Genomic DNA, 143,632 nt, shown 5'->3' with positions numbered 1-143,632 from the left:
TAGCAAGTCCTGGTCCTCTAGTGCCCCCTGGTGGCTTTATGAGGAGCCACAATGACTTGGACGCAAATGCATTGGCTCTGAATTCAGGGCTGCTTTTCGGAAATTTATTTGTGAATACACAGTATACTCTGAAAACCAAGATGATGCTGACTCAGACCCCGGGGACTCCTGAGAACTCCTACCACGTTTACCACCCACCCTGATCCCTTATTTTTGTGTCAGGGTCTTGATACATAGGCTTCAAACCCTAGATACCCCCAGCTCCCGCCTGCCTAGCGCCTCTGTGCTGGGATTAGCAGCTGTACTTCCACAGGGTCAAATCTGTAACTGTCTGCCTGGAAGGACTGGGTGAGGAGCAGCATAGGGGCAGCCTGGGACAGGGTGTATGCTGGCGCTGTAGCAGATTCTTCAGGGAGAGTTTCAAGTAGGTGTGAAGTCTATCATCCCGCAGTTGGGCTGTATAAGATGCTGGGGGGGGGGGCACCTTCTGTCTGGGTGCCGCTTTTGCTCTGTGATTCTGTGCGATTCTTGCACGTGGCCTCCAGAAGGCAGAGCCTACTGATTGGCAAGGAAGAGACATTCCCCTTCCCCCTGCAAGCTTGAAAAGGCAGTACTCCTGAGAGCATCTTGAATCTGGTTCTACGAGCCTGGTGTGATGAAGCCTTTTGTGGAGATGGCTGGCAACCCAGCTTCACCCTTAGCTCCAGGATGAGCTCTTGCATGGAGAGGCCTGATCCTGTTTTGCGTCTGTTTGAAATGCTGTGTGAAAGAAAAGAGTTATATAAGCCACCTGGGTTTCTGTGCAAACCATGTTCTTTGTTGTTTTGTAAGTGTGTTCGGGCGGAGGATGTAGCTCAGTGGAGTGCTCGCCTCACACGGGCAAAACCCTGGGTTTAGTCACCAGTCCAGCACATGTGGTTTCATAATCCCGAATTTGGGAGGAGGAGGCAGGAGAGGCATCATGCTGACACAGTGAGTTTGAGGCCAGCCTGAGACCCCATCTTCATAAAGAGAAAACACCCACTTAAATTGTCACTGTGGCTCGGTTGTGTCCCACCCAGCAACAATCTCCCTGTACACCTCTGCTTTTAGAAGTGAAGGTATAAGTTGCTACGTCGGCAGAGTTCACATTTTCTTCTAAGAAGCTGTGTGAGGGTCACACACACCTACATTTCTTGTTCTTGAATGGCAGAGACAGGGTGACCAATCACAATTTTCAGCCCATTCCTGGGCTACTTATAAGCAAGACCCCATCTTAAAGAAACAACTAAAATAAGTTATTTAAAAATAAAACATTTTGAGAACCCTTATCTCATTTTACCTTAGCTTTGGTCTTTGAGGAAGTCTCATGGAAGCCACCTTGTTTTCTAAATGCCACAGAGGCAGATGATAACCTTGAACTCCTGACCCCCTTGTCTCTACCTCCCAGATCATGGGTGTATGACACCACACCCAGTTTATGTCTCGTTTTAAAGATGTACTTTATGTGTATACACCTTCGTGAGTTTATGTGCACCACGTGTGTGCAGGAGCCAGCAGCAGCTGGAAAAGGGCATCCGATTCCCCGAACTGGAGTTACAGGTGATGGTGATGTGTGGTGGGAGCCAATCTTTGGTTCTCTGCAAGAGCGGCCAGCGCTTGCTCCAGGCCCTTAGGCCTCATTTTAAATTAATACATTCTGCCTAGGTGTGATGGCACATGTGTGTAATCACAGTACTCAGAAGGCGGAGACACTGGGCTACATAGCAACATCCTGTATTACAAACCAAAGCTGAAGAATCCATGTTTTAGGGAGCTAGTGTAGTGCATCTCAGGAATTCGGCCCTTGCCCCGTGTGTGAGACCTGGAGTTCCATTCGCAGCTTCACAACAACAGAGCCCATGCTCCGAGTGCTTGAGCTGGAAGTCATGTGTTGTGACACTCTAACCCAAATAAGGACACAATCCATAAATCAGAAGTGAAGCCACGCAGAAGCCAGGCAGCCCAATTATATAACTGGAGGCTTACACAGAAGGGCTTATTTTAAATGACTTTAAGTAGATCACTTTATTTTTAAGTGACTTTCACAGTTGTTGAGGGAAAAAAATAGTTGAATGTGTATCTTTAGTGGGATGTGTTCTAAAACAGAAAGAAATGGCAAAGGAATCTTTTTATAATTATGTTAATAATAGTACAATATGGTTATTCTAAGGATCAATATAAGTCTATATTGAGATAAATATTCTAATGTTAGGAGCCAAACATTGTGGTGCAAAAAGATGTAAGAATATCAAATATATGAAAGAAGCCCCAGTTACTCTAAATTAGAATTGCAGATACCAATGTGAACACATGATGTATCTTTCTCTTCAAAAATACTAGTTTTGGGCTGGAAAGATGGCTCAGTAGATAAAGTCAGTCATTCAAATTTACATAAAGGTGGAATGGGAGCTCCACACATGAGCCACGAACATGCTTAGCACATACGTGGTGATAATTTTTAAGACAAAAGCTAGTCTCAAGCTGGATAATGTACACATTTGAAATTCCGAAATTCCAGCACTTGGAAGGTCACATCATTGTAATGCTTAGGCTGAGAATCTCCTCTCTCTCAAATTTGTGTAAGCAATTCTTACCATTTATCCTCTGCCTTGTCAATAAATGCTGATCGGTCACCCAATGGTTGGGAAGAAGAGAGAATAAGGTGGAAGCTTCCACCAGCCAGAGATGGGGGGGAGGGAAGAGGGAGGGAGGGGGGGAGGGAGAGAGATTGATTCACATTGCCAAGAGGAGGAGGGGATTGGAGAAGACACCATGGGAAAAAACATCTGAAGTCCGAAGAGCCAGATCAATAATATTATTATTGGGCTAGGAAGTAGACAGATTAGCTTTTAGTTAAAAGGATTAAATATGTTATTTAACTACCCAGTTATTGAGGTGCAGCTTAAATCTTGGTTTCTCTGTGGTTATTGGGGACTAGAAAAGTAAAGAAATACAGTACTGGATTAATTTACTACCTACACTTATATTAAAAACAGCTCATCTTACAAAACCCACCTGAAATGTGGGGGCCACCAATCGATGGGCAAGGGGGGGGGTCTTAGAGAGCAAACCAAGGCCTAGCCTTTCTCACTGCTTCCTGACTGTGGTCACAATGTGACCAGCTGCCTCAGGCTCCTGCCATCTTACTCCCCACTGTGAGGAACTGTTACCCCTGGAACTGTAAGCCAAGCGCCTGCTTCTTTACCTGTTTTCATTGGATATTTTGTCCTAGGAATGAGGCAAATAGCTACTGTAGCATATGGGGACCTGTACTCCACATCCCGCGCTGGCAAGACAAAGAATCTGGGTGCCTGGTTCACTCACCCCTATTCTTAAATGGGACGAAGGATCGGGCATTTTTCTATTCTTTATTCCATCTGGTTTTGCTATGTGGTATTTTAGTGCCTGTGCGTAGCATAATGTACTTACCCAGATGGCACTTGCCTTGGTGTGGGATTGTGGTGGGGCTCCAACTGAGTCTTCTCAGAGGACTAGCAGGTCGGACCAACAGTCTCCACTGAGCAACCCTGCACTTTAGACTCTGCTCACATTGTGCATAAGGGAATTATGTTCCTGGGTCCATTTTCAGAATCACTACTTGTCTGTCCCATTGTCTCTCATTCTAAGTCACCAAGTTGCTTCATACACAAGCCCGTGTTCCTAGGACTGGAAGCGGAGGCAGGAAGATCAGGAACTCTTCTGAGCCCTCGCTCTTTCCTCGAGGGTGCAGGCCATCCACTTGAACTTGCCTGTGAAGGGGAGGGTGGAGGAGAGTTCTTGACACTCTGATGAACTTCAACTGATTGTTTACCCTGTTTCTGTGACAGCGACTCTCAGTGAACCTGGAGCTGGCAGATTGTCTAGACTGGCTGCCATCAGGCTGCGGGGACCTACTCACCCCTGGGGGACAGGAGGTTACGGGGCTGCTTATGGGGTCTGTGTTCCTGTGCAGCAAGCACTTTACTGATTTTTACTATTGGTTTTCTCTCTGTGACATGTCTGGTAAACGTATTTGCATCCTGTTGCTGACTCAGAGAGAGGCAGTATCTTCCTTTATTGAATGTCTGTCCCTCAGCGAGACACGCCCATTCTCTGCAGCCAAGCTTCATCTCACACCGCAGATTTTAGCGGGATTATCTGCAAAGTCCCTATACAGTTCTCCTGAAACCTCACACGTGCATTAGCACTTGGACTGTATCCCATCATGCCTCACTTCATTCTACCTCTGGTTGTCATTTGAATAAATGTTTCTAATTTTATTCCATTATAAATAGTGCTGGGGAAAAAAAAAGTGCCCCTGCACAAATATGCATCTGGATGTGTGGCTGGGAATGCTGTTACTACAAATGGAGTTGCTAGTCCAGAAAATTTGAATAATGAAGCAGGCATGGTGGAGCATGTCCGTATCCCAGCACGCTGTAGGCTGATGCAGGGCAGATTGTGGGTTTGAAGCCAGCCTGGGCCATGTAGTGAGACCCTGTTTCAAAGGAAGGAAGGAAGCCAGCCAGTCAGGGGTGGTAGATAGTTGTCAGTCTCACTTGGGAGATTGAGGCAGGAGGGTCACAAATTCATGGCCAGCCTGGGAAACAGTGAGCTTTAAGACCAGTCTGAGCTATCTAGAGAAACCTATCTCTATGCCCTCCAAAAACAAAAACAGAAAAACAAAACCAAACAAACAAATCCCACCACCAACCAACCAAAGACGGGCCAATGTGAATATAAAGAAAGAAATCTGCAGATGTAAGAACACCACACCATGAAAACATCAGAGCAAATCTGAGCATAAACTCAGAGACTCCACTGGGACAAACTAATGTGGGTCCTGGGCTGCGTACTCAGTAGGGGCTCACAGAACAAATACGATGACCATGACCTTGTTCTTACACCGGTGTCAACAGGGGTGTCACTGCTTGTCTCCTGGCTGGTTTGTCCGCTGCCACCATGGCTCTGTGGAGGCTTAGCTCCACATCTTTCTCCGCTGCTGTGGACACCTGCCAGGCTAGGATGTGGAAACCCCTGAGGGCTATGGCTGTTTACAGAGTCAACCCAGTGAGCAGGGAAATGGATCTCTGCAGAATCAAGTAGAGAGCCCTAGAAGCCATGGCCAGAGGCTCTGGATCCAGCCTTGCCTGAAAGCGTTCCAGGCAGAACCTGGAGCCACAAGCCAGCACGGTTGTCTGGCCTCAGGAGACAAACAATCCCCAGGATGGGGACTGGCCCCTCACCTCTAGACTTACACACTGAGTGCCATTCTAATGGACACCAGGGCAGGGTGTTCTAGAAGCTTTGATGAAGGATGCCAGAGCAGCCTGGGAAACACCAAAGGGTCAGTTACCCACTGCTGCTGCTCAGACCATTCTTATGAAGTGCCTTAAGGCAAATGATAGGGCACCCAGCTTCTGGATTATAACGACACACATGTACCCCATGTTGTAACGAAGAATCGGCACATACGTGCTAACCCTGCACATGGCTCCTGGCTTGTTTCGTGTTCCTCTCCTCCCAGAAGCCTGGAGGCCCTTAGAGGAGTATGAAGTTAGCACTGGGCAGACACTAGACAGCTTACAAGAAGAGCCCAAGCCCTGACATCCAGAGAACGAGGGACAAACGCAGCGATGAGAGAGGAACAGATATCACACGTCTCAGAATCAGAGTCCCCTACCTGCCAGGGGGGCAAAACTGTATCACGGAAAGGTTGGCTGCCACCTTCTGCGGTTCCCTGTGATGTGTGGCTGGTGGTGAGACGGAAGACCTTCTTTTTAGGATGCTAATCCACGGTCTTAGACTGTGGGCTCTCTGAGTGGTTTTGAAGGCCCAGTTCCTTTCCTCTCATCGGCATCCACAAATGACAAGTAACCTTGAGCCCCCAGCTCTGAGCACATGGGGACTGCTTGCTGCCTCTGTTCAGTATCCCAGGGATCTGCCTTTCCTGCTGGGTCTGTCTCACTGGGAGGGTCAGCTCATCAGGTTGGCCTAGTCTACAGTCATAGGGACCTACTGGGCTGGTGGCCCAGGTGGCCTTACTCATGTCTGGAGTCTCGGCTATGGTTCCTGGAATAAGGGGTAGACTGGGCCATTCTCGGCAGTCTCCCCCGTAAAGCTCTGGATGGTCTCCTATCTGTTCAAGAGACCAGGCTGTCCCTGGGCCTGTGGCTACCTGGTGCCTTTGCCTCCCCAGTGCTGACATTGCAGGCATGCACCCGCCATGCCATTTAGTCATTGATTGTCATTTAGTTTCCTCTAGCTGGGTCGGTGGCACAAGCCTTTAATCCTAGCACTCAGCTGGCAGAGGCAGGTGGATCTCTGTGCATTTAAGGCCAGCCTGGTCACATAAGTGAGTTCCAGACCAGCCAGGGCTACATAGTGAGACTCTGTCTAACACACACACACACACACACACACACACACACACACACACACACACTAAAATAAAATTCTTCTCTAGGCTTTTTAAAAAATCTGGTGTGTATGTGTGTGTATGTGTATATGTATGTGTATATGTGTATGTATATGTGCATGTGTGTGAACATGTGTGTGTACATGTCATGGCATATGTGTCAGAGGACACCTTTCAGGAATCAGTTCTCTCCTTCCATTATCCAGGACTGAACTCAAGTTGTCAGACTTGGCAGCAAGAGCCTTTACTTGCCGAGCCAATTTATCAGCCCTGTGTAGTAGTTTGTCTGTTTTGCTTTGGTGGTGGTGGTGCGTGTGCACACATTATCCAGAGATCAATCTCAAGTGTTTTCCTCAGCCACACCCCACCCTTAGTTTCTGAGACAGGGTCTCTCCCTGAACCCCAAGTGCACCGGTGTAGCTGGACTGGCTGACCATGAGCCCCAGGGATCTCCCTGTCTGGTTCCTCTCAGCCCTGGGGTGACGTGCACACTCTCGGCCTTTGGTGCGGCTCCTGGGGAGCCACACTCAGCTTCTCACGTTTTCCTCGCTAGTACTTCTCTTCACCAAGCCCTTCCCCAGCCTCTCCAGTTTTAGGCACAAGGTGGTACTGTTCCCAGAAAGCCAGGCACAATGTCACTGTCCCTTAGTCTCCTGCCTGTATTTTCTTGGCTGATGACCCTTTGGCCAATGCAAGTCCATGGATGCACCCTAAGCCAGTGCAGAGGCACGGCGAGGAAGCTCAGCCCCGTGGAGATCATAGGGATATGGGGTGAAGAACAAGGTATGCCCCGTTCACCTTCTGTCTCTAAGCCCGGGTCTGGGGTGAGGGTGGGGAGGCTTCTTGAGGGAGGCCAACCACAAGCACATCCAGTATAGACTGAGCTACTGAAGAGCCTAGGCTTTGGAGAGAGGACTGATCATGGGAGGGGGAGCACAGAAGAAGGGGCTACCTAACGCCAGCGCTCCCAGACTCAATAGCAAGAACTCAGGCCCAGGAGCCTGAGGTTCAAGTGTTCTCTCTGCCTCACAACAGTTCTGTGGCCAGGCCCTCCACATTCTCACTGCTGGTGTTCCCACCTGCGCAACTGACCACACACGGTTGTGAAATAAAATGAGTTAGCAAGGGCTTCTCCTGAGAGGGGAGCAGGCTGTAACTGGCAGAGATTGTAGCCAATGTGTAAGAGGGGCACAAGATGACAGTGGTCAGTGCAGCCTGCCTCAGAGAGCAGGGCTCAGGACTGCCGCACAGGAGGGGCGTGCTCCTGTCTGCCAGCCTCCTGCTGGGGCCACTCCTTACCTAAGGATCAAAGACGTGGAGGTCAGGGTGGCAACCCACTTAACAATCTGGCTCTGGATGAGACCATGAGGACAGATTGTTTTTTCCCAAGATGAAGGCATCCCATGATCCATGGTTGTCCACCATGACTGTAATGGGCACAGTTGTGGTCCATACTCACTTCATCTGTTGGAGCCCAGAGCCCGGGATCCCAACAGCATGATGTTATTTTTGAAAACAGGGGCCTCGAAGTAATGGTTAAATTAAAATGAAGCCGTTGGAGTGGCCTTAATCCAATCTGACTATAATAAGTCAGGACTTGAAGAGAGACAAGGACTTGATAAGAGAGGACTTGATCACAGAGACACCACGGCACGTGTACCCAGAGGAAAGGTCATTCGAGGGTGTGCTGAGGAAGTGCCGTCTGCAAGCGAAAGAGAGAGGCCTCAGAAAAAACGTGTGCCTGAGGCTTGCTACCTCAACCGTGGATCTCTAACACCCAGAACCAGAGAAACGAGCCTGTCTGACATAGTCGGGACAGTCATAGAAACCTTATCCTGTGACATGGTGACCCAGAGATGGGCTCTGAGTACATGCTTGGAAGCCCGTGCTTTTTTATTGGTTGGTTGGTTGTTTTTTATGTTTTAAAGGTGATGGTGATGATGATGATGATGATTTTGAGACGAAGCCTATCCCTGGCTAGTCTGGGACTATGTGTAGACCCACAGAAATCTACCTCCTGGGTGCTGGGGCTCAAGGCAAGCACTGTGACTTCTGATTTTGAAGCTGCATTTGAGCCCAGTTACCCTTCAGTAGGAAGCGTGTGCTAACCCACTCCAGTGGGCCACCCTGAAGGACAGTAGGTATTGTCTTAGTGATCACCGTTATCCACCGAACACTTGCGTGACGAAGTCTCCATGTCAGCCACTGGCTCTTTCCAGCTGGTGCCCAGATGTGTGGGACAGAGCCAAAGTGTCCTGGATGCTCCTTTTCTAAACTTGAACCTGTAGAACTAACTCATGAACATAACAAAAGGGTTGCTTCGTTCGAGGTTCGCAGCACCGTAGCTCCCTCTCCCGGGCACTCCCAAAGCAGCTCCCACCAGCCTCTGTCCTATAAAAGGAGAGAAAAGGCCAGGCAGAGTGACACATGCCTGTAATCTCAGGACTGGGACCTGAGGCGGGAGAGCAGGAGTTCAAGGCTAGCCCAGGCAGCAGGGCAAAACCCTGCTCTCAACAACCAGCCAGATCCCTGTGGACCTCTGCCCACCGTGACGGAGTGGGTGCTGCCACCTGGTGGCCAACAGAATCTCCACAAACAGCTCTTCTCCAAAGCTCTTAATATTCACTCCACAGACTTTCACAGTCTGTCCCTGTTGTAGGTTAAATGCTGTTTTAAAAATATATATCATGGGGCTGGAGAGATGGCTCAGTGATTAAAAAAACTTGCATACACCTTTAATCCCAGCACCTAGGAGGCAGAGGCAGTCGGATCTCCCTGTGAGTTTGAGGCCAGCCTGGTCTACAAAGTGAGTTCAGGTCAGCCAGGGCTATACAGAGAAACCCTGTCTCGAAAGCAAAACAAAACCATCACCAACAACAACACCAAAAAACAAAACAAAACAAAAAAACAACCATCCCAAAACAAACAAACAAACAAAAAACCCAAAAAACAAAACGAACAAAAAGTTAAACAAAAACACCTCACACTTGCGGCTTTTGCAGATGACCCAAGCTCTTTACGACTGTCTGTAACTCATTCCAGGGGATCAGACGCTTTCTTCTGGCCTCTGCTGAACATACATGCAGGCAAATACTCATGCCTATAAATAAATATTTTAAAAGATCATATGATATGTAAAATACATAGGAAGATACTAGATGTTGGCTTGTGGTGCGCGCGCGCGCGCACACACACACACACACACACACACACACACAATCTTTATCTTAAGAGACAGAAAAGGTTTTCTGCCGCGGCACCATCTTCCAGTTATCTCGCAAACATGACGAACATAAAGAGAAAGAGAAGGGACATTTGGTATTTGTTCTCCAGGCCTTTTAGGAAACATGGAGTTGTTCCTTTGGCTACATACATGCGAATCTACAAGAAGGGTGATACTGTAGACATCAAGGGAATGGGCACTGTTCAGAAAGGAATGCCCTGGAAGTGTTGCCATGGAGAAACCGGAAGAGTCTACAATGTCACCCAGCATGCCGTGGGCATCACTGTAAACAAGCAAGTGAAGGGCAAGATTCTGGCAAAGTGAATTGATGTGCAGATTGAGCACCTCAAGCACACGAAGAGCAGAGACGGCTTCCTGAAGCGGGTGAAGGAGAAGGATCAGAAGAGAAAGGAAGCCAAAGAGGAGGGCACCTGGGTTCAGCTGAAGTGCCAGCCTGCACCGCCCAGAGAAGCACACTTTGTGAGGACTAAGGGAAGAGAGCATGAGCTGCTGGAACCCATTCCCTATGAATTCATGGCCTAATGTTCTAATGTTGAAATAAAGGACTCAGACCAAAGTTTTTCCTTAGAGAGAGAGAGAGAGAGAGAGAGAGAGAGAGAGAGAGAGAGAGAGAGAGAATGCTTTTTTGCAATGATAGAGTGGGCAACATTCAGAATCTAATGTATGCTCAGTGTTTATAACCCACCAGACACACCATCCCATTTCCACACAGTGACTAAAAGAGATTTTATCGAGAGCTGGAGAGATGGCTCTGTGGCTAAGAGCACTGACTGCTCTTCCTAATGTCCTGAGTCCAAATTCCAGCAACCACATGGTGGCTCACAACCATCTGTAATAAGATCTGATGCTTTCTTCTGGTGTGTCTGAAGACAGCTACAGAGAACTTATATATATTAAATAAATAAATTTTTTTTTTCAAAAAGAGATTTTACCATCCCCATTTTATGGTTAGGGAAACTGAGGCGAGGGGAGGGAGAAATGGCCACATCCTGGAGGGAACCACTTACAAGGTCTTCAGCAGAGGGGCACAGCCAACTCACATGGTCTCCCTGCTGTTCTCTTTAGTATTCTGGGACTGAACCCCGAAAGAAACCAGCAGAACAGTGACCTTTACAGTTTGAGTCCCCCAGGGACTCTCAAGGACAGCCTGCCCACCTTGTTCTAACCCTCTGCCACACATGTGCCACATGGGTGGATCATGCTTCTAAAGCACAGAAACATCCCACGGTGGGTGTCAGCTTGGCTTTATCTCCCCGCCCCCCAACCCCGCCATGTTGGCCGCACGTGACATGTTCCACAGGTGGCTCCATTTCCGTTCATTTCTGTTGTTTAGAGCTTCATTATTTTCCTGCTGACAGCCATTTAGTCCTGCTGTGCGTCTGCTCTTGCAGATAAAAGCTATAATAAATACCCGTAGACATTGGCTCTACTACACAGGTTGGAATTTTTCTCAAGGCAGGCATTGCTGTTTCCTAGGTTTCCTATTGTTTTGTGGGGACAGAATTTCGTGTACCCCAAGCTAACCCTGAACCCCAATCCCTTCACTTCCACCAACTAAATGCTGGGATTACAGGCATGCACCACCATGCTGGAGATCGAACCCAGGGCCTGTACTCGCTAGGCAAGCACTCTGCCCATTGAGCTATATCCTAAGCCTGCTTGCTGGAGTGCTGAGACTTGTACATCCAACTTTCTTACATAATGCCATGTTTGCTCCCAGGTTCCACGGTCCTCATTTGCAAGAACGCTGGCAGTTCTCTGTCACATGGCTGTGAGCTTACATCCTCGATGCTGTAGTTACAGTTCCTGATGGTCAGAAGCTGAGGCGCTCTGGCCCGGGAATGAACATCCTGCCTCACCACCACGGCCTTTTGTGTGTCTCTCCTAAGTCTAGATTCTAAGAACTCCAAAGGCTTTTCCTCCCTTGTTAGACCGGAACATTCTGGCTTCCACCTGCTTCCACATCAGGATTGGGGAACAAGTTTTCTTTGCTAGGGGGTGACATCCAGGCTCCCCCAGAAGCATCCAGAGACAATAGATGGTGATTGGAGAGCTCAAGGCCACGGCTACTGTGACCACTGAACAAAAAACGGAAAGAAAGAAACGTATGCCTCATAACTTCTAAAATATCACTGGGCTGCATTTTAATTTAAAAACATTTTTTTGAGACAAGCTGCCTTAAATTCACTATACAGAGGACAGCAGGAGACCTGGCAGAGCAAAACCATTTATGTTAAAATCAGAACGGAAAGTCAACCAGGGAGAGACCAGGCTCCCACAGTGCCCTTTGAGAACATGACCTGATGACCGAAAGACTCCCCTCGTACCACTCAGCGGACCCATGTATTTAGCCAGTTGGTGTTTGAGAGAACACGTATGTACTTAAGCCATAGCAAAGAGCCTTTGCAGACACGGCCATAGCCCAAGGACTCCAACATACGCATTGGAGTGGAGGTTGGGGAGGACACAGTTCAGCCATGACGCTGTCTAATGTGAGGGGACAACATTAATTCAATAGTCACAAATGGAGGTAAAATTACAGCCCCAGTTCTCGGGGCTCTGAGTGGCTGTATTCTGTATTACTTTTTTTTAACCAAAATTTTTATTTCATGTGTATAGGTGTTTAGCTTGAATGTTATGTCTGTGAGCTGCCATGTGGGTGCTGGGAATTGAATTCAGGTCCTATGGAAGAGCAGCTGGTGCTCATAACCACTGAGCCATCTGTCCAGTCTTTGAGTGTGCTCTTGGAGGTCTTCCCTGAGGGACTGACATTTGAGTCTGGATTAGAAGGAAGGGGGGAGACATGGGCTGGACAGAGGGGAAAGGGTGAGCTAAGGCTGTTTGGCTGAGCATCTGGCACGGGTTGCTGTGGGGACTTCAACAATGGCTTTGGAGGTGGTGACTTCCTGTACCAGACGCCAGTCACCTGAGCACCTTTTAAAACTGCAGATCCTAGGCCCCCTTCCAGTGCACAGACTCCAGATATTCAAGGAATGCACCTCTCTCACCCCATCCCCCATTTTCCATTTCAAAGCTCCAGAGAAGTTTAAAAATCCAAAGAAGCAGGGCTGGAACGATGTCCCAGCATTAAGAAACTGACTGCTCTTCCAGACTCAATTCCCAGCACCCTCGGGTGGCTCACAACCTCCTATAATCCCAGCTCCAGGGGATCTGATGCCCTCTTCTGGCCTCCTCAAGCACCAGGGACACGTGTGATGCTCATACATGCAGACAGATACTCATACATATAAAAAAGAACAACTGTCTTAAAATTAAAACAAAATAAAGCTCTAACTATCTCCTCGTGGGCAGAGAACATCTGAACTCCTAGCTACCTGCCTTCCTTTTTAACTGTTCCCCTTTCCTATCCAGGATCTAATCAAAATGCATACATCTATATATATAGGTGTATGCACACATGAGAGAGAGAGAGAGACAGAGACAGAGACAGAGACAGACAGAGAGAGAGAGAGAGAGAGAGAGAGAGAGAGAGAGAGGTCTCTTTAGTCACTATTAACCTAGAATAACTCCCATCTTTTTAAAAGGCTACTAACTTTTAAGAGATTCCAGGCTTCTAGAATGTCCCACATTCTAGATTTGTCTAAATTTTCCTCGTGATTAAAATCAGGTTAAGTATTTTTGGCAAGAAAATGACATTGAAGATGCTGGGCAGTCTCAATACATCCTGTCAGAGAGCAAACAATGTCACACTGTCCCTCTCTGGGTGACCCTGAGTTTGAGCTTTTAGAAGGAGGCAGATACATCTTTTTATTGTGAAGATGCATGTGACCCCCTTTGAAATTAGTAAATAATCTGTGGGTGACATGCTGCCTGGTTTTATGTCAACTTGACACAATCTATAGTTATCTGGAAAGAGAGAAAAAGCTTCTATAAGATCCAGTTGTGAGACATTTTCTTAATTAGTGGTTGATGGGAGAGGATCCAGCCCATTGTGGGTGGTGATGTTTCTGGGCTGGTGATTCTGGGCTCTATAAGAAAGCAGGCCAAGGGCTGGAGAGATGGCTCAGCCATTAAAGGCTAGGCTCACAACCCAAAATATAAGAAAGCAGGCCAAGCAAGTCATGAGGAGCAAGCCAGTAAACAGTTCCCCTCTATAACCTCTGCATCAACTCCTGCCTCTAGGTTCCTGCCCTGTTTGGGTTCCTGTCCTGACTTCCTTCAGTGATGGACTGCAATAAGCCAAATAAACCCTTTCTTTCCCAACTTGCTTTTTGGTCATGGTGTTTCATAGCAGCTATAGAAATCCTAAGACAGATGAGTTTCTTTGTTTTGGTTCTCTGAGTCAGGGTCTTCTATATAGCCTAGGCTGGTTTTGAACTTGAGATCTTTCTGCCTCAGGCCCCCAAGTGCTGAGATTATAGGTGTGTGCCATCATGCCTAGCCCTATGCAATATGTTGAAATAAGTGGATATTCCCTTACCTAAAAATTCTTCATTAAATGGTTTTAGTGTTAATTATTGACTCTTTTCCCCCTTAATCCGTTATTGCATTGATTATTGTAAAATGGAACTGGTATTTTAAGATCTATTTTATTTTTAATTTCTTATGTGTATATGCATGTGGTGTGTGTGTGTGTGTGTGTGTGTGTGTGTGTGTGTGTGTGCATGTGTGGTGTGCCTGACTGCAGGTGTCTGTGGAGGTGAGATATACTGGATCCTCTAAGCAGCTGGAGTTATAGGTGGTTACGAGCTCTTCAGTGTGAGTGCTGGGAGCTGAACCTGGGTCCTCAGCAAGAGCATCCAATATTCTTCACCACTGAGCTGTCTCTCCAGCACCAAGAGATGCATTTTAATAAGCACTGCATATGGTTATTCACCTAAGGGAATTTGGGGACTATGAGTTATTGCTACCAAGGCACCAAAGGCATTATCTAAGATCTATCGTGTATTAGACTTGGTTAAATGCACATCCCCAGTCTCTGTCATATACCAAAGAAAGGAAGACCACGAAGGCCAGGACAGGATGCTCTGCCATCAACCGTTCTATACTCAGCCAAGGAAAAGGGAATTAGGCAGTGATCGTCAACCCTGGCTCCTGAAGTCATATTACATTTGCAGCATGTCTGAGGTTTTTTTAAAAAATCTGTGCATGAACTTAGAAAACCAACATCCGATAATTCTAACTGCTGTGGTCTACAGACGTCTGCAGCAGAGGCTGGGCAGGTCAGCCTGCAGCTGGCAGCTTGGTGACACATCTGGAACCACAGCACTTGGGATGAGGGGGAGGACTGCAAGCTCAAGGCTCACCTGGAACATGGGGAGACTCTTTTCCTTTAGTTGTTTCTTTACCGAGTCTCAGGGATATAGCCCTACTGGCCTTGAGCTTGGAGTAATTCTCCTGCCTCAGCTTCAAATGCTGGGATGACAAGTGTGTGTTACCACAGCTGGCAGAAGCCTTTTATTCAGAAAACAAACAAACCTGGGGAGAAATATAAACAGAGGTTCACCTCAACCCTTACCCCGTCACACATAACACGGCCCTATAGAATGTCCTTATCCATTTGGACTTGTCATCCATGCCCACTACAGTCCTGCTGTGTGCAAATGGCCTCAGGCCTGGAGCAGGCTCAAAAGGTAGAGGAAAGGAAAGGCTACTTCCCTTCAAAGCATGAGGACATGGGAAAACACACACACACACACACACACACACACACACACACACACACACACACACAAAGTATTGTACAGTTGGACATTTACAGAGCAGGAAATGGGCCTGGGGAAGAGGAAAGGACCGCCCAGCCAGTTCCTGCCAGAGCAGGGCACCAACAGGGGATGCTTTTCTCCAACCCCCTCTGTCCTGTCAGACCACAGGGCAGCTGGGCTTTCTGTGTGCCTGTGGTTGGGTGAGCCTGGCCTGGGGCCAGCATCGTCAGCAGAGTCAGCAGCATAGGGAGTTAGAGACACCTAGTCAGGCTTGCCCCCAGGACTGACCGGACTGGGTATGATGAAGGACCGAATAAACAGGCCAGGCCAGCACTTGCTCCTGGCTAAAGCACCAGTGAATCAAATTGCCAGTAGCATGAATCCCTTTGCGGGCTGGAATCAAGTCCTTTCTTAGACCCTGCGGCTTCTAGGGCTCACTTCCCACTGAAACAACCCGTTAATTCACTGAGTTATACTGGTGATTTACATAACATGGACACTATGTAATGCATAGGCTACTTCGAACTTACTGCTAGTTGTGCAGGGGAGCTAACATCACATGGCTACCTAAGTGTGTATTTATAAATAACAGTGATTCAGATTTTACATGTGGGAGACACCTCGTTTGTTTTTGGGTCCTCGAACATTTTCTGTAGCTTCTTATGACACTCATTGGCCTTGAGCTCCAATGCTTTATAAACACCCACAGATGACCTTGCACTAAATGGCTGGAATCCTCCAGCCCGGGGACAGGAGGAAGGGCTTTGTGGTACACCTAGTATTCAGTATCTGAGGGCTGCTTTAACAAGAACAACAATCACAACTTTATTGTGATATAATTCACCTGCCATGTAATTCAGCCATTTGAAGGCTGCGACTGGGTGACTTCTCTCTCTCTCTCTCTCTCTCTCTCTCTCTCTCTCTCTCTCTCTCTCAGATTTATTTATGTATATGAGTTCACTGTAGTTGTGTTCAGACACACCAGATCCCATTACAGATGGTTGTGAGCCACCATGTGGTTGCTGGGAATTGAACTCAGGACCTCTGGAAGAGCAGTTGGTGCTCTAACAACTGAGCCATCTCTCCAGCCTCCCCCCACGTTTTTTTTCTACAGAGAGTTTCTCTATGTAGCCCTGGCTGTCCTGGAACTCATTCTGTAGAGCAGGCTGGCCACAAAATTGGACCCACCTGTCTCTGCCTTCCAAGTGTTGAAATTAAAGGCATGGGCCACCACTGCCCAGCATTGAGGAACATTTCATCACCTCCAAAAGGAAAGCCTGTCGATTCCCCAACTGCTCCCAGCCACACCCTACCAGCATAGAACCATCCACTCTTTTGTCTCTGTGGGTCTTACTTTTCTTTGTTCTTCTTTGTTTCTTTTTCTTTTTCTTTGTTTCTTTCTTTGTTTGTTTCTTTCTTTCTCTTAGTTTTTGAGTCATGGTCTGTGTATTGCAGACGGGTATCTAACTTCTGATCCTTCTAATGCTGAGATTACATCATGCCTTGTTTATGTGGTGCTGGGGGTCAAACCCAGGGCCTGTGTGCAAGTCAAGGACTCCAGTAACTGGGCTGTGTCTCCAGCCAGGGTTTCTCTCTTCTGGACATGTTATTGGTGTCAAGTTGACAAGGGGTGGGTTGTAGTGGCTATTCCTGGTTGTCAACCTGACTATATCTGGAATGAACTACAATCCAGAATTGGAAGGCTCATGTGTGATCCAGATCTTGAGGCTGGGAGATACAAGTTTCTGACCTGGATCTTGGCGTGGAGATCTTGAGGAGGAGTGGCAACTGCTAGACCCTTGGACTTCCATTCCAGCAGACCTTTGTTGGGTAATTGGACTACAGACTGTAAGTCAACAGAAGAAATTCCCTTGCTGTATAGAGAGTACCCATAAATTCTGTGACTCTAGAGAATCCAGTGGGGTCACAACCATCTGTAATGATGTCCTTTTCTGGTGTGTATGAAGACAGGGACAATGTAACTCATATACATAAAATAAATAAATAAATCTTTAAAAAACTCACCAAAAAAACGAGATAATAAAAAAAAAAACCTTTTATAATGTAGAGTAATGTCCAACATGTTAGTCCCCAGACCTTTAAATTTTTTTTAAAAGTTTTTTATTTACATGATCCTTTTTGGTACATGTCAAGGGCTAGGTTACAGGTAAGAGTGTGTGTGTGTGGTGGGGGTGTTGGTAGTTACACATGTGGATGTGGATGCTTTTGGAGGCCAGGATAGGGTATTGGATCTATTGTAACTGTGAGCCATTTACTGTACGTGGCTTGGAACTGAACTTGAGTCTTCTGGAAGAGAATTGCATTCTTAACTGTGAGCCATGTCTCCAGCACACTGGTTCTCTGCCTTCCTAGTGCTGAGATGTAGCTCCTCGTATTGTGGTGATCCCAACCATAAAAAAATAGTTCACTGCTACTTCGTAACTGTGATTTTGCTGCATTTATGAATTGTGATGTAACTATCTGATATACGGGATATCTGATATGCTTCCTCAAAGGGGTTGTGATCCACAGGTTGAGAACCTCTCCTCTTTCGTGTCTCTTACATTTAAAAACCATTTAGGGAGCTGGAGAAATGGCTTAGTGGTTAAAAAGCACCAACTGCTCTTCCAGAGGTCCTGAGTTCAATTCCCAGCAACCATATGGTGGCTCACAGCCATCTGTAATGGGATCTGATGCCCTCTTCTGGTGTGTCTATAGATATCAACAGTGTACTTGTATATATAAAATAAATAAACAAATCTTTTAAAAAAATAAAATAAAAACCATTTAGAATGTGTGAGTGTCTGTGTGTGTGTGTTTCTGTGTGTTTGTGTCTATGTCTGTGTGTGTCTATGTGTGTGTGTGTGTGTGTATGTCTGGGTGTCTGTGTGTCTGTGTCTATGTGTGTGTGTTTGTGTTTGTCTGTCTGTGTGTGAGTCTGTGTGTCTGTGTGTGTCTGTGTGTGTGTTTGTGTGTGTGTGTGTCTGTGTCTGTGTGTCTGTGTGTATCTGTGTGTGATAAGCTACTCTATATGCTCCACAGCTGGAGTCACAGGCATTTACAGGTCACCTAGCTTGTCACTGGAATGCTGGCATCTGAACTCCAGTCTTCATGATTGTACACCAAATGCTCCCAACTGCTGAGCCATCTCTCCAACCCTCATTTTATCTGTTTTGATTCTAAAATAATATTACATTGTATAGGTAGATCATATTTTATTACATAGCAATCATTTGGTGGGCTTTTTGTCTTTTCCAGTTTGTTGGTTGTCATGGATAAAGATATGAATATTTGTCAGTATTAGTGAAGACACTTATTTCTCTCTGGTTCACACATGAGTGCCCTTTCTGGACGGTCTGCTGACATTTTCTTTACTTTTTTCTTTCTGTCTCTCTCTTTCTTTTTTTCTTTCCTCCTCCTCCTCCTCCTTCTTCTTCTTCCTCTTTCTTTTCCTTTTCCTTCTCCTTCTTCTTAAACAGGCTCTTATGTAGCCCAGGTTATGTCACCGTTCAGTGGAAAGTGACCTTGGTCTCCTCATCTTCTGCCTCAGACTCTCAAATCCTGAGATTATAAATCTTACCCTGTTTTTAACTGAGTTTTCTTTTTAGTACTGAGCTCTAAGAGTTCTCTATATCTTCTGGACATAAACCCCTTACCAGATATAGATACAAATATTCCCTCCTAATCTGTAGATCATTATTGGTTGGCTTACGGTTGTCATAACAAAATATCCTGGACTGATGGCCTAAACCACAGAGTTTTATTTTTCTTGGTTGTGTAGGCTGAAGTCTGAGATGAAGTTGGTAGGTTCGGGAGCCAGGAGTAGCAGGGCATGTCTGTACCTTAGCATCTGAAAAGCAGGGAGGAGGATCAGGAGTTCAAGACCAGCCTTGGCCAGGTAGCATGTTCCAGGCTAGCCTGAGCAACAGAGTAAAACTCCAGAAGCAAGTGGGTCAGTTTTTTGATCCACTTCAAGTTATTTCTGTTTGTGGTGTGAGGTAGGGGTCATCCTTGTTCTTTGGCATGTGACTCAGTTTCCCCGGAGCCACTTATTAAAGACTGTTGTTCCTTCTCAGCTGCTTTGGCACTACTGTGGTAAGGGGGTTGGCTGCAGATGTAAAACCTTTGATCTGGAGTCTCAGTTTCGTTTGTCTGTATGCTCCTCCTCCCAATTTTACCACATTGTCTCCATTCTGTAGCTTCCTAGTAAAGACTGAGATGAGGAAGCAGGGTACAATGAGTACAGTATGCCTTCCCTTTGGGGGTCTAGTACTGCGAGAGATGCCGGTGAACTGTAGAAGACACAGTTTTGTTACCCCCTGCCCTGGTAAAGACTTTGTTTCCGGGACCCAGGCTCTAAGTTCAGCGTGCCTAGAAGAGATAGATGGTTTCCGCCCACTCTCCCCACAGCCCTTGATGGAAACATTCTGCTGAGAACAATGGCCCCCTGGGTTATTTTAAACTTCACTCCAAGCCTTCTCCACCTGCTCTGCAGTCTCTAACTGCTCAGAAACATCGTCATTCACAACTGGATTATTAATGAACTGAGGGGGAGCCTCAGGCATATGAAAGGGGACTTCAGACTTGGGGAAGACTTTGAAGGACCCAACCTGAAGTGGGTTTTGTTGTTTCAAGACAAGGTCTCATGTGTCACAGGCTGGCCTCAAATTCATATGTACGCCTGAGAACTGGGGTCACATGTGTCTGCACACCGGGTACTGGTACACCCAAGGGGTACTGGGGGTTGAGCCCAGAGTTTTGTGCTTGTTAGGCAAGTGCTCTAACCACTGAACTATATCCGTTTAACCAACCCACAGGGTTTTGCTCTTCCAAGAAAAATAACTGAGCGTGTTCAGCAAATAGGAAATCAGGCAGGGTGTAGTGGCACACACCTTTAATCTCAGCACTGAGAAGGTAGAGGCAGCTGGATCTCTGTGAGTTTAAGGCCAGCCCGATCGACATAGTGAGTTCTGGGCCAGCCAGGGCTGCTTAGTGAGCCTCTGTCTTAAAAGAAAATAAAAAGGAAATCAATATACTTAGAGGTGCTCCTGGCTTTATGAGTTCTCTCCCGAGTGTTTCAAACAGGATTACCAAGGATCCCAGAGACCTAAATTGTGAATCTTGTCTGCTTCCCGGCCGGCCGGCCGGACAGCATGGCGGATAGCCCTGGGTGCCTCTGGCTCTAATCTGGAGGCTGGGAAAGTGCAGGAAACAAAGCCCTTTGTGGAGAAGAGAACCCCATTGTTCTAAAGTCAGCTTTCAGGGAATGTGGATTCCAGAGAATGTTTGGGATGGGGTTTTTCCTCTTTGTCCACTTTCTCCCCTCTCCCTGGGGGGGAGGAGCAATTTAAAGGAGCAACTTTCAAAATTAAATTAAGGAGTTAAACCCATTGCACTCAAGAGAAAGCGCACACTGCAGAGTTTTCTGCTCAGCAGCGGCCCACGTTACAGAAACCCAGGCTGTTCGCGTCTTGTTCTTAGCAGGAAACCTCAAGGAAGCAGCTGGGTCTAGCTCCTCTGCACCTCAGCCATCAGCTTAGGCATGACCACTTCCTTCCTCCTTCTCTTCACCTCCCCACTTTCCAGAACGAAAGTGTGACTGGAGTTCACGTCACAGGCCACGATCTGTTGCCTTTTCTCAGCTAAAAGACCTATTTGTATAAACCTGTCCTCTAGATAAGGCCTGGTTAAGTTCGTGATGTTTGGAGAGCCTTCAGACCCAACCTTAACCTGACCCTATTCTGTGCTGCTATAGGTACGTTATTACCCCTTTCTAGGCCTCACTAGGTCTATCTGTCAAATGGGAATAAAATACCACCCTGGCTTCTCCCTATCTGTACTGGAGGTTAGGGGTGGGACACAGTCAAGGAGAACGATTCTGAAGCCTGGCTGTGTGTCGGAGGCTTCCAAATTCTTGCAGCTCAGAAAAGGGGTCTTCATTATGAGGGCGCTAAGACCTAGACCTTCTTGTTCCGCGGTGACCAGCCCCCTCGGGGATGCGCGGGCCCACCCCTTTCCCCGGGAGTTTAGGCTCCGCCTTGGGGGAGGAGTCAAGAGGCGGCGCGATGGCTCGCTACCCAGCCTAGCTGAGTCTGTCGCCGCACCACCAGCTGCGGCTCTGGGACCTGCGGATCGAGCCGGGGCGGGGAGCCGCCCGGGGCAGGGCTCGAGAGAGCGGGTGAGTTGAGCGGCGCCGCATTCTTCTCTGCACTCTGCGGATCCGGCGGGCAGGTGTCTCGGCCCCTTCCAGTCTGGCTGGTGGAGAGGGGTAGAGGGGGGGTGCCAAGGGAGGGTGGGTTACGATAATTGGGGAGGGGGGACGGTGGCGGCGGGATGTGCTGGAAAGATACCGAGGGTGCGGGGCCGGGGAGTTGGGCCACAGTCTCCCACGTCTGGCTCTCGGATGGGGAGTCTGGTGTAGAGGGTGCGTTGGCAGGTTGTCGGCCAGGGGCTCCGATGGGGCGATGTGAGGTCCGTGGTCTGTCTAGGCTACTGTCTGCCAGGGTTACAAGGCTGGGTGGTGAAACCACAGAACACCAGACGCCCCGGGCACGCGGTCTACGAGCTCGGCAAGGGGGCGCCGCCCCCTCGCGTGGCGGCGCTTGGTCTGGGCAGGCAGCGGCAGCGCGCCGAGAGCGCTGCTCCGGGGGTGGGAAAAGTCCCGGGGGCTGGCGTCCCTGCGGGCAAACCTGACCCAGTGGGGATCTCCACCCCCAGAGCGTGTCGGTCGGTCCCGGTCGCCCCCGGCGTGGTGGTTCCCCTGCAGGGATGCTCCCGGCCTCTCTGCCCGCCGCCTAGGGCGCGAGCTGCGGGTCCCCGCGCCCGGAGCGCTCCACTCCTCGCGAGTCCCGCGCATCCGCTCCCGCAGGGAGCAGCGCCCCCGAGCGCCCGAGACGTGCAGAAACGGTGCAGCCCTGCCCCAGAGGTCGACTGAGGGGTCTCCCACAAGGTCACGCGGAGCGCCCAGATCGCCCCGAGTGGGAGCGAAGAGCGGGAGGCGCTCCTAAACGCCTCCCTGGCGGATGCGGACTCTCTTCCTCTGCGCTCCCCTCCCAGCCCTGCCTCCGGCTTTACGGAAGATGCTGCCGATGCAGCTTCCAGTGCCCAGCGGATAATCGGGTCTAGGTGAGCTGTGACTATGGCCCTCTCTGCAAGCCAGCGAGGCGCTGTCACCGAGGGCCAGGCCTGGGAGCCTTTGCTCCCCTGGAATCTGACGAGCAGGGGAACAGAGATGAGGCTGCACAGCGCTTCCCAGAACGGAAAGCTGGTGCTTGCGCGCCCATGTGATTACACTGCTCATAAAGGGCTCCTGTTCTTGCTGTCAGAGGCGCCCACCAGCTCCTGGCGGCCGGGAGCACCAGGTGCGGCCTGTGAATCGCCCTCTGTGGAGGACCCGGAGCCCGATAGTGCCAGGCGCCGTTTCCCTCCAGGCTATCTGGGGAAGGGGCTGCGGTCGCCCCGGGCCCTCGGGGGGCGGGGTGGGGGGGACTTTCCTGTGAGCCTTCTCCTGTCATTTCCTGCAGCCAGTAAGGTACCAGAGGGAAAACGACCTCCGTGGGGAGGAAGCTCTCCTTCCAGGCTGAGCTCGGCACAGCTCAGCCTGCGACTTGCTGTCTGCCCGCGGGCCCTGCACTGGGTTCCCCATCACCACAGATCTCTAAGAAGTGGGGTGAACGGTCGCTGTAGGGTTAACTGAGAGGCCTCACATGAAGCTCTGGATGTATCGGTGCATCATGGATGACTGCTAGGCGAACCCGCCTTCAGTGAGGGTTTGAGCGGGGCGTGTCCCTTAGCTAGGTGCAGAAGTGGAGCCCTGGTGGGTGGTTCTGCAGGGGCTGGGATGTGGGGTTCCACTTTTCCTCCCTCAGTTATGTCACAAAGAGCCAGCTTGTAGGAGGCGGTAGGGACCCGTGACTACTTCCAGCGTGCTGCCTGCTCGCAAGGCCTTTCCCACTCACATTCTTACCACCTTCTCTCCCACCTGTCACCCACATCCCATCTTCTCTGCCCCAGTCCTTGGACACTGAGGGCAAGATGCCAACCAGACCACTCTGTCAAGTGGGTCTGCCTCCCATTGCCCCGCCCCCAGCTCTTCCCAGCCTTTGCCCCGCCCCCAGCTCTTCCCAGCCTTTAAGAAAACGTTTTTTTTTTTTTTTTTTTTTTTTTTTTTTTTTTGGTTTCAAACCGCTCCTCACTTGTGGCTTAGGTGCCAACAGACCCCTTGGGAAGTCCCCTTGCAATGGGACAACTCAGCCAAGTCTCTATACTTCCTGGCCTAGAAATACCAGGGGAGGAAGGGCAGTGTTTGGTGCCCCCACAGACTTTGTACTCTGTTCACGGAGCCCAGGAGCCAGAGGAGCAGAGGTTAAATTCTAATCTTGCTGTTCAGTGTTTTCACGAGCCACGGAGCCAGGGGAAGCTGAGGCAGGAAAATGGTTTTTCCTTAAGGCTAGAGGTTTCCTACTGAGCACCTTTGAGTCGACGACTTTTTGTCCTTTCTTGTGAAAATCCAGTTCTAGAGCCTCGGGGGAACTTGTTCTAACCAATAGCAACCAAGTGGAAACAGGGCAGCAGATTGCAAGGAGGCCTGGGTTCAAGTGCTGGGGTCTGGTCCCCAAAGACACCCTCTCTTGCTGACCTTACCCATCTCCCATCCCAGCACCTGTGCTCTCAGCCCCCCACCCCCAGCATGCTTGTTATGCTACGGTAAACAGTGGGTCCCAACGGACATTCCAGACCAGGACAGCTCCTGTCTCAACACATCTTAGAGATCAGCCTTGGGGGAGGGGGAGAGCACGCACAAGCCTATCACAGCCAAAAGTATCAAAACCCAAGGAAGCAGCATTGGTCTAGGTGAACTGGCAGCTCTAAGCTGAGAAGCCCTGGGACTCTGTGTAGAGCTCTTTCCAGCCCCTCCCCCTTTCTCTTCCGGGTAATAAGAATCCCATCATGGTTGTCTTCACGGGCCTCTAAGGACCACAAGAGTCCATAGAACATAGATGTGCTTAGTGGGGGGTGCGGGAAGGCAGACAGGAAGTGACTTGTTAGTAACACCTGTTTCTTTCCTTGGGCCCTCACAGATCTTGCTCCCCCAGCCCCACTGCTCCCCCCTCCCCACTACAGGGAATTCATACTTGTGCCTTCAGTCCTTGGGATACAGAAAGCCTCTTAGCCCGTCTCTTGGGGGAATTAGGCTTCTGCAGGACCCCTTTCTTCAGGGCCCTTCGTACATAACCGTGCAGGTAGCAAGGGATTGCCATAACCAAGGCAGCTCTGGGGGTTTTCATCTCAGGGGAGAGGCGGGCCTGCAGACAGAGGGTCTAGTGCGGTCAAAGCTTCCATAGTAAGTGGGAACTGAGGGCTCAGGAGGTCTGAGCCATCACACTGTGCTAACCGACAGAATCTTCTTCCTCTCACGCAGGTAAGTTGCCTGCTGGTGGCAGTGTGAGCAGAAAAGACGCTGTGGGTAAAGGATTTAGCTCAGGGCTGTCCGTGGACGCGTAAGTGTTCACAGATGTTAGCTGCTATTATTATTAGTCTATTATTACCAATAGCAGGTGGGCTACGCTTATTGCGGGAGAACATTTGACCTCTTCAGTGGTAATTTTCCAGGTGGTGGGTAATGGAGGGGTGGGCATCCGTGCACGGAGAACTTCGTGTGTACAGGCTGGGAAGCTCTGGACCACTTTGACGAGCTGTGGGTGGGAGTGGCTGCTGGAACTCAGTCAACAGTGTGATGCAGGTCCTGGGTAGAAAGGCCAGGGGAGGAGTCAGAGGTCATCCTGCCAGGGGCTGTGCATGGTTAAATGCTCGCTGACCCGGAGCAGCCTTGTCAGGAGGCTCTCTGCAAAGATTGTCCGACCGTAGCACCCCAGGAGTAGGATTAATTTCTGCTCAGGAGGAAGAGCAGGGCTGCTTTTATACTGAAGGGTTCTCTCTATTCTCTTGGTTCCTTCTAGCAAGCTTTCTCTCCTTCTCTGTGCCAGACATGGTCCCCTGTGCGAAAGTCTTCAAAACAGCTCTATGCCATCTGGGCATGGTTGGATACATACGTAATCTCAGCACTCAGGAGGTTGAGGCAGGAGGATAACAAATTTAGGGACAGCCTGGGCTACACGGTGCGACTTTGAAGGAAAAATTTAAAAAGATGCTGTGTGCGTTCCTGCATTCTTTTTGTAAACACCTAAGCACAGTGTTTGGTTTCTCTGCCCTTTTGTGCCCCTTGGAGCTGAACTTAGGCTCCTTAGACGTGGCTCACCCTATGGTATGCTCTTGGAACCTGCCACAACTTTTGGGAAAATTCCTGAGTGCAGGTGACTGTGGGGGGAGGTGTTCCTGGATGCCTCAGAATCCAGAATGGCATTCCAATGGAGGCCCACAGATGCGACTCGATGCGGGCCGTTCTTAGCTTGATTGATGGGACAGGTGGTGACCAAGCCCCCAGGTGGCCCCAGGGAGGAATGAGTCTTGTAGGATGGCTGCTCAGAATATCATGTGACTATAGATCCGGCCTATAGTCAGAAGACGGTCAAACACGTGCTTAACTGCTCGTTTTTCCATGATGACAGTTTAAGTTTAGGGGTTGAATCCTCATTCTGCTTTCTCCCAGTGGAATTTGGGCAGTGGCTCTGTTTCCCTGGGCTCCCAATTTCTCCATCTGGAAACACAGATCATATACATTGTATATATAGCACACATAGAAGGAATTGAGTTCTCCTAAGGATTTTGATCCTATGTAAAGTGATGGGTTTTAAGCTTTTTTCTTTCTTTTTTTCTTTCTTTTTTTTTTTTTTTGTGGGGGTCTTACTATGTACTGAGGCTAGTCTTGAACTCTCAGTCCTCCTATTTCAGCTTGGGTGCTGGGGCTATAGGGGTGATGCATAGAAGTCCATGCGTGATGTGGCTTCTCAGCTGAACATAATATCAGTCCAATGTCTACTCAATCTTCATCCATGGCTCCCTTTGTACCATACTTTGAGTTACATAATAACCATTGTTCTTTTAGTCTTCTTTTAAAATCATTTAGGTTATTTTTTTTTCCTTTTAAGATTTATTTACTTGATTTTATTATGTGCACGAGTGTTTGCCTGCTTATATGTGTGCACCACATGTGTGCCTGGGGCTAGCAGAAGTCAGCAGGGAGCATTGGGTACCCTAGAACTGGAGTTACAGATGGTTGTGAGCTGGCATGTGGGTGCTGGGAATCACACCTGAATCCTCGTTCAGGGTAAACAGCTAAGCCATCTTTGCAGCCCCCCCACCCCGACCCCAGCCTTCTGTTTTATCCTCTAGACCCATAATTCTCAGTTGGGAACAGTTTTGGCCCGTGCCTAGAGATGTGTGTGTCAGAACCAGCTGTGAGGGACACACAGAAGAGGAGAGATTGGCGTCTAGGGCCTAGAGACCAGGAAGGCTAAGATATTCTACAGTACGTAGCACAGCCCCTCACGACAAAGTTACCAGCTCCCAAGTGTTAGTAACATCAAGGCTGAGATCGGCTATACTAGGCCTTGTGTCCTCTGAGGTCAGTGACTGTATCTAATTCATTCAGCCGCGTCCCCGGCTGCCCAGTGTGATGTTCAGAGCCAGAGAGACAATCCATATACATTAAAAAAAAAAATGAATGAGGACTTGGAAGACCTCATGCACCCTGGAGTCTCAGAGTTTTGGCTTACGGGACTTTCTGAATGGGCAGAAGAGATTTAGGTGAGTCTGCACAAAGAACAGCCACTCGGTAATTCAGTCCAGAGGCTTTCAGAGTGTGCAACACTAGCTTCCTTTGGGCAGGTGCACGGGGGCCCGAATCAACCAGACCATGGCTGTGTTACTGCTGCATTTGCTGATACCAGACACAGGGTCCGTCTAGATTCTCAAGTGGGCTAGGAAAAGGGGCCATAGGCGCTAACAAGGAACGCCCTGTCAGCTGAACCCTTGGGATCTGCTAGGCTGGGGCACAGCTGCTGTCAGCTTCCTGTTTTTTCCCTTTCTGGTGGAATGAAGGAAACCCACTGAATGGCTGTTTTTCCACTGACATTTACAGCAACGTGATAGGCTCTAGATGAATGAGGTCAAGCTACAGTGTGAAATCTGCCCGATAGCTTGGAAGCTGGCCAGCAGGAAGGCATGCTCATTTTACTTTGGGCTGTTTGATGTTTCTGGATGGCTTTGGACAGGAAGCAGGGGTTACAACCATTCGAAAGAAGGGTGTGCTTTATGCCCTGGGATTGTGGAGCCTGCTGTTGCCTCTTTTTCTACTTTACTGGAAAAGTTTATTTTAATCTGGACTTTGAAACAACCAGCTCATTAAAGCAATAGTTCACTTTGAGTCAGGCAGGTTGATGAGTGGGAAACCTAGACCATAGAGAGGATACCCCCACCCTCCATGCCCGGTTGGGTTAGAGTTACAGAATCTGGTTTGTCAGGACTTCAGCAGCTCTGTCTCTAACAGGCCCCTGGGAGTGGGGTGTGTCACCCCACTGGTCTGCAGTTTCCCGAGTAGCAAACATCTGGGGAACCCCAAGTCTACAGATGGGGGTTTCTGGTGTGGACCGCTCACGCAGGAAAGACAGTTTGTGTGGCCATCTTCTCTGCAGGCAGCTCTCGGAGTCACAGATGTTAAGTGTGCCCAGGCCTGGGACCAGGATGCTTGTGCTCAAGGAACAACTCAAGGGGCCAGAACTGGCGAGACTGAGTTTACAGTGCTTCCAAAAGCACTTGTCTAGGATGGAGCATCCCAGCGCCATCTGGTCACCTGGGGTTTTTCAAATCCACAGATCCCCTGGGTCCAGGCCTATCCCACCTGTGTCCCAGTCAGTCTGATGGGCTCCTGGGCATCTGTAGTTTTTTTTTTTTTTTTTTTTTTTTTAATGTGCCAAGAGATTCTGATACACAGCTAGGGTGGGGGTGGGGTGGGGGCCTTGTATCCTGTGTAGGTGAGTTGCTCTGCAAGGCTTGAATCCTGTTGCAGGGTTGTGTACAGCCCAGAGACACCTGGCTAAAGGGGAACCTAAATCTAGTTTGTGCTTGCTTGGCAAGCTCTGCCCCCTGCAGGGTTGCCTCTGCCCATAGGGAAGGACACCTGCTTCTTAACCAATCATTCACCTGTGGTGCTTTGCATCAAGCCTCTAACTCTTTGGTCCTCCATCAGCTCTACGCGGCAGCAGTATTACTTACCCGGACTCCACGGCTCAGCAATGTGAAGCATACAGAGGTTCAATGACATCCCAAGGTCACACTGCCAATAAATGGCAATTAGGATTTGAATCTGGTCCATCTGGCTTCGAAGTTCTTGTCCTTCATTAACACATGTGCTGACTTAAATCTCCCTCCCTCCCTCTCTCCCTCCCTCCCTCCCTCCCTCTCTCTCTCTCCCTCCCTTTGTGTGTGTGTGTGTGTGCGTGTGTGTGTGTGTGTGTGTGTGTGTATGTGAGAGAGAGAGAGAGAGAGAGAGAGAGAGAGAGAGAGAGAGAGAGAGAGAGAGGGAGAGAGAGAGATTTGAGCACCTCAGGTGTTGGATCTCACCCTCTACTTTGCTAGAGACTGGATCTCTTGTTTCTTGCCAGTGTGTGTTCCAGACTAGCTGGCTGGGGAACCTCTGAAAATTTTCTTTTCTGCCTCTTATCTCTGGGCAGGATTCCTGGGATTTTAGACACTCAACACCAATGTTCATTTTTCTATAGGTTCTAGGGATCAAAACCCTGCTTCTCACACTTGTATGGCAAATACTGGAGCCTCCCTCTCTCCCCCTTCCTCCCTCCCTCCCTCCCTCGGTCTTTGTTGTACAAAAATACAGTTTTTTTCCTCCATGGGGACTTCCTTCAGACAGGGGAGGCTGGCAGTGAACTTTGCTGGCTTTAGGTGGCACACCTGTCTCTACCCCTCCTGCAGTCTTGAGGATGTTACTATGTGATACAGATGGTTCACTGTGTCTGCAAAGCAACAGGATGTATGGATAGAAAGATGCTATTCCTGCCGTCTTGCTGTGGCCATGGGCTTCTCTGTGTCTCTGGAGCAGAGGCTGGGGACAGAGCGCTCTGTCACCGAGTCTCAGGTATTGATGGTCATTCACGGTCTTCACTGGGTGGCTGATAATCATGGCTTCCTTGAGCATCCGTAGCCCTTGCTTCTTGTATTGGTGAGTCCGCCATGTCTGAGGCAGCCCAGAGAGCTCTGGCTTCATTGTCTTCCCACAGAGATGGCTCTGTTTCTTGTCATCCAATAGTAAGGAAAAGCATCGGATGGTAACTCTCACTCCCTTCCGCACCCCTGGCTCTTCCTGGTTGCTCTCCTCGGCTGTCCTATGGACAGGACAGAGTTAATGTCACGTGATGGACACAGCCTCTTATTTATGATGCAACGAGAATGATTTTCAACAAGATTTCATTTGTTTTTTTTCCCATTGACATATAGTATTAAGCCTTTTTCCTTATTGCTGTGTTTTATGCTTTTTTTTATTATAAAAAGCATATAAACATCATTAAACAGTACAAATAAAATGTGGAAAACGTAAAGGAAAAATTCCCCACTGTCTTCCCTGGACTCTCACATACGTTCATTTATTCTGTTGTTCCTTTCAGGGCTGGAGAGAGAGCTCAGTGGGTCACAATGTATACCGTCCTTCAAGATCAGCTTCCATTTGGTGGCTCCTAACTTCCAGCTCCAGGGGACCAGCCACTCTGGCTCCCCTAGGCACGCGCACACACGCGTGGCACACACTCAGCATACATTCACACACAGCGACAGACATGAATACATGCATATCTTTAAAAACTGCTTCTTGCAGCAAGAGCCTAACGTGCCATCTTGGTTTCTACAGATTTTATCTTTGTGCACCGCTCCAAGCTCTCCTGCAAGCAGATGTCTTTGCTGTTTGAACTGGGTCAGCTCTCGAGGCCTTGTTCTCTCTGCTGTGGAAGCCGCCCCTGCTTTCTTCTACACTGATGTTAAGCACTTTACTTCTTAATGGGTTCCAACTGAGGAGCCTGTATCGGGATGGTCGGGTCAGGAAGTGTATTGCATCCTCGGGATGCTTGGGCCCAGAAGTGTATTGCATTCCCCACTCCCCATCCCGCTCCGATTTTGGAATATTTTCAGATTCACAATGACAATCCTCACAGATGGGACCCAAGTCCAAACAAGATTTCATTTATCCTCTCCTCCTCCTGGCTTCCCCTCCCCTTCTTTCCCTTCCTTCTTTCTCTTTACTGGGATTAAATCTAGGGATCATGAACATAGGCCAGTACTTTACCACTGCAATATAACTCACCCCCTGTGTGTGTGTGTGTGTGTGTGTGTGTGTGTGTGTGCTTGTGACTCTTCACTCTACTTTTGTGATAAGCTCCACTCAGGTGGAGTTCACCAACTGTGCCAGATGATCAGCCTTGGGGATCCTCTTGTCTCTGCCCTCTCATGTGAGGGGTCTAGGCCCATACCACCATGTCAGTTTTTACGTGGATGTTGGAGATCGAACTCAGGTCCTCAAGTGTGGGAAGCAAGTGCTTTACAGAGTAAGCCATCCTCAACTCCCGAGTATGCCTCCTTTTACTTTTTTTTTTTTTTTTTTTTATTTGAGACAGGGTTAAGTAGCCTAGGTGATTTTAAACAACTTTGCCTCCACTTCCTGAGTCGTTGGGAAGGTAGACCTGGGCCATCTTGCCTGGTTTCATGTTTATTTTTCTTTTTAAATGTACACTGTCTCCAAAGCCTAAAGGCAATTTATTATAATACTGCTTAGTGTGCTGGTCTGCCACAGGTCAGGGTGAAACTATCCCTTTATGGCTTTACAGCAGATCTGAAAAAGCCTGGGTTCCTGGAGCACTTTAGATTTTGGATATTTGGTTGCTCAACCTGTAAAATAGCCTGAGGCAGGTTTTGTAGTAAATCGGATTTTTTGACCATTTGATGGTGCCTTTATAAAGATTGTTAAATATCTATCTAATCGTAAGAAAAAGCAATGGGTGGTAACACTCACTCTCTTCCGCACCCCTGGCCCTTCTTGGTTGCTCTCTAAAATGATTGACAGCCTCAGCTGGATGGACAGGACAGAGCTAATGCCGCGTGATGAACGCAGCCTCTTATGATAAAATAAGAATGACTTTCAACAAGATTTCATTTGTTTTTTTTTTTTTCCACTGACATATAATATTAAGTTCTTTTTCTTATTACTATGTTTCATGCTTTTTTTTATTATAATAAATAACTTGGCCTTCAAGTCAAATATAAAATTAAATTAAGCTGGCATTCACCCTTAGGTTGATCTCATTTCTTAGGGTTGGCAGACAAGTGGTTAAAGCAAACAAGAGCAGAAACAATATAATTCAGGTCATCCCCTGGGGGTGCATGTCTAAGCCAGCCGCTACTGATCAAACCTAGCTTCATGATCAGCACCATGAGCACATCAGAAACAGCACGGACTGTATCCTGGAAACGAGGTGGTTGGCAGTCTCAGAAGAAAACAGCTTGAACTCAGCCACGGTGGTGTATGCATGTATCATCCCAGCCCTTCCAAAGGATTGTGAGTTCAAGGCCAGTTTGGGCTACCAAGATTCTGTCTCCCATGCCACAGAAGTGTGGAGTGGGGAGGGGGCAGAGAGAGAGAGAGAGAGAGAGTGTAGGGGGAGCTCTTGATGAGAATCGGAAAAATGATACAGCTATCTGGGGAGCAGCAGGAGGGGTGGGAGGTTAGGAAGGGTCAATTCAAAGAAGGCTTTATGGTGGTTTCTGAAGTTTAGTGATGGGGTTCATTTAAGACCCCTCAGGTAAATCAGAAACCTGAAATGATTTCTGATCCCTCCCCTGTGGGAGGAGCCATATGCTAGTCCAGAAGGACAGAGATCAAGGGACAGAGAGCAAAACTCACACAGTTGGAGGCCACAAAGATTTGATGTGGGTGGTGTGCTTGGCTGTGGTGAATCAGACACACAGAGCAGTTTTCAGTGAGGAAGTGAGCATAAGCGTGCACCCCATGGTTTGCTGAGGGGCCTCCTAATGGAAAGAGAAGAGGCCCATCTACATGGGGGCCTTTTCCTGTCACAGGCAGCTAAGCCCGAGATAGACATTTCCTATTTCCAGGCGTCTATTCACGCAGTGGGACAGCTCCAGGTGAGGAGCAGCTGAGGAGATCAACTGAAAGGGGTCGTAGAACACAGCCATTTGTCTGTGACATTGCTTGGCCCGTTACCCAGATCTCACTGTAGAGCGCAGTGGATAAGGAGAATGAGGCCCTGCTTCTGTTAAGTTCTGTAGCCAAGCCCTGACTGCAGAGGCAGCTCAAGCAGTGGTTATGAATGAAAGTTTTGACCTGGAGAGGTGGCACACGCCTTTAATGTTAGCACTTGGTAGCGCAGACAGGTAGATCTCTATGGATTTGAGGCCTGCTTGTTATACCTGGCAAGTTTCAGGCCAGCTAGGACTAAATAGTGAGATCATGTCTCACAAAATAGACAAGAATGAATGAATGAATGAATGAATGAATGACTATAAATGGAAGATGGCTCAATGGTAAAAAGTGTTGGCTGCAAGAATGAGGTCTTGAGTTTGAATCCCCAGCCAGGCATGGCCCTGCACACCTTTAAGCCCAGCACTATAGGAGGCAGAGACAGGATTGTTGGCACTTGCTGGGACCGGCCTAGCTTCAAGATCAATGAGAGAGCCTGTCTCAAGTCAGTATGGTGGACAGTGAGAAAATAGGCTTTTATGGCTGGGTGTTCTTGCGTACATGTGCACACACACACACACACACACACACACACACACACACACACTCAGAGAGAGAAAGGTATATAGTACATTTAAGGCCTGTTATGAGCACTAAGTCTGATAGGCAGGTAAAGCACTCAGCCTGGTATCAGGAATGTCGTTCGAGATCATTTAATGGACAAAGGCATCATTTCATCATGGAGTCTGTTTTCTGTGTGGGGCGCATTAGCATCCTCTGGTGGGCCCCGAGTTCTACAGAAACATCTTGCTTTATGCCTTCTGTGGAAGTAGCACTTGCTGCTCCAGAAACAACGGGGAGGGTTGCCAAGGCCTGCTGTGGTGGTTCTTGGAGGCTCATCACACCCACCTGGGGAACTTTTAAACATATCAATTCCTGGCTGTGCCCCAGAGCCATTAAAGTAGAACGTGCCAACATGGCGCTCTTGCATGTCAGTGTTTTTCTTAAAGTGGTAATGACTTATGAAATGAAACAGTGCAGAGAAAACGTACACCTTTGTACAGTGGCTTCTTTCCTTTGCCTGGGACCCAGGGATTGGAGTTGAGTCACCAGGCAGATGTGGCAAGTACCTTTACCCACTGAGCTGCCTCATTGGGTTTTTTTTTTTTTTAATGCAATTTTAAAAAAAGGTTCGTGTGTGTGTGTGTGTGTGTGTGTGTGTGTGTGTGTGAGAGAGAGAGAGAGGGAGAGAGAGAGAGAGAGAGCTCTTTAGCAACTCCCATAGGACCTTCTGCTGGGTCTGTTGTAGGGGTGAGATTGCTGAATTAAGCGGTGTGTTTACCCACATTTATAGGATATGTCTGGGTGGTTCTAAGTAATGTGTCTGGACAATGGTGTATCCTAGTCAGGAGAATTTACATGGAGTCACTGCTGGTCTTGGTGGTCATCCCTGTGGGGTTTGGTGTGTATTCCCACCCTCTAAGGCAGAGTGCTCTTTCTTGGGAAGTGTCAGTGGGAATGAGGAAGGGCTGCATGAATGTGTGTGGCCGGAGTTCATGAAGGACCCGGCCTGGCGTTCCACAGAGGAGGGTATTTTGCTGAGAAAGGGGATGTTCAGGTGTGAGCTTTGAGGCAGGGGACACATGGCTCACCAGTGTGGTGCTGGGGGCTGAGCGGGAGCCCTGTGGAGCTCTGGGGAGAAACCTGGAGAGACCTGAGTGGGATGGGAAGACCATAGGTAACCAGCAGCTTACCTGCATACTATCCCAGTTGATCTGCCTTCAGGGTTATGCTGTAGGTTTGTCAAAGCTTACCTAGAACCAGGCATTAGGAAGACACCGGAAAAGATAAAGTAAGTATCAGAACTGTATAATTATCCTTAGTGAGAAACAGCTCTCACAGGAGCGAAAGACAATGGGCTGGATAGGTTAGTAGTGTTGGTTTTTTTTGTCTTTCTATTCTTCATCACCATCCTTTTCCTCAACCCCCACTTCTTTCTCTCTTGAGGCCAAGCCTCATTATCTAACCCAGAATGATCTTTAACTCAAAATCCTGCTTCTTCAGACTCCCGTATTGGAATGTCAGGCATGCGCTACCATTGCCTACTTAGCATACCTAAGATTTCCCATCTGTTTGTTTATTGCAAGCATTAACTTCTTTACATCCTTGAGCAAAGCTGGGGTGTTTGCTTTAAGAATCCTAACCCTATTGATTTCAGTGTCTGTTTCCTTTTGGGAAAAAAAAAAGCACCATTAATTACCTTTTCTCTTACTTTTGGGTTATAATTTCCTAGTTCTTAGCAATTTAGAATTTTTATAGTAGTTTTACTTTAATTTTAAACAGCTATTGGCAAGGTGTGGCGGTATATGCCTTTATTCTAGCCCTTGGGAAACAGAGGTAGTTGCATAAGTGTGAGGACCATGTGGTCAGTGTAGCAAATTCCAGGCCATCCTGAGCTACATACTGGGAACTTGTCTCAGAATAGAAGAATTACATATGTGAGGGCTCTGTCTGCATGTATAAATGAGTACCATGTACATGCCTGGTGTCCACAGAGAGCCCAAGTGTCACCTAGTGTCACCATGGTCCCAAGTCTCCATGTGGATGCTGGGAACCAAGCCTGGGTCTTCGAACAGCAAGTGCTGTTAACAGCGGACTCATCTCTTCAGCCTTTTATAATAATTTTAGTTTACATCCTGAGTGTTGTCAAGATTTGGGGAGAGTCTGGATTCTACTGTGTTCCTCAGAAACAAGAGATTCTAAATAACTGGCTAGCCACTAGCTCACCCAACCTCCAACTCCAAACAACATCCCCTGGACAACCGCTGCTGTGATAAAACATGACTTATACATCCCAAGTCGCCGTCCATTGAGAGAAGCCAAGACAGTAACTCAAAAGGGCAGGAACCTGGAGGCAGGCGCTGATGTGGAGGTCATGGAAAGGTGTTGCTCACTGACTTGCTCCTAATGACTTGTTTGGCCTGCTTTCTTATAGCACCCTGGACCGCCAGTCCAGGGACAGCACTGCCCACAATGGGCTAAGCCCTCCCACATCAATCACCAATAAAGAAGATGCTCCAAGGCCTGCCTACAGCCCAACATTTTTTGAATTGAGGCTCCCTTATCTGCAATGACTCTAGCCTGTGTCAAGTTGACATAAAAGGAGTCATGCAGTAGGCAACAGCTGGGATCTTGGTTACTCCTTTGATCCTGATTTACACTGCTTAGCATCCTCTCAGAATATGTAGTCATTGGGCAGAGTTGGGCAAAGCCTCCCATTCTGTTTCCTTCCCCAGCCCCTTTCTATCTTGACTCCTCCCCTTTCTATCTTGACCCCTCCCCTTTCTATATTGACTCCACCCCCTTTCTATCTTGACTGGATGTCATATAGCCTTGACAGGTTTCAAATCACTATGAGCTGAGGGTGGCCTTGAACTCCTGCTTTCCTCTCTAGGTGTGTGCTACTTACTACACATCAAGCCATGAAACTACTACTTAGCGTTTCTGGCTGCTGTCCTGTGACTTTATCTTTTTGGGGAGGGATACCTTCCTTCAATTCCAGCTGTCACTGGCTGAATTTTGCCCTCTAATTAAGTCATAGGAGAGAAATCTTTACCCAAAGATTAGCCACTACACACAGGTCTGATGGAGGGAAATTCTCTCACATTCTTTTAAATGCTGAGTCCCTTCCAGGTTCTGCCTGATCTTTGGTGTTTTCCACCTCTGTTGGAAGGTGGACGGATGGTGCCTCGTCCACAGTTGTATGTAGGCTGGAAGGTTGGTCCAGCAGGAATGTGCTGCCCTTGCTAACTGAAGAATCTTGCTGAACAACAGCCCTGTCCATTCAGGAGCCCTCAGAACCACCCACCTTCCTGCTTCTGGTGCAGCAGGGACAATACACACTCATCCGTTGACTAAGCAAGAAAGGCTTTACGCTGAAAATAGAAGTGAGCGGGTAAATAGCCAGAAGAAACCCCAAATTAGGGCCAAGGAGATGGAGCCTTTCCTGAAGTGCTTGCACACAGTGCGAGACCCTGAGGTGTGAAAGTCGGGGTAGCACACACACCTGTAGCCCCACTGCTGGGGAGTCGAAGGCAGGTGGACCCCTGGAATTCGCCACTTAGCCCAGCCAGTCTAGCCAAATCAGTGAATTTCAGGCCCGTCAAAAGACCTCATCTCAAAAAAAAAAAAAAAAAAAAAAAAAACCAACAAGGTGGGGAGTGATGGAGAAAGGTACCAGATACCACCCTGTGATCTCTGACCTTCCCTCCATGCATCTGCATGTGTACGTGCACACATCGGAAAACATGTACATACACCCCCGATAAAAAGAACTTCTCCAAGCTAGTGACTTGTTAATGACCTGGGGGAGTTGAGCGTCCCAGACATCTGAGTGCAAAGCACCATGGTTAATAGAGTGAGCAGGAAGCCGAATTCTATTGCCATAGTAACACGGCTTCCTGCAATGGGACTTTCAGGTTCAAAGGGAATAGGGAAGCCGGGTCTGCTCGGAGTTCTGCAAGCCCAGGAGGAGGGAATCAAAGAGAGGAACTCTGGCTGCAGATCACAGGGGCGTGACTGAAACAGTCGGCCACAGCATGCATACCTGCACGGTAACCCAAGAGGTCACAGGCACAGTACCAGGAAACCTCAAAACCTGCCTTTGGGGAGAAAAAAAAAATCATCAAACTGGGGAGGATCTGGAAACTTCCTATTTCATGTACCAGGCAAGAGAGAACCAGACAGTCGCTGTTCTAAATCTTGTCTGGGAGTTGTTCTGCGTGAAATTAAGGTGAAAACTCACTCACCAGAAAGGGAATATTTGCTCATGAAGCCTGAGTTTCTGGGGCCTTGAAAGGGACCAGAGATGAAGTTTGGAATGGGATAGAGCCATTTCCTGTCCAGGCCTACACACAGTCCGTTCCTATAATAAATGAAGTTCTGACTTGACTCAGCTTTTAAAAAACAAACAAACAAACAAAAACTCTACATGGCTCTCATTTATTTCCCCTAAGAATCCCTCTTTTAGCCGAGTATCATAGTACAGACCTGAGATCCTCACACTGGAGGCAGGAGAACCAGGAGCTCAGGTTCATCTTTGGCTACACATGAGTTCTGGGTTAGCCTGGACTACATGAGAGTTTGACTCAAAACACAAGCCAACAAACAAAACAAGCCTAACTCTTCTTCCATCAGTCAGACTTCTGAGCTCATCTTTGTCTGGCTTCGCCCACCCCTATTATTTTCACGTCGGGGAGATATTAAACATATCCAGCAAATAGCCTTGGCTTCGATCTATCAAGCAAATGGCAGGCTGATAAAGAGATGCCAACACAGAAAAGCTGGAACCTAGCTCTATTTACAGGTGCCCTAACCTTTGTGAGTCTGCCTTCTGTTTCTGTTTTGAGACAAGTCTTGTTCTTAAGTTGGTCTCAAAGTTAATTTGTAGCCAAGGATGTCTTTGAACTCCAAACCCACCTGCTTCTCCCTCCAGTATGCTAGGGTTGCAGATGTTTATCACCATATCTAGTTTATGAGGTGCTGGGGATTGAACTCATGGCCTTGTGAATGCTAGGCAAGTATCCTCCTAACTGAGCTATAGCCTCAGCCTAGTCTTCTCTTTGGAACAGAGACCTAGATCTTCAGAATTAATGCAGCATTTTCTAGAGGTGTTACAGTCAAGCTTGATGGGGAAGGGGTGCTAATTGGAGCAGCTGTTGTTGTTTCTTGGCATTCTCTCTCCCTGGGTTCATTTCATGGGCACAGATAACAGGACCCGAAAGGCTTCCCATTAGCTGAGCTAGGCGGGAGTTTCACTCTGTAACTATCTTGACAGTCTTCTTGCGCACGAATTGGTCTGTCTGCTTACTGAACCAATATGTCTTCTTAGATGTCTCGCTGATAATGCCGCAGACGCTGAGGTCTTGTACTTTGCATGGAAGATCTTTTAAAACACGCAGGGTGTTTTGGAGTCTCTCCTGCTGTTGCTTTTGTGCACAAACTTTGCATTTGGACCCCAGATCTGCCACTGACTGGCAGAGAGGTGACATCATCTCTGGGTCACTCTGGCTGTTCCCTCTCTCATCCTGTTCTCTAGGCAGGACCATCTTCAAACCTGACGGCTAGCACATAGTTCATATGAGAAGTGTTGTAAATTCCTCATCCCAGCAGCTTTGAGACTGGCTAAGCCTGCCCCTGGCTGCAGGAGGAAAGGTAGGGGTGTGAGTGGGGTATGGGTGTAGGTGACAGCTCTGCAGGGCTGTGTTCCAGGAGTCTGCAGTGAAGAGTGGAGTCCTGTTAGTGATGGACCACGGTGCTTTCTCTTTGTTAGAAAGACTGTGAATCCCACAGTGCTGGGGATGGACAAGCAGGTGATCTCTGGACTGAGAGGCACATCAGCTGGAGGCAGTGCCTCAGCTCATCCTTGGAGAATGGACCCTCAACAGCACGCCGTGTCTCTTTGCTTCCAGGATGGTCCGAGGAAAGGGGGCAGCTAGCTGCACATGCTGCCATTTTGCTGTGGTTGATTTGGGATGTCAGTTTCTAGAACCTGGCCCTCAGGTAGGTGTGTGTGTGTGTGTGTGTGTGTGTGTGTGTATGCATGTGTGTGTGTGTGTGTGTGCGCGTGTGTGTATTAATGCATATGTGGCACATGTAGAAGCTAGAGGTTTGTCTTAGGGTTTCTATTGCTAAGGTGCACACACCATGATCAAAAAAAATCAAGTTCATGGTTCATCATTGGAGGAAGTCAGGCCAGGCACTCAAGCAGGGTAGGTACCTGAAGGCAGGAGCTGATGCAGAGGCCATGGAGGGCTTCTTACTGGTCTGTTTCACATAGCTTGCTCAGCCTGTTCTCTTATAGAGTTCAGAAGCCAGCCCAGTGATGGCTCCACCCACAGTGGGCTGAGCCCTTCTGCACTGGTCATTAACTGAGAAAATGTCTTATGGCGGGTTCTCATGGAGACATTTCCTCAACTGAGGCTCCTTCCTCTCTGATGACTCTAGCTTGTGTCAAGTTGACACCAATCAGCCAGTACAAGGTTGATGTTGGGTGTCTTCCTCTGTCACCTTCGATCTCATATACTGAACCTGGAACTTTCCAGTTCATCTAGGCAATGAGATCTAGGGAACCCCTGGCTCCCCTCCAGAGCACTGGTCCTCATGTTTGAACAGAGATTCTTACTCGCTAAGCATATCCACACACCGAAGACTAGAATCTGAATCAAGGGAGCAAAAGCAGACACTAAAATCTAAGTTGAGGCCAGTAATGGCCACAGCTGATCTTTTCCGTTGATAATCTCTCTCCTCATATTGCCCTAAATGGACTCAAACAACCTAAGAGTGGGCACAAGGGAGGAAAACTTGGTCAGGAATGTCAGATGGCAGGGAGGGGTGCAGAGGGGATGAGTTAGACAGTCCTAAGAGCCGTCCGTCCCTTGTTTAATGGCCTGTAATCTAGGAGGGTATTCTGTGGCCACAGGTGGCCTGCTTTGAAAATGATCCTGCAGCCTGGGAGGAAGTTTCTTCTGTTCCTGCACTGGGGGTGGGGTTCCACACCCCTAATCTTGGAGGAACTGTGTTTGTAATGTGACTCCCATTTCCCGCTATGTAGCTGTTATATAAAGCTTCTCTGGGAAAGGGGTGACTGTGACTGATGATTGATGGGGCCACATGGGACGTTTGCAGATGTTATGTCAGGTCTGTGTGTCCCCAGCCCTTGTATCTGTCCCCTGGGCCCCTCCTCACTCTGGCATTCTTACCTACAAGTGGTCTGGCTTCTCTGGGTTCATGTGTCTACAGGGACGTTCAGTGTGGATGACTGATGTGTTCATGGGCTTCCTGTGTCCACTGAACCGTCGACCCCTTTGAAATCGACCCCTTGGAAGCCTAAGGAGGCCATCTCACCTTTACAGCCCCCAAACATCAACCAATCATCTGCTCGAAATGGACCTGACGGGTCGTGTTGTCAGACAGGGGACTCCAGACATGCTCAGCAGAATCCTTGCTCTGGTTGGATGCTTTCCCAATCCGGCTAGGATTGGGGCTCCTGGGAAACCTGTCTGCCATACCGCTGGTTCTTGTCTCTCTGCAGCCTGATGGGAGATCACTGGGTTCTGAGGACCCCAACATTGATCCAGGGCTTGCCTCTAACTGCATTAGAAGGGATTTTCCCTCTGGCCAGGATGATGGCACCTCTGTATTGCCAGTTCGAGAGCCTGACTCTGCCGGAGGCTGAAGTAACCAGTGTCCTCAGCTAGTAAAGATCATCAGTGCTCTAGAGCTGGCCATGACTTCTCTCCAGAGAGAGACCAGGCCCATGGTATCTGGTCACTCCTTATTCCTGTGAACTATGAATTCGGCCTCCCTCCTCTTGACTATAAATTTGAACAGAAGGTCCAGTCCACTATTAAGAGATCGGAATGTAGTAACATGTCTGGGTGAAATGGAGTTAAGGAGCAGTTCCTTGGGGACCCTGGTCCTTCGTCAGATTTAGAACCAGGAGGCCTGTGTGCGGTGACTGTGCCCAGAGTCTAAAAGAGTCATTCCTGCAGGAGGACAGTCAGTGCACCAAGTCCCCTGAAAACGGGGCCAGAGGGACAGGGGTGATTTCTAATTCAGATATCTGGAGCAAGTCTCCTTGCTCAAGAGTAGAGCATCTCGAATCTCTATGCTGAGGACGATGTTATTCATTGGAATTGTGGGAGGGCGGGGGTGTGCATCGTTTTTAGAGAAAAAAAGCAGGTCCCGAGTGAGCTGGGAGGAGGCACCAGGCTGTTTGTTTGGTTTTCCTTTTCCCCTCATGCTCAGCGGTGCAGGAAACACGAGGAGAAAAGCACTCGTGGCCCTTCCTCCGGCGCCTGCCAAGACTGTGGAATAGAATAGCCACGGAACCAGGAGAAAAAAGCTGAACATTTTCACAGTGTGAACTTTGAGACTCTTTCTCTCTGACTCATGTTCAAAAATCTCTTCAATTCGAATTCACCTTCCCTCGCATTGTTTTTCTCAGAACAGTAGGCTTGATTCCAAAGGTAGTCAGTCAGATGCTCCTGTGTGTGTGTGTGTGTGTGTGTGTGTGTGTGTTGTATGTGTGTGTGTGTATGTGTGTGTGTATGTGTGTCCTTTCTTTCAAGTCAACAGACATGACTACTGCTGGAACACAACCATGACCTTCTGCCCTTCCTCAAGGCTGGCCTGCCACTTCGACCCATTGAGTAGTCAGAAATGGCCTTTGTAGGAAAAGTCTGCAAATTGATAATAGTTTTCTGCAAGAGGCCACAGCCCTTCCTATGATCCTATCCCTGCATCTTTAAAGGCATCTTTTATCTTGCTGTGCGCTAAGATATTCTTGGTTATAAGGAACTGGGTTACATAGTACATGGTGTATGTTGGTTTACCTAGCTGGAGTCCAGCATCTTAGTAATCAAAGGACCCCCTTCATCTCCTACACCACGCAAGCATTGGCTTCATCTCAAGACTTCTCAGAGCACTTTCACTACAGTCTTCTGGATCCTCAGTCTTCTGGTTGGGCCAACTTAAGACATATGCCTACCCTAGAACCAATCCCTATCTGATCTCAGGCCCTTGCCAAGACCTCTCTGACCAATCAGGGCCCAGGATGATGAAGGGGTTCTGAGACCCACCCCCCACTAATGTGCTCTTCTCCAGGAGAACTCTCATTCCCAGCAGCAACCCCACCAATAGCCTCCTGTTGCCCTGTGGCTCCACTTCCCCAGAGGACCCTGGTCGACTTTCTTACCCTTAAGGGCCTGTCTGTGGGAGCCCAGATGCGCAGACTGGCCCCTTCTCCTCAGGGCAGCAAGGTTGAGTGTGTGCATGGAGAAGAACCAAGTTTAGATTCTGCCAGCTGGCACAGTCAAGGTCTGGAGGGCAAGGTGACAACACCTTAATGGCCTGTTCCTGCTTCCCCCAGGGCCCAACGCCTAGGCCTTAAACCTCCCGTTGGTCACAATAGAGCTATTTTGGTATGTGGCCCAGATGTTGGGAAAAGTCAGTACCCCACCCTGCTTCCCCTGGATTCAGGCTTCTCACACTCACTTCCTGATGACCTCATTACCTGAACAGGCCCCCAGCCCAGTCCCTTCACGACCAGAGGTCCCACTGGCCTGTTCTGTTGAGATTTTTACCATGAACCAGTCTTAAAATATTGCTATTTCACTGGTTTACCTCCAAACCTGGCCTCCTTGGGGATCCCCTTAAAATACTGAGACTTTTGTTTTCCCAGGGCCAGGTACCCTGCACTGCTTCCATTGTCCAAGTGTGGGTTGGGATGCAAGAGTCTCTTGAAGCCACTTCCAAGCTCAGTGGAGCCTTGGATTCCCGGGATCTCCAGCCTGGGCACCCAGGCCGGAACGAAGGCCGCGGTGGGGGGTGCTGTCTGGCTGTTGTTGGCAATTCTTTAATTAGCCTAAGCAGGGTTTTCTCGAATGGGGGCGGAGGAGGTGTGTGGGTCTATTGGGGGAAACTAGGTCACCTGAAAACTAGCAGTCAGGAGGGAACTGTCCTGGGGCCCTGCTGCAAGGGAACCCAAGAGGTAAGGTGGGAGGGCCAGAGTCACAGAAAATATGCCCTGGCCCCTTTTATTGCTCTTGGGAGATGCTGTCCCTACCTTTCTGCAGGGGGCTGGTCGACTGTCCTTAATTCCTTGGCCCAGAGCAAAGAGGGCAACGCAGGAAGTACTTTCTGACTGTCTGGAGCTTGTAGAGGGAACATCACAGGAGTCAGGGCCCTGCCACCGGCTGCAGCCCATTCTGTGCTCCCTTGGCTGCCATCCGTCAGGTAGACAGGAACCACTGTCTCTCACCAGCTCTATCCTCATCCCTTGGCACAGTCCTGGTGTGTGGCAAATGCTTGAAAAGTCTTTGCCCGAGTGCATATGGGGACTTCTAGGACCGAGGCTGCAAGCTGCAGGGAACTTGCAGATTGTATGGAGGGTCTTGGGTCCCCCCACCCCCGTGCCCCCAGCACTAAAACTAAACCACAGAACATGCTCCCCCCCGCCCCCAAGCCCATGTGTGCCTTCTCCTCTGAGACTGTTGTCATGAGAGCCAGTTGTTCGGCGGCTTCCCCACGTGTCAGCGACTTACATCGCCTGCCAGCACTGAGCTCTTACCATGTCACTCTTCTTTACTACCGACTCAGTAGCTGTAGATTGAAATGGAGTTATGTATATAGAAGGGAAACGTCGTGTCACCTCCATAAATAAACAGCAGCTGTGAAAACATCCACAGAAAACCAAACGGCGCTTTTACATTTCTTCTTAAATACCACTGCTGCCCCCTCTCCCAGACAGGGAACCTCATGGGGGAGAGACTGGCACGGTTCTGAAGATGTCACCACCTATGAGCACCAGACCGATGCTTTTTTTCTTTAGAAACCTTTGAAGATTTAAACAACAACAACAATAGAAACAAACAGGCGTGGCTAGGGTGTATTCTGCTAGACAAAGGCCCAAGCTGCAAGCTCTCTACAATGAGCTGTGTCTTCAATATTTTTCTTTTCTTTTGAGAGAGTCTTTTGCACATTTGTTCAGGCTGGTATTGAACTTGCCGTTCTCCCATCTCAGGCTCCTGTAGAAAGAAAAGGAGCAGAGAGAAGAGGAGGGGAGGGGGAGTACAGGCCTATACCACCAGGTTTGGTTTCAATAGCTTTTACTAATGTGTGTTAAATATGTAAGACAGGGATTTTCATTGGAGTTGGTTGGTTCTCTTTTCATTCTTAGAACTCCCTGTTGAGATGATGGCCAAGGAAGGTTTCTTTTCTGACATTTACTTACTTACTTATTTATTTATTTATTTATTTATATTTATATCTATCTATTTATCTATTTATTTATTTATTTATTTATATTGAGACATGGTCTCATACTATTAGCCCAGGCTATCTTGGAATTCACCGTATAGCTCAGGATGGTCTCAGATTCACTGGAACCGTCCCATCTCAGCCTCTTGAGTGCTGGATCACAGGCATGCGCTTCTATACCCAGCTAGGAAGGCATTTGAGAAGAGGAAGGTGTTTTGGAATGCAGTTGCATGGTGTGGCTCATTCCTACCGTCTGTTGGCATGTTTTGGGGCCGACCTTTCCAGTGTAGGATAGGTGTTGATAATGAAGAAGTGGATGTGTGTACCAGGCTATAGCATTGTCAGAATAGAATACTTAAGTGAGTTCAACACCAGTGGAAACTCTTCTTCAGGGAGTGACGTAAGTGTGCTATCTGTTCCCATCCCTAGAATCCTAAACAGCTTTTCTGAATGCTTGCTGGCCATCTCTGCAGACCTGTTCATGCTCTGAGGTGTAAACATCTGCACCCTGCTCAGTGCTGTGGAGATTCCAGGACGGGCTCCCTTTTCTGTGCTAAGTAGATCTCTGATGTTTGGAGACTGCTGTGTTCCCCTGCCTAACTCAAGGCTTCAGACTCAGGGACTACAGGAGCTAGTAATTGGGACAGTTAACATGAGGTCAGGTGGGGTAGGGACTGGGATAAGTTAGAAGGCAGAGCTAGTCCCCCATCCATCTCTGAATCATTAGAGGGCACAGACTCTCTCTGCACCATTTGGTGCCTGCAGCGTGAATCCACATGGCCAGATGTTGAAGTGTTCTAAAAGCTGAAAGTCTGATATTGGATCTAAAAACTCCAAGTATTAAATATAAATAGTTAATTGAAATGTTGAGGGTGGTATGGGCTAAACCCAAACCTAAAATGATTAATGTAAATAGAGCACCAGAGGTTTGGTGGGTATGTCTGGCCTGTAGTCAGAAAGTGCATCTCACTGACCTCAAACTTCCTTGATCTCTTTGGTCTGGGAAGCCCTATTCCCAGGGCTTTATGTGTGTTAGGAAGCCAAGACCATGGCTCCTCTTATTTTCTAGCTGTGTGATGTTGGGTCAATGGCTTTATCTTTCTGTTTTCTTTATCTGGAAGACAACATTGATGGTGCCTACTTCTTTAAGTGGCTGAAAGGGTTAGGTGGATTCATAGGTAGATTGACAGGCAAGAACCTCCTGGAAGGCAGAGCAGGTCCCCCACCCATTTCTGAATCATGCTAGTCCTCGAGGCAGGTGTTTACTTGAAGAAAGAGAGGCAGAATTAGCATCTGGTCCTCCAGCTGGCAGGGCCTAATGTCACCATGACACTGAGTGTTGGTGCATTCCTTCGAATCCCATATGCTCCAAAGTCCCAGCCACAGTAGCTTTCTCAGTGACCGAAGTAGAGAGCAGGGACAGACCAAGAGCTTCCAGGGAGCCCCGCTCATTCATGCCCATGCCCTCTGGAGACGACAGCAGCAATCTCTTTAAAACTAACCGGGGCAATTACCAGAGCCCCTGACAATTGTAGAATGAGGGCATTCAGCTGCGAGAAAGGAAAACTTACACCTTCACAAAACCTGCCCATAAATCCAATAACCTCCAGCACAGCCCAGATGGTTTCAGTGACTGGATGGAGAAACAAACTAACATGCCCTGGAATACTAGGTAGCAATAAAAAGGAATGGACAGATCCAATAATTTGGATGACCCTCAAAGGGGTGATGCTGGGTGATGTTACTTGCTTCCCACTCCTGTTTCTGTTGTCCTTTGAGCACAAGCCTAGAGACGGGGAACAGGTTAGTGCCATGGGCTAGGATGTGAGTGGGTTTGGGGCACTTGGGAGGATGTTGGGTGGGTCCCAGGAGGGGTGCTTATAGCTGAGGAGCTGTTGGTATTTTACTGTGGTAGTATGCACTGCTGAAATTACTTTAGAGGAAACATGTACAAGTCAAAATCTGTAACACAGGGGAGCATGGATTACAGCTGTGGGTCACATCGCTGTGCTCAAAGCTAAACGTTCAGGCTCGTTCGATTCCTGAGAAGGTGGCAGTGGAATGTGGACCCACCCATCTTTCCACATCTCCCAGCAGCCTGAGTCAGCCTTGTCTGGTGGGTCAAGGGAGTTCTGCCCCTATGCCTGCCTCCATCTCTGCTTCCTCCGAGTTCCATTGTCTTTGCTAGTCAACGTAAATTGTGGCCACTTCCTTTATTCCTTGACTACCCTGGAATTCTGGGAGGGGATAGAGCATTTTGCAGATAGGAGTTCGGTCTTCAGGAGGCTTCAAGTGATTGTCTAAAGACCTCATTCCTTTGCCTCAGAGAACCCACAGGTCTGTGTCGATGTGATGCCCAGTTGGCTTTAGCCTCTGAAGGCGTATATGCGTTCTTTTCTTTTGAAGGTTCTCCAAGGGATGTGTTCTGGGGGACTTCAGCCAAAAATTTCCAGGTCCAATAGTTGGCAAGCTTTTGGGTTCGGGAACACTTTCATTGTTGAAATTCGGGGTCCTAAAAATCTTTTGTTTCTGCAGATTGTTTATGTCTAATGTTTTTGATTCTATGAGACAGTCTCACGGTTCAGAACGGAGGGCTGACAAAATGGTTCAGTTGGTAAATGTGCTTGCTGACAAGCCTGAGGGCATGGGGTTGATCCCTGGGACCCTCAGGATGGAAAGAAAGAAATAACTCCTGTAGCTAATCCTCTGACCTCCACATGTACATCACGGTGCACATCACGGTGCCATGTATGCATGTGTGCACGTGCACACACACACACACACGTGAATAAGCATGTACACGCACAAAACAAAATGTAAAACATATAACTTATTATGTGTTATAACAATGCTGGACATTTTGATGGGGGGAGCGGGAGAGAGAGAATTGCTGTTTACGTTTTGCACATCTCTTTATGTTGGGCTTTGTGAGTGTCACAGCATGTCTGTGTTAATCCAGTACTAGTCTCCTGCTGAGCAGCATGAGAAAGCCCTTGCACACCAGGGACAGACGTGAATGGAAAATGTTGGAAAAGGTTGGCGAATAGTTTGGATTTGGTAGAAGCCTTGGAAGGGGGTTCCCCACGGGGTCCCCAGGCCGTACTTTGGGAACCACCGCAGCTACACCTTACATCCTCATTACAGCGTGCACCACAGTGAGCAGATTGGGGAAGCAGAAGTACCCGACATCATGTGTATGACGACTTGTCGTCCATATTGCTTTTTTTGTTTTTTGTTTTTTTTTTTTTAAAGGCTGGGTCTCATGTAGTTCAGACTATCCTCAAACTCAATATGTAGCCAAAGACGACTCCACATTTTTGATCATCCTGCCTTTACTTCCAAAGGGCTGGGACCACAGGCATTCACTTCCACACCCTATGCTGGGAATGGGGTCCCGATTTGATTCCTGCCCGGCAAGTGCTCTAGCTGCAGAGCTGTAGTCCCGCCCCCAAGGCTTCTCTTTTCAGCCTGGGGTGTCCTGGGTTCTACTGTCTTCATGGTGTCCTGAGCGCCAAGATACCATCTGTTTCCAGTGTCACATGACTTATTTCTTGAAGTAGGATTCCTTTGTACAATAATGCTGCAAAGATCAGGCTCTTGTTAGCTAACCGTGGCTTGAGAGGTGAGCAAGCACCATCACACAGCAGAACTTTCTGGAATAACGGTACGGCCTCTATCTGGGTATCCAATATGGAAACCACTAGAAAGTCTGCACTTGGATATGAGATTGGACCTTATTTACTGTAATTAATTCACTGTGAGTGGCTCAGCTCACAGCAGGGCCAGGCCTTGCTGGGACTCTACTCTAAGATAATCTGCCCTTTTGCTTTTGGCACAAATAGAAAACCTCAACGGAGCTTTGAACTCGGTGATGGGGGTGTGTGTGTGTCAGGTGACTTTGTATACTTTGCGATGTGTGATCTCCGGCTGACCATTCCATCTCTGTGTCTGTCTCCCTGCTGCAGGCCCCACCATGAGGCTCCAGCCCCTTGGGAGCCCCTGCGCTCCCCTGGCCCCGGGCTCACCGTGTTAGCCCCAGGCATAGCAAGGGCAGGCGCGGGGCCATGGCCAGCCACGTGGACCTGCTCACGGAGCTGCAGCTGCTGGAGAAGGTGCCTACACTGGAGCGCCTGCGCGCAGCCCAGAAGCGCCGGGCTCAGCAGCTGAAGAAGTGGGCACAGTATGAGCAGGACCTGCTTCATCGCAAGCGCAAGCATGAGCGAAAACGCAGCACGGGTGGCCGTCGCAAGAAGGTGTCCTTCGAGGCCAGTGTGGCCTTGCTGGAGGCCTCACTGAGGAATGACGCCGAAGAAGGTAAGGTTCCCTGCTCTCCGGGACATGGACTGTGAAGGAGCAGGCAAAAACTTACGCACAGCCGCACAGCCGCCCTGAGGTCCAGTGTGGGCCACCTCATCCGTCCACATTAGGAAGGGGACGGCCCTAGGAAAGACCTCTCCGCGACTCCTGAGACAGTCTCATGTTGACCTCCAACTTGTGATGCCACAGAGTCTGACCTTGAACTTCTGATTCTCCTGGAGCTGGGATTGCAGGCCTGTGCCATTGCTCAGCCTTCCCACTCCGCCCCACCCCCACCCCTACCTCAGCTTTATCTTAGACAGCTATTTTCATTCTTAGAGACAATGAGTCCAGCTTTCGGCTAATGAATACAATAACCATTTCCCTTCCCTCCTACAAATATTTACCGACAGTTTGCTTCCTGCACTGGTACACTCTGCACGCAGAATAATGAACACGTGGTACCCCCACCCCCACCCCAAGCTCCCACCCCCACCACCCCCAGCCGGATACTCCAGGATGCTAGCTAAGATGTGGCGTTTCTCCAAGTCCTGCGTCTCCACCGTCCTCACTTAGTTCACCCCCCCCCGCCCCCCCGCATGCTTTCTGGTGTCTTCTTTTTCACACTGAGAAGGAGCCCAGGGTCTTACAGAACAAGGCTCGGTCCCAGCCAGAGTAGCATCACCCCTGATCGCATTCTTGATTCATTTTCCTCTGCTGCGTTCATGCTGGAGGGTGATTAAGAGTTAGATCCCAGGGGTGGGGGTGGGGGCTGGAGAGATGGCTTAGAGGTTCAGGGCACTGACTGCCCGGCCAGAGGACCTGGGTTCTACTCCCAGCACCCACATGGCAGCTCACAACCAGCCAGGGGATCTGACATTCTCTGACCTCCTCAGGCACCAGACATAGGTATCACACAGACAAACACCCGTGCACATAAAATAATAAAGATAAAAATATTAAACATTTAAGAATGTCTCTAGACCCTGAAGGTAGACACCCTGAGTCTAAAACTGGTTGTGTAGGTCCCATGTGACCCTGGTATAGAGAAATTCTCTGTCTTATCCTTAGACTCAATTATATAAAATGGGGAGAGGGTAGCATCCTCATGGGGGCCTTGTGAGCGTTCAGTTGAGTAATAGCCGTGAAGTATCTTGCACATGGTCCCTCATGTTAAGTATCCGGCTATGAATTTCTTGAAACGTTGCTTTCTGAATTTTGAGACAGGTTTTCAAGTAGCTCCGGCTGGTCTCTGCATCTGAAGATGACCATGAATTCTTGACCCTCCTGTCTTGCCTCTTAAATGCTAAGATGGTAGGCTAAATGCTAACCCTCACAGCTGGCTTTATTATATTATAACATACGTTGTCTTTTGAGGTGGGGTTCCTCTGTGTGGTCCTGACTGTCCTAGAACTCACTTTGCAGGCCTCCTGAGCTCTGAGATTAGCGGTGAGCCACCACACTCGACCGTATTATCTTTTATTTCATCAAATGCGTTGGTTTATATTACCATGGAATTTCCATAAGTCTGGAAGCAGAGACTCGTGCACACCACACTGTCCAGGATGATTTCACTCTTCAAACTGTGTGAAGAGTGACCAAGGCAAGTTCACACACCTCCAAGGTTGCACACTTACCCTGTACTGGCTCGAAAGCCTTTCAGATGAGAGACACCAGCCTGTGGTCACCTTAGCCTTTGAGTTCTAGAACACTCTGAAGGCACCATCCTGTTTTGATCCTGCTAATACAGGGGCTCTAGGACATGAACAGGGACAGGGTCCCGACCCACTGAGTCTCGATCTGCTCAGGTGAGAGCTGGGATGAGCCCCCTGAGAGGCAGGATGGCTCAGGCTAGGGATGTTGCCCTGAGGCTCCTTCCCACATGCAATTTGCTTTGCTGGGCGACATGGCATCCCCTGAAACCCACTCGGGGAGTGGCTGCCTCATGACGAGGTCTAAGTTTTGGTAGGGGTGGCAGTTCACCAACTCCTCTCTCCCAACTTGTCAGTTAACCCCTTCTCTGGAAAGTTCCATTTCCCCTCCCAAGGGGCCTCTGCAGAGGCTTTGAGAATTGGCCATATGTTTCAGAACAGTTAACGGGGCGATGGCACCTCCCAAGCCCCTACCCAAATATCATCCTTTGTTGACAGTCAAGTGCCCTGCTTAGACGAAACACGGTTCGGAGTTCAAGGACACCCTACCCCATTCCCAGCCTACCACCTCAAACAATGTGTTTTGCCATTCTGGTTTCAATTTTTAAAATCTGTGTCACGGAGCACTGAGGGTTTGGCTTCAAAAAAGTGTGGTAGGAATTAGGCATAGTTTGAGACGTATGTCATTCAGTGGGTGGAGGGCTTGCCTAGCAAGTGTGAGGCCTTGTGTTTGATCCGCAGGACTATATCATCCGACCCCAGTGCCGCACACCTGTGACCCCTGTATCAGAGGCAGAAAGATCAGAAATTTTATACCATCCTTAGCTACATACCGAGTTCAAGGCTCCCAGGCTACACGTGACCCTGTCTCAGCAGAACCAGCAGCCAAACATCCTTGGCCTATGACAGTTTCCCTGAACCAACCGTGTGTCAGCACAGCATTCATTGGAATGGTTCTTCAGGTTAAAAGACTTGAATGCTTAAAAATAAAAAAAAAATTATACAAATGAATCCTTATTAAAATTGAACCATACAAAGGTGTACAGAGCAATAGGCCCCCTCCTCTCTTTCTCCTTGTTTCCTTCCAGTAGGTTTTTCTTCTTTGTCTGTGGACCAGGAGGCTCATAGACCTCCTTATGTCTGTAAGCTTTTAACAAGTAATGACATCCTGGTATCCCTGTCATGTGACCTTACCCCCCCCCCCATATGATGTCTTGGAGTTATGTTGCCAGACACACCCAGCCCAGCAGACCTGAATGGTTCATGGCGTAACATTTTGCAGTTGGTGTCACCAGAACCCTTAAAATGTCCCTCGTGGTCTTGTCTGTGCACAGTGAACTTTTTAGCAGGTGTGTCTTACGTATTTATTTTGGATGGATGTGGAAACCTGGTTGAATGCTGGATTAAAGTCATTCGATCTGAACGAGAAAAGATCTTTTGGATCTGTGTCATCGTGGTGTGTAAGATGTGGCAGGGAGTTGTGTGATGGGGACCTTGGGGTCCATGGGTGGATGTGTTTGAGGCTGCCACTAGGTAGCTCTTGTACTTGCTGAGCTCAGCCTAGCTTCCTGGCATCCTGACAGAGCCTGATGTGCCTTGTTGGCCGAGCTGGTGTTTGGGAGGCTGCTGAGTGTTAGTTCACATTGGCGTGGGAGCCCGGGGTGGCAGCTCCCGGTTCTCTTGAGCTCATAGCATCCTGAGTCAACCTCTCCACCTGCAGTGGGTGGGTGTGCGAGTTGTTCCTCTGGAAAAGGAGTCTTGCTCTGGCTAATGTCCTTGACCTTGGACCCACTTGAGCCCCATCCTTACCACTTCCAGTATCTCCCATCCCTCTACCCGGCTCCCCTCATGTTCCCTGAATTATTTCACCTCCTGTTCACATTTGGGTTCCCTCACCTGACACACTTTCTTGAACTAACCTCCCTGACTTTTCAGGTTCAGAAGGAGAGCTATCCACAGGCCTCTGGGCACCCTAGCCATCACTACTGTAGAAACCCTATCTCTAGCTGTTTCCTAGAGGCAGGGGAGAGCCAGGGAATTCGAGTGCTGTGCGTCCTCCCAGATCTCAGCTCTACCACTGCCTTTTGGAGTCAGAGGCTTAACTTCTCCAGGCCTCAGCTTCCTCACTTGAGCTTGTTAATAAGGCACCTGCCACGTGAAGTTGAAGGGATGACTCGAGCTGGAAAGCGCTGAGGTGTGGTAGGACGTGGGGAAGCAGCAGAGGCTGTTATTTCTGTGGTATCTATGATCCCACATTTGCGTAAGCTGTCCTTATTATATATTCTGACTCTCACCTTCATGATTATTTATCAGGCACTGTGCACTGGGGCCTTTTCATATGCCACCTCTCCTTAATCCCCACAGCAGCTCTCTGAAGCCGGGGCAGTCAAACCCTATTTTGGAAAAGTAGCTTGGGTTCTTCTTTGCATATCATAAGATGTGCTGCCTGCTTTTAACTGCTCAGTTCAGGGGTTTTCCACAACATCCCAGAGCTCTGCACCCAGCTGGTTTTAGAACTTATCCCCTCCTGCTCCTGTGCAGTCAGCCCCAGGTCTCACTCCCAGTCCTAGACAACCACGAGTTGCAGTGTATGATCTTCTATGATCAGCTTCTTGGCCAGGTTGTAGTTCACATGAGCGCTTGCTCCTTTGTTTCAACCTTATAGTGCTCCATTGTATGGATATACCACAGTCGATTTCCACTCACCAACGTCTGGACATGTGAATCTTCACCATGTTGGATTGATGATCAATGCTTCTAAGAATATGGTGTCCAAGTCTTTATATGGACATTTATCCATCATTTTTGTGTGGAAAAGAGTTGCTGGGTCACATGGCTCATGTCTATGTAACTGACTAAGCAACAGATTAATGGTTTCCTAAGGGTTTTAGAGCAGGCAGGACCACCATGACTGGGGATAAGATGTCTATCTAACCCCAAAAGTCAAGAGCCCATTTCAGATCAGCTAAAGGGAAGGGTTTTGGAGGCGATGTTGAATCCTGGATCTGATGTGCAAGCCCTACAGAGCCCTGCATGTGACTCAGCCTCCCCAAGTGGTGCCTCACTGTATGGGTGCAGCTCAACTGGTTTCCACTCACCAAGGCAGGGGAAGCGTACTCAGATGAAACGTGCAGAAATGAAACGTGTAAAGCAGTTCTGAAGATCTGTTCTGACGCTGGCAAAATGGCTGAGAGGGCGAGGCACTCGCCATTAAGCCTGAGGTTGATCTTCGGAACTCACATGGTGGAAGGAAAGAACCAGCTCCCACAAGTTGACCTCCATGTGTGTGCCATGGCACAGAACACACGCACACACGTGCGCGCGCGCACACACACACACACACACATACACCACAGTATAACAACAACAACAGCATAGGTTAGCTGGAGGTGCAGGGACCCTCATCTGCTCAGCCCTGGCTAATGTGAGGGAAATGGCTCTGACTTTCATTTTTGATAATGTTTGAACAGGAAATTTTCTTTTCCTCTCATTCTAAAAATAATGTGTCCTTGTGGAATGTTCCAAAACTATAGGAAAAGGGAAGCACTAAGAAGATAAAGCTCACACATACAATGACTACCAAGAGCCTCGGGTAATATTTTCATCTTTATCTAGGAAGTACCCCATGCTTTCCCATGGGGTGCATGCAGGAAAATTTAAGTAAGGGGTGGAGTGTGAAGGGCTTCTTTACTTAACCACTGAGAACCCGGGGAGCTTCTGCGTTAGCTGGAGTGTGTTATGAGTATCTACTGCATTGTAAGTTAGGCACACACCTATAATGCTAGTGTGCAGAGTCTGGGACTGAGGGATTGTGAGTTCAAAGTCAGCCTGGGCTATGTAATGAGACCCTGTCTCAAAAACAGACAGATGGGCAGGAGAGGGGGCTCAGCAGTTAGGAGTACCGACTGCTCTAGAAGAGGACCTGAGTTCAGTTCTTAGCTCCCAGTGTCAGGTGACTCACAACTCTAGGGGATCCAGAATCCCCTTCTGGGACTCTTTGAACACCTGCATTTGCACGCACATACCCTCCCAGACACGCGTACATAATTGAAAAATTAAAAATTAAGTATGAGACAAATGAAATTAAAATCTTGGGTTATATTTTCTTTGGTCATTAAGTCAGAGTTGTACCCTGTTGGTTTTTATGTTTCTTCTGCACAACAGAAGCTCATCAACTGCCTGCCTTAAACAAATGTTTCTATCTTCTGTGGGAAGGCAGGGCCAGCTTTGCTGGGCTGTTCTAGCTGGGACCTCCATTAGGATGTGGCCACTCTGAGGTTCCTGAGAGGCTGGAGGATCAAAATGCCAAATGCTCTTAAGTAATGTGGTCAGATATTGTGTCTTGTGTTTATAGAGTCTTTGAAATCATATTTTTAATAGACTGACATTTTTTAAAAAGTAGTCAGCATAATGAGATTTACGGGCCAAGCCCTGACCGCTTTCTCCGAGTTATTGATTTGGTGTTTTCCTTTTGTACACACACAATGTATTTTAATCACATCCTCTGGCATGTGGATTTTTAATGCCGACCTCTGTATGGGAGTCTGAGCACACCGTCATCTGTGCCTTCTCTCTTGTCACTGCGCTCTGTGCCATCCCCTAGTGATTTTCCTAATGTAAAGTGTGCACGTCATCAATGTATGGAAGCATTTGGCCACAGCTTGGATTATTAATTAAGGTGGATTCTTAGAGATTTGTTGGATGTGAGGATATAAAAGCCTGTGAAGTTTCCAGTAGTATCTCCAGTAAGGTTACTGCCTTGCTCTGCTGGACCTGCTCTGCCCTCTGCTTTGCAAATTCTTGCTGGATAGCCACCAACCACACTGGTGGTTTGAATGTAAATGGCTCCTATAGACCCATATCTAAATGCGTGGTTTCCATTTGATGGAACTGTTTGGGAGGGATTAAAAATTGTGGTATTGGTGTGTGTGTGTGTGTGTGTGTGTGTGTGTGTGTGTGTGTGTGTGTGTGTGTTGGGAGGTATCTCTAGGTGCAGGCTTTGAGGTTTTAAAAGCCCATAACATTTTTCAGTTGGCTCTCTCCACCACCGTGTGAGCTCTCAGCGACTACAGTTTGCTGCCACGCTCCCTGCCATGATGGCTGTGGACTCTCACCCACTGAAACTGTATTCCTCAATAAACTGTGTCTTCTGTAAGTTGCCTTGGCCATGGTGTCTCTTCTCAGCAATAGAAAAGCAAGACAGCGGCATCCTCCTGTAGGGATTGTCTCGCCATTCTGTAAGGTTGAAAAACTCTTCCTAATTCTACTGATTGCCTATTGCTTTCTGAGTTACCTGTGTGTGGTTTTTTTTTTTTTTTGCCCACATTTTCTACCAACATTTTTGTTAGTTTTGTTTTTAATTGAGTTTGATGGCTGTTCATGTTTGAGAAGGGAAGATGGGCGGCAACAGCAAGGGGAGGGTCAACCCTTTGCTGTCAGGCACGGTTCATGTGTTCTTTACAGTATGCATATCTGTGTGCTTGCTTTGAAGCTGTGTTAATAACATAGTTGATTTTTGCCATGCTGGAGCATGAAGCCAGTGATTTGTGAATGCTAGGCAATGGTTCTACCACTGAGCCACACACCCCAAGTTTACGGTAAAGATTTCATTTATGCCTTGAAGTTCTTAACTTTATGTAATAAAAATCTATCACTGCTTGCCCCATTCTCATATTATTTTATTATTTTCTTTTATACCCTTAAACATGGGAGTTTGGGACAGGAAAGTTGGCTTAGCAGCTATGAGTACCTGTTGCTCTTCAGAGGACTCTAGCTTGGTTCCTAGCATCCACATAGGGGCTCACACCCATCTGCGACTTCAGTTCCAGGGAATCTAACATTGTTTGTGGACCCCCCCCCCCAGCATCACACACACACACACGTGGTGAATATATAGGCATGTGCACATACATGGAGGCAAATATTTATACACATAAAACCTAAAGTAGAGGAACCTTTAAAAGGGACCAGGGGTTTAGAAAATTCAAATCGGAAGCCAGCTTTCCCCACGGATTGTTTTGTGACAGTGTCTCCTTGGAGAGCAGCAATGGCTGTCCACTTGTGCTTATCTGTAACAGCAGTCAGGCAGCTGGGTTTGTAGCAGAAACCACACAGCTGACAATTTGCTCACTGTCTTGACCTTCAGAGAAAATACCAATCAAGTTTAAAGCATTTCCTCATCTTGAAATACCTAATTACTTGCATTTCCTTCTAGGTCTCTGTGACCTTGCTTAACTAAATCAAATATGAAATCCCACTGGAGTTCATTTTAGCTGGAAGTAGTGAATGAGAGTCTGTCTCTATTTTCTTCTCTGAGAGCTATCAGCTTCTCAACACCCCTTGCTTTCCATAAAGACTCTGACCTGCTTTTAGTCCCCAGGGCCTCCTCTGCAAACATCCTCTGCCAACATGGGTACCTGCGAGCTCAGTATTCAAGACCCAGGGCTCCACACTGTGGCTTGATGCTTGATTGACAATTATGTCAATAGTGCAGTTCAATACTTACAGTGCTGGGACTCGAACCCAGAGCTCTGTGCATGCAGGAAAGACTCTACTATTAAGCCACGTGCCAAGCCATGGTTGTGATGTTTTTCTTAATGCTTTGAAGTCTTAGTTTTTATGTGACAAACCTGAGATTGCTTGTCTCGTCTCCTCATTATTTTATTCTTTGCTTTCAGTCTCTGTGAATAGGGCTCGGAGGACTTGCTCAACAGCCACGTTAATCCTTCTTGTCTTCTTTTCCAAAATTTCTTGATTCTTATTGGGAATTCATGTAATATTTAGGCCTGGTGAAGTTTCTTTCTGAACATTTGGAGGTATTGATTGGTGCTATAGTAACCAATAAATTTAATTTGGACCAAACTGCCATCTTTACTAGGGTGAGCTTTTTCTAAGTAGGTCTGTGGTGCAGGGGGGTAGCAAGTAAGTCTGCGTTTCTTCTGGGAACATTTTGTGTTCCTTAGGGATGCTGCGGGGAGGGTGTCTTTTTTTTCTTCCGTCGAAGTCCCATTTTTCTTCCTGAGAGGAAAGCCATTAGGCTTTGTCTACTGCTGTCACATCAAGTCACCTTGTCTCTATCTTGATTTTTCAGCAGATTCTTTCAGGGTTTTTCTCTGTTTGATCACCCTGTTTGATGGGGGGCGGGGGGATCAGCCTGCTCCGTGTTTCCTCGGCTGTCTCTTCTCTTCGGCCCTGTGCTCCTCCTTCTGTGTCTGTATGGTAAATATATTTGAGTGAGTATGGACATTCACATGTATTTAGTGACATGTGGCTTTGAGACACATGAGCATTCTTTACAGACTGTGTCCTCCCCAGAATCTAATCTGGCTGGCTTTGGAGTGACTGATAGACACCTTTCTTTCTGGTTGAGTTTGTCTCTTAGTATGGGGTATATTGTGTGTGTGTGTGTGTGTGTGTGTGTGTGTGTGTGTGTGTGTGTGTTGAACCTTTAGTTCATATATGCTAGGAAAGTTCTTTACCCCTTTGCATCTAGCCTTCTTTTTACTTTTTTATTTTGAGACTATGTCTTACTTAATTGCTTGATCTGGCCCCAAACTCATTGTGGCTACCAGGCTGGTCTTAAATTTGCAGAGACCCTTCCTCAGACTCTAATAGTTGAGACTACATGGGCTGAACCACCAGAACTGACCTATCTAAGTCCCTCCCCAGTCCCTCTGTCTGTCCTTCCCTCCCTCCTCTCTCTTCCCTCCTTCCTCCAGTCTTTATCCTTCAGAGCCACTGTTGACATATAGATTTTAAGAAAATAAGCTCCCAAGTTTGTTTCCCATTAGTTCAGCATCTTCCTCTCCTTATTTTCTGAGAGGCAGCTGTGAGTGAGCCTCTTCATGCAGGAAGCAGCAAGCATGGGCTGGTTGTGGTTCCCTGCGCTAAGCACCCCACCACTCCCTTCTAGCAGAAGCCAAATGTCACTGGTACCCAGAGTCCTTCCTGGACACACTTGACTTCTGACATTGAAGTCAAGACTCAAAATCTATTTTGTTGCGATTTGAGCCCATTACCCACCTGCTGACACAATTTTGGATTCCTGAATGATAAATTAAGACTTTTGAGTCTCCAGTGAGAAGAGCTGAACTCAATCGCAGCACAACAGGCCCAGGTCACCAAAAAGCACAGGAAGATCACAGTTTTAGTTTGGAGACAGGGGATTACCAAACACCATCTGTGCTGTTGAGCCCAGCAGCCTGAAAAGGGTAGATCTTGACCATTTAGCAATCACACTGTCCTAGGGCTCAGCAAATCCCAGAACCAACTCTTTGGCTAAGATGGCCTATGGATTGACTTTAGGTTAACCACAGTGGTTAGATCAAGGAAGCAATGCTACAGTTGGTCCTATGCAAGCCATATGCCAACCATGACATCTGTTCCTCCTGCCCATGGACTAACGCCCAGGCTCTGGTTTGTCTAAACCAAGAACATGCGATGCTATGTCTGGAAGCAGGGAACAAAGATGCCGACCAGGCCATATGGTCATACTCTATTTGTTGTTTTCCTTAGACAGAGTACCTAACTGTCTTAGTCAGGGTCTCTATTCCTGCACAAACATCATGACCAAGAAGCAAGTTGGGGAGGAAAGGGTTTATTCAGCTTATACTTACACACCATTGTTCATCACCAAAGGAAGTCAGGACTGGAACTCAAGCAGGTCAGGAAGCAGGAGCTGATACAGAGGCCATGGAGGGATGTTACTTACTGGCTTGCTTCCCCTGGCTTGCTCAGCCTGCTTTCTTATAGAACCCAGGTCTACCAGCCCAGGGATGGCTCCACCCACAATGGGCTGGGCCCTTCCCCCTTGATCACTAGTTCAGAAAATGTATTACAGCTGAATCTCATGGAGCTATTTCCTCAACTGAGGCTCCTTTCTCTGTGATAACTCCAGCTTGTGTCAAGTTGACACAAAACCAGCCAGTACAATTGACCCCTTGTCAACTTGACACACAAACACATCACTATTAAGCCTCAACCCTTACTTTCTTATTTATCCCCAAGATCTAAATAACCTTAAGAGTCCCACAGTCTTTACAAAATCTTACATATTAAAATTTCAATTTCCTTATTGTTACATATACACATATGTGTATGTATATGTACCCACAAATACTTAATTACAACCTTAAAAATGTATTCGTATACTTTTATGCAAAAATGCTTAAAAATTTGTACATTTATCTTTGTTTTTTAAAATAAAGTTTTAAAAAATTCAATTTCTTTAAAACATACAATCTCTTTTAAAATTCAAAGTCTTTTTTCATTTCAAAGTCTCTTAACTGAGGATTCCACTAAAATACTTTCTTTCTTCAAGAGGGAAAAATATCAGGGCACAGTCACAATCAGATGCAAAATCAAACTCTAACCATCCAATGTCTGGGATCCACTCATGAACTTCTGGGCTTCTCCAAGGACTTCGATCACTTCTCCAGCTCTGCCCTTTGTAGCACACACTTTGTTTTCTAGGCTCCAGCTGCCTGTTCTCCACTGCCACTGCTGTTCTTGGTGATTATCTCATGACACTGGCATCTCCAAATCACTGCTGTCTTCCACTGCAGCTTCACCAATAGCCTCTCTTCATGGTGACAAGCCTCAACTTTGTTGCATGACCCTTTCAGTCCTGGGGCATTAATTGCAACTGAGGCTGCACCTTTACCAATGGCCTTCCATGGCTCTCACAGTGCGGAGCCTCAGCTGTACTTCATGACCCCTTCATTCCTTCAAAACCAGTACCACCTGGGTGACTCTTACACATTACTAAGTCCAGACACAGCATGAGGTACAACCTTGGATATCTCTGGAACACAGCCTCTTTGTGCTCTCAGAAAACACTTCCCAGAAGATTTCACCTCAGTGACATTGGTCTCTTCTCACCACTAATTTCTTAGCTCTAGCTGACCAGCATCAATATTCCCACTAATGCAAAGGTTTTGCTTTAGTAGTTCTGGTATCTTGTTAATAGTTGATTCTTCAGCTCCAGCTAGCCAAAACCATAGAATCTTCACAATCAAAACAGCTACAGCCTGATAAGTCTTTAATCTTCTCTCTGAAATTTCACAAGCCAGGCCTCTATCTTCTGCACTTTTCTCAACATTATCTTCCAAGCTCCTACAGAACATCCCACAGAGCTCTTAACATCCCAATGGCTCTTCTAGCTCAAAGTTCCAAAGTCTTTCCACTGTCTTCCCCAAAACATTGTCAGGTTGTCACAGGAATACTACTCCTGGTACCAATTTGTCTTAGTCAGGGTTTCTATTCCTGCACAAAGCATCATGATCAAGAAGCAAGTTGGGGAGGAAAGGGTTTATTAAGCTCACACTTCCACATTGCTCTTCATCACCAAAGGAAACCCCAAGCTGGTCAGGAAGTAGGAGCTAATATAGAAGCCATGGAGGGATGTTGCTTACTGGCTTGCTCCCCTGGCTTGCTCAGCTGCTTTCTTATAGAACCCAGGTCTACCAGCCCAGGGATGGCTCCACTCACAATGTACTGGGCCCTCCCCCCTTGATCACTAGTTGAGAAAATGCCTTCCAGCTGGATCTCATGGAGGCATTTCCTCAACTGAGGCTCCTTTCTCTGTGATAACTCCAGCTTGTGTCAAGTTGACACAAAACCAGTCAGGACACTGACCGATACAACTTAAGAGAACGAGGGCTTAATGTGACTCATGGTCCATGTTGGTGGGGGAGGTGACGCGATGGCTCAGGCAGTCTGTAGGGGTAGCAACGGGTGGCATGTAACTTGCAGTTGATCTATGGAAAAGAAAACAAAAGACTCTACTTAGAAGTCATCCGCCCCTACAAAACCTCAGGTGTGTCTTCTCCAGGGACTCAACGAACTGAGAGCATCAGAACAGAAGTATAGGCAGTGACTGAGTTGTAAGCTGTGCCAGTCCTTGGAGCTAAGCGTTTAGCAGAGTCACCTTGAATAGAATGAGCACCCACATGCTTTCCTGAGGACAGAAGTGTCATGAAGAGGACCTTGTCAGGAACAGACATCAGGAAAAGGAAGCTAGCAGGCCGTGTGTGATTGATACCATCTGCATGTTTTGCCAAGGAGAGGGCACTGTGACCAGCACCTTTGAAGATGTCCATCCTGTTGCTAAGCACAATCTCGCTGGAGAAAGGAGCCTTCTGCCTGTCTTGGCTCCGTGCCACCACACGAAGGTACTTGTGTACCTCCCTGCCACCTTCTGATTATGATTTGTTTTCCTGGCCAGGTCTGCCCACACACAGAGTGGGTTGATCATGCTTAAATGAAGTCTTGCATGCAAGGCCATTTCTATTGCCTGTGATGCTGGCCTTGTGCTTTGGTGTAGCTGGTTTCTTATCTCTGAGAGTAGAAGACTACTCTTGGGGAAAGAAATCACTTTTGGTGATCTCGCAAACAGTGCCCAGTTACCAAGGTGATGTCCTGGTCCTTGGGGAGACTGAACCAATGGAGCCTCCTTGACACTGTTTCAAACTGAAACCACCCTGAGTCCAAACCAGTATCTGCTCCCAGGCATTAGCTAAGACACATGTGTAAGGCTTGTCATGTGTCCACAAAATCCAGATAGTTCCCGTGCTGGCTTCCACTGCCATGATATACCTCAGACAATCATGTTGAAAGGAGGAACAGTTTGCTTTTGGCCCCTGGTTTCAGAGATGTCCATCCGTGGTCAGCTGTCTCTGTTGCTTTGGGTCTATGTTGGTGCAGCGCGTCAGGCTGAGAACGACCAGTAGAGAAGACTGCCGATTTCACTCACCACCAAGACTCTTACAGGCTTTAAAAGTAAGCAAACTTTAAGCCCTTCTCTCTCCACTGCCCAGTTATCAAACAGTCCCATAGGGGAAAGCCTGGGGCTTGGAAAGCAGAAGAGTCCAGATTCTTCTCCTGATAGTTCTCTATTAGCACAACCATCTTACTTGTGTGTGTCAGCAGAGCTGGTCCCTCACTTGTCCTCTGTCTGGCTAATACATTTGCATCCAGAGTTGTGGTGAGGACTGAGAAAGGATGTAGAAGAAAATGGCTCAGGGGGGAGGTAAGGAAACTTCACTTTCCCACAGATCCAGAAACACTGAGATCAAATCCTGAGGGACAGGGCTCTAGTACCCGACGAGAAACGCCAAACACAGTACTTTTGACTGAGGTACCGTGAGTGCCCTGGACCTCACAAAGTTAAGAATGGCAGTCCAACAGGCGAGTCATCTCTTACAACATAAGCAGTCCTCCCCCAAGTCTATTTGTTCATTACTCCTTGAGCAGTCCTGGTGGCCTCGTGGTATGGTTTGGTTTGGTATATCTCCCAAATGTCATATGCTGAAGGCTTGGTCTTCAACATGGCTTAGAGATGGGACTTTGGGGAAATAACTAGATCATGAGGGCTCTGATTTTGTTGATTCACAGATGGGTTCATAGTTGAATGGAATTCTTGGAAGCAGTGGAGGGTCTTGTTGGAGGAAGTAGGTTATTGGGAGTGAGCTCTTACAGGGTCTGTCTTGACCCTATGTGCTCTTACACAAAGCATCTTCCCCTCTTGATGCTTTCTGGCAGCCATTAGACATGCAGCTTGGCTCCACCACACCACGATGTTCTGTCTCACCATAGGCACAGGTACAATGGAAGCAGCTAAGCATGGAACCATGAGTCAAAGCCAATCTTTGCTCATTTGTTAGCAAAATTATTACATTCATATTTAGTGTGTGTGTGGGGGGTGTGGGTATGAGTGTGCGTACATGTAGAGAGGTCAGAGAACAACTTATGAAAGTTATTTTCTCTCTTTACCATGTGCGTCTTAGGGATTGAACTCAGGTCATTGAACATCAGGCTTTGAACACTGAGCCATCTTGCTAGCCTCTTTCCTCTTTAAGTTGTTTTCCTTGGGTATATTTTTTTCACAGCAATGGGATGTTGATTCACACACCTTGCCTTGGCTGTAGTTAGCTACAGGCCTACTGTGTTCTGAGCTAGGATGACTTGGCCTCTCCTCCCATGTGATTTTCATCAAGCACAGTGCTCATAGGTCTCTGAGAAGGCAAATACCAGTACACAAGTGTCTACCCAGCCTTTGTCTGTACCATACCTACTGATGTCCCATTGGGTAAAATGGGTCACATAGCCAAGCTCAGTACCAATGTGAGAGAAGTCTGTATATTTCACATGTGCTAAAAGGCATTATTAACTGCTGGCCACTGTTGTTACAATCCACAATTCACTCTAGATTTTAAAAATGCTCTTAGGGTATATTTGTTATGCAAAGTGATGGCTTCGTAATAATATTTTGCTTAAACGAATTATGTACTTTGATCACATTCTTGCCCTGTCTCTCTCCCCTGTCTCCATCCCCCATCCCCCCTTCTCTCTCTTTTCATAGTTCCTCTTATATCCTCTTGTCATGAATATACGAGTGTGTATGTATATAGGTGTGGGTTTCACGTGTAAGAGAAAACACACTATTTTATCTTGCTTGGTCTGGTTTGTTTGAATGTGATATTCTCTAATTCATCCATTTTCATGCAAACACTGTAACATTCTTCTTCTGTTTGGGTTGTTTAAATTATTTTGTAAAGGTTCATTTACTTATCTGCTTTTTGTATGCCTGAGTGTGTCAGTGTGTGTGCAGGCAGATGTGGGTGGATTCCCAGGGAGACCAGAAGAAGGTGTTGGAGCCCCTAGTTACAGACAGTTGTGAGCAACCTAACATGGGTGCTGAGAACACATCTCCCGTCCTATATAAAAGCAACAGGTTCTTACCCGCCCAGCAGCCTTTATTCATCTTGTGGCGGAGGAATCCCCGTGGATTCCTGCTAGGCTGACTCTGATGGGGCTGGCAGCCTTAGACTGAAACCCTCACAGTGTGATCTGCTGGCTCCTGGCAGTCAAGCTGACTGAACAGTGTGATCACATGCAGATGCTCCTGAAGTTCCCAGATCTGCTGGATGATCCAAACACCATGGCCTCGAGTAAGGGATGCGGAGCGTCTGGCTGGCACGGATTCTAAGGTGTCGAGGCAGTCAGGACGTGGGCTTGTGCTTACAATGGATTTCCTTCCTTATTAGCTCCAGAGCAGGACATGATTCATGCGATCTCATAATATTTTACTGCGCACACAGTATCTGGGGTCAAAGGCTGGGTCAGTGTGAAACAGAGACGGGACCAAGCAATAATCCACAGCCAGAACGAGTGGGTTATTAGTGCACGGATACTGTTCGCATGGTGATTAAAAACATCTTCCAGGGAACAGATGACGGGAAGGTGAGCCTGTGGGTGAAAGAGGACAACGCCATGGTAGGCCTTGAAGGCTCAGAGCGTGGAATCATGCAAGTCTAAGTGTTAGCTTCTATTCTGTAGCCCTGAGCAAATTATTTCACCTCTTTTGGGTTCAAGGAAACTAATATTCAGAGCTGGGAAGAAAGCATGGCTGAGGTGAATATTGCTGTTGCTTGCTTCTGCTCTCTCACGAAAGGCCAGAAGCAAGGTTAGCATCTCTCTCTGGTCTTCCTCCTCCTTTTGCTGAAGGCTGCTGCTCTTCAGTAACCTGTCAGTCATTCATGCTGAGTGGATTCTTACTGTAGTCACCCTCGATTTAGTGTGAAAGAGACAGCACTCTGTTTTGTTTTGCAATGAGCTGGGCTGTGGTGGTGCACGATTTTAATCCCAGCGCTCAGGAGACAGAGGCAGGAGGATCTCTGAGTTCAAGACCAGTCTGCTTTACAGAATGAGTTCCAGGACAGCCAGGGCTGCACAGAGATACCCTGTAACTAACATTGTAAGCATGAAGGAAATTAAAAGTTTGACACCCCCCCCCACACACACAGTGTGTTACTTAAAGTGAGCTTGCCTCAGAGAGGCCTTTCAGGGTCTCTGTAACCAAAAGATTTACTTCTGACTGATACCACAGACCTTTTCAATCTATTATTGCGCTGGTGAGACTGTGTGTTTGGGTTGGATCCTGCAGTGTGTATCTTAATTATAAAACCTCTTTGGCAGGCCCCCCTAATTAGCATCTGTGAATTGCTCCCTCTAACCTTTTGGAGCCAATACAATCTGCTCTCTTGTTATTAAAAGAACCCTCAACCCTGGACGATTTTGTTAAAGCTTTCTTTCCCCAGTTGCTTGGCACCTCACTTTTTGTCACGAAGACATGGCGGCCACCCTTGCCTGGTTGGGCTCCGGGTCTTCAGACACTCCTTCCGGCTCATGGCTTACTTCTTCATCTCCTGCCTACGCGACTGAAAATAACTTGTTTTCTGGCAAGCCTGAAATGAGATTCCTTCTGATTTAATCAGTGCCATAGAGAAGCTCTCTAGAGGAATCCTCTAGAGCCAGAGTGCTGCATAGGGGTGGGGCATGGCGAGGGGGTGGAGCCTTCCTGGGCACCACAGTTGGAACCCCCCCCCCCCCGCCAGCTCTCCAGGGCTATACCAGCTCTGAATGAGACTCTGAGACCCCATGGCCTGCAAGTGTTTTGTGGCCTGTGCCATGTGGGGTCCACTGTCTCATTTTCTGTAACCTCACTTGAAGGCTTCAGAGACAGCAGGCAGGACACGGTGTCCCTCCACACCAGCTGCTCAGGCTGGGGGAGCCAGTATTTTCCAGAGAATAGGACATGCTTGTCCCCACTGAAACCAGGATTCACTCGGTTTTTCCAAAGTGGCATTCAACTAGAAGGTAGCTGCCCTAGATAGGAGAAGCTGGGGGTGATAGAGAGGCTGGTGAGCCTCAGTGTGGGCGGGTGGGTGGGACTGCTGGCCACGAAGGGAGCAGACAAGGTGAGGTGGGGGGCTGGGAAGAGGGGGTAGCTCTCCAGTGGGGAAGTGTAAACTGTAGTGGCTTAAGACAGCCCAGCTGGGAGAGGCTGCCCTGCCTTGTGTATGGCCTCCCTCTGTAGGGCTGGTGGCTGCGTCTAAGTTGGTGCCCAGGACCCAGTCTGATGCACACCCATGGGGCATAGCACTTCTGGATCAGGCTGCATTGTCAGTGTGGCAAGGTCATGGGCTGTGGCTAGGTGAGGCTCTCACCTTGAGGAAGGTGCTCTGGAGACCTGGTACCATCCTCAGCTCAGCCTCTCCTTACCGTCACCTACATTTCATCAGCATCCCCCTGACCCCTCCTTCTGTTCTTTTGTTTCTCCCTCCCTCCCTTCCTCCCTCCCTCCCTCCCTCCCTCCCTCCCTCCTTCCTTCCTTCCTTCCTTCCTTCCTTCCTTCCTTCCTTTCTTAAACAGTGGTCACTCTAGCCCTGGCTGGCCTGGGATTCACTGTGCAAATCAAGTTGGCCTTAAAATTACAGGCAACACCTGCCTGCCTCTGTCTCCTGAGTGCTAGGATTCAAGGTGTGCGCCCCCACACCTGGTCCCATTTGTTTATTTGTTTGCTGGGATAAGTTCACTGTATTACCACAGGCTGGCCTTGAAACCCTCTACGTAGCAGAGGATGACCTTCAGCCCCTAATCTTCCTGCCTCCACCTGGGATTAAAGGTGTGCATCACTGTGTCTGGGTCTCATGATGTTGGAGTGATAGAGTTCTGGGTCTCATGACACTGGGCAAGCACTCTAGCCCCTGAGCTACATCCCAGCCCCTTGAGCCAATGTCTGTTGGGTGCTCCAGAGTCAGACACTATACTGATGCTCTTAGTGACTCTCTAAGTCTTTCGAACATCCCCGCTTTCCAGATGAACAAACTGAGGCTGGGAGAAGTCTAGTAACTGGCCGGTGTTGCCTGCTGTTGGGTTCTGTGTGCTGAGCCTGATGCTGTAGTCTGGGTAACACATGCAAAGGACATTCACCTCTCCTTAAATCCCAGTCTCCCTCCTCTCTGGGTCATTGCACTTGACAAGGTCTGGGCTAGCAAGAGCTCAGCGTGAGCCTCCTGCTGAAGCAAGGAGCCAGAGGAACAAGCCCAGTTGCCTGACCCATCTCCAGGGAGGCCTGTCATATGAAGTCACCGCCTCTGGCCAGGCTCCCCTCAGACCTCATGTGCATGGAGATGTTTATAGTCTGGATCGGTCTCTGTCACCCCCAGGCATCTGAGGGATGGTGGTCCCCCTTCTGTCTGACACTGCCCTTCTGAACATCTCAAAACAAGTGTCATCTCAAAGGTTGAACTCAGATGACAGCCTCAGCATCCTTAGCCAGGCTTTGTGGCATACAGCTGTCAGGGGGACTCATAAGTTGGAGGCTAGCCCGGACTACAGAAGAAACATCTTTTGCCAGTGATAAGGTTCAGTTGGCAGAGCATTTGCCCAGCATGCACAACGCCCCGGGTTTCATCCAGGGACCACATAAACCTGGTGTGACCTTTCGGACCTGTCATTTCAGTACTGGGCATGCTGAGGCAGGAGGATGAGAAGTTCAGTTATCCTTGACTACATAGCTAGCCTGGGCTACATGCGACCGACCCTGTCTCAAACAAAACAATACATCATCTTCTGGCACCAGGTATTTGGAATCATTGTATAAGAATGAGTCTAGGTCTTAGAAAAACATGTTAATTCAGGACAGATTTGCACGTGGGTCCAGAAGAGCCTATCTGGTCCTTATTTCAAAGATTAAGTCGTCCACTCCAGGAAGTGGACGACTCTCGAAACTGTGTTTCACTAAGGGAGTCTTGAGGTTAAGCACTGATTAATGGAAGGGGATTGGACCGGATGTAAACAGAGCAGTAGGTAGGTTGGGGATGAGCCGAATGCACCCTCCTTGCCTCTGCAGCTGAAAATACATCCTTGAAGCCCACACAACACTGTGGATGCTTCAAAGTTCCATTTTTGGCAAGTATATTCTGGTCTTGGTGTGCTCCAGCTAATCTGTAGCTTCTGACTCATGGCACTGGGTGGCAGATCATGGCCTTGACCTGGGTGTTCTCAGGACACAGCTGATGGGTGCAGGGAGGCAGCATCCCCAGGGGGTCTGAGTCTATTGATCTTTGGGTGGATTGGTCTGGGGCCTGTTAGGGCACCTGGGCACTGTTTGAGCTAACTGAGGCGGCCATAGACGGAGTACAGTGAGAGGCGTGGTCTTCCTGGCAGTTCCGAAGGCTAGAAGTGGGGTGCTTAGCTTCTGGAGAGGCCCCTGGGCATATTGTTTATTTGTAATGCTTTGAAGTGTGTTCACATGGTCAGGAGAGAGAGAGAGAGAGAGAGGGAGGGAGGGAGGGAGGGAGGGAGGGAGAGAGGGAGAGAGGGAGAGAGGGAGAGAGGGAGAGAGGGAGAGAATGAGAATGAATATCTCTGGCATCTCTTCCTGCAGTTGGCAGGGGTGTGTCTCCCACCCTTGAGCCTCATCTAAAGGTAACACTTTGCAAAGACCTGCCTCTGAACACTCTCACCCTAGGAACTATGGTCTGAGCATGTGATTTTGGGGAAGACAGGTCTCAGCAGGTATTCCAAACATTGACCTAATGTTGAATAGGTTGGAAGAGACTCTTCAAGGTAGGGGATGGCACCAGGTCGTCCTAAGTGGATGGACATTTTGTCTCTCCTACCAGGCCGTCTGCTCTGACAACCCACCCATCTCTCCCTGCTGTTGGGTTCCTGCGGGGGAAAGCCCAAACACAACCTTCACTGCCTCGCTCTCCTGAGCTAGGCTGAGATCCTGAATATAAGTCAAATGGGGAGTGGATAGCAGTGTCAGGTGACCACCTCCCCTCAGCCAAAGTCCCCAAGCAGATGAGTGGGGGATATGAACGGCATTAGTGGCTTGGACATGGAACTGGGCACACACAGTGAGAAGGAGCTATGGGGCCAAAATGGTGATGCAGGGACCCTGCAGAGGAAAACGGGGCACAGAAAGACTCAGAACAACCTGGGGCTTCTTGCTCGAGCTAGACTTGGGCCCAAAGTCTGAAGGCTACCAAGTGCAGCCCGATGCCCTGCAGAGAGTGGAAGGAACACTGACAGCCGGCACCATGAGCGGAGCTGGAGCCTGGAGGCACAGTAAAGAACCCCACAAGGTTGGGACATGGAACAAGGCTGACCCTTTGTGCAGAAGAAGATAGCACCATGACTGACCTGACAATCCTTAGATGCCTCGAAGGAAGCTTCAGGGTCCAGGCATGACAAAGCCAGCCAATCTGATACGAAGGGAACTAGGAAGGGCTAAGTGGCCAAGGCCAGGCCAGCCGTATGCCTGACTTCAAAGTGGAGAGCACAGGGGTTCCTTCTTTCTGCCGTCATCCCGGCTGTCATTCACCCAGGCCCCACCTTCCATCCCTACAGCCACACACTCGGATCCTCAATGTGCCGAGGATAAGCAGGGGCCTTCCCGGCTCTGAGGGGAGCGAGCCTCGGTGTGGAAAGATCCTGCAGTTTTCCTCAGTGCCCTAGGGCTTGGAGCCTGCCTGCCACAATGACCCTCAGAGGCGCACTGCCCTTCCAACGTTCCTGTCACAGGCTAAACTCCCATGTGACTGTGAGCAGAGATGAGTCCTTGCCACGAGAGCAAGTGAGGACTAGGGTTTCCCATAGTTCCATTCCCTCCCTTAGCCCTGGCTATACCCCTGCCTCCTCGACTCTATGGTGATGACAGGAAGAAAAGGGACCTTTGCTGGCTCGTGTCCTGACACCTCTGCATCAGCTTTGCCTCCCTGGACCTCAGCATTTTTGGGGGACCAGTGTTGGTGTCAGTTATAGCCACTTTGATGAATCCGTGGCTGTAGGTAGGCCTGTTTGGACCAGTCACGAGCCTACAGCAAGGGTAGCTGGGAGATGGGATGAGGAGCCCTCGTTAAACAAATGCATGCAGAATCAACTGACCCTCTTGGAGCTATTTCCATAACTGATGTCCATATATAAACATACCTGCATTTTTATGATAACTCCCATCCAAATGCTCATCAGCCGAAGAATGGGTACATTAGATATGGTATGTCCATACAATGGAATACTATTCTGCCGTGTAAAGAATAAAGTACTAACACATGCCACAGTGGGTTTGAGCCTGGCTTGATGACAGAAGTCAAACAGGAAAAGTCACAGGTTATATTATTATATTCTCATTTGCATATTTCAAAAATATGCAAATCAGGATGTGGATGGTGGTGGCACACACTTTTAACCCCAGCACTCACAAGGCAGGTGGTAGGCAGATCTCTGAGTTTGAGGCCAGTCTGGTCTAGAGTTTCAGGATAGCCAGGGCTATACAGAGAAACCTTATCTTGAAAACAAACAAAATAAATTAACAGTTACCTAGAGGGGGGAAGGAAATGAAGAGTGGTTTACACCTTGCTGTAAGCAAGCACAGAGAGAGAAAGAACTGTGTGCCACAATGTTTTGCAGGCAGAGAGTCACTCACTGCCACAGCTAGAAAGACTCTGGGTACTGCCAGAGGCAATAAGACCTCTTTAGCCCAGAAAAGCTGTCAGTCCTCCTCCTCTTGGGATCTTCTTAGTTGGCCTGGGATGGGGAGGTTGAACCAGCAGGAAGTTAGGCTTTGAGCTGTAGACCAGTAGTGGGCGTGTCCTGACGCCACCTTTGACCCAGTTCGAGAGCTACAGAAATTGATTTGCAGAGAAATGGTTTCCACTTAATTAGCACGGCCTGCTTCCAGCTGGGGATGCACCGTTAAGTGGGCTGGGTCACCCTGCAATCACGCCAGTGGTCGTTCCTGGCTCCAGGGACTGTCTGCCTCTTGGGCCCTGTCCTCTTTGTGGGGCTTGAGTGTCTATGTGGAGCCAGAAGCCAGCTTTACCCTCTTCCCTGTTCAGAAACCCAGGCAGAAGCAAGGCAAGCATGAGCCGGCTCTGGGCTGTGAAGGACTCACACGGAGGCTCCACTTCCAAGCGCGTGGCCTCAGCACAGTCTGGCACACACCCTGTCCACACCCGGTCCATGTGTCACCTGCATTTCTAATGCAGTGTCACATCTGTGGTCATAAGTTACTGACAGTTCCCAGACTGCAAGGGACAGAGCAGAGCTTCGTGGCGTCTGGCACAATCTCCATTTGCTTCTGTTGAGAGGGTATCAAGTCTTGCCTGGTTTTCAAAAGCCTGTAAGGTTTGACTCTTGCTCCTGGTTTTAGGGGGGAAGCTGATTATAGTCTGTGGCCCCCTGTGGGTCAGAGGGGCCCCTCAAAGCTGAATGTGCCGTCCTTTCAGCAAAGCGGTCATGCATGGTGGATCCTGAGACTTGCCTGCTGCTGTGGGACTCTCAGCAATGGATTTGATCTCGCTGAGCCTTTTTTTCCCTTGGCTTATAGAGCTGGGGTCTTGGAAGCATGTTCCTGAACATTCTTGGGAGGGATAAATGGGATGCTACCGAAGGTGTCTTGGCCACAGGGGCTGAGTGGCTGCTGTGCGACTACGAGCTTTGTCTAACTATAGAAGTGGAGGGTAGGATGAGGGGCAGCCTGGGCTCAGTGTGCTTAGTTCACCCATGCAAGTGGAGGGTAGGATGAGGGGCAGCCTGGGCTCAGTGTGCCGAGTTCACGCAGAGATAAAGCTTCTACTTTTTTTTGAGACAGGGTCTCGCTATTTATAACTTGCTAGATTGGAACTCTCTATGTAGACCAGGCTAGCCCAGAACTCACAAAAGAGCCACCTGCCTCTGCCTCCTGAGTGCTGGGATAAAATGTGTACGCTGCTGCTATTATTGGTTCTGGGCTTTTTTGAGACATGCCTATCCAATTTGAAGCGATGTTTCTAAAGGGCGCTGAATTTGGCTTCTTTCACTTCTGCAGCCATTGATGTGGGGATACTTGACTGGTGAGTCTGAGGTGGGGTGTGGCCCCAGGGGATGGGCTGGTTAAAGATCTACCCCTGGGCTGAAGACCAGCTTCCTGTGGGGTCCAGCCAGGAATCACCAAGGTACATGGTTCAGACCCTGGGCTCTGAAGCGAGACCATTTGGGCTCCGGTCCCAGCTCCACCCAATGACCTCAGAAAGATTATTCTGTGCCTCAGTTTCTCCACTGCTTGAGTGAGGCCCTGTTCTAGAGTAGTTTTTGGCACAGAGACAGTTTCCGAATTATGTCACCATCAGTTGTCAGTGGACATTTTCTTCTAAACTGGGCCTGTGTCTGCCACACTGTGTGCCAGTCTTACTCAGGCTGTGGTCGCTGTGGGACTTGGGTTGTCTATGTCTTTCATGGCTGTGCAGGGCTGAGGTTGGGTACACAGGCGTTTGCCTGGGCCCCTGTGGCATCTTTCCTGTTAACCTTCTGGGGAACACCACACCATCTGTACTTACCCAGCTGTGAAGCTTTATTTTCCCCATATCGTCACCAGCACTTGTGATTCATATTCTTTCTGCCCCCTCTGTCTCTGTCTGTCTCTCTGTCTCTCTCTCTCTCTCTCTGCTGTTTCTCTTTGTTTCTTTCTGTCTCTCTCTTCCCCTGCCAGGCTGGCCTCAAACCTACAACATAGCTTGAACTCTTGATCCTCCTGCCTCTACCTCCTTAGTGCTGGGATTGAATGCTTGGACTGCAATGCTTGACTCGTTGCCCTAAAGTGATTAATAGACCTATCCTGTGGGTGTGCACTCAGTCACTTTTGTTCCTTCTAGAAGCTTGTGCAAGAGGTACCAGACAGTGTGGCCCCCCAAGGCTCCTTTTACTTAACTTGAGGGAGGAACTGGTTTAAGAACTTCATAAAGACCATCTCATGGCCTATGGAAGAGATGATCTTTCCTGAAGATGGCAGCTCCTGCGCCCCTGCCCACTGCACACCTCTGCTTGTAGAGGAGCCTTTCTGTCTTCCTTCACAGGCACCTGTGATCCTTGTGTCAGGATGCCTGAGATTCCTTAGTGAATGACAGCTGCGACCCCTGCCTAGTGGGGCTGGTCACCCTCAGGATAGCTGATAGCCTGTGACTAACTGGAAGGTGACAGGGCATGGGGACAGTCTTGGCGGCCAAGCACCTGCCCAGCATGCCAGCATTCAGGAGGCTCTGAGTTTGAGCCCCAGCCTGGTAACAACAACAACAGTAATAATAATAATAATAATAATAATAATAATAATAATAGACAAAGGTTTCTCAGGGCAGATCTCTCTGAGGATGTGACGTATAAGTGACGTGGATCACTGTAGGGAGAAGGGTCCAGACATAGTAATAAATGGCACAAGCAGGGATCTGGAGCAGAGAGAGTCCCTGGTGATTCCGTGCTAGCTTGGGAGGCACGACCCCAGTGGACAGGGAGCTGTCAGGGGAGCCCAGGCTGTACAGATGGACGCTAGACCAACTCTCTTGTTGCCTTTCCAGCTCTGATGGAGAGCTAGGCCAGGATGGGGCAGCTTCTTCGAGTCTAGCTCCATCTCAGCTCATTCCAGGGCTGGGACTGGGCAGTGTGGGTCAGGGTCAGTTGCCACAGAGAGCACAGGACACAGCATGACTCCGATGTCCCTCTTCCTACGCCAAGGCATGTTCTGATGCCTGTATCCATTATCTTTGGAACCTCTTCATCCCTGGCTTAGCCTGGTGCCCTCTCCCTACTGCAGAGTTTAGCCTCAAGGCATGGAAGTCCAGGTTAGTGTCCTGGCTACCCTCCTGGCTGTAAGAGAACAAAGTGTTCTAATTTAGAGCCCTGGCCCGAGGACACGAGTGCACCTGACCCAGGGCACAGGAAGAAAACCGACCCCACTCCCGAGTTACATAAGGTGTCTTTGGAACTTGGCTCCTTTTGAGCTGATATGGGAAAAGGACGCCCAGACAGGCAAGCAGGCAGAACTGGAGAGGAGGGCAGCACCTTCGGGTTACTTCTGGGTCAGCCTGCATTCTGGGTGGCATCATCAAACACTGCTGACATCGATTCCCGTGCCCAACCTGCTGCTGGGTTCACCAGTAAATGCTCAGTGAAGGTTTGCAGGAAGGAAAGAGGGTGAGAAGAAAGGAGGAGGGAGGGAGGGGGAAGAACGGAAAGAATAACGGTGGGGGCATAGGAAACAGGAATGAGGGGGAGGGGAGAAATAGGGACCGGTGAAGGCTAGAGACCTCACCCAGGCTGCAGTTTTGCCCTAAGTCAAATGACCATCTGTTCTGGCCAATAGGAAAGTGGCATCCTCCTATGGGACTCTGAACCTCCTCTTAGCCAAACTGTGGGGGGGAAAGGGAGCTGGTGCAGGGACCGGAATACATTAACCCAAGGACGAAGCCGGAGAACAATTGTAAATGACACACGCGGTACACTGATTTATCTCTGTATCAAATCTTCAGAGTCCAAGTGTGGGCGTAATACACCCCAGCCCATCTCTGCGGGGATCATGTTTGGTTAGCACACTGTGGCCCCACAGGGTCTGGGGATGCCGTGGAAGGTGGCAGGTGCTGGCTGAGCCACACACTGCCTGCTGAGGGGGCTGGGTCAGCATGGAGGGAGAGTTACTGTGTGGGGTGTGTGTGAGCACATTCGTTTACTCGTTGGCTTATCTGGTATTCAGTGGGTGTGCATCGAATGCTGCACTGCTGTGGGGGAGGAGGGGCCCCAGAGGAGACTGGTCAGCGCAGAGGCAGAGCCGTGTTATCAAACTTGATAGCTTGAGTCACTCAGGGCTCCACCTTGAGTACAGACCCACCCTGAGTGCTCCTGGATCGTGGTTTGGGGTGGGATGTGGGTTTTTTATTTCTAACAAATTCCCAGGTCCTCCTCCTCCTCCTGCTGCTGCTGCTGCTGGTGGTGATCCAAAGACCCCATTTTAAGAACAACCAGGCTAGAGAGATGGCTCAGCCATTAAGAACACTTACTTCCCTTGCAAAGGACCCAGGCTCACTTCCTAGCACCTGCCTTGGGGCTAACACTGTAATTCCAGTTTCAGGGAAAGTAAGTTGGGAGCATTTTTTCTTTAGTATTTGTGTGTGTGCACTATGGCATGTGTGTGTATACACTATGGCATGTTTGTGTGTGTGTGCACTATGGCATGTATGTGTGTGTGTAGACTATGGCATGTGTGTGTGCACTATGGCATGTGTGTGTGTACTATGGCATGTGTGTGTGTTTGTGTGTGTGCACTATGGCATGTGTGTGTGCACTATGGCATGTGTGTGCGCACTATGGCATGTGCATGTGTGTACACTATGGCATGTGTATATATACTATGGCATGTGCATGTGTGCACTATGGCATGTGTGTGGAGATCAGGACTACTTTCAGAGGTCAGTTCTTTAATCACGTGGGTTCTGGGGACCCAGAGTGTCAGGTTTGGTAGAAAGTGCCTGTCCCCACGGAGACATCTCACCCCTACCCTCATCACCACACTGTGACAGGTTATTGGACAGCAGAGAAGTGTGGCAGGCTTGTGATGGCAGAAACTTTCAGGCGCTGCTGACAGCCTCCTTCCTGCCAGGCCAGAGTGACCCCAGCTCAGGGGGGCTCCATGTTCAAGAGGCAGGGAAGCCTGGGCGATCCTGCTGGATAGTGGATTGCAATCAGTAAATTAACCCCCTGTGCCTCAGGCTCCATAGCTTGGGGCATTCTCAGACCCTATCCGAGACCTGCAGGTGACTGTGCCTGTGTCCTGGTTGTCTCTGAGACAGGGTGGGCTGAGGACAGTGGGATCCAGCAGCTCTAGAGACCCGCAGGCTGCTCCTCACCCTTTCCTGCTACAGCACCCCCCGCCAAGGCTGCTGTGTCTTTTTAGCTGTTCCTGTCTGATAAGAATGGATTTTTCCATTTCCTGCAGCAGAGATGCCCCGGTTTCCCCTCTGCCCACCAGCTGCCCTGGTTTCCACTCCTGCACAGGCTGAGATGGCTGTCTTGGAGCCACAGTAGGTTGTGGCAGGAGGGGAGATGTGTGCGTGGGCCAGGGACCTGGGGAGCAGGCAGCAGATCCCATTAGGAGGGCAACTTCTCCGTTCTGATGTGACAAGAAAGCCTGGTCTTTCTCAGGAATGGCTAAACCCAACCCTGGCAAACAAACCCCCAGCCAGCAAACAGGAAGCAGAGGCTGGATAAAAATACTGTCTCTGCAGCTGCAACTGAGCTGTCTAGCTTTCAGAAAAACCCTGCTCTTGACAGGAAACACAGCTGCTGCCGAGAGGGGAGACGGTTGAGGGGACCTGGGGTAGAGACATGGGTGACAAAGGCAAGTGGAAGCAGGGATCCTCGAACCCAGCAATCCGTAGCAGGTGAAGAAACAAGGCTGGACCACCTCTGCCTGCCTGGACTTCATCTTAGGTTCATCTGGGACAGGCAACCGATGCCTCTCCACCACCTTAGAACCAAGAGACCATCATTGTATGTGAAGGATTAGACCGTGGCTTAAAATTTATTTTGTTAGTTGCAAAGCATGACTCTTGGAATCAACAAAGTGCTTTTAAAGAACCAGATTTAAAAAAATATTTTAGGCTGTGTAGACCATGAAGTCTCTCACACCCGAGCCCTGCTGCTGCAGCACAGAAGGCAGTGGGAAGCCAGAGCACTAGCTCCGGCTGGCTCAGGACAGTGACTCTCACGGACCGCTCATGTATCACACAGTGCTCTGTCTTTGACTGTTTTTGAGCCACTTCAAAAGTCACAACCTTCACTAGGCAGATAGCTCAGTCAGTGAAGCATTTGCCTCGCAGACAGGGAGAGCCGAATTTCATCTCCAGAGCCATGGCAGTGTGCACTTGTAATCTTGGCGCTGGCAAAGACAGACAGATCCCCAGAACTCCATGACCAGAGAGCCTCGCTTAACAGGAGAGTCCCGGGCCAGTAAGAGACCCTGTTTCACTAAACCAAAAGGGCTGGCTCCTGAGGAATGACAGTTGAAGCTGTTCTTTGGCTACTACACATGTGCAGACAGACACACACACACACACACAGAGAGAGAGAGAGAGAGAGAGAGAGAGAGAGAGAGAGAGGAAGGAGGGAGGGAGGGAAGAGGGAGGGAGGCAGCATTGTTTGTTTTTTGCTCTGTTTTATTTCAGACAGGGTTTCCCTGGGTAGGTTCACTGGTCTCAAAGTTACTGTGTAGCCCAGGCTGGCCTCCAGCTCCTAATCTCTTAAGTGTTCTACTAAACCCTCTGGGGTCCTCATTCTTAACTTTCATTTGGTACAAGCATAAGTTTGCAGGCCTAGTTTGAGCTTGCAAAAGCAATTGGCCGACTCCTGCACTGTACAAACATTAGGGGTCTTTCTTTCTTTCTTTCTTTCTTTCTTTCTTTCTTTCTTTCTTTTTTTCAACCACTGCTGTTGAGTTTCCTGCCCAACCACAGAAGTCTCATCCCTGCCTTGTCGTTTGAGAGCTCGGCATTAAATGTCATTTCTACTCTAGCAGTGTGTAACAGAAGCAGTCTTGAGTACTTGTCTATTCTGTGGGGGGGGTCCTCGTCATTTAGTGAAAATGAAAACTTCTGACTCTAAAGGCTGTGCCCACAGATCTCAAAATGTTAAAAAAAAAAAAAACCCAAAAACCCACTGTCAGCCATAGCATACAAGTCACAGGCGAATTTGTGTCTTTTCTTCCAGCGACAAGCGTGTGGATGTGTGAGCCACATGCTGCTTTCTTTTCCAGCCGAGACCTCGCCATGTGTGTTGGTTGAATCTCCCATTCTGTTACGTGCCAACATATTCCCAGGCCATTAAAAGCCTCTCAGTTACCAGCTCAGAATCTCCCACCGGATGATGCTGCAAACACTGTGACATGAATGTCCAATTGTTTAGACATGTGGGTTGCTTCCATGATGCCTTGATCATAAACAATGTAGGCAACCAGTGCTGCTGTGGGCAGACTTGCCTGTCCATCTCTGGCTGTTTTCTTTCTTTTTATATCTTTTGATATTTATGTATTTATTTATCATGTGTGGGGTGTGTACAAACATGCCATGGACCTGTGGTGGGCAGAGCATAGGACTCTTGAGTCAGCTTTCAACACGTGAGGCCCAGGATCAAAGAAGTCATCAGGCTTGGTGGCAAGCCCCCTCAGCCCCTGGCCCCATATCTGGCTCTTTTTTAATCTTATTCCTTTCTTTTCTTCCTTCCTTTTTCTTTCTTTCCTTCTTTCCTTCTTTCCTTCTTTCCTTCCTTCCTTCTTTCTTTCTTTCTTTCTTTCTTTCTTTCTTTTTCTTCCTTCCTTCCTCCCTTCCTTCATGTGAGTATAATTTAATTAATTAATTTATTTATTCATTCATTCATTTGATGTATGTGAATATGCTTTCTATGTCTTCAGACACACCAGAAGAGGGCATCGGATCCCATTATAGATGGTTGTGAGCCACCAGGTGGATGCTGGGAATTGAACCCAGGACGTCTGGAAGAGCAGTCAGTGCTCTTAACCATTGAGCCATCTCTCCAGCCCTACTTTTTTTTTTAAGATCTTATTTTTATTTTTAATTCCATGTATTGGTGTGTGTTTGCTGTACGAGTGTGTTCACATGTGCAGGTGTGTTTGCTGTACAGGTGTGTTCACAGGTGCAGGTGTGTTTGCTGTACAGGTGTGCTCACACGTGCAGGTGCTTGCAGACTCCAGAAGAGGGCATCAGATGCCCTACAGCTGGAGTCACAGGTGGCTGAGCTCCCTGATGTGGATGCTAAGAACTGAACTTGGGTCCTCTGCTCATCCGTTCTCGAATCTTTTCTTCAGAGTGTGCGTCTGCTGAGGGCACCTAAGATACACATGCTTTTTTGACTTTTTGCTTTGCTGGGTTTCATTTACTGACTGCATTTCCCAGGGTTCCTTAACTGACAGCACTGATTTCCCCATCCCTGGCCCCAGGCAGCCATTGTTCTGCTTTCTGGTTTGAACTTAACTTTGCCTCCTCAAAACATAAGGAGAGACTCTGTCGTCTTGATCAACCCCAAATTCATTGTCTCCTTGTTTTCCCAGAATTCCATTCTGCATCCTAGCAATGCCGCTGCCCCCTCTTTCTCTGTGTCTGCCTGTTTTAGCCTAGAACGTTCCTTTATTTTTAGCCTTCCTGTTGTGTTTATACCGTGTGCTTTGTTACCAACATACACGGAGCATCTTTCCTTCTTAGCAAAGCAAATCTTTACTGTTTTTAGAGTAGGGAGGAGGAAGGCACTTGTGCTAGCGTAGACGTCTGGCTTGGAGTCACCCCATTCCACGCTTTCATGTACTTGAGTTCCATTGTTTCTTCTCTCTTCATGTGACTTCAGTGGCGTGTCTGTGCGCATGCACACAAGTGCCTGCAGCACACACTTGCATGTAGAGGTGAGAGAAAAGCGTGGTTCTTCAGGAGTTGGCCACTGTGGTGTTTTTGTTTGTTTGTTTTAGGGTTATCATGTGTTACAAATGTCTTGCCTGCATTCACATACGTGCGCCATGCATGCACATGCCTGATGCCTATGGGAACTAGGTGTCAGATCCCTGACCATTGTGACCACGTGGGTCCTGGGGAATTGAACCCCAGTCCTCTGGAAGGACATGTGCTCTTAACCACTGAGCCATCTTTCCAGCCCCAATCCACTGTGATTTTGCGACAAGGTCTGTCATTGGCCTGGGACTCACCAATTTGACTGGGCTGACTGGCTAGTGTGCACCAGAGAGCTACTTGTCTCTGCTTCTTCCGCTTTGGGATAACAAGTTTATGCCACCGTGCCTGACTTTTTAAAAAAATTAAAATTGTCTGTCTGTCTTTCTGTCTGTCTCTCTCTCTGTATGTTTATGTCTGTCTGTCTGTCTGTCAGTCTGTCTCTGTCTCTGTCTGTCTGTCTGTCTCTCTCTCTCTCTCTCTCTCTCTCTCTCTCTCTCTCTCTGTGTGTGTGTGTGTGTGTGTGTGTGTATACTGTGTGTACAGGTTTTTTCAGAATCCAAAAGAGGGCTTCAGATCCCCCAGAGATAGAGTTACAGGCAATTGTGAGCAGCTCTGTGTGGGTGCTGGGAACTAAACGGGTTCTCTGGCAGTGGTTCTCATAGTCCCAGTGCCCGGCTTTTACCACTTAGGTTTTGGGGCTGAGCACCAGTTACACACGGAATCAGCCAGGTTAAAATGACTCTCAATACTTCCTAGCAAAGCAAGCTTGGGCACATCATGCGAGATCTCTGTTGAATGGGCTGATTGCAGCTCCCAAGTCATAGGATTCTTCTACAGAGTGACTGGGGAAATAACATGTTAGCATGATGTCACTTGCTTGGAAAGTAAGTGACCTGTATTAGCTGTTGTTATGGTGGCCATGAGGCCACAGCAGGGCCTGTATGTGTGTATCTCATACCTGGAAGGTTGGGCGTATTTTTATGTAGTCCTTGCCTGGAGATATGAAATAATTGGACTATTTAACAAACCCAGAAGAGATGGAAAGAGACATGTTCTCAGAGAGCTGGGACTGAGGGAGCAAAGGGAGGCAAGGAAAGAGGATTGGAAGTGGGGGTGACTGAGGTGGGGGAGGGGGACTGAGAGGACGTGCAGAACCTTGGAGAGCTCCTAAGCAACCCGCCAGTGGTTCTGCAGACAGGACAGGGAGTAGAAAGACAGTTTCTGCTGAGCAGCTTGTGTGTGTGTGTGTGTGTGTGTGTCTGTGTGTGTGTGTGTGTGTGTGTGTAGGGGGTGTCTGGAGATGGAGCCAGTGAGAGATTTGGGAGCTGGAGATGTTGGGGTCAGCTGTGTTCCCAAAGGGGATGGGAAGAGCCTTGAGCTTGTGTTGGAGGACACATGGTCCTCTTGTCAGACTTGTAGACTAAATGCTGTAAGAAGCAAGAGACCTAAGGGGATTAAGGGATGGGAGAGGGGGGAGGGGAGGGGAGGGGGGGAGGGAGGGGAGGGGAGAGGGGAGGGGGAGGGGAGGGGAGGGGGGAGGCCCAGGCCATACTTGAAGCTCTGTTCTCCGTGCCTCTGTGCTTATGGACGTGTTTCTCTCACGTAAGGCGATCTGGTGCAGGCTCTCTTATTCACAGTTCCCCCTCTGTCCTGCCCCGCACTTCGGAGACAGCTTGCACGTTCAAGAAGGATGAACTGCAAACTTCGCACTCTGCTCACTGTAGATCTTTATGTGTGCTTTTATTTTATTCTTCTTAGAAGAGAAACAGAGTAAATTTGTTTATTTGCTCAACACAGTAAGTGTTTCTGAGAGACTTCTGAGAACCCCACAAGCTGGGTCTTCAGACAAGAAAGCTCAGCACCAGAGTGCACACCTGTTATCCGAACACGTGGTGGGGGTGTTAATAGTTCAAAGCCAGCTTGGCTACAAAATGAGTTCAAATCTAGTCTGGGATACAATGTAAGAGTCTGTTTCAACCAACCAACCAACCAACCAACCAACCAACCAACCAACCAACCAATCAACAAACCAACCAACCAATCAAGCAGAAGACAAAAAAGATCACCTTTTAAAGGGGATTCAGTCGCTTTTTCTGCATAACCCTGACACATTGTCAGAGGCATGTGGTAGCCGACCTTCATGTCTTCCAACACCCTTTGTCCAGTATAGCCACATATCCTGGACACAAGTTCTGGAGAGCAGATTGTAGCTGTGCCTGGGGTGACCCTGGCTGTCCTCTGATTATATTGAGGTGTCAGAGATGCTAAGAAAGAAACAGGCCTCCTGGCACAGGTCAGGCACAAACCTTTTCTCTGAGATAAAAGAGTCTGGGGCTTTGCCTGGGGGGTACTTCTGATCCATGGGGAAGAGCATCAAGGACAAAGGCTCTAGTTAGTTCTGAAATGCAGGCAGAGGCTACGCGGCCTTTTCCCTTGCAGGGTCAGTTAACTGACTGGGAACCTGGACTCATTACAGAGCACAGAGTGGTTCCCTCACCCTGTCTGCCTGAAGAGCTCCCCCACACCTCCACCTCCAGAGCTGACAGCCTCGAAAAGACAGGGTCCCCCTCCCCCACCACAGCTACACCCTACCACTGTGTTCTTAGGACTGGACAGAAACTGCACACGGGAAAGGTACCTGGCCAGCCCGGGAGCCAGGGGCTGGGGGTGGGAGTAGGGAAGTCCTCACAGACACAGTGACATTTAAGATGGGACCTGGATGCTAAGCAATGACTAACAGGTAAAGAAAGTTAAGAAAGGCAAGTTGAAGGACCAGCAGGTGCGGAGATGGTGGAGCCCAGACAGTCCTGAGAAAAGCCCATGGTGGTTGGAAGGATGGTGTCGGGTGATGTAGATAGAGCCCGTAGCACAGAGGCTCATGGGAAACCTGGTGTACTGTACTGTGCACTGGGCCTGTTTCGGCTTTCTGGGTACAGTAATGAGGGGAGCATGCGCTACTGAGATTTCACAGACCTCTTAAGCCCGATTGACACCCTCTCTGTCCCTTCAAGCTGATGCATGGCCCATCTACCAGTGAAGGCAGGGTTTCTGAGGTGTGCGCTTCTGTGGTCTTTAGTACAGGGCCTTCCACAGCTCCCCTTACTGCCTGATCCTGGTACTTACACATCATCTCCAAGGGAAACTCTGGCCTCTAGCAGTCAGCTCAGCCTACCTGCTTGAGCCTCATCCCTGCCACACCCCGGTGCACCTGCCTGCTCTGGACATTTCCCCGGCATGCACGCGGGATCACGAAACGTGAGGTCTTTTTATCTAGCTCTTTTGGCCAACCACACTGCTTCCAGATTCTTTTTTGTGGCAGAATAATATTCCACTGCCTGGAATCCGTGTGTCTATTCATCAGTTGATGGGCGCATAGGCTGTTCCTACTTTGGGATTATTAAAGGCAATGCTACTGGAAATGTGAGTGTATACGTTTATTTTGTTTAGATTTTTGAGGTAGGGTTTCAGTGTGTACTTCTGCATGGTCTTCCCAAACACTGACTGGGGTTACTGGTATATACTCCCCCTGCCCACATCTTCGGGCTTCTGTGTGGACATGCAGGCTCAGCCCGCTGTGCCAAATTGCTGGGTCATAGGATCATGTTTGGTCACTTGATTTTTATTCCAAAGCAGCCGCACCCTCTCATATCCTACGAGCAGTGGGTGGGAGCTGTAGATACCTCATATGATCAGTGATAATTGTTCTTTGGTGCCTGCTCTTGTAGAACAGCTAATGTCTGTGGGAGAAGAGGGGCTAGTTCCTGGGCCCGGGGATGTGACTTCGAGAGAAGCCAGCATCTTTCTGGGCTACGCTTCACCATGGCTGACTCATTGCCCAGAACCCCAGGAGACTGTTAAAAGAGGCTAAAACAAATCTGCCACTGAGAAACCACCCTTCCAGTTGACTGAGCCTCTGCCCCCAGCCCCAGGAAGCCACGACTCCCTGGAAGCAACTATTTCTGGCTATTTCTGCTCCAGGGACGAGCAGTGGTGGGTGGAAAGTTGAAGTTTCTCAGTGGAATGATTTTGGAAGCACAGTTAACCAATGTGCTGAGGGCTGGACCCACTGCAACCCCGTTAGCACATTGAGGAAGGAAAACCAGATCACTATGGGTAGGGTTTTCCATGCAGGAGGGACAAGGGACAGCTGGAGGGAAGAAACCAAGGTGCTTGGAATTGAGGGTAGCAAGGGGTCTGCCGAGGATGGAGGTGGCAGGAAGGTGGCACCTGGGTTGGAGCTCTTTGCAGAACTGTCACTGCTGCCATGTGACTTTGGGCTGAATGTCAGCCTCCGTACCTGGGGAACCTCATTTGCAAACGGTAATAACAAGGCTGTAGCAGTGACTGCGTCACCATCTCTCTCCTTTCCCACGTGATGTTCTAGAACACCGAGCTCTGCTGGCAGCCGTCCTGACCTTATCTTGCACCTTTTGCCATCTCTTCTGTGGTTTTCATGGCGTTGGTTTTTTTTTTTTTTTTTTTTTTTTTTCTTTTTTTTTTTTGGCAGAGTGGTTTGGTGTGCCGGCTTTGGAGCTGGCCAAGCCTGGGTTCAAATCCCGAGTCTTGGGATGACAACATGGCTCAGTGAGTAGAGGTGACTGCTGCACAAGCCTAACAACCTGGGTTTGATCCCTGGGTTCCCTGTAAAGGTAGAAGGACAGAGCCAACTCACAGAGTTGTCCTCTGACCTCCATACGCACACGGTGCATGTATGCTTCCTCCATCTCTGTCTCTTTCTTTGATACACACACACACACACACATGTACAAAGACACATAGACACGCACAGATACACACACACATACATATACAGATACACACAGTAATGATGTTGATTATGATGTGGATGATGATGATGGTGATGACGAAGACGGAGAAAACGATCTTCTCGATAAAGAATAATCTTTTCAGTCTGAAGCCCCTCACACCTCTCTGTTACACCCCTCACACCTCTCTGTTACACTTGGACAAGTCATCTCACACGCCCAAATCTCAGGCTCAGCTTCCCGTATATGTAAAGGTGCAGTAGCGGCCTCGGCTCTCAAATCTTCCCAACTAGATTGTGACGATTGGTTGCTCCAATGCCTGGAAAACACCCAGTGAGCACAAGGTTCCGCACAGCGGGTTCCGGGCTAGAGGGGTGAGTGGGGGGCTGGGGTCAGAGAGAGGAAGGAGCATCCATCGTGTCAGGGAGGAGGCGTGATTGCCATCTGGTGCCACAGCCCAGAGTGGAGGCCAAGTGAGGTGGGGCCGATGACTCCCGAGGCCAGCGTCCAGGTCTCCTCATGTGGCTAACCAATGCTAGGGAAGGACACTGGCTCCCTGCTCTCTGCTAACCCCTAACTGATGCTTTTTAGTCACCCAGTCGCCCTCCTCCCTGGGGAGCCTCATGTCTGTAAGGGATCATCTCTCATGATGGCTGGGGGGGTAAGTAGCCGTATGGGGCGTGAAGGTGGTATTCGGTTGCAGTCTGAAGGATGAAGAAGAATTTGCTGGCCCAGGGTGGAAAGAAAGGTTTCAGATGCAGGTGGAGGCTCGGGGCTGGGAGTCCCGCTTTGGGTGGTTTGAGAAAGACAGAAGCCAGCGTAGCAGGAGGAGCCCGAAACAGGGAGGGAGCAGGTAGGGCTTGGAGGGCGACCGAAAAGAGGAAATGAGGGTTGGTGCCCATGGCGATGATGCCTGTTAAGTCATTTGGTTAGGTAGCAGCAGGCAGGCCTTGGGGAGATGCTTCTTGCTCAAGGTCCACCTGCTGTGGGCCGACCCTGTAGCCTCCTGGCCTCATTCCTCAGGTACAGGGGCAGAACCTACCTGCTCCCCAGGTGGTGTGTCACCATGGGCGCTCGCTCAACAGTAAGTTCTGGGGAACGAGATAGGTAAGCCGTCAAAGGGAAACACAGTCTTGTCAGTGATGCTCGCCCGTGAAGGCAGCTGCTACCAGCTCTCTGAGGAGAAGGCCCCTGTGCAGCCCAGCCTTGCAGCTGGGAAGGCAAGGAGCAGATGGCCTTCCTGGCCCAGATTCCAGCCAGATTGCCTGGGAGGTGTGGGTGTAGTGTATGTGTGTGGATGGGGGGGAGCCAGGAGCAAGACATGTGGGGGAGGGGAGCAGGAGCCACCTCATGCCATCTCTGTGGGTTATTCTGCCCATCAGGGAACAGGGGTGCCCTCCAGGGCCTCTCTGTGGGCTTTAACCAGCACTTGTCTGAGCCCCCTGGAGAGAGGCCCTGTCCACCTGTGGGGACCTGCCTGAAAGCTTGTGGGTGATTTTCAGTTCCCATGGCAACAGCCCCAGCATCCAGTGCCCAGCGCCGGTAGGACCCAGCTGCAGCTCACCAGTTAGTTTCAGTGTTTATTCTCTTGGAAACTGGTAATGGTGACACGTGGACTATCTCTTGCTAAATCTGCACAGCATCCCAAGAACAAAGTCCTCACTGGATCCCCATTTCATAGCTAAGGGCCCGAAGGCCTACCGGCCACAGCCAACCACATACTTGAGAACAGATGGTTCACTCGGACGAGCTGATAGCTGAGACTGGAAGGCTGCGTCTGGTAGGCAGGGAGCAGCCTCAAGTGTAGCAGCCAGGAGAGAGGCTGGGACTGCCGGCTAGAAGAGAGAGAGCAAGTCCCTGTTGTCTTTGTGCTTCCTGAGCCCCTGTCAAGCCTTAGACCCCAAGTTTCCTCCCCAAGGCTGTTCAGGATGCTCATAGAGTAAGACGTGAGCCTGGAGCGGTAAATGCAGGGGCTTGGTATAGCTGAGTAGGATGCATTCCATTCGCGTAGACTTTGATGGCCTCTGAGTTGGTTGAGGGGGTAGCCCTATGTGGGCCTGTGAGGTGCAGGGCCTTGAGAACCAAGCATCTGCAGACCTTGCCACACGGTGCTGCAGGCTATGGGTCCGCACAGTCTTTGGGAACACTTAGCTCTGGGATGAACATGGCCAGGCTGTGATTCTTCTGTCCTGCTTGTTGTGAGGCCTGGAGCTCTTCCGTCTGTGTGGAGGCCAGAGGTCATCTGATGCTTAGCCCGCCTTAGAGGCATCCAACCTGTCAGCATCAGCTTGGTTCATGGAGCTGAGTCGTAGATCCTTGGCTTCTGGGTCCCAGCACCTCAGAAAACAAAAGACATTGGACAGACAAGCACAGAGTCTCTTCTGGCTGAGCCCGGAGAAAGAGAAGCCAAGCTGGTGGGGCTTGGCTCCAGGGAGCTGGGCTCAGAGCCAGGTTCTGGCCTCCTAGTGAGGGCTGCCAAGGGAGCCTTGGCTCGTGGGTATTAAGGGTTTCTCAGAGCTGGAGATGATCTGTCCCACTTCTTGGGATGAAAATAACTGCCCGATTTCAGGGTAATTACACGGCTTGGGCTCCCACACAGTGCAGAGAGCCCCCCAATAATTACTGTGTGGATGCTGCTGTTGGCAGCCGATGCTTATTTTCTGCCTCAGTGTCTCCTGGACAGGAAGCCTGGGCCATCATCTGCTCTAGACAATGCAAATCTGCTCATGTGAGCAGAACCTTCTAGAAACACGTTCTGGAAAGGGTCACGATGGCCACTTCTCTCCCCAGACCATCTGTCAGGCTCGGGACACCACAGCCAGCCCAGATCTAGCGGGACCTGGGGTAGTCGGTGACTATATTAGTAACTACTTATTCCTGTGACAAGAACATCTGACAAGGGGGACTTAGGGGAAGAAGGAGCTAGCCTACATTCCGCGGTACAGTCTGCCATGGAACGGAAATCGTGGTGGCAGAGAGAATGGTTGCTAGCTGGTCCAATTGTATCCCCAGTCAGGAAGCCGAGAGTGATGGTTGCTGGTCCTCGGCTCTCTTGTCTGTTTCATTCAGTCCAGGACCCCAGCCTATGAGATAGTATCACCGAATTCAAAGTGGATCTTCCCCACTCAGTCAGACATCTCCGGAAAAGCTCCCATTGACATAACCAGAGATGTGTTTCTACAGGGATTCCAAATCCAGCCAGCAGTGGGGACTGATTCTCTCTGTGGCTTCTCTGTCATCTCCTCAAGTAGCCCTGGCTAGACCCACCTACTAAGTTACACGCTCCGTGGGAGGCACCTGCTTGTGGGCAGGGTTTCCTGTCATAGCCGATGTCTGAAGCGGAAACTTAAGGGTTCCTTTGAGTCAGTCGCGTTGGATGGTGTCTTGTTGGGGCAAACACATGAAAGAGTGTTTTCCTGAAGTGGACACAAGTGAAAGGCTAAGGAACATGAAGGAACGTTTCACTAAAGCAGACACAGGAGAGAGGATGCTCTGCTAAAGCAAGCCAGTGAAAGGACACGTGATGAAGGGTTCTTTGCTAACAACACGCGTGTATTGGTCTGCCTCACGTCGCATGGTTGAGCTCCATTTGTTGGGACTTTGCGAACTCAGGCTGACTGGATGCAGGTGCTGAGGCAGGGCACAGGGAGGACGAGTGATGTTTGGAGGGTATAAGTCGGGTTTGACGGAGTGAGGGAGACGGAGCCTGGCTTGCTGGCACAGCTAGCTGTGCAGTGCTCCGGTCTTGAGTCTTCACTGATCTTCACTTCCCTGAGAGAGGCCCAGGGGAGGACTTCCGGTGCTCCTGCTGCTGCTTCCTGCTGACCTGAGCTGAGGCCTTGTCACTGCTTTTACTAACTGGATTCTACTGAGACTGCTGGCCTATGTGTGAAGTGTTTACAGGTGGATCGAGTTGCCGCCCCTAACCTGTGAACTGAACTGCCCATTTCCAAAAAAAAAAAAAAAAAAAAAAAAAAAAAAACACAGACGGCGGTTGCTCCAAGAACCTTTCTAAACCTTCTCCACCCCCGGCCACCTATATCCTTTCCCACTACCCCGGCTGATGGTGGGCTACAAAAGAGGTTACAGTGTTTAAAAACCATCATTAAAAATAGGATTTGAAAAAAATTAATGTTACAGATGTCTGTGTGTTGGGGTTAGCACTCAAGGTGGTCTGCAGCGGACTAAAATAGATCACCTGTATGTATTTTCTTAATATTTATTTGTATTTTGTGCATGTGGTATTTTGCCTATGTGTACATCTGTGTGCCCATTGTCCAAGAAGGCTAGAAGAGGGCATTGGGTCCCCTGGAACTGGAATTACAGACAGTTGTGAGCTGCCACATGGGTGCTGGGAACCGAACCTGGGTCCTCTGCAAGATCCGCAAACGCCTTTTACCACCACACCATCTCTCCAGCCTGTGCCTGTGTCTTTGACTTGAGGTAGGGAATTGCCAAGGATGTCAGGGTTCTAGAGGAAGGCGTTCCCAAGGATTCACTGTGTGTCAGAACTCAGGAGCAGAGTCATGGGCACAGGCTACATTCCTTCCTTCCTGGGCTAGAGTGCAGCATGCAGAAAGATTCAAAAACTGTAATCTCCCGGTTAGGCAGGTGGGAGCGTGGTATGGTTGCCCGTGAGATGCGTAGCGGGAAGAGACCAGGGAGTCTGAATGAGCCCTAAAGGATGAAGAGTGTGGAGCACAAGTGTGTGTACATGTATGTGTGTAGTATGCCATTACACACATGCTTAGAGGCATGTTAGCGAGATGGATGGTGGTGCATAGATGGACAGACAGATGGACAGATGGATGAATATATGCATGTATATATGAATATGGACAGACAGACCGATGGATGGATGGATGGATGGATGAATATATGTATAGATAGATAGATAGTCCAAGTCTTCTATGCAGTGAGAATCTGCTCTGCAGAAGCTCAGAGGTCAGAGGAAGTGTGACGTTTGACACAAATGACTGTTGCAGAAAGTGTTAGGAGCTGAAGAAATGAAGGTGAAGAGGCAGACAGACAGGAGTAGCCCGCAAGCCCTTCACTGCACAGCTTCAGAAGAAGCAAGACTTCAAATCACAACACGAATGGCGCCCCGTGGGATCGGGCAAGCCGGGATTGTATCGTGTAAGACCTCGTACGGAAGGCAAGGGCGGAGGATGCTATTCTCTGAGTAGCGGGGAAGCAGGGAAGGGCTTGAGCATTTGTGGTGAAGATGATTTCCATTTGCAATGCCCGAGGGCTGCACTGTCCCCCTAGAAATCCCCGTGAGGCTGGGCACGCTTAACTTCTCTTCCTTCTACTTTGTACCACACGCGGCTGCTGTGCAGAGTGGTGTACACTGGGTTTTACATGGGTGTTAATTCCAGTTTAAATAGCATGGCAGCCAGATGTGGCTCCATCGGGGACAAGCAGCTGATGGTTTTCACTGGGACTGGGCAAAATCCTGTCACATACATGCCCCGGTTGACATTTTCTTGCTGAGTTGAGGCTTCAACTTCCCCTTCACACAGGTTTCTATTTATGCTGAGGCCAGCGTGCAGTGGGCTGTGGTCTAGGGGCAGGGTCTGTGAGGATGGAGTTGAGCAGCTATCCCAATCCCTGCTCCTGACAATTGAAGGCTGTCCCGGTGTCCGTTTCTTGTCTTTTCCCTGGTACCTTTGAGGCTGTTGATTGACACTTGTCCTGCAGCAAACCACAGCTCCCTCCTTAGCTGCTCTCTCCACCAGAGAGTCACATTGCTGAGGAGATGCATGAGTTGCCGGCAGGAGACAGCAGCCACCTTGGGTGTTTGTCTGTGACCTTGACTCATGTGAGTGGGGTGTGAGAGGGCTCAATGGCATGGCCATCCTGCTCCTCCCACAAGCAGGCTCCCATCCATGCCCTTCTTCATCCGCACCGTGACAGGTCCTTCCCACAAAGCAGCTCGTATATTCTGCTTGTTTACCTCAGGCAATCGTTCCTCAACCGGTCCTCTGGCCCAGAATTCCACTTGCCTACTCACCGTTCAGACTCAGAAAGCTGGAGCCAGGGCAGCCCTCCTAGCGCCCCTTAGATGGAAGATGGTCCAGAGAGAGAGAGAGACAGAGAGAGAGAGAGAGAGAGAGAGAGAGAGAGAGAGAGAGAGAGAGAGAGAAGGAGGGAGAGACAGAGAGAGAAGGAGGCAGGAGGAGATAGCGCTGTGGTCTCCAGTGAACTCTGCTGTCGGCCTTGTGGGTAGCTGAAGGCTGGACATGGGGAACCCCTCTGTGCTGAGCAGGGTGGAGCCATGCAGGCTGACAGACTGGAGAGCTTCTTGTTTTACCCTTTGCACATGGCTTCTAGCTGAGATTGAGACCCTGGACGGGACAGGGTGAGAAGAAAAGGACAGTCAGGGGATAGGAGAGGGGCTTCTCTAATTCTATTTGTACACTCCGATTTTCCTCACTTCCCATATCTGCCCACCACCTCTGAACACACACACACACACACACACACACACACACACACACACACACAGAAGCGTGATGGGCATGTGGGCACCTGAAGTCTAGGACAGATGTAAAACCTCTACCCCACTTCCCAAAGGTTCAGTAGATCCAAAGGAGGCATTTGACACCCACTGGTAAGCTGTCATGTGTGCGGGATAGAGCTATGCTAATAAAACTATGCCTATAAAACCACGCACTGATCACAGACTTGATGCTAATCCCCAGACATGGCTCAGCTTGACGTCATGTGACCCCATGTGAGGTAGAGTCAACATCATTCCCACTTTAAAGATGGGAAAACTGAGGTGGTGAGAGAGAAGTCTGTTGATCATGATTGCCCTGTCAGTAAAACTCCAGGGTGTAGGTTTTAGGGACAAAAAAGTTCTTCATATTTGACAACCTAGCTTCTCAGCTCAGCCAGGAGTAGTGGCACCTCTGTTGAGTCAGCTCTTCTGGAGAGAAGATGAGGCAGGAGAATTGTAAGTTGAAGATCTTCTTGGGTGACATAGCAAGTTCCAGACCAGCCTGGGCTACTTAGCAAGGCTTTCTCTTAAGATAAAAGAGGTCGGAGGTGTAGCTCAGCAGTAGGGCACTTGACTAGTGTGCACCAGGTCCCATCCCCAGCACGGCCAAAGAAACCAAACCCTCCAAGTGCTCAGATCAGTGACTGGCTCTGCGAAAGATGAGACAGTTGTCAATCAGCACTTGTATGTGTGGCCCTTTCTGTGCCTCAGTTTCCTCATCTGTGAAGTGGGGATGCTGTTAACATCTCATTTGGATGTTATTGGGAATAAGTAAGACCATCTGCGGTGGGGTCTGGAAGAGGGTGGGTTTTTCTGGGTTCCCACGAGTGAGTGACAGGAGCCTTATCCCTGTCCTTTCCTCTTGCAGTGCGCTACTTCCTGAAGAACAAGGTCAACCCTGATTTGTGCAATGAGGATGGACTCACAGCTTTGCACCAGGTAAGCAGGCCGCCCTGGGGTCCTCTCTGCTCCCTGATAACTGGTCTTCTCCCCAGGGAAGAGGGGACATGAGACAGGAACACAGAGAGCCCAGCTGAAAGGCTATTGTCCTTTGGAGATGCCTGTGCTGGTCACAGACAGACGGTCAGAGCTGCTGGGTGTATACACACACACACACACACACACACACACACACACACACACACACACACGCAGTGACAGGCTCCGAGGACAGGGACGCTTTGTCTACTGTGCCCTCACAGCCAGCTGAGAAAATTTGTGCAGAAGTTAAGAATTGACAGAGAGCACTCACAGCCACCAGGGCATCCCACTCGGCCTGAGGACAAGGCTGATTGTTTTGTTGTCTAAGGTCACGTGGCCAAGACCTATGACCATGAAGTGGGTGCTATCAAACACGTATCCTTTCCAAGGGAGGATGGTGACATCCCTCCCTGCCTGGGGACAGCCTTGGCTGTCACCACCCACATAGAAAGCTTTGTCTTCCGTGGCCAGCCTCTAGGCCCCAAGGGCCAGTCCTGCCAGAATTGTTTCTGCAAAAGCTGGAAGTTTGCTCTAGTCTAAAGCTTGATTGTGTCTCCTTCCTTATGCTGAGGGTAAAGAATAAATCTTGGCCGTTTTGCACAAGACCCTGAAGGCCCAACCTGTCCAGTCTTCGTTCCTCCCCATGTCCTTCCCTGCCTTTCAGGTCCTCCACGGTGGGCTCCTCCCCATCAGTTCATATTGCCCATGCGTTCACTCAGTAGTTCCTGTCCCCACCAAGAGCTGGGCTGTGGCAGAGGCACTCTCTTCTTCCAAGTGACCTGTCCTCTCTTGTCACTTAGCACCAGTGTGACACTCTGAGATCACCTCATCCCACAACACAGCCTGTATCTTCTGTCCGCTGTCGTGTTCCAGCATCTTTCCTCAACAGGCGCGCGCCGAGTCAGGGAAAGGCCACACTTGATGCTTCCCTGTGCCCATCGCCTGAGTTTCTGAGCAGATGGACTTGAGGGTAGCCTGGTGGGGAGAAACCCCAGAGACAAACCACACATATCTGCCCATGAGATTCTGGGACAAGGCCCCGCCCACAGCACTCAGCTCTGAGCCTGAGGGCTACCTGCATGTACTCTTGGCCCTTACTGTCCTCCAGGGCCTTAGGCACCCACACTTAGGCTACTGACTCAGTCACCTCACTGGGTCTTGGCCAAGGACACCCCCCCTCCCAAAAAAACCCTTGGGCTTCATTCACTCCAAAGTGCTCAGGATGCTCCAGAGGCAAGATCCTCGGTCTACCCTGGATTCGAGACCTAGAAGGCAACCACCAAGGTGGAGCAGTATTCACCAGCCACAGGCCTAATGATAGGCTAGAGATGGATTTAAGGTCTGGAACTGTCACTCACTTGTACGTGACCTTTGACAAGGTCCTGAAGCACTCTGTGCCTCAATGTTCTCTCCTGTGAAAGAGAAACCGTCTCCATTTCCTTGGGTTACAGAGAGAATTGAATAAGAGATGTAAAACCTTAAGCAACACTATCTTAAAATTTTCTTGCTGTGAGCAGACACCATGACCAAGACAAGTCTTATAAGGACAACACATAGTTGGAACTGGCTTACAGGCTCAGAGGTTCAGTCCATTATCATCAAGGTGGGAACGTGGCAGCATCCAGGCAGGCATGGTGCAGGAGGAGCTGAGAGTTCTACATCTTCATCTGAAGGCTGCTAGTGGAAGACTGTCCAGGCAGCTATGCTGAGGGTCTTATAGCCCAGCCTACACCCACAGTGACACGCCTACTCCAACAGGGCCACACCTTCTAATAGTGCCACTCCCTTGGCCTGGCATATAGAAACCATTACAGACACCAGAGTCTATGCCGTAATCAGGCTGGTGAGAAGGCTCCGAGGCTAGGAGTGCATTCTGTTCTTGCGGAGGGCCAGAGTTCAGTTCCTAACTTCTGTCAAGCTCACAAACACCTGTAGCACCAGCGCCAGGGCACCTGACACCCTCTGTGGACCTCCATGGGCACCTGCATGCATACATACATGTATATGCCTACATACACACAAACAAACGTATACACATAATTAAAGATTTTTTAATAATCTTCTTAGAAAAGATTTGAATTATGGGGCTGGAGATTATGCTGCTCAGAGGTTAAGAGCACTGGCTGCTCTTCTAGAGGTTCTGAGTTCAAATCCCAGCACCCACTTGGAGCTCATAACCATCTGTAATGAGATCTGGTGCCCTCTTCTGGTTGCAGGCATACATGTAGACAGAACAGTGTATACATAGTTAATACAGAAATCTTCTAAAAAAGATTTAAGTTACCATTATAGTCTTTCATGTGCCTACTTCACAAAGCACTTCAGTGGTATATCTCATTTTGATCTTTATAGCCACCCTCCGAAACATTGTTACCCTGTTTTACATCTCAAGAAACTGAGGCTCAGGGGCAGCTCTAGTCTGTAGACCTTTTCACAAAGATGGAAGTAAATGGTCCATGTGTCTGTATGGACCAGCATAATGGCCACAGAGTTCTGCGGTCAATGTGACAAGAACTAGATCCTAACTCTTGCTTAATTTTAGTGAATTTAAACACAGATGGGCCATTTTAGACGTCCAATCTCTGGGTTCTAGGTCAGACGGTGAATCATGGCAGAGCCAGGGCTAACAGCAGTAGCCTTCTGTCTGGACACCGTGGTTAGAAGAGCCCCAGGGCTCTCTCTAGGTGCTATCTTTGCCTTCATGAACTTTTAGGGGCCCTCCTTGAGTTTGGGGTTTCTTTTATTCCTCACCACTTTACTTTCTCCTCTTCCTTGTTGAGCCTTTGACTCCCTCAGGTGGAGCTTTTCTGGGCGGGGGTGGGGACACTGATCCTCTGGGAGCACACAAGGACAGGAAACTGCCCAGAGTCTGAGCTTAGCTATGTGGCACTCACCCCTAATGCTACCACTGTCACTCTTGCCTTGTGCCCACGCTGGCCCACAGACTGTCATTCTCGGTCACCCACAGTCCCTTTTGCTCACCTGCTCTTGTGTCAGGCAAGGGACAGGGAGTTAGGAAGTGGCCCTGCTTACAGACTGTGTGGCGTGATGTGACCACAGGCTAGACATAACAGCTGGGGTACGATGCTGTGTGGTCAGCATTCACTCTGGGAAGGCAGAGGTATCTGTGCAGCTTGAAGCTCGAAGCTAGGTGGCCTGCCTCAAAAGAGAAGTGAGATAGGCTTCCAAGAGAAGGGACCCCTGAGCTGGGACTTGGAGTGAGAGCTTATGACTGTGAGTGGTATATGCTATGAGTAAGAGTTTGCCAGAGAGAAACGGAACAGCAGTTAGAGCAGAGAGAACACCCACGGAGGCTTGAGAAAGCTGCTCAGCCTTGCAAGCCTGAGTGTAGGGGAGCAATCAAAAACGCAGAGGAGGTGGGGCTGGCCAGGCCGAGAACGGGACCTTTGGAGGCAGACAGTTCGGACTTCAACGCTATAGATTGATTTTGTTATTGTGTGGGTACTGTCTGTCTGTCTGTCTTTCTTATTTGATTAAGCTTTGTAGGATCTTGCTATTCAGCGTAGGCTAGCCTTGAACTATGATCCTACTGGCTTACCTCCCTAGTACTGAGAGTGTTGGGTGTGTGACTTTGTGCTTCTTTGGGCCAGTGGGGAGGAGAGGACCCCCTGATGTGGTAAATAAATGAGAGGGGGTTACCAGTTCCCGAGCTGTCCCTGCCCCAGTCTCTACTGTCCAGTGACGGGCTTTGTACCAGTCCTCTTAATTTCAACCACAGCCCCCAGGCTTGTTTTGAGGGTTAAACGTCTCCATGAATGGCCAAAGCACTGCCTAGTGCCTGGTTCTCATAGGTCTCCCAAAAGTATCAGCCTTTATTGTTGATAATGAAATGTCATGCTGTGACTCCCCAGCTGTGTGTTGTCACAAACAACGGGAAAGGCTGGGACCCCAGCAGAGCCTCTGAAGGCTAGCCAGGCAGCTCAGGTCTGCTTCTCCTGGACCAGGGGAACGTCTGAGAGTTGCAGAGGCCACGCATACAGTAAAGCAGAGGGTATGAGGAGGCAGAGATAATGCAGGGGATGCTGAGCAGCAGGGATGGAGACAGACACTCAGGAGCAAACACTCAGCTGGCTCCCGACTGGATGTGGGAAGTGAAGAGGCAGAAGTCAGCCTACTGCAGGTGCCATCTCCCATCGTGGTTCTATGGTGACTGCAGGGCCGGCTCCCCACCCACCCCCAGCACACACACACACACACACACACACACACACACACACACACACACACCACTCATCCTCACAGACGCCCCTGCACCAACCCTGGGGTCACTTCTGCAAGACTCCACAGCTCTGGGTCTGCAACGCCCTGGTCCTATCTCCTTACTTCCTTTCTCCCATTGCCTGGCTCCAGTGACTGTGTCTCCCTCTACTGGTCATATTGTGGTACTGCATGTTTCTCCTGCCCCGTGAGACAATCCAATCAAGCCCTAAAGGGCTGATCTTTGCCTGTCTGTCCAGAAAAGAACCTTCAGACATAGACCAGCCGGTAGAAAGAACTGACTCTGTGGCGCCACCTGTACACACGGCTGCTCTTTTCCTGTGTGTTCTGGTGCAGAGTCCTGGATGGCTGGGGATATATTTGGGGCTGTGGTAGTGTCCCACCCCACACTCACCTGGGGTCAATAGGCTTACACAGGAGCCCCTGATCTTTCTGTTGGCCTCCTACTCTTCTCCATATATATATATTTACTTATGTTGGCCCTTAACTAGGCGACCTCAGCATAGCCTCTCTCTGTCCCTCTCAATGTGGGTGTATGCCCTTGCACAAGCAATTGTATGCACCTGGATGCACACACACACACACACACACACACACACACACACACACACACACACAATCTTTCATATCTCCTGTTGCCCTGAAAACCAAACCTGGCTTATCTGGGCAGCAGGGTGAGCCCATGTCCCCTGATACACCTGCAGAATGGACACTGACCCATCCCCTGTCCCCACCTCTGATCTTCCTGGAGAAGGCTGTGTCCCTTGGGGAACCTTTCACTCCCTGTCCCTGGAACCTGTGTTCTCTTGGGGGAGCTGCAGGATTGGACCCTCCCACCTGACTGGGGCTCATCCACCTTTGGCCATGACTCCATCCAGGTATGAGCACAAACTGGCTGTCTCTGTGACACACAGGCTGTCTCTGTGACACAGGCTGTCTCTGTGACACACAGGATGTCTCTGTGACACACAGGCTGTCTCTGTGACACACAGGCTGTCTCTGTGACACAGGCTGTCTCTGTGACACACAGGCTATCTCTGTGACACACAGGATGTCTCTGTGACACACAGGCTGTCTCTGTGACACACAGGATGTCTCTGTGACACACAGGCTATCTCTGTGACACACAGGTTGTCTCTGTGACACACAGGCTGTCTCTGTGACACACAGGTTGTCTCTGTGACACACAGGCTGTCTCTGTGACACAGGCTATCTCTGTGACACACAGGCTGTCTCTGTGACACACAGGCTGTCTCTGTGACACAGGCTGTCTCTGTGACACACAGGCTGTCTCTGTGACACAGGCTGTCTCTGTGACACACAGGCTGTCTCTGACACAGGCTGTCTCTGTGATGTGCTTGTACCCGAGCCCCCAGAACCTGCTGGGAGGAGTCTCAGTTACGTGTGGACCTCTGTAAGATTGGCATTCCCGGATCTGAAATTCTTAAAAATCTAAACAGAGATGCAGGGTCATACCTTAGAGGCTGCCACCCCAAAAGAAGGTATGGGCTGAGACCCCAAATTCACCAGAGCATCCTGCTTGAGCTGAAGGTTGAGGTAGAGTCCCCTTAAAATGTCGCCCAGAGAAAGCTCTCTGGGGTTTTAAAAGCTCATGCAAATTGTATGCAGCCCCACTAACATTCATAAAGACACCTTATAGCTGACTGGGCCGTTTGCTGAGGCTAATTTTCTCTTTCTCCTTATTAACTTCCCTTAAGAGCTGTGCAGCACCTCACCCAAAGTCACGGCAGAGCCTACAACAGGGAAGCGATGCAGCTGAATTCGAACTCAGGCCCCGTCTCCCCCAACCTCCTCGGGCTCTCTTGTGGGGAGCGCGTGCGGTGTGTCCCCACCAGGGCATGGGCCGTGCTGGACCTCACTCTGTCCCCTGTGTCCCCCTCCAGTGCTGCATTGACAACTTTGAAGAGATTGTCAAGCTGCTGCTTTCCCACGGCGCGGACGTGAACGCCAAGGACAATGAGCTCTGGACACCATTGCATGCTGCAGCCACCTGCGGCCACATCAACCTGGTGAAGATCCTCGTTCAGTAGTACGTGCCCACCCCTCCCCGGGGCAGCCGTGTGCCCCTCCACAATGGCAACTTCTATGCCCATTAACCCCCTTGCCCTCCTTCCTGCCCTTCCATCCCCCCTCCATCTTTTCCCTGACCATCAGTTTCTTTGGCTCCATCTTCCTGTCCACCCCCCCCCCCCGACTCCCCTTCTCTATCTCTGTATCTTTACTGCTTTCTCTCCATCACTCCTCACTTCTAGGTCTTTTCTATGCTGTGTCTTTCTTTTACAACTTCTCCTCTTTTTGCAGTTTTTGGGCCGTTAGGCTTCTGGCCATTTTCAGGGGTACAGCCCAGGCTGTCCCCTAGTTCTTTGTCACCACCATCCATCTCTGAAACTCGATTTGCCTTGCATAGCCTACAACTATTGACCATGACAACTCCTCCCGTCCCTGTCTGTACCCACCAGGCCCTCACTCCAGACGGCTGTTCTCTCTTCTCCTCCTGCACCAGCAGCTCGTTTAAGTACAAGCAATGTTTATCTTTTTGTGACTGGATTATTTCACTTAGCACAGTGTCCTCAAGCTCTGTCCGTGTTGTGGAGGGCTCAGAGACAGACTGTGTATCCTTTTGCCCATTGATGGATGTTGGTAGCTGCGACCCTTTGGCCACCGTGCACAGTGGTGCTGTGGACAAGACTGTTTCCCATCCATTTGTAAATATACCCAGATGTGGAACCGCTCTATATCCAGATGTGATGAACCATTTCTAACTTTTAAAGGGATTTTTCTATTGTCTTCCTAGTTCCCCATTTTATATCCTGAACAACACAGGTCCTGTGCCAGGCACTGGGCACATGGACTAGGAAAGCAAGGCTAGTGGGTGGGGTCCTATTGATGGCATCTGAGTTCAGGGATGAGGTATGGAGAGCAGATGACTGTTCAAACAGGTCTTGGCAGAGCATCAGGGACCCACCAGACGCCTCCCAGGAGGTCCCTGAGGTCAGGGAAATGGCAGCTTCGTGCACTTTCCTGCTGGTCTGTATTGGAACCACCTGAGGCATGGGGGTAAAATGCACGTTTCCAGCCTCCTGGGTTCTTTCAGGGCGATGGAGAAAACCCACGCAGATGCTTATCATGTTCACGGCCACCCAGGGATTTCTGCCCACAGCCACACCTGGGTACCCCTCTCATCTCTGCTGCTCGGATAAATACTCTGGCAGAGCACAGCTTAGGGGTGAAGGGATCTATGCAGTGGCCCACAGTTCCAGGTTACAGTCCTTCACTGTGGAAAATCAAGGCAGGGTACTTGAAGCAGCTAGTCACAGCTCAAGGGCAGAGAGCAATGACTTCACAGATTGCTCAGCGCTCTTAGAGTTCTCTGCTCACACACGGGCCAGCGCTCTCAGTTAGCATTCTCTATCCACACAGGCCAGGGCCCAACGCCCAGCAACAGAACCACTCACTTTCAGGCTGGGTCTTCCAATGTCAATTAAAGCAAACAAGGCAATGTGCCCATGGGCCAGCCTGATCTAGACCATGCTTCATTGAGCCTCTTCCCAGGTGTCATGTCACATGACCCACCACAGGTGCCATTGGCCTGAAAGGGTAGCTTTTCCAGAGTGTCCCTGGGCTCTGTCCCATGTTGTTGGTCAGCTCTTTGGGTTAAAGGATTCAAAGAGGAGGTGTATGCAAACTGGTGAAGGTTGGCATAGAACATGGAATAACACATGGCATAGAACACAGAACCTGTTGACCCGGCAGAGACCTGGGTTTGAGCTGTGTGGCCTGAGACGTGTGGTTGAGCCTTTCTGAGTCATTGTATCCTCTTGAGTGAGGTGAGCCACACAGTAGCACACTTCGGGGAGATGCCTTACAATAGTATGTGCAAAGGACTTAATGTCTGGCCTGGTTTCAAGAGGTAGCAGGTCAGAGGTTCTGTTTCTGTTCGTACCATTTCTATTATTGTTACCAAAGAGGGCTTTGCCATCTGTCAGGAATTGCCTGTCTGCTGATGGAACTCATCTGAGACCTTGGTCCTCTCCTGCTAGGACCTTGGGATTCAGAAACACTGCATTCCCCGGATATGGTGGGAAGGGAAGGACATCACTTAGCGGGGACACATCCCAGTGGTCATGGTTGCTGGGGAGTGTGGCAGGGCTGTGGATGAGAAGCCAGATGGTGGAAGCAGCCAGGCCAACCCAGACACCCCTTCTCGGCTCTCACTCTGACCCTCTCTCCGCAGTGGGGCTGACTTGCTTGCTGTCAACTCAGATGGAAACATGCCATATGACCTCTGCGAGGATGAACCCACCCTTGATGTCATTGAGACCTGCATGGCGTACCAAGGCAAGGGGGAGCCGTGTGTTATACCATGGGCATCGTGCGGTACTGCAGGGGACATGGTCTTCGTGGATAGGGACAGCACATCGTCTGGCTCTGTACCTGCCAGCCTCGTGCTCAGATCCCAGTAACTGGGACAGGTCCTTGTTATCATTGTCATCTGTATGGTTAAAAGATAGGGACATGAAAGGGCCTTGGAACGCACACCGCCGCACAGAGGGGGAGATATTGTTCTCCCTGTCACCCACACACACGGGCGGCCTCAGCTGGCCTCCTCTCCTATCTGTCAGCTGTGACAATCAATTCAGTCAACGCTCACCATAAAGATGTGTCCCCATTTGGGAACATGGGGAGAAGTCAAGAACATTTGGGGGTGCTACTCAGTGCCAGGCACCAAGCTGGCTGCCAGGGGCCTGGATAAACAAGATGTGGGCTGTTCTTGGCTCACAGTGCGCTGTGGAGGGAGATGCCTATAATAGCAGTACCTGCCTATCCCAGCTCCCTCTGTGCGTGCCTGCAAAGCCCCGTTTGTACCAAAGCTCTTAAATCCAGACCCGTAGCTGTAGCCCGAGGTCCTGCTCAGTCCTCTTCTCGCCGTGGTCTCCACGGGATCTCCACGATCACTAGCAGCTTGGATCCCCGACTCCCCGGCACCTGCATTCCCCCATGAGTTTCCTGTACAAAGTTTTAAAGTAACTTTTGTGCCGACCCAGTGAAGCAACGGACTCCACAGTGGAGTCATAAAAGCCGTTGGAGTCTAAAGGAGGTCGATCGGGTCATCCTTCAACATAGCTACCAAAATACTTTAAAATGTGCCACATAGAAGCCACTGAGTCTTTCGAGGGTTGCATGATGGTTTCTGTTGGTCATAGGCTCATGGGTACGGCTCATTGTTCTGATGGTAGGAAATACTGACTTATGTAAAGGTCAGTCAAAACAGGCATGTCACTTGTTTTAATCCCTTCACATTTACAGATTGCCCCCAAGTTCTACCCAAGGGAACTTGATCCCATGGTTTATTTTTGTTGTTGTTGTTGTTTTTTTTTTTTTTAATGGGCCATTGTGTTCTCTCCTTAAGGCAGTAGCTACGAGTAACACAGGTACACCTTTGTTAGCCAGAGATTTGGGCTATATAACAGGTCTCTCTGGGGCTGGAATGACCCGTGACTGTAATCTTAGCATATAGGAGGGCGAGGCAGGAGAAGTGTCACAAGTCTGAGGCCAGCCTGGGCTACAGAGTGAGACAAAAAGCAAAAGTCTGTCTGGGTCCTAGCTCTTTTCCAAGTCTCCATTTGAAATTAGTATCTTCACTGATTTAGTCATTTTCACAAAAAAGAATGTGTTACCTCTTTTGTATGGTGCTGAAAACTGTGTATATGAGAGAAAGGAAGCCAACAGACCCTCGTCAAAAAGGGTGGTCAGTGGGCACCAGCTGGGGGGCGGGGGTGACATACGTCAGCACCTAAAGAATGAGGCGGAGCAGCAATTGAGGCAACTAAAGGTGAGGGGCAGGTGTTCCAGCTCAGCAGGTAGAACAGCGGGCATAATGTGACTGATGTTAATAAGAGGCCTACTAGGTTCCAGGAAGAAATGGGCCTTGCCCTGTGAGTTAACCCATGGTGTTGGTGTTCCACAGACCTGGGGGCAAAGATCTTGGGCATATTTGTGCATGGGTGATTGGCAGACTCTGGGGGGCAGGAGCTGTGCCTTCCCTGTGTGCCCTTCCCTCTCTGCTTGGGACCCAGACACGGCCCTGTTGAGTAACCTCGCACCTCTATACAGGTATCACCCAGGAGAAAATAAATGAGATGCGAGCCGCTCCTGAGCAGAAGATGATTTCAGACATCCACTGCATGATAGCTGCGGGCCAGGATCTCGACTGGATCGATGGCCAGGGTGCCACACTGGTGAGGAAACCAGCTAGGAGGTGTGGGTTGGGGGCAAGGATCAGAAACAAGACCAGCTAGGACTCAACTGGGTCTGATTCCTGGTAGGATGAAATCCTGTACACTTGAGATGTTGGACCTCCTCCAGACCTGGACTATAGACTAAGGCTCAGGGTTCAGCCTTCTCTCCTGGGGCTGGGTATCAGGATCCCTGTGGCTTGGCTTTGATGTCTGCCTGTGTTGTTTCCATGGCAATGAAACAACCTTACCCTCTCCTCAGGGATTACCATTTGCCCATTCACTGGTCCGGCCTTCCTTTGCCTCCTGTGCCCTCGAAAACCATGGCCCTTCTCATTCACCTTTCCCTGAGGTCACCATAACAGAGTCTACCCATCACTCCATCATTCCATCCGTCTGTCCATCCATCCATCCATCCATCCATCCATCCATCCATCTATCCATCGATCCATCCATTCATCTGTCTGCCCGTTTATCCATCTATCCATCTATCCATCATCCATCCATCCATACATCCGTCTGTCCGTTTATCCATCCACTAGTCAACCCATCCAGTCAACACAGTGTTAGAACCTCCTCTGTGCCACAGGCTTTACTAACCCCTGGAGAGAGAAAATGACAGAGCCTCCCTCTCTCCCTCAGAGCCAGCTAGTTTAGCTCCACTGATCCTTATAAACCAGCTCTTACTCGTCAGTGGCTCGAGGAAACTGTTCTTTCCCCGAGGCCCAACAGCGGAAGCTCAGGGTTGGGGAAGGTTTGCCTCTGCGATCTTTAAGTGGGAAACCGAAACGGAGCTATGGAGATCCCCACTTTAAGGACTGGTCACTGTCCTAGGCTTAGGCAGATCATGGGTATCTGGGAGCCCAGGGGCTCGGGTTCAGTAGGCAGGGCCCAGCACTATTAGGCTAACCTCACCGCACTTAGAGCTGACTAGGAGCCTCAGATTTGTTGATGAGGCTTCTCTCACTTATTCCTGAGCTCCAACCTCTGCTTCCTGCCCACGGCTGTTAGAAAAGTCTCTGCTCAGATCTCCTACCGAGCTCAGCACTAAAGAATGGGATGAGGTATTGATACTAGGTGCTGCTGACCTTACAGTGACCCCAGCCACCGACCGACCAAAGCATATACCAAATCTTTTTAGTAAACTGGAGTGTAAAAGTATCGTTTATTCGCTTGAAATAATTGTTGTCTCCAAAACTTACTGCCGTGGTCTGCCAACCTAGGCATAATTCTGGAAGTTTCTAGTCTCCGTACAACCTTATCTAGATCTAGAATGTTTTCCGTCTCTGAGACTTGCTGCTGAGTAAGCTCACACCTTCCTAGTTGATACTGGACTCTGGCTGGCTGGCTCTACTCAGCTGTTCTGGCTCAAACTCCTCTCCAAGCTGACTGATTCAATCTGGCTCCTCGCTCAGCCTCTGACTTTTCACTCTTTTTGGCCTCAAACTGACTCTGGCAGTCTGTTCTAATCTTCTGCCTCCTTCTTCTGGCTTCTCTGTCTTCATCTGTGTCTAGCTTGCTCTTCTTCTGAAACCTGCCTCTGTACAATGTTCCTCTCTGCATTGCTCTCTTAAGCAGCTTCCCTTTCCTCTCTGTTCTTGTGAGAGTCGGGCACATCCTATTCTGTCAAATCTTTCTCTGATTTGTCACTTTGTCTGCCACTCAATTAGACTCCGCCTCCAAGCATGTTTGTTTCTTTCTACAAACTAACTTTGCCTTCATTGTATGGGATTAAATGTGTGTACTAAGAGCTGAGCCACACCACAACTAGAAACAGGTTTTTGCAGAAAATAACACAATCTCAGGGTCCGAAGTGTGATCAAATGTCCTGCAACACTGGAGAACAGTGTCTTCCTCACAGAACAGCTGGGAGGGCTGAGTGACATTCAGCAGGTGTGGAGCACAGTCGGAGAACTCAGTATATGCTGATCACACTTTCCTCCTCTCTGGGCTGTATCTCTGCATGTATGTTAGGCAAATGCTATCCTTCTGAACTACATCCCCGCCCCTTATTTATTTCGGAGACAATGTCTTGCTATACGGCCCAATAGGACATTGATCCCATGATCCCTTTGCCTCTGCCTTCCACGAGGTGGGACTCCAGGCAAGTGCCACCAAGCTGCCTCCAGCAACCCTCCTCCTCATTACCAACATCCCTAGATGAGTCATACTTTTCATTTCTGCATAAGTGCCTGCGGTGACCCTGCGCTTTGAGGCATCTGGCTGGCCAGCGGGTTCTATTCTCCACAACACAACTGGCGAGCATCAGACATATACATTAGACAGTGTACCAGAGATTTATTCCGAAAACTAAAAAAAGGAAAACCTGCCCTTATCAGGACCCCAGAGCAATCTCCCGATGGAGGAAACATGTGACCACCAGGGCCACATTCTAACCCAAGCTATGACTTCCATCACAGACCCCAAACCCTTCCCATCCTCTGGATCATTCTCAATGTTCAGCTGACCTCTCTAGATGATCCCCCTTATGGCTGAAAAGTGGTTTCTCTTGATCCTCCCTCATTCTCCCTCTTTCCCTCATTCTTAGGACACACCCTTCCCCATGCTCACCACCTACTGCTAAGCACTTTCCCTCCTGAGGGATCGAACGAGTGGGAACAACTGAGGTCTCTTGGGGGCGGCGTGACAGGCAGCCCTGAATGGCACAGAATAGAAGAGTTAAGGTCTCAGTGGTGGCTCAGGCCCATAGTCCCAGTGAATGTAAACACCAAGGAAGGAGAACTGTTGCAGGATGAGGCTATGTTGGGATACAGAATAAACCTTTTATCGTTGAATGAATGAATGAATGAATGAATGAATGAGCGAACGAATTAGTTGGGACCTCAGCATAGGCAGTGTGTGTGTTCCCATTATAAGTATCAATTACCTATTGCTTTATAACAACCAGTCCTACAGGGTAGATTCTTTATAGTAAACATGTAGAAGTAAATATTTAAAGTTCACTCTAAGCTCCCGGTGGGTACACACACGGCTCTGCACACACCCAAGAGCTCTGGATTCATGAATGAAAGATACGCACACTCAACCTATATATTTAATAATCCTTAACTAGCTCAATGGCTGGGCACTTCCAAACCTCCCTGCAGCTGGCACATGCCCCCCCTCTGGTATTCCTGAGTTAACACTTTCTAAATCTATATTTTATCTTTGCTGCCATGTTTCCTTCTGGACAGCCCTCCACGGGGGCTGCTTTCTCTTTGCGTCTACACTTCGGCCGCATCACCCTTCTGCTCCTTCATGGCGTATTCTGTCCTAGGCCCCTGTCATGGCAGACTGTCTTCTTCTCCTTCCCCTGTGTTTCTTGCCTGGGAATCCTAAAAGTCCCACCTCTGTCCTCTGCCCAGCCACTGTCCACTGGTTCTTTATTGACTAGTCAAAAAGCCAACTGTTGGCCGGGACCCACAGCAGCTGTGTGGATTCCTGCGCGAGCATAAATCAAATGCCCAACATAAACACGATGTTTCTGTGCAACAAGGAACTAAGAACTGCTTAGCTGAGTGACTCTGACCTGCCATTTCCCAGGTCACATTTGAAGCTGGGTCCCTTCATGGAGGTTCCTTTGCACAGCTGCCGTTAGTGTTGGCACTTGGCAGAAGGCCTCAGTTTTTTGCCTCCTTAAAACTTCTCCTTGGTGCTACCTGAGGTGGCTACCTCCTCCCAGATGAATCCAAGAGAGTATAAAATAGAAGCAGCTATGGCTTTCACGCCCCAGCCTCAGAAGTCACACAGTGTCGCCACTTTGTAATAACCTCTTGGTTAGAAGCGGGTCACTCAATCCGGGGTCCGTTCAAAGTCAGAGCAGCCAGATCCGGTAGGCTCATTTCCAAATGACCATTCCGGACCCCTAAGACGCCTTCTTCAAGGCGAGGTAAGGAGCCCGTCTCTCTCTACCCTTCTGCTTTTTATTGTACACATAGCAATCCCTGCAGCCTTCCTTCACGATGCTACCTCATTCTGTCCCAAGGATTTGGTCTCAAGGATGCTTTGAGGCTCAGGGTGAGAAAGGACACTCTGCCTCTACGTGTGGGGCCAGCCCTCTTAGGCGCGCCAACTTCTTTCCCCTCTTCCAGCTACACATAGCTGGAGCCAATGGATACCTGCGGGCAGCCGAGCTCCTCCTGGACCACGGAGTGCGTGTGGATGTGAAGGATTGGGATGGCTGGGAGCCCCTGCATGCAGCCGCCTTCTGGGGACAGGTACTTCCCACCCACCGCACAGTAGTCAGGTACCAGGTAAAGCTGCTGATACCAAGTCCTTTGGGCTGTCGGTTGGTGCAAGAGAGCTAGGACCCGCTAAGCCACGGCTACAGTGAATATGTCGAATATGAGAAGGCGGCAAGGGGGCGCTGCAGACACATTAGCCAATTGCATCCTAACAGGATGAGAATCAACTCTGTCCAGTAGAAAACCCCCCTTGATTCCTGCTTTGCATGATTTTTCTAGAGTGTTTTCCAGATGTGATTTCAGCCTCTGCTGCCATTTATGTTCACCCAACAGCTGTGGAATTACAACTGATTCCTCCTGCTGCTTCTCCTCCTGTAGTAACCCAGGCATGCTGGGAGGAGGTGCCAAGCCATCACTTCTGACAGGGCTCTCCTATGGCTCCAGGGTCCAGGGCCTTCCCTGGGAATCCCCTTTCCTCCATGACCTTTTTTGGGAGGAGTCACATTCAAAGAGGTCTTGGGTACTCTCTCCGACTCCTAAGCTTCCTGATTCCTGGGTATGGGGAACATGATCTTCTTCCTGTGTTGCAGATGCCAATGGCAGAGCTGTTGGTGTCCCATGGAGCTAGTCTCAGTGCCAGGACATCCATGGATGAGATGCCAATAGGTAAGACAGCTTAATACTTTGTGTGAACATACTCACTAGTTTTTGATGGTGAGTAGATATATGGTTGAACATGTGGCTGCATAGATAGACAGATAGATGGATGGATGGATGGATGGATAGACAGACAGACAGATAGACAGAGATGGGTAGATAAACGGATGGATGATGGATAGATGGATGGATAGATAGATTGATGGACAGATAGACAGACTGATAGACAGACTAATAGATAGACAGACAGGCAGACAGATACAGAGATGGATATATACACGGATGGATGAATGGATGGATGGATGGATGGATAAATGGATGGATGCGTAAGGTAGACAGGAAATGGGATGTGGGATAAAATGATGTATGGATGATGGATGCATAGGTGGGTGGATACATAAGTAGATGGACAGAGGATAGAGAGATTCAGTGGATTGACTGGTGAACCCCACCAGTCAATGGGGATCTCTCAGCGTTACTTCCTTTCTTGCTTGAGGGACCTGCTTCTTTCTCTCAAAGTATCAGAGAGACTTGCTGACTCTCCCAGAGCCTGTCGAGGGCTTGTGTCCTGGCTAGCTTTCCTGTTCTGGTAAACACTGACCAAAAGCAACTTGGGAAGAAAAGGTTTATTTGGCTACCACGTCCTTGTCATAGTTCAACTCAAGGCTGGCGCTGATGCAGAGGCCGGGAGTAGTCTGCTTACTGGCTTGCTCCTACGGCTTATTCCCCTGGCTTTGTTATAGAACCCAGACCTAATTGTCCAAGGGTGACATGACCCACAGCAGGCTGGTCCCTCCCAGATCAATTATTCATCAAGAAAATGTCCCCTATAGACTTGCTCGAAGGGCACCCTGATAGAGACAATCCCTCAACTGAGATTCCTTCTTCCCAGATACGCCTGGGTTTGTGTCAAGTTGACAAAACCTACCAGCTGGGTCCCTTAGTCTTAGCTGGGAACTCCAGGAGTTGGGAGCCCAGGTCTCCCTTTCTCACACCCCTCAAAGGAAATTAGCAAGGGAGTCGATTTCCTCACTCCCTCGAGGTTCTCAGAACTTCTGGTGGGTTTGCATTTGCGGACCCTGTGGTACAGAGCTCCTCCCCTCCTTCTGCAACTGATTCGTGTACTCCTTTAGACCTGTGTGAGGAGGAGGAATTCAAAGTCCTGCTGTTGGAGCTTAAACACAAGCATGATGTGATCATGAAGTCCCAGCTGAGGCACAAGTCATCCCTGAGCCGGAGGACGTCCAGTGCGGGCAGCCGTGGGTGAGTGACACAGGCAGCCAGGGCCTCTGCACACGCCTGCCTATGGCTCCTGGGCGCAGCTTCTCAGCACCTCCTCTGTCCTCCTCAGGAAGGTAGTGCGTCGAGCCAGCCTGTCAGACAGAACCAACCTCTACCGGAAAGAATATGAGGGAGAGGCCATCTTGTGGCAGCAGCGGAGTGCAGCCGAGGACCAGCGTACTTCCACCTACAATGGAGACATCAGGGAGACCAGGACAGACCAGGAGAACAAGGACCCGGTGAGGGACCTCCTGCCCTGATTCAGTGTTGGCCACTGCTTTGGGACAAAAACAGGGGCCAGCTTGGTCCTACCTCCTCATCTGGGATGCGTCAGAAAGGAAACAGCTGGGCAGTGCCCTTAAGACGCTGGCTCCTGTCTGATGGTGGTGGCTAATGTTAAGGAAGTGACCCTCGGGTACATTAGTTAGAACTGACACATTTTCACACGGGATGGCCTCCTAAGTGGCAGAGACAGAGAGACTGCCCTAGGCCTGGTTGTCTCCCAGTGTATCTGGTTTTTGAGTTCCCCAGTAGAAAGAAAGTAGCAGAAAGAACAGTTACCCCAGGAGCTCAGGGCTGAAACCTTCTTTTGCTGGGACCTAAGGTTTGAGAATGGTGTTTCTCAAGATGCCATCTGGTTGAAGGAGGTATTCTGAAAAACGTAGGAGGGCTCTGGGACAGTCTCCGAGAAGCTTCAGCTTGGGTGTCCCTTTACCTTTATTGTGGCTTCAATCTCTGTCTCTGTCTTCATAAGCCTTCTTCTGTGTGCTTGTGAGTGTGCATGTGCATGTGTGTGTGTGTGTGTTTGTGTGTGTGTGTGCATGTGTGTACCTTTGTTTTTTATTTAAGACATATCTCTGTGTGTGTATATGTGTGTGTGTGTGTGTGTGTGTGTGTGTGTGTAGTGTATTTACGTCTGTGTAGTGTATTACAGGTGTGTGCATATACACTTGAGTGCTCATGCCTGTGGAGGCCACAGGCCAATGTCTGGTATGGCCTTCAGTCATTCTCCACTACTTCCTTTGAGGCTGGGTCTCTAACTGAACCTGATGTTCACTGGTCAGCAGGACTGGCCAGTGCTCAGCACCATTATTGCCACATATATATAAGCTCATCCTAGTCTACAGGGATGGACTGGGAGCTTACCCAAGGCTTCAGCAGCTTCTTGGATTCTACGGTTGGGCTATTGTGGTTCAGAGGGGTCTTCCACACCTTTAGTATTGATGTCTTTTACACCTCCAGCCAGGAGCTTCTTACCTGGCTGTGGTGATGGATTAGAGGTGAGGATGAATCTTGAACTCACAAAACATCTGCTTCCCCAACAACAACAGAGGAAATGCCCTTATCCTAACTTAGTGACAGTTGCAAAGTAAACTACTGGACTCAGACATTGAGTGTGTAATTCCCCCCCCCCCCCTCTCAACAATAGACCTTGAGATTTGAAGCAATTTTATGTTTATAGAAAAGTAAGTGGAGTGCTTCAGGAGATATTAAGTGTTTGCCATGCAAACATGAGGACATGAATGTAGATCCCAACACACACATTGGGGATAAAGCTAACCAGGTGTGATGGTGCATGCCCTTGATCCCAGCACGAAGAAGGTACAGGCAGGTGGATCTCTGTGAGTTCAAGGCAGCCTGGTCTATACAGTGAGTTGCAGGATAGCCAGAGCTTCATAGTGAGACCCTGTCTCAAGAAAAGAAACAAAGAAGTCAAACTCAATGATATACACATCTATAATCCTAGTGCCTGGGAGATGAAGACAGGAGAAGCCCTGGGGCTTTCTGGTCAGGATAGCTGAATTGGTGAGCTTCAGGTTCAGGGAGAGACCTCTGGTCTCAATACACACACACACACACACACACACACACACACACACACCTCTGGTTTCAACACAGACACATACATATACACATACTTCTCTGGTTTCAATACACACACACACACACACACACACACACACATACACACACACCTACCTCTGGTTTCATACACACACACACACACACACACACACACACACACACACACTGGGAAAAAACAGACAGACAGACCTCTGGTCTCAATACACACGAACACACACAAACATGGACACATGCACACGTATAAACATACACCTACACATACCAAGCACACACACACATACAGAATTAAGTAGGTGTAACTTTGCCCTCAGGTTTTATTTTGTAATCATTTGCATCTGTGTGCTGCACGTGCTGTCCCTGATGAGTCAGGACCGATGGACGCATCACAGCAGACGCCCCTCCATGCACCATCTGTGGACTCCACTGTTACAGTATCACGCAATCACGCAACAGATTTTCACTGTCACAGATGATTCCCAGGGTCCCATCTGAGCCTATTGGTGACAGCACCATGCAGTACACGAATGCAAAATGGCAACAAAATAGAATCTGAGGGCAAGTTTCCACATGTGTGTGTACGTGTGTGTGTGTGTGTGATGTGTGTGCGTGTGTGTGTGTGTGTGTGTGTGTGTTGTTAGTGATCTTACGCTTTCAGAGTTTTCCTTTTTCAGAAGGTCATGGAGTTGAAATTGTCTAGTCTGTAGCCTTTTAAATTGGCATTACCTGCAGCTGTTCGGTATTCACTGGGGACTTGACCTTAGGACCTAGCTTCCCTCAGACACCAAACCTTCAGATGCTCAAGTTCCTGTGTGCAATGGGGCAGTGTCTGTGTATAATCTACACACATCCTCCTATTGCTTTTAACAGATGACTTCTAGCACCTCATGCTGAGAAGAACATATGAAGGCCGAGAAGGGAGAAAAGTCTATTCACAGAAACAGTTCTGTGTGTGAAATATTCTGTCGCTGTCTGTCTGTCTGTCTCCCTTTTCCTCTCCCTCTCTGTCAGTCTACCTCCTCTTGCCCCTCCCCCCCCTCTCTCTGTGTGTGTGTGTGTGTGTGTGTGTGTTTGTGTGTTAAGACACAGCTTTGCTCTGTAACACAAGCCTTGATCCCATAATCCTCCTGTTTTAACCTTCTGAGTCCTGAGGTTACAGGTCTGTGCCCCCACACCTGAGCTATCTCTACAACCCTTGAAACTGATTCTTTTACATTTAGGAAAGTTATTCTCTTTCTTGTCATACGTGTCGTTGACGATCTTTTCAGATTTTTAAAAAAATGATGTGAATCATGACTTTGTTCATGGTGACTTTGCAATGGGTCACATCTTTGCTAACACTGGATGGTTCTATGCTTTTGTTTATAGTTTCTGGACATCAGCTCCCTTTCAAGCTCTTGTTATCCAAGGACTATTGAAGTGTATAGGATCCCTAGGTGTGGATACATCACTATTATGTGAAGTGGAGATATGCTGGAAATAAAGGGGTGGGGCTACAATTGACTGGCAGGCGAACTAAATTGACTTTATCCAGAGGGATGCTGACTTTACCTCATGCTCAGCTGCCCATAGCATCTCCACTCCCTTCTGTGCTGCTTTCTTGCCTCACTCAATGCCTGCATCTGGAGTATAGCACACACACACACACACACACACACACACACACACACACACACAGGAATTCACCTAACTGAAAAGGTCTGGGTCCAGCAGGAACTAGGAGTTCAGAATGCACCATGAGGTCAGTCTCCCTGTGTCCAGCCTTCCTTGACGTCAGCTTCCCTTCGAGCAGAGAAGCCACCTTTGACCCTGTGCTTCCCCTGTGCACAGCTTATGACAATGGCAGTTTTTTCAGAACCATCTTCCCAGTTGTTCTACCTAAAGTTTCAAAGTTGAGTTCCACTGATTCCATTTCTTTTTTTTCTTTTTTCTTTTTTCTTTTTTTTTCTGATTCCATTTCTATGGACTCGTTCCAAGACGTTGGCAATAAACATGCGCTCGTTAGCCAATCCCGGAGTCACATTTCAGCCCTAGGGGTGGCGTGGCATCGGTCTGCCCTACCAGGACACAGAGCCCGATGCCAAAATGCTTCATGGAAGTAGAAAAAGATAGAGATTGGGGGTCAGTCAAGTCCCTCAGCAGAGGTGCAGGTGGCGGGGTACAGACCCTCTAGCTGAACAGTGATACTGATGCTGTCCTCCCTTCCCCCAGAACCCCAGGCTGGAGAAGCCAGTGTTGCTCTCAGAATTCTCTACCAAGATCTCAAGGGGAGAACTGGATGGGCCAGTGGAAAATGGCCTCCGGGCCCCTGTCAGCACCTACCAGTATGCGCTGGCCAATGGGGACATATGGAAGATGCATGAGATGCCCGACTACAGCATGGCCTACGGCAACCCCGGCGTGGCGGATGTCCCCCCAGCCTGGAGCGGCTTCAAAGAGCAGAGCCCCCAAACGCTCCTGGAGCTGAAGAGGCAGAGGGCCGCAGCCAAGCTGCTCAGCCACCCGTTCCTAAGCACCCACCTGGGCAGCAGCGTGGCCAGGTCAGGGGAGAGCAGCAGCGAAGGCAAGGCCCCCTTGATTGGAGGCAGAACTTCCCCCTACAGCAGCAACGGGAACTCGGTGTATTATACAGTCACCAGCGGAGATCCCCCACTCTTGAAGTTCAAAGCCCCCATGGAGGAGATGGAGGAGAAAGTTCACGGCTGCTGCCGGATCTCCTAGTGTCTGTGAACGGGAGAAGAGAGCTGCCTCTGTGAGGGGCCCCTGGAATCCAAAGCCAGTCCAACAGGCCTGGCTGGGGAGGCATTGGGGCAGCTGGGGAGAGGTGGGATCTGCTTTCCAGAGGGATGCTGACCTTACCTCATGCTCAGCTGCCCATAGCATCTCCACTCCCTTCTGTGCTGCTTTCTTGCCTCACTCAATGCCTGCATCTGAAGTATAGCAGGCCGACTCACTCTGCAGTCTAATTCAGGGAGGGTGGGCTTGGGATCGCAGTTCTGTACTTGGTAAAGGCTTCTTAGGACCAGAAATAACAACCCCCTACACACACACACACACACACACAATCGATTTAGCGTGTGAGAATGCTACACCTGAGCTCATGGGATGCCGATGGGGCCGAGAACTTGTGGGTTGTCCCCAGAAGAATGAGTTCAACACGGTCGTGGCACAGCTGCCAGCTGGCTTCCACTGGGGAGAGGCCTGCTCAGCTGAGACCCACAGCTCTAAAGTCATGCCAGGATGGGTCACTATCACAGCTAGCAGAGACAGGAAGTCCGATGGGTTCGTGGAAGCCAGGAATCCATATGGATCAGGTTAGTGGGCCCAGGCTTCTCCCCACAGCCTTGCTGAGAGCTGTTCTCATGCACACGTCAATAGGAAGGTAGACTGTACATAGGTCAAGCTGGAAAACCAGGCCACCCATGCTTAGAAAAGCAAATCTTGTTTTGGTTTTCCTTGGAAGCACAGGAGCTGGGTAGGGCACCGCACACGGGTCTTTTCCAAACTGCGTTTGGTAAGAGCATTCTTTGAGGCTGAAAGATTCCAGGTGGGAGGTAACTGAATTTGCCTCCTCCGGATAGTCACAGTCGGGTTTTATTGTCTGACGTTTGAGAAATGTATTTCGTCAGGAGCTTCTTGGCCCGGGGGGGGGGGGGGAGGGGAGGGAAGGCTCCCAGGGAAAAGGTGAGCACATTGCTGGGAACATCATTAATCTTATAGGACACAGTATTCTGCTGGTCTCTGTGGTTTTCATACTGTTTTGGTCCAGCCCGTGTCTGCCTGTGCCATCACACGGAGTGGTTGAGGCTTGCCTGCACCCCACCCTCCCACCTTCCACAGTTGAGTCTGCAGAGTGAATGCCCAGGCCCACGCCCTTCCAAACTTCGCCTTTTCTGTTATGCTACGTAAGACATGTTGACCGAGCATCACTTGTCGGCTCTTGCCGGGAGGTCTCCAAGCTCCCCGCCTGCTTCTCCCAGAGTGGTAATGCCCAGCGCTGCAAACGGAGGTGCCCAAGGCCACTGTCCTGTGCTGCATTCAGGAGAGCAGGGCATGGCTGGAGTTGGCTACCATCCCAGCTGTATAGCTTTGCTGCCCTTGTCTTCCTGATGCTGGGGAAAGAAGCCCCCTCCACGTCACCGCCACACTTCCCCACAAACCCGGTGAAATTGTGCTCCGTACCTTGAGTGCAACACACTGAGTCCATCAGAATCTTCTGGTGTAACTTGGCGAGCTACGAGTTTGCTCCTTGCTCTGTGCTCCTTTTGTTTGTCCTCAAACTACCTCCTTAGAGCCCAGACAGGGTCCCTACGTCATTCGGATGTATGGGACAGATACCCACTTTTTTATGGCCCCCAGGGCCATGCCCTTAGTAGTTAGGCCTGTCATTTTTTGGTCTCTGTCTCCACTGTGGCCTTAGGACCTCAGTGGACCGGCAACGGATCAGGACCTGACTAAATTGGACAGATGCTTTATTAGAGCTAGGACCGTGGGCCAGAAAGCACCCCAGAGACTGCTAGATGCCGAAGGAGGTGCACAACACTAGGTCGTCCCCACCCCAACTCCAGGGCAGATGGAATCTGGCGTGGTGGGATAACAGAAGAGACTAAAGACAGTTTCTTGAATCCCTGGGGCCTCAGCTAGGCTCTGCAGCCCATGGATGAAGGAGGAGACGATAAAGACACACACCTGTGGCTTTAAACTTTTAGCTCTGACAGACACAGAAATGCCTCTGGAGATGACTTTAGCCACCAGGTGGGCAGCTGTCCAGGCAGCCAGCCACATGCTCCTAGGAGTCAGCTGCCCGGGGTTTCTGAGCTCAGGGGCCAGAGAATAAAGGCATTTATTGCTTTCTCTGAGCCATGCAGGCCATTTCTCCTCCACACCCACACTTCTTCCTGCCTCCTGGGCCATTCTTCTCTGCCTGAGGGGTGGGAAACTCAGCTGCCACCTCTGTGGGAGCTAATACCAGACAGTGTGGATTCATGGGATAAGCAAATGTTCCCTGTTCAGGCTCCAAGTCCTCAGGGCAGTTTGTGACTCTTTGGACTACTGAGAGCCACGGTGAGGAACACTCTCCAGTGTATAAGCCAGGGCCACCCACCCATTCACTCGTGATCTACTGAGGTGCTGAGACACACCAGTTGTGCTGCCAGTTTCAGCAGAAGATGGACTAGACAGGCAGTGAAGACTGTGGCCTCTTGAGGACTGTGGGCACCGCCAGACTCGTCCAGGATTCTAATCAGAGTGCCTCCATCCTAGACCAGTGTCCCTGTGCCCTGCAGCACCTGCAGTTCTTCGAGGGTGAATCTCTTTAGCTGGGACACAGCTTTATGGCCAAACCTAGATAAAATTTGCCACGGAGTGCAGAGGCTAGATTTCAGGCACCAGGCAGACACTATACAGGTTCATTCCGAGCCTTCAGAGGTAGCCTTCGGGCCAGCATCTATGGAGAACAATATAACAGCAGTCTAAGGTCAGTGCCTGGAAGAACCAGAAGCCTACAGTTTGCTGTCAAATACATCCCTAGCATTTACAGTCCTCTTTTGGTCAGTTTTTGCTCATGAATCATACTCTTCTCCCCTATGCCAACAACGGGTGTTGGGAGGGAGAACAACTGCTTCTCTTCATATTAAACATTTCCATTTATGTCAGCCTCTCCCTGGAAGGTGTGGATCCAAGGGCTAGGAGAAGCCTGGCAAGGTTGACCAGATGGCTCACTCCTACCAGAAACCTGTGTCTTGGTAGCCATTCTTGGCAAACTGAAGACATCTATTTCCAAACCAGGTGCCCTGAAGTTCCCTGTGAGCTTGTTCCTTGCACCCACCCTATGCTCCCCAAACTCTTAGAAATTGGTAGCTATCACCAGATTGTGAATTTCTGGCCAGTAGCTCAGGGAATTGGAATGAATCCTAAACCCAGGTCTACTGAAGACTTTGGGATATAATTCTTTATCAAATATGCAGCGTTAATGAAACTTCTCTGCATGATTTGATTTAACTTTTAGATGTTTGGAAAGTTTGCCAGAGTGTGGACCCCCAGCCAGGTGTAGTGGCACACACCTTTAATCCCAGCACAAAAGAGGAAGAGACGTGTGTTTCTGAGTTCCAGGCTGGCCTGGTCTACAGAATGAGTTCCAGGCCAGGCAGGGTTACACAGAGAAACCTTGTCTCAGAAAACCAAATAAACAAATCAAATATGGCCTCTGGGTTGGGTTAACACAGTCTAGCTTTGTAACAATGTGAGATTCTTGGTTCTTAGTGTTCCATACCCTCTGGCCCTGGGCATCATCTCCCACCTGCTCTCCCAAAGCAGGGTACTGGGCTATTATTCAGAGGGGCCATCCTGACATGATGTCTGGACTGTCGGAACTTTTGCTCTTTGTAGCCTGGTGATAACCTCCTCTTCCCCAGGGCACAGGAAAGCCAAGGGTCATATGGTCAGGGTGGACAGCTCCACTGAAGTGACCCACCATTTTTCTAGAAAGCCTGAGACCTCTCCCTTATTGGCCACAGGGCCTGCTTCTCATGGGCACGTCAAATGCCACTGTGCGGAGCCTGGCTCTGCACACCCTGGAAAAGTCTGCAGACACCCAGCCCTCCGCAATAATTCACCAGACCAGAAGCCACTGATGTACAGAGAACACTTAAGGAAAAAAATGTATTTTATGTGAAAAAAATTAAAACTCTGTATACTGTATCAGCAGCTTTGTGTAAAAACGGCAATCAAAAGAGTCTAATATATTTAAAACTTTTTTAAAAAAATATTCTCATGGATCTTTGATATTGTATTGAAGTAGCTCCAAGATGGGGTCTGACCATATCACCAAGGGGCCTGTGCCTCTGGAGTTACTCCAGCTGCCAAGGCCTGTGACAGAATTCGCTGTTATGAATTTTTAATTAAGATTATTAAATTCCTTTTAATAACACCTGTTGGTCTGACTGTGGTCACTGCTGTGCCCTCGTCTGCACGGGGTTGGCTTGAGTTCCACGAGAGAAGGCTCTCCTAGGAGGACCCCAAGGCAGATGGGGTGGGGGGAGGGCTTTGGTGATTCATAGACGGAACTGAAGAGGTTTCTGAATTGGGAGTGAAAGACCCTCGTCCAGAGGACCTTTATCTGAGGAGACCCCAGGACCCAAGAATCAGCCGAGACCACTGGCTGCAATCAGCATGAGGGTTTATTTGATCAAAGTACACAGGTACCTGTGGGCACACAGTCTCTCAGAGGACTTGCCCGCCGGACAAAGGGGCAGTCCCCTTTTTATAGGGCTTGGGGGGCAGAAGCAAGGTACAGAAGCAGAAGCATAGCAACAGGGTTCTAATTGGTTAGTTTAAATGTGACCAGGGAGTGAGCCCAAGGACATGGCTCCAAGGAAACAGCTCCTGATACCAGCTGGGGCTGCAGCTCCTGAGAATAGTTGCCTTGGGCTTATCTAAGTGTGGAAACTATGGCAGAAATATGGCTTTAAGGAGGCAACTCCTGGTACCAGTCGGGCTGCAGCTTCCGAGGATAATTGCTTTGGGCTCATCTAAGTGTGGGGACGGTGGCAGAAATATGGCTTTAAGGAGGCAACTCCTGGTACCAGTCGGGGGCTGCAGCTTATCTGAAAGCTGGGCTTGTCTGAATGTCTTCCTTTCTTTGTCTGTTGCTAGCTGGCCGCCCACCGGTATCTTGCTTGGCCACCTGGGACCCTGACCTAGCCTGCCCCGTGTGTGCACAGCCTTACAGAAATGGCATTTACTGTTACTAAGCGGGGGTCTTTCAGGGAGATGGTGGTGAAAATGTACGAATTCAAGGAAAGATAGGTCGTTAGTGTCAGGCTTTATTCTGTCAAATATTTTCTTTGAAATTGTGATACCCTACAGCAGCAGTTTGATTACAGTCTGATTAGTGCCATCTTTACATGTAAACATGGTGTCCCCTTCTCTGTTCCCCACTTGGAACACGCTGGCTTGTCCTGGGCCTTCCCATGTTCCTCTCTGGGCTTTTTCATTTAGCTTATAGTGGAGAACAGCACTCTACGTCAATCAATGGGACCATGGGTAAAGCTCTGATTATCCTCGCTTTTAACCCAGAAAACAGAGGCACAGACACACCATGCAGCTGTAGCCCCAGGGCCCGGCCTTTATACTTACTACAGGCAAGGAAGTGTGCTCTCTTGTAGCCTGTGTACCGGATGGATGGCGGAGTGGGGACACACAAAGCTTTTGCCTTCGGGCTTGAATAACTTCCCTGAGTAGGATGGGACCAGGAAGGGATGGAGAGAGGGAGAGCGATCCTCACAGCAGTACTGGTCTGTTTTAAGTTTACAGAGGTGGAGGCAGGGGATTAGAAAGTCAAGTTCATCCTTGGCTACAAGAGGTGTGAGTGTGTGTGTGTGTGTGTGTGTCTGAGCGAGAGAGAGCCTTAAGTGAAGGAGTAGGTATCACAGTGGATTAATACATCGATGTACACCTATATGCATATATGTGTGTATATGTATATAGATATATATGTTGTATATTTGTAAGGTCTTTTGTAACTTAGGATTGGCTTGAATTTGCTACACAGCATAGGATGGCTTTGAACTCCAGATACTCCTAATCCAACCTCCATGTTCTAGGAGTGTGCCACCATTCCTGGCTTTGCACCATTGGGGGAAAAGATTTATTTATCTTTATTTTTATTTATTTAATGTGTATGTTTGTGCATCACGTATGCATACAGTATCCATGGATACCAGAAAGGGCATCAGATTCCCTGGAACCATTATAGGCAGTTAGGGTCTGCCAAGTGAGAGGACACTAAACTCAGATCCTCTGGAAGTGCTCTTAACTGCTGAACCATGGCTCCAGGCTCTGTCTCTCTGTCCTCTGTCTCTCTGTCTCTGTCTCTCTCTGTGTGTGTTTTGATAAGTAAATTAATGATTAGATGCAGGGTGAGATGGCAATGAGGTTGATCACACCAAACATGTATGTCCAGGAGCAAGTCCTACCCCTGGTCCGGGTCCTTGGAGCGCCACGTTGTGGGTCAGCCGGCAGGGGGCGTGCTCGGACAGTGCGGGGCTCTGTTCCCGGCTGGGATAGTTCGGGAGCCGCTAGGGCGGGGTAAAGTCAGATTTAAATTCCGCTCAGCCATCAGGCAGTGAGAGCGGAGGGTGGGCGGGTCCTGCCTCTGGAATAACCAATAGCAGCTAGGAGGCGGAGCCTTTGGTGAGCACGGGAGACAGCCAGCCAGTGGAATTGCCGGGGCGGGACGGCGAGCCAATAGCGCGGGCTGGTTTGATTCAAAGGTGCCTATAAATATCTCAAGCGACCACAGCCATCAAGCGGTTCGGTTCTGGGCACGGCCATGGCTGTTCGCTGCGAGCTGGTGGACGATCTTCCCGCGGCCTGCCTGTCTCCGTGCGGACCGCCCAACCCCACGGAGCTGTTCAGCGAGGCGCGGCGCCTGGCTCTCGAGCAGTTGCTGGCCGGCGGCCCCGACGCCTGGGCCGCCTTCCTACGGCGCGAGCGGCTGGGCCGCTTCCTCAACGCTGACGAGGTGCGCGAGGTTCTGGGCGCCGCCGAGCGGCCGGGCGAGGACGGCGGGGCCGTGGCCGAGGACTCATTTGGCTCCTCTCACGACTGCTCGTCCGGCACCTACTTTCCGGAGCAGTCGGACCTGGAGCCGCCGGCGCTGGAGCTCGGCTGGCCCTCCTTCTACCGGGGTGCCTACCGCGGTGCCACGCGCGTAGAGGCTCATTTCCAGCCCCGCGGCGCCGGCGCAGGCGGCCCGTACGGATGCAAGGATGCGCTGCGCCAGCAGCTGCGCTCCGCCCGAGAGGTGAGCGGCCCCCGGAGTACCCCACTTGCCTACGTGGCAACTCAACACCAGATCCCTGGCCGCCTTGGCAGCGAGTTGGGGAGGGGCGTCGGCCTTCTGAAACTGGAGTCGTGTCGTAGTTCCAGCTCCTGATGTTGGTACCACTGGGGCAGGGCAACTGTTAGTTCAAGCCAAAGTGGACTGCAGAATTCCAGGGACACTAGAGTCCATTTTCAGGAGCTTTTTAGTAAAAGCTTAGCCTTTACTACCGAAGAGTCGCTTTCCCCAAAGGATGATACCCGGAGCCCACTGGGAGATCTGTAACTGTCACTTTTCCACTAGTGTCGTAGACAGATAAATGATAAATTCGAGCAGTCAGTTCAACTCCTTCTGTGAGTCTGGTGGGAGATATTTTTAACCCCCAATGCCTGGGACTGTTCCAGGTAGCATTGACCCAAAATGCAAATACTTGTGGTTAGATAAGCCACTGTTTACAATGGGTTTTTTATCTTAGCTGGTGTGGGGTAGAGTCTGGCCTGTCTTGGAGAAACCATAACAGTGGGATTAGGGAAAAAAAACGGGAGGGTGTGGCTACAAGTTTGCATGTTCGTGAACAGTGCTCAATTCACACAGACTTTATGGCTGTGCCCAGAACGTGACTTAGTGTGCCTGGTACCACTATTTGTTAGGTGTGGATCAGGTTGACATGAGGAAGTCTAGAAGCAACTTTGTGTTCTCTTTGTCTTTTGGCTTTGGCTTTTCTCTCTCCAAGACAGGGTTACTGTAGCCCAGGCTTACCGGAAACTCACTAGCTTCAATTTCAGGCAATCCTTCTGCCTCTGCCTTCCTAGCGCTGAAGCCAATGTTCCCGTGCTGGTTCTGTCCCTGACTGGTAGGACTTGAATGAGAAGAGTGTAGGTGATCGAGCGTTTTGCTGTCCGGGGAATGGTAGGGATGTGGCTAGATTAGGGTTAATCCTGTGGGGCTTCGGGTGGGCCAAGGGTCCATTTGATGCTGAAAACATTTTGCTTGTGGGTTCAGTACAAAACTTACAAAGTTTTTGGAAGAGGCAAAACTGTGGAGTAAGGGTCATGCTCAAAGCTCCCCTCTGGGAGGAGAACTTGAGCCTTCGGGATATCTTGAAAAGGAAGGATCTGGTCTCCAGGAAGGGCAGAGATGTGGGTTGCTCTAACCTTTTGCTCAGCTTGGGCGAAGGGCACTAGAGCTGGAGGTCAGAAGAAAGCATTTGCCTTAAAAGGGATCGTGCTGCAGAGACTGCCCTATCTCTCTTTCAATCTGAGAGGCATCAGTGCGTAGGGCCTCCGGCTTTCCTCTGTTACCTGTGTTACCGTCTCCTGGGTCCCTGTACCTGGAGGGTGGGTGTTCCTCCTGAGAAAGGTGGTATGTTCCTTTAAATCCAGTGAGCATCTTTGGTATATATGCCAAACTGCAGGCTCACACAGAGCCTCCTCCCAGGTGTCACTCTGCCAGAGCTGGGAGGAGGGACTGGGGATGAGGAGATCGCCACAGGCAATGAGGAAGGAGCTAGAAGAAAATCTGGAGTGGCAGTGATTTAGTTGGGCCCAAAAGGAAAGGATGGAACTAAGCCTATCTATGGGGAGGCTAGACCAAAAGTGGAAACTGATCCGAGTGGGGTCCCTAGCGTTACGTCTGACAGTAAGGAGTTCAGGTTTGCGAGCGAGCGCTGAGGTTGCAAGGAGACCAGAGCTAGCCTTGTAAAAGGGAAGAGTCTGGACAAAGGCAGGGTAGGCAGGAAGACAGGCAAAGTTCCTTGCATCCTTCAGTGAGAAAGACTGAAGCCTGGAGGGGTAGTCCTGTGTGTGGCAGAACACCTAACATGGGGGGGAGGCCCTGGGTTCGAGCACATGCAAAGGGGACAGGCTGGGGGGGTGGAAGAGGTTAACAGCCACACCTCAGTTCTCACAGGAAACAGCCAGGCTCTGCCTTCCAGTGCTGGGATCCTGGGCCCCCAAGCTGGCTGTGGCTGAGACCTGCTGGCCTGTGTTGGCAATGATGTGACTACCCTGGAATACAGGAAGGAAAATAAGGAATGAGGTGGCAAAGGAGTGTTGTGTGTATGAATTAAACTTAATTCAAGGCATGTGGTCATCTCTTGCTTTAAGAGGAAAAGAAAAGAGTCAATAAAAATTGTCCCCTCACCCCCTTTAATCCTAGCAGGCAGGCGCAGGAAGGTCTCTGTGGGTTTGAGGCCAGCTTGGTCTAAATTGCAAGTTCCAGGTCAACAAAAGCCATGGGGGGTGGGGGAGGTGAGGGGGGCGTGTCTCAAAACAAACAACGCTTTCTGTTTCTTGAAATTGTCTGACTATTCTGTCCACTTCACAGAGGATGCGCTGAAGCCGGGAGAAGCTAGGTTGCCTCTAGGGAATGACAGAGTAACCCGCAGGGAGAAGTGGACTAGTTACTGAGAGGGATTGGGGGGACTCATTTGCTGGCTGATGAACGCTGCCACCTGTGAAGATGGGCATGGGTATCTGGGAGTGTCCGTGTCTCTCTGGCCTTGTCCTCTGATGTGCATCCATTGAGACAGGTTCGACTGTGACGGTTCGAGTGTCAGGTGTCCCCAGACGTCTGATCTATGTGGGGATGACGGACATTTGGGACTCTAATCGAGTTCTTTACCCAGATTGCTTCACGGTCCTCCCAGAGGAAGCTGCACTTAAGGGCAGAGTAGACACATCTAGGTCGGGTAGCTTGTTTGTTGAGCATTGTGAGGCAGAGCTGGGGTCAGGCCGGAGTGTGTGTCTGGATCCAGGGCCAGCGCTGTGCTTGCTTGGCTGGTTTGTCTTGGAACCCACAGTCCTCCCTCAGCTTCTTGAGAGCTGGAATGTGACCCCTTGCCAGACAGAGGGCCAACATTTAATCTTCCTCTCCACAGCCTCCCAGCTTCCTCCGAGCTGGCTGAAGGTTTTAAACAGTTTCCCAAAGATTTGAATTCCATGTTGCGTATCTTATAAACAGAAAGGCAAGAGCTGAGCGGATGTTTCCGAGGGTGGAGGCATGTTACACATCAGTCAGTCAGTGCTTTCTTGGCTTGGTTTTTATTTTTTATTTATTTTGTATTGTAAAAAGACTAGGGTGGTCTGTTTTAAGGAGAAGAAGAATCAGAGTAGCAGAGACCTTCAAGTGGGGAAGGTGGTTCATGTCCTCAAGACAACTTAGGCCCCTGGTGCTTAGATTTTATAAATGACAATGCATTTTGCTGGGTTTGGGTAACATGGACGAGCTATTTCTAGTATCTGAAACAAATAAAGAAATTTAGTGGGTGACCGAAGGAAATTTGAATTCCCTGGGGCGTGGTGAGGGTGTCCCATGTAGTGAGACCAGGCTGCACTGGAGTGGGGTCAGATCTAGCTGCTTGCTTCCTGTAGCTTTACTTGCTCTCAGAAAGGAGATCTGTACAGTACACCAGCCTAGATTCTCTGAGGTGGATCTGGAAGGAGCCTAGATACCAGGTTCTGTGATCGGCACACAGCACAGGACACGGGGGGGGGGGGGGGTGTTGCCAAATGTCAGGATTTTCCTTCTGAACGATGGCTCTGGGGTGGGTTTTCCCGGCAGCTCTGGCCACATGACATCTCCCCGGGCATCCGACACATAGTGGGTGATCAGTATTTTTCGTGGAGGCCCGTCACGTCCTTTTCAGCCTCAGGCTTTTGCGGGGAGGGGAGAATGGAGAGGTAGGAAGAGAAACTAAGCTGTATAAGTCATTCTTTCTGCCACCTAGTACTTGACGGCCGTGGCCCTGCCTGGACGTGACCCTGGTCAGGTGCTTCTGATGTGCTCGTCCCAGGGTGCTGGTTGTCTTCCTACCCCTCCCTGCCTTCTCTTCCCAAGTCCCCTCATTTTGAGATGATTTTTATGTGTAGTCCACTTGAACTTGAGATCCTCCTGCCTCAACCTCCCCTGCAGTGGATATGTTACCCAGATAATCCCAGCTTCTGGGTGGGAGTTCCCAGACCAAGCTCATTCTGCCTGGAGAACTCACACCTCTCACATTTGTTCTTACCAGCTGGTCCTTTTGTGCACTTGTGGGGCGAGCAGACCTTTGGGCGTCCTCCCGATGACCAGAGCATTAGTTGTGCCCCTCTTTGCATTGTGGAGGAGCCCAGCCAGGAGGGACAGTAGCTGAGGAGCCTGTTGGAGGCCCCTGGCACGTATGAGGGTGCTCTGAAGGACTGGGATCTCCCGAGCTTGCTCAACCCTCCCTGTGTTTCAATGGAATCTGCTGTGGAATCAGTTCCTGCCCTGATGCCCGCATCAGCCTGACGGGGTTTCTCAACCTCGCCACTGTTGGCGTTTGGAGTGGATGGTTCTTTGTCCTGAGGGAACTGTCCTGTTCACTGTGAGACTGAGCGTCGCTGTCCCCACGCACTACACACTCTTAGCACTTCTCTCCTCCAAGAACTTATGACCTTCAAAACCTGTCTGCCGAGGGGACAACAAGGAGTTACTGCTTAGGAGTCGGAATTTCCTCTGTGCCGGAGAAAAAGGCTTGGGGAGGTAGCAATGGTTGGGCAGCACTGTGTACGTATTGGGTACCACCACTGAACAGCACCCCACAGCCCTCCGTGCTTCTGTCTGCCCTTTCATTTGTTTATTTGTATTAATTTTGGGAGGGTTGTTTGAGAGAGATAGGGTCTCACTATGTAGCCCCAACTAGCCTAGAACTTGTTATGTAGACCAGGCTGGCCTTGAACCCACAGAAATCTGCTTACCTCTCACGTGCCGCCATGCCTGAGTTTCCTTGTTGTTTTCAGTAAGCATCAGACAGTATGGAAGCTGCAGGGTCGTTCTCTTAAGCCATTCATATATGTGATTTCATTTCTCTCAGAAAAAAGCAAAGACCAAACAATCAGAATGCAGTGGGCATGCTGGCTTTAAATGGCTTTGATGTGCTGGGTCTAGGGGTTATGCCTGTTATCCCTGCTCTGAGGAACTGGCAGCCAGGTCCAGAGTTGGAGGTTAGGCTGAGCTATGCAGTAGGAACTTGTCTTGAAAAAACAAGCAAACAAGGTCCTCACGTAAATGACACCAGCCTCTAGAGGGAGAGTTTCTGCTGCATCCTCCACTGACCTACTTGTAACGTCCCCGTGTCTGCTCCTCAGGAACACTGGCAAAGCCACGACGGGAGGCCCACTGTTTGCTGTCGCTCCTGCCAAAGGCCCAGAACTCATGTCACGGCAGAGGACTGGGGAAGAAATGTGTTAGTATGTGTAAGCCGTGGAAAACCCCATGGCTCTCAAGATGAGGCCAAGCTCTGACTTAGAGTCCAGAATAGCATGGGACAGTGCAAGTGCCCGTGGTCATTTACGTTTGTATAAAGCTGAATTTCAACTTAAGTTCCTGTCATCTCAGAAGGTTCTCGTGGACAGCACTGTCTGGAGCGTGTCATTGTCCAGCCTTTTATCTGCGGATGACGTGAGCGTCTGGTGCCGCACGTTCCCACATGCACTTGTTTATCCTAACAGCGGAAGAATAGCCCAAAGCCAAGCCATTGGAGTGACCTATTACCTGAGAGAAAAGGAAAGGGAAGTACTCCCCACCCCCACCCCCCAAAAAAGGTTGTATGATTTTCCCACCCCATTAAAAAGTCCGAATGATTTTCCCACAGTTCCTCCTGCTGGAACAATAGTGAGAAACTGCTAAAAGTTTAATTTCGCTCTGGAAATTTACATTCTCTTGCTTTTAAACCCAGAAGACTGTATCAATGTAGTTTCAAAGATTTAATTTTTAAAGCAATCTCAATGAGCAGTTTTAGTCCCATTGAAACATGTGACAACTGGGGGCTCCTGACTGTAATTAGCATTTTGGAGACTGAAGCAGGAGACTGTCTTCAATTCGAAACCAGCCTGGGCTAATACCAAGACCTACCTCAAGAAAACAAACAAACACCTGTGAAACACACTGGGGCAAGTGGCACGTTTGATAGTTATAGCAGGAAAAGTCTAAGTGATTGATAAGGTGCTCAGCATACGGACCAGGGGCCAGTCTTCCAGGCTGACGGATCATAGACGCTTTGGCAGAATTCCACGAATTCTGTACGCTTGATCTGCCTTCATGACTGTTGGTAGGAGGGGAGGGAAATTGAGGCACACAGGAAAGAGGTGATTGACATGTGCTTCCTGCTAGAATGAGAACAGGAACGACTGGCCTTGACTGGCCCCTTCAGGCCATGCATGTGCCTGGTCAGAGGGCAAGCAGCCTGTTTCAGGGGTGTGTGGCAGCAGGGAGGCCTTGTTTCAAGGACACCGAACCTCGGGTTACATGTCTTGTCCAGGGATAGTGGCAGAGTCAGGACTAATAATATAGCAGCTGCCACTGGGTGTTTTCTCATTGGCTGAATTGCCACAGGGCATGAGGTGGGTGGGATTATGTGTGCGTTCTAGAAGCCAGTATAACCTAATATGACAGCTTACCTGGTTCTGCAGAGAGGAGGGACCCAGGTTGGTTCTGCCGTCTGTCTGATCGTGTGACAGCCAATTCACCAGGTCCCCTGCTCAGTGTAGGTCTGGCTCTGTCAGCAGAGCTGCAGAAGAGAGGATGCCCAGCATGCTGGGAGTTGTGAGATTCCTTGACAGTCGTCGCTGCGTTAGACGTTGTCCTTCCTGGTGGATTTGAGCCGTGTGCTTTGTAGGACACTCCACTGGTCCTCTCAGGATTACTGCAAGTTCTTAGTAGTGGTGAGACCCACATCAGACTTCTGTACTGATATTTAGCTCAGCACGTTTCTTAGGGTGGGCATTGGAGGCGTCCCCGACTCCACTATCTGTCTGTCCCAAGCTTGCAAGCTGGGTGTGACGGTTCCTGGGGCTTTAAAGTCTCTAGAGACCTTTGTGAGCTTTTGGGCTAAGGGACAGTGGCAGGGATTTCAGAGCTGCCCAGTGAGTAATGTAAACAGGCTCTCCTCTCCGCTTTGTTGGAAGACAAACCTGTGACCTCTGGCCCCCCCCCAACTTGTGGGCTCCTTAGTCTGTTGTCCCTAATAAGGCACTGATGATAGGCTTGTGGTTTGTCACTCAAGCTGAACATGGGGGACTGGGCGCATGGGTGGCCCCTCTAGATGTGGCTTGAGGAAAAACTGTTCGTGTGGTCTGGATGCCCCTCTGGCCCCCCCAGCTTCTGGCCAGCTAGATGCTTCCTTCAGGGGGGCCTGGCAGCTAGCCTGACGCTGTAACAACAGACTCTTTACAGTCACCATACTTTTCACCCGGAGAGAAGGGACCAGCGTCATGCAGCTCAGACTGAGAGAAGGTGGTGCCTAGGTTGGGCTCGGTGACAGGTGTCTGTGCTGCCTCTCTAGTCCAGGGGCTCTGTGGCTCCGCAGTCTGCAGCGTGAGCTCTCCGGCCGAGGGAGGCGTCCTGCCACCACTGCTGTTCTCTGAAGCCTCGTGTCAACCTGACACCCAAATACAGATTTTGTGTCAGCCTGGAAATCCTGGGGAGGCAATGAGCTTAACTTTGCTGTGGAAATGCCCACTTTCCCAAGTGGATGTGTCCACCTGGAAAGCAGGGCTGTCTTGGTGAAACTGAGGCTAGGTCAACCAGGTCTGTAAAGGACTGTTCTTTCTAAGAGGGGACAAGATGCAGCCTGCTCCAGCTGTGTAGGACTTGGATATCCGGGGGCCGGGCTGAGGGGGTAGGCATAAGGGTCTAGGGAGGGCAGGCCTTGAAGAGCCTTCCTGCGCTGATCTCCAGATAGATAAGGGAAGTCTTCTGAGGGTCCTACTTTAGTAAGAAAGGAAGGTGTGCTGGGTGCAGGAGAATCAGGAAAAGTAAAACAGTCCTTCGCCTCAGATACCCTGAATGAGGCAGGCCTTCATATTTAGCTTGTGGGAAAGGTTGAGGCCTTTAAAGTCCAAGATACATGAACCAAACTGCAAATTACTACCCGTCAGCCACCACAGGTGTAGTTTGTACACCTGTTTTATTAATTGGGCAATCAGAACTCTTTGGCAGGCCTTTGTGCTCTGGGCCCTGCTCCCATTCTGCCTCTGGTGGCCTTCTCTGGCTCTGCCAACTGGGCTGGGTTCCTGGTCCCGTGTGAGTAGCCCCCAGGGCGGGGCGTGTTGATTACCCATCACACTGCATCTCCTGGCTTCTCCCCTCTCATCGACTAGCCCGTCAGCTGGCTGGATGAAGCTCACAAGGGTTCCACTGACCACCAGAGAGGCCAGCAGGTCTGCACGGGGTTCTCCCTCCCTCCCTCCAGGGGCTCTGTTCCAATTCTTGCACCTTGGATTCAAGTGCACTCTGTGGAGAGCCAGGCTCGAAGGTCTCTCGCCAGCTTGTCTGCATTTCTGTGGCCCTGCTCCCATTGCTGGCCTCTCCCATGGTTCCATTTGCTCCCCAGTGGCCTCACCGCTCCTGGCTGGGACTTTTTTCCTCTTTCAGCCCCTAGTCCTCCAAAATATCTGCAGAAGTCTGTTAGCCCAAAAGGTCCCCATCCCCCAGTGGGTTGCTGACCCAGAGATTCCAGTCCTGAGTTAGAGGAAGTAGGAGGTTCAGTCTCTTCTGGAATCATCTCTCAGGATACTCTCCCTGTGCGGCAGTGTGGGCAAGTTCCATAGCCTTCCACCATCTTACACATCCCTCTCTAGCCACACCAGTATGCACCCTGTCCTTCCCAGTCTCTTCTGTCGGCACGTGATTTCCTGTTAGAGGGCCCTTTACTTCTCCCATGGCCTCTTGTCCCAGGCAGGCCTTGGGTTTGGGATCTTCCTGCCTCCGCTTCCCAGGGAGCTGAGGAATCTGCAGTCAGGCCTGACTGCTTGTTTTATTCTGTGGTTCAGTTCACACGCTTGCCTCTCCGAAGAAGCCTCCCTCCTCGAGTGTCTATGTTGCCTCCCCTCACAAGGCTTACTGCTCCCTACAGAATATGTGTGCCTCGTTTTGCTTTCCTTATCTGTGTCCTGCCAGCCCTGGGTAGCCATCTCTGCTCAGTGTAGGTCAGCCTGCCTTGGACTTAAGGACACCAGCTGCCTAACTGAGCTAACCCATGCCAGCCTTGCTCTCAGCCACCCAGCAGCCCCACCCCTCTGTGCTGTTGTCCCGGCCTTCTAGAGGGGGAAGGAAACCGAGGGGAGAGAGAGAGGTTGAGCACCAGGGCACCAGGGCACACAGCTAGCAAGAGCCATGCTGAGCTCCTGTCCTGGCTTTTGCCTTTAAACCCTGTTGCAGTCCTCAAGTGAACGGGGTAGACACAACTCTCAAAACAACGTGTGAAAGCCATCAGGGCCTGTGAGCTTCTGAAGATGCCACCAACTCTAAAATGTACTTTCCTTCTCACTCACTGTCCGAGAGATTTTATGAAGGTCAGACAGGGAGTGGGGTGGAGGCAGCCAGAGAGACACTTGATGATCCCAGGGGGCCCTGGCTTCGAGTGGACTGTTAAAAAGGAAGCAGCAGTGCCCATTACCTCTGCATTTCTTTCCCTCTTAGTTTCTGTTTCTTGAGATAGACTTTTAATCTCTCCAGGCTGACTTTAGCCTCTTAAAGGCTAGGATTATACCCTGATTCGCTCCATAGCTGGCGGCAGGTTTTCTTTTTAACTCTACAGATGCTTAAGAGGTACAAGCCTGTCAGTTACTGTCTCGAGGTCTCCACTGTGGAGACCAATCCTTCCATTGGGTTTTGCTGTGGCAGAAGGAAGTGGTAATACTGAGAAGCACCCATAATTCTCAGTCAAGGGGTTAATGTGATTCAGAGACAAGGGATTTTTACTGTTGAAGTTGGAAGATGAAGAAGCTCTGACCACTCCCAATTTCAGAACAGTTCCCAAATGCTGGCTTCCTGATTTGATGAGTAGGGACTTGTTCTAAGCCTGGGTGTTTGTACAGCCCTGCCTCCCTGCCTCCCTGCCTCCCTGCCCGGAATTTCTGAGGGCCCTTGGAGCAGGCGAGGAGGCTCTGCTGCAGGCTGGAATAGCTTCTGTAGATGAAGCTGTCTGGGTGACGGGGTGGACCTTGCAGTGGTGGAGTTGGTTAGGTTATACTGCAGGCCCGATTTGTAGCTTAGGGAGCAGGCATTCAAAACGGGAATACTTTGCCCACGGACACTGGGATGGCTGTAGAAAATCAGTTTGTGTCAGAGGTACGCATACGTTGCTGGGGAGAAGAAAGAACTGAACTGAGCTGAGCCGAAGGGCATAATCTTGAGGTAATGTTCCCATGTTCTTGTCCTGACTGGTGGGGAACAGAGGATGGGGTTGGGGTGCTGTGAGCCTCATCTAATCATTTCAAGCACTGACTTGGTAATGAATGGAGTCTTTCTAAAACAGGGTGAACAAGAGACCATAAACCAGAACTGGACAGGAGTCAGAAAACTGTGGACTTGAATATTAACAGTCAAAGGGGGCTTCCGAGAGAACCTGAGGAGGTCTTTCTCTTTACATGTATTTATTTGTGTGGTATGCATGTGCTATGACATACATGTGGAGGTCAGAGGGACAGCTTGCAGGAGTTGATTTTTCTCTTTCTACCATGTAAGTCCTGGGGATTGAATACAGGTTATCTGGTTGGTAGCAAGGGACTTTACTAGCTGAACCATCTTGCCAGCCCCAAGATTTTATCAACTTTATAGACAGCAAACTGAAGCCCGACTGGGAAAGCAATGTGGCTGAGATTCCAGTGTGTTGCTTCAAGAACCCAGACAGCTTGCTAGTCCAAATTGAACCTGGAAGGTAGGGTTTCCTGGTGGCAAAGACGTTACATGAGAAGTTTGCAGTGTGGACTAGGTTGACTGGAAGTTGGTGACAAATGTTAGTTAGCTGGGCCGAGCCAGGACTTGTCAGACATGGGTACCTAGGTGTCCTTGGAGGTAACAAAGAGCTAACGGTGGGGACGTACTGCTGAGGAAGAGGGTGTCTTTGAAGATGGGATTTAGAGTTCCTTCCTTTTTCTTCTGCCTTGTTTCATAGGTCATCGCTGTGGTAATGGACGTTTTCTCAGACATCGACATCTTCCGAGACCTGCAGGAGATCTGTAGGAAACGGGGGGTGGCTGTGTACATCCTCCTGGACCAGGCTCTACTCTCCCACTTTCTGGACATGTGCATGGATCTGAAAGTTCATCCTGAGCAGGAAAAGGTTTGTGGGACACCGTTCCTATCTTCCCCAGTGCCACAACGTGTCAGAGTACCCATGATCTACAGTGTGCTGCTGCTGGAGGTGGTGCTGCTGGTGCTGCTGGTGCTGCTGGTGGTGGTGGTGGTGGTGCCGGTGGTGCTGGTGGTGCCGGTGGTGGTGGTGGTGGTGGTGCCGGTGGTGGACTCCCCACTAACAAGTGAGGACACTGAAGTCTCACAGAAAATGTTCATCACCCGTGACCTTGCAGCTCCATTCCTAGGTAACTACCCAGAGGAATGAAAGCACGTGCCTGTTTATAGATCTGGGAGTTTCATCAGCTACACTGTCTGTTCAGAACAATAGGGTATTGTTCACCCTTCAAAGGGACTGAAGGGCTGACACATGCTACCACACAGGTGACCCTGAAGACACTGTTAATAAGTGCAGGAAGCCATATACAAATGGTCATATGTGGTAGGATCTCGTGTGGAAGCCCAGAACAGGGTCATTTGTAGAGAGAGAAAGTAGATTAGCACTGGGGCTGTGAACATGTGATAGAGGGATGGGTAGGTTTGTAACTAAAGGGATCCAGGCTCTTTGTTTCTGAGGTAATGAGAAAGTTCTATAACTGTGCAATGGTTCTGTACATTAAATAATACAGAGTTGTACTTTCAGCAGGCGAATTATGTGGCACACAATTTACATCTCCATTAAACCATCGATAAGAAAAGGCAAAATGGCTGTCAGGCTTCTCAGCAGTGAGATACAGGCCTGTCCCATAACCAAGCAGACGCTTGGTGGCTCAGGCCACCATGGCTCCAGGGGCTCCACTTTTTGCTCCAGTGGCCACTTTGGAGCTCTTGTTCTGTCCCTGGTACTGCCCACTGCTCTGACAAGTGTGACACTTCTCTCATGGTGGTCCTGATGCTTTGGATGAGGAAATGGTAAGACTGAGAGCCCGCTTTGACTCAGTCTGTCTTCCTCTCAGCTGCTATTCCTGTGTGCACTCCTGTCACCTGCTGTGCTTCCTTCTCAGGACACAGCCAGACGTGATGTTTTTCTCTAGGCATGAGAATAAATCAGGTATCTTGGTGCAAGGCCACAGAGTTGGCTTAGTTTCTTTGGAAATGAGGTAGGAGAGACACTTGTGACAGAATTCATGTTTAAAGAATGGAGCAACTTCTGAAGCCGGAGCCTGCCTTTCCCTCATGCTGCCAGGTGCTAGGCACGAGGAATGGCACGGTCAGCAGGAGCCAGGTTTCTTGCCACTTCAGGCCTCTGCACAAGAGGCTCTGACTTTGTGTAGTACCTGTAACCAGACAGGGTGGCTACAGACTTTCTCATTGGCCTCTTGTTCAGAGTGTCTGCTGGCTGTTTCTTCTAATGAGCAGCCCAAAGATTGGGCTCAATTGGATGATTTGCCACCTTGCCATTTGTACCACAAAGCAAATTCATGATCGAGGTGGGACTCCAGACTAAACCGAAACAGCCATGTGATCTAGCAGTCAGTGAGCAGGGAGGACCCAAGGAGAATACCACTTGGACATGTTAGAGAACACTGCCATCCAGCCAGGCATCCAGGCTCTTGTGGAAGTAGGGAAGGTGTCGGGTATAATTTCTAGGTGCTCTTGGGTAATTAGGCTGAGTCTCGGCAGCAGGAAAATAAGACAACAGAACTGTTCTAGCTCTGCAGAGTCATTCCCTCTGCTTCCTCAACAAAGCAGAGACTGCTGACTGTTGGCTGCTGCCTTCATGGTGGTCCAGGACCTCTGCAGGAAGTCTAAAGACAGTTTGTCTTTATAGTGGGTTATCCCCTTCCTAGGTAGCCACTAGTTTCCCTCCTAGGTTTGTCTGCGCTGTGGGTCTGTGCTCCTCTCAGATGCATCCCCTGCCCTGGACTCTGATGAGCTCAGACTAGCGAGTTACCCTGTCTGCAAGAATTTGGCTGCATATTCACAGGCAGGTGTACAGAAGTGCTGTGTCCGCAATTATAGGCCTCCATAACGTTCAGATGTGTGTTAAAGGGAAGGGCACAGCCAACCCGAACCCTACGTGTTTCTAGGGCCATTATGTGTTTCCTACAGATCTCCTGCAGGGGAGTCATTACCTCTCCCTTCCAGTCACTTCCATATGCTCATCTGTGAACTCAGGTCTTTGTTGTTGTTGTTTGTTTTAAAGAAAGTCTTTACCTTGAAATTAAGATTTATAAAGGGTTATAGAGGTGGATACCCGAATTTGGTTCCTAACGTGGGTATTTGGTGGCTCACAAACACGTGCAACTTTAGCTCCAGGGTGTCTGACACTCACACACAGATAATCATAATTTAAATTTTTTAAAATTATTTTTAATAGGTTTAAAAAAGAAGTCACTATGCACGCATTTGTGTGTGTCATCATGGGAATATTTGTGCATCCATGTGTATATAGGGCACCTTTTTAGCTACTGTGTATCTATAGAAGTTGTAAAATGTCTGATTAATTCTACCACATGGTGTGTTAGAGCCCTGCCAGTGTGGGGCGAAGTAGGCTGTCGTTCCTTACCGATGTAGTGCAAAGAATCAGGAGCAGTGTCAGCTTAGTTTGTCAGCGCTTACCAAGTGTTACTCATTATTAACACACATTCTTTGATTATCTGATCTCCCATGTCTTGTTTCAGAATCATCTCTTGGATTATATTATAGTACATAGTACGTCTACACATGAGCTAAGTACGGGTCTCTAAATGTAAGCCAGATATAGTGGTGCAGGCTGTAATCACAGCACTTGGGAGGCTGGGGCTAGGGGATTGCAAGTCCAAGGCCAGCCTGGACCACAAGGTGAGTAGGGCCTCTTCTCTTCCTGTAGGAAGATAGAAGGGATGCAGAAACAGCATCACTTGAGTGGTTCTGGCTAGTGTCTCATGTGTGCTGTCACTGAGTGGTGGCCATGCCCTAAGCCACTAAATGGGTATGTTTGGGACCACCTCGGCCCACTGAATAGCATCACTGAGTTGGCCGTTGACCTTTTTTTTTTCCCCACACCCTCCCAACAGCTGATGACAGTGCGGACCATTACAGGAAATATCTACTATGCAAGGTCAGGAACAAAGGTTGTTGGGAAGGTTCATGAGAAGTTCACACTGATTGACGGAATTCGGGTGGCAACAGGTTCTTACAGGTACGTTCTGAGTAGGTGCCTCACCAGTTAGTCCAAACCCTTTAGAGGAATCAGTGCTTGCTCATGGTAGTCAGAGCCCTGTGACAGTCTCCCAGGAGTTCACACCTCTGTGTGGGAATTGGTTCATAAAAGCCTTCTTTTGTTGGATGTAGACAGGACAAGAGTCACTTGCTTTTCCTTGTGGTCCACAAAACAAAAGCACAAGTTAAATTAAGCTTGAGACCCCCATAGTCAGAGTCCTGCATTCAGGTCTTGGCCTAGGCCTTTGGGGAAAAACTGGAGGCGAACTGGCCTTATAGCCTGGTTCCCTGGGGAGTTGCACTCCACCTACCCTGCTTACTTGAAGGTAAGGACATCAGCCAGACTGAAGCTGTTCGTTTATACTTAACTGAGAGGTTGCTCCAATTCTTGCAATGAGTACTTTAATCTAGAAAGCACTGGGCATAGTCCAGGCCCACCATGTTCACTTTGCCAAAGCATCTTTGTGTGGAGGGAGGAAGGTGAGTGCAGGGCTGAGGTCACAGTGGGGTCGCATGCTAATCCCTGGAAGTCGCACCATTCTTACTCATGCCGTGTTATGCCGTGTGCTCAGCTCTCTCTCTTACACTGTACAATGGTACATGTGAGGAATAGAGTGTGCAAAGAAAACCTTGTTTTTGTAGAGTGTGCATCCTTTGGTTTTGTACCAGCCACAGGTAAGTAGATCTAGGTTCCTTCCTTTTCAACGAGTAGCACTGTTGTTCAGCACTGATCACACGTTCTGGAGACTTCCTTTTATTCAGCACTTATAAGTGTCAAGGGAACTTAGTATTTAACTGTATTGATGAACCTTGACCCTGAGTGGGGTTTGGCTATTTAACAACCTGTAAGTATAAAAACTGCCCTCTATAAAAGCATTGCTCTACCGCCAATGACAGTGATATTCCGGTGTGCTGAGACACGCTACAGCCTGCGGGTCAGGTGGCCCCTTTGTTTCTGTTACCCCATTGTGAGTAGTCCAGAGACTCCTGGGCTCCAAGGCAGTTCTCGGCTGCATGTGTATTAGTAATGGTTCCCATTTGTTTGTTGTTTTCTCTAGACTGGGTTTCTCTGTGTAGCCCTGCTGTCCTGGACCTTGATCTGTAGACCAGGCTAACCTCAAATTCACAGAGATCCATCCACCTGCCTCTGCCTCCTGAGTGCTGGGATTGAAGGCCTGTGCCAAGTGCCATTTGCCGTCACAGTTCTTAGTTGCAAGAAATAGTTTGAAATGAGTTTCAGGGTCTCCCATTAAAACTGTCTATTTTCAGTCCAAAGCTCAGTGTCAGGAGGCTAACTCAGCGCAGAGTGAGGAGGCAGCAGGCCCCGGAGAGTGCTAGGATGGGAAGGAGCGTCTGATTATGGCTCCCTGGGCTGGGGTGGGCTGGGTGGGGTTTATTAGAACGCTGGCTCCTACTCTGTCTTGCTCTTCATCTTCCTAGCTCTTTCTTTGGAGGCAGAGGTCCTTGTTTACTTACCCAGCCTTTGGCAGCTGTTTCCCGAATGGAGACAGACTCCTGAAGCAGGAACACACATCTCCGGAAACTCACTTGGGCCTAGTAGGGTCACATGTATACATTGGATGAATCCCAGGGATCAGACACTGGCTATCCTGGACCATATGCCCACCTCACTGAGACTAGAGAAGGTGTGGGCACGAAAGCTTTTGTGGGTATAGACAGGCACAGGTTCTGTTTCCAGAAGAGGAAGGGATGCTGGGTAGGAAGGACGCCAGGGTAATGAGTCAGCTATAAACTGCTGAGCCCTGGCATCACTGGCAGAGTGACCACCCCACTAGAGAATCTGGAAGAGATGCCACTAGAGTCCCACAGGGCATCTATCTCCACTGATTCTCTGAGCTTTAAAATGGGGCTGCTGGCCTAAATATTTTATACCTTCTTGCTGGGGTTTAAATCTGAGCCTGAAGATTGGGTTTGCGTGTGTGTGTGTGTGTTGGTTTTTAAAGTATGCATATGTTATTTCGTCTTAGCCCCAACGTTGTCACCCTTACATGACAGCTACTGAGAGAAAGCAGGGAAACTGACACCAGTTTGTGTGTTTCTGATCTTCCAGTTTTACCTGGACCGATGGTAAACTAAACAGCAGTAACTTGGTAATTCTGTCTGGCCAAGTGGTTGAACACTTTGATCTGGAGTTTCGGATCCTGTACGCCCAGTCAGAGCCCATCAGCCCCAAACTCCTGTCCAGCTTCCAGATCAACAATAGCAAGTTTGACCATCTGGCTGACCGAAAGCCACAGTCAAAGGAGCCCACCCTGGGCAACCTGCTGCGCATCAGGCTGGCCAGACTCTCGAGTACTCCCAAGAAGACCAACCTGGGCCCAGAGGGGCCACCAAAAGACAGAGCCAAAACCAAGCGCCATGACTCTGAGGCTTCTACCATCAGTGATGAAGACTATTTCTACAGCCACAAGGACCAGCTAGAGGATAGCAAGGTGGTTGACGCTGCTACCCAAACAGAGCCAGGAGAAGAGGTGGCTGCAGTAAGTCTGAGTGACGTGGGAACACAGACTAGTTCCAGCACGATGTGTGTTGGGACCCAAACCACAGTTGTCACCAGGGCAGCGAGCTCCCAGGCCACAGTGTGGTCCAAGTCCACCACCACGCAGACTGAAGCTGACGAGAGCTTCCTTCCTCAGGGTGCCCAGTCTAAAGAAGGGTCACCGGCATCCAAGATGTCGGTGTCGAGGTCTTCCAGTTTGAGGTCATCCTCTTCTGTGTCCTCCCAGGGCTCCCTGGCAAGCTCGGTCAGCTCCCATGTTTCCCTGACGGCTGCTGATCTCCACACTCCTGGGTACCCCAAGTACCTGGGTCTGGGCACCCCCCGTCTGGATCTGTGCCTGAGGGACTCGTTCAGAAACCTGAGTAAAGAACGGCAGGTCCACTTCACCGGCATCCGGACCCGCCTCACCCAGATGCTCACTGTGCTGTCAAGGAGAACACTCTTCACAGAGCACTACCTCAGCTACAGTCCCGGCAGCTTCACCAGAGCGTCTACAAACCTGCTCTCTGTGAGGGACATAGCACTTTATCCTCCCTATCACTGACTGCTGGGTTCAGCCAGCCCTCTGTCCTGAGGCCCACAGAGCCTCACATTCATGTCCCCACCGGGCCACCTTTGCCTTTGATTCTGCAGCATTGCTTGATACTTTTATTTTTTTGTTCTGCGCGAACAATCTGTTGGTTTAAACACTATAGGTACTTTTTCCCTGTTTGCACAATTTTAATATTCTATCACTACACAGGTGTTTTATGGTTTGATAGATAAGTTTTGTATGTGCGTGTTCTCTGTCTTAATGCTTTTAGTCACCACTGTTTTTAAATAAGAATCATATTTAAAAGTTAAACACCATTGTTTCTTAACTGACTTTCTCTTGGATATCTGTGTTCGTAGTATTAAATAATACAGACAACTTGTTCTTTGCCTGGATTTTGTTCTCTCTGACAATCTTTATCTTTAAGGGTGTGTCATAAATAAATGTACCGTATAGGTATTTGTGTGATTCTTTTTATTTGTCTTAAAAACAGTTTGGGGAACTAGATGATCCAAATTGTAAAGGAACAATGTATTCGTGTCAGAAGCTGGGTGATGGCGCACACCTTTAATCCCAACTCTCTGGAGGCAGAGGCAGGAAGATCTTCGGGTTTGAGGCCAGCCTGGTCTACAGAGGACATCCGGAGCTACACAGAGAAACCCAAAAAGAAGAAAGCAAAGTGTGGTGGCAAAGACAAGAAGGCGTGAGTTTGAGGCCAGCCTGACCTATTTAGGGAGACCCTGTCTTAAAAACAAAACCTAAAGTTAAATGACTTTGAGCTGGTACTGGGGTCAAACCATCCTTGGAAAGGTGAAAACTGGCATTGTGGCACTCCTGAGGAAAGTTGCCAGCATAGCAGGCCTTTGTATGTGGTGCCCCTTTCAAAGAAAAGGCCCGAGCTGCTTTGGTGAGGACCTGGCTATCCGCCAAAGTCCTGGGTGTGTGTTCCTGGGTTCACATTCACTCTAGTGGCCCCAATGGGCCCAGTTTCATCAGATGGGTGTAATGTCGATGATTTAGCAATCCTATATTCCAGAGTAGGGCCAAGACGGACACTGATAATTATCCCAGATTCCTGGTCCAGTGTCAGGCAGTGCACCTGCTTCTTATATCCTGCTAATCAGGACTGGTATGGCCATGTCAAGCCCCATTCATAAAAACAGAACAAAAGGAAGAGAGAAATCATGGCTTCCTCTTCCTGGCTTGCTAGCCCAGAAATCTACCCTAAGTAGGGCGTTGTCTGTGGGGAGAATGCTGACAGATGCAGATCAGGAATGTACCCCTGCAGATATTCGTGAGTGTTCCAGGGCACCTCTCATGACAAGATTATCTGCTGGGTTAGTGCTGTAGTCTGTAGCTGTTGAGAACATGTCAGGACACTGGCTATGAATCCTCTGGGCTAATCCTTGACTGTACAGTTTGCAGACTTAAATCCTCACACTAGCCCAGTGAGCACAGGTTAGACAGCTGGCATCCTCATTCTCTGTTATAGAAACAGGCTGCAATTAAATAGACTCCTCAAGACCATAAGCCTGGTATACGATGACAAGAAGACACGTGTCCAGATCCTCCATTGTGTGCCTCTTTGCTTGCAGTAGAAAGGCCTTGGAGCCTGTTGCTCGTCGTGGGAGTTGATGCCGAGTCAGCCTCATCAACAGGCACAAAGCCCTGATTGTGATCATGCATTTCAACTCTACTGACATCTTCAGACCTCGCTCTATAAGGTCGTTAGTAGACCTTCATTTAAATCATTGTAGACCTGGAGCTGGCTTATTTGCCGATGTGCTGTATAAGGCCGTGTGTGAAGAGCCAGACATGGCTCTCTACAGCGCCATGTACCTGTAATCCCACTGCTGGGGAGGTGGAGACAGGAGGAGGATCCCTGGGGCTTGTTGGCCAGCTGCTCTAACCCTAGTCAGCTGGTCCAGTCTCTGAAAATGAGGTGCGTGGAACTGGCAAAGCGGCCGAGCAGGTCAAAGCATTTGCTGTCAAGCCGGCCAGAGCTTAATCCCTGGAACCCATGTGGTGGGGGGAGGCAGCTGACTCCCGCAAGGCATCTTTTTTTTTTTTCCACGTGTGCTAGAAAGTGAGGAAGTAACCTGACATTGACCTGTGCGCCCCCTCACCCCCCATGGATGTATAGACACATACACATGTATACACACCATATAAACATGAGTTAGAGGTTAGTTGTTAAAGTGCTTGCTTTGCAACAAGAACTCAAATAAAAAAGCTCATGACATCCCAGTGCTGTGGGGGGGGGGGGGGGGGTCAGGGCAGGCAGATGGGTCCTGGGGCTTTCTGGCTGGCCAGCCTAGCCTGCTTGATGAATTTCAAGCCAGTGATTGTATCTCAGAAACAAACAAAAAAACAAAAACAGTTATAGCAGTTATTCTCTGGCTTACCTATGTGCACCCACCTTCACACAAATACACCTTGCATATGTGCACACTGTGGACTCTCGAGTACACACACACACACACACACACACACACCCCTTTGAGCAATTCTAAACCAATAGGATTTTTTTTGTTCAGAGTACTCATTTGAGGTAAGTTGTAGTAGAAAATATTAAAAATCCTGGCCTGAGGTTTTTACTCGCCTTTGGTTATTGAGTTCCCGGATGCACAGCTTTAATATGCCTTATGGAGCACAGTAGCTGGGCAGCTGCCACTGTCCATGCTGTTACAATGTTCCTATCGACAACCCCAAGTTACTACTTACAATTTACCATGTTTCATCTGGGCTGCTCTTAGCTCCAATTAGGCGGAGGTGGCTTCTTCCTTCCTCTCCTGGTCCTCTTCCCAAGCCTGCAAAACCTCAACCCCACCTATGTCTACACAGCTATATGCTGTTGGTATCTTTGTTTGACAATCAACATTAACTGGGGTCAGGGTCACTCAGGGTCTTGGGGGCCCTGAATTAGCATTAGAATACAAACAGCATTACCCAACCCACTACTGTAAGTATCAGTGAATTTCTCTGATAGGGAGTAGGCGGCCTGTCAAACACTTGTGCACACTGTCCTCTCGGCCAGCAGAAATCAAATAGGAACAAGAGATAGATGGAATCCTAAGAAATCATTCTGCCTCGGGATGCACCAAACCTTCCGTCTGGAAAGTACCACCAAAGTTGCCTATGTGCAATCTCAACTACCTGCATCGGTCTCTGGGCTTGCTTCGGAATGACTGTCTAGTTTAATGATAGATCTAGCATGTGCAAGGTTCTAGGTTCAATATCCAGCTTGGGCTCCCCTCCATAAGGGCTTCATCCCAAAGAAGAGGAGGGTAAGTACCAGGGTGAGAATTCTCTCCCCATCCATCTGATGTCCTACTCAACCTCTACAGACTGAACTGTAAATATTTAGGATATATTGCAATCTTTACCCAGTGCTAGGGTCAAACCAGAGGTCACACATGTCAGAAATTGGTCTACCACTGAGCTACATTTTCAGCCAGCACTTAGCTCTAAAAGATAACTTACTCAAAACAAAACAAACAGAACAACAACAAGAGGTTAGAGTATCTGTTGCTTCTAGAGGGCCCAGATTTGGTTACATGTTGTTGTTCACAAACATCTTCAACCCTAGTTCCAGGGGATCCAAGGACACTTGATCTCCATAGGCACCCAGAGGGCACACATAATGCCTTTAAAAGACACAACTGTAGTACAATGATTAGACCTAACCAACACTAATAAAACATTTCTATCAAATATTCAATGCTTAAGTACAGCATAATTTCTTTTCCTCATGGATGACTCGAGTTAGGGCTCCATTTAGTTTTTAGACCCAATCTACAGGATCGACATCCTCTCATAAAATAAAGCATCCATTGAGATGGCTACCCCACCTTTATGGCCAGCAGTATGGCTGGAGTGGCTTTTAATGAAGGGATTTTAAGTGGCTAACGAGAATGGCACAGATGACCTGGTGGATAAAGGTGAGTTCTGCCCAGTCTAACTACCGGAGTTCCATTCTAGGAACCCACCAACTCCCACAGTGTGTCCTCTAACATCTGCTGGAATGCCGAGGCACAAATGTGCTTGCCCCCAGTAAATAAAACTAAATTTAAAAGTTAAAACCTAACCTACAGGTTCATGTAACCCAAAAGTTTCTTTCACAAAAGAGTCAAGGTTAGGGGATACAAAACAGTCATGCTTGAAGCTAAGAGTGCATGCTAGGACATGTAAGATTCATGTAGGGAAACATGTAAATTTAAATTTTCCATTAGCCGAGCCACAGGACATAAGGCTTAGATATGCCACTCAGTGTCTCCAAGGTGAAGAAGAACAACTATTCCTGGTATTACGGGAATACACGTATTTCTTACAAGGATCTTCTCCTTAAAATGTTGCCGTGGAGGGAGATGTTCAGTTGGTAGAACATTTGCATAGCACACATGAAAAGCGGGGTTTGATTCTCAACACTAAATCCTGTGTGATGGTGCACACTGCCATTTCAGCACTTGGGAGGTGAGGGAAGGAGAATAGTGAGTTCAAGACCATCCTTGGCTACATGGTGAGTTGGAGGCCAGTCTGAGCTACATGAGATCCTGTCTCAGAATCTAACAAAAAAAGTTAATTCTGAACTCCACAGGGTTCATTCTGTGGAGCTGTGAGGTGAATGTATCCAGAGGGCTTCTGTATGAATGAACTTTATACCGAGTGCATTCAGGTAAACCTGGTTTCACTGGGCTACAAACCTAGATAGGTGTCCCAGTTTGCCTGGCACTGCCTGTTTGCCTCTTATCCCCAGGTCCCATCTCTCTTACACTCCCTTTCAGGGGTGCCCCAGTTTTGAGGCTAGCCAGAAAGTATCTTGCAGGCCTTCCCAACCCATCCAGCTCCCCACAATTACAGACACCTGAAGCCATCATGACTTATGTTTCTATTGCTGTAATGAAACACCATGATGAAAGCAACTTGGGGAGGAGAGGGTTAATTTGGTTTACACTTCCATATTATTCTTCATCACCAAAGGAAATCAGGACAGAAACTAAAGCAGGGCAGGAACCTGGAGGCAGGAGCTGATGCAGAGGCCATGTAGGAGTGCTGCCTACTGGCTTGTTCCTCCTGCCTTGTTCATCCTGCTTTCATATAGAACCCAGAACCACCAGCCCAGGTGTGGCACCACCCACAATGGGCTGGGGCCCTCCCCATCAATCAGTAATTAAGAAAATGCCTTACAGCCAGATCTTATTGAGGCATTTTCCTAACTGAAGCTCCCGCTCCAGCTCGTGTCAAATTGACACAAGACTGTCCAGCACACAGTGCAATACAGTCTCCTGTGGTTAGATGCTGAGCGCCTTCCCTGTGGATCTCTCCACAGCTCTGCACTCAGATCCCTAAAGTAGGTGAACACTTTTGTTTATGGTAAGAGGAATGTGAACGTCATCACTGGTGTACAAAGCCAACAGACCTGGGACATTTGTATATGAGAACACAACTGCAGAAGACCCAGCTTGGATTCTCAACAGGAAATCCTGGCAGAGCATAACTATGTAAAACAATTCTATGAACCATCTCTTTAGGGGACATCTGTCTGGTCTGGTTTGAGAGCTAGCAGCCATAGTACAAGGAAACGTGACTGGGTGTGGTAGGCAGATTATTTTAGCTTCATCCATTAATCCTTAGCTAACCAAGCCAAGATTTCTGAGGAGCCATCCTGTCCCCAGTGCTCTTTGTGGTTCTAGTGAGGCTGGCTGTACTTGACCCTAGGGATGAAACATGTGATCTATTCCTAAGCAAATCAGTCTGTCATATTCTCTGGCCCCACTGATTGATTCTGGGATGATACACAGGCCAGATAGAAATAGACTTGCCAGGGAATTGTCTTTTAAAATGTTTGATTAGAGGATTTTGGACATTGGTTTGGCTATCTCGTCACCTCATTACATCTGAGAGGCAGCAGAACAGAGTTCTGGCCATGTCACATATCCTGAAGTCTTTAGCCTTCCAAGTGCTAGGGTTACAGGCGTAAGCGACCACGCCTGCCACACGAAGCATTTCTACTGACCTGATGTTGGTTTTCCACTACTTGCAAAGGCGTTTTTATGTATAAATGTTATTTTCTACATGATGGGCTTTAAAGAGAATATAAAAAAAAGAAGAATCAGTGTTGGGATTATAGCTCAATGGTGAGGCTGCCTAGTCCGAATGAGGCTTTGGGTTAGACTGCCACCATGGTTAGAATAATTTAGAAACATAGTGTACTTGCTCATTAGTCACTTTCAGCAATTGGCAATGCATAGCAAAACATGACAAGACTCTTTCCTCAAGAAGTTCTCAGCACTGGACTGAAGAGGTGGTTCAGAGGTTCAGAGCACTGACTGCCTTTTCAGAGGATCCAAGTTTGATTCCCAGCACCCACTTGGTGACTCATAACTGCCTCTAACTCCAGTTCCAGGGGATCTAATGCCCTCTTCTGGACTT

General features: G+C 49.3%; 2 protein-coding genes across 2 annotated transcripts; both read left to right on the top strand.

Annotated features, from left to right (window-relative positions):
* Window positions 1-48,367: 48,367 nt before the first annotated feature.
* PPP1R16B (protein phosphatase 1 regulatory subunit 16B) lies at window positions 48,368-112,989 on the top strand (the record flags this gene model as incomplete). The annotated part of the gene is made up of 10 exons (XM_080924872.1): window positions 48,368-48,617; window positions 91,490-91,560; window positions 97,746-97,891; window positions 100,097-100,200; window positions 101,977-102,101; window positions 106,190-106,315; window positions 106,873-106,948; window positions 108,073-108,202; window positions 108,291-108,459; window positions 112,295-112,989. 10 exons carry the CDS (start codon window positions 48,368-48,370, stop codon window positions 112,802-112,804), a joined length of 1,707 nt encoding a protein of 568 aa, XP_080780998.1. The 3' UTR covers window positions 112,805-112,989.
* Window positions 112,990-119,414: 6,425 nt separating this feature from the next.
* FAM83D (family with sequence similarity 83 member D) lies at window positions 119,415-134,079 on the top strand (the record flags this gene model as incomplete). The annotated part of the gene is made up of 3 exons (XM_080925608.1): window positions 119,415-119,888; window positions 130,825-130,996; window positions 134,003-134,079. 3 exons carry the CDS (start codon window positions 119,415-119,417, stop codon window positions 134,077-134,079), a joined length of 723 nt encoding a protein of 240 aa, XP_080781734.1.
* Between the last annotated feature and the right edge of the window lie 9,553 nt (window positions 134,080-143,632).

Source organism: Micromys minutus, assembly GCF_963924665.1.
Source record: "Micromys minutus genome assembly, chromosome: 11".
NCBI lineage: Eukaryota > Metazoa > Chordata > Mammalia > Rodentia > Muridae > Micromys > Micromys minutus.
Note: the sequence above shows the minus strand (reverse complement) of the source record. Positions and strands in the feature narration are given on the sequence as shown.